Here is a 144,179-nt window from a genome sequence, read left to right on the forward strand (position 1 = left end):
TGGGCCAAGGTGGATGGGGACACGAGACACCTCAACCTTATCCTAGAAGGAGAGAGAACTTAGAGCCTCCAGGAGGCTGACCCTGGATGACATCCATGACAACCTAAAGACAAAAATCAAAACCTAAGACTACGCAGCCATAGAAAAATACGAAGAAACCCACCAAAATGTCCATTATAGTTATCTCTGGATAAGGTGTAGGTCATTTTCCCTGCTTCTAAGTTTTAGTTTAGTTTTGTTTTTTAAATCATGTTTAAATTTTTTATGGGAAGAACAAATCAATTTTTAATATACACTCTTTTTATTAAAACATTTAAAAACTTCATCCACACTTAAATTCGCTGGTTTTAAAACACGTCCTGTAAGTTTTGACAAATGCAAAGTACTGTGTAACCACGACCACAATTAAAAGACGAAACAGTTCCATCATTACCACTCCGCCCCCCGTCAAATTCTCTCAGACTCCCTTTGCTGTCACCCCCGACCCTGCATTCAGCACAGGCAACCACTGCTCCGTCCTCTGACCCTATATTTCTGCCTTCTCCAGAACTGATGTCACACAAATGGAATCACACCGAATGGAGGCTTTGGCCTGGCTTCCTTCACTTGGCACGCACCGTTGAGGTCCCCCATGTAGCTGCGAGCCCAGGGAGCTTGTTCCCTTGGTTTGCTGACTAGGTTTCCATTGTCTGGAGGAAGCAGTTTGAGCCTGCATTCCCACTCAAGGGTCACGTGGGTTCTTTACAGTTTGGGGCAATTACCAAAAAAGCTACTAAAAGCATTTGCAAAAGTGTTTTTGTTTTTTGTTTGTTTGTTTTTGTGAACACTGGTTTTCATTTCATTTGGGCAAATACAAATACAAGGGAGTAGGGTTGCTAGTTCTTATGATAAGACTGTTTATAAGAAATTTCTAAACTGTCTTTCAGAATGCCTGAACCAGTTTACATGAGAATTCCAGAGGCTCCATATCCTCATGGACACTTAGTAACTGAATTTTTAAATCTGTTTAATATGAATACTAAGTCTGTTAAATAGAGTGGTATCTCACTGTGGTTTTAATTTGTATTTCCCTAATGACTAATGGTATGGAACACTTATTTCATGTGCTTATTTGCCATCCACATATCTTCTTTGGTAAAAATGTGTTCAAATGTTTTGGCAGTTTTATTATCGGGCTGCTTGATTTCTTATTGTTGAGTTTTGAGACTACTTTACGTATTCTGTATATAAGCCCTTTGCCAGACATGTGATTTACAAATATTTTTCCTAATCTGCACTTTGTATTTTTTTTAATTAATTTATTTATTTTATATTTATTTTGGCTGTGTTGGGTCTTCGTTTCTGTGCAAGGGCTTTCTCCAGTTGCGGCGAGCGGGGGCCACTCTTCATTGCGGTGCGCGGGCCTCTCACTATCGTGGCCTCTCTTGTTGCAGAGCACAGGCTCCAGACACGCAGGCTCAGTAGTTGTGGCACACGGGCCCAGTTGCTCCGTGGCATGTGGTATCTTCCCAGACCAGGGCTCGAACCCGTGTCCCCTGCATTAGCAGGCGGATTCTCAACCACTGTGCCACCAGGGAAGCCCTGCACCTTGTATTTTGATTCTCTCAAGCATGACCTGGGGAGAACAACATTTTTTTTTTGATAAAGACCAATTTATTAATTTTCCTTTGTGGATTATACTTTTGATGTTGTATCTAATAACTCTTTGCTAAACCCAGTTTAGTTTGTTCTTATTTTTCTAGGTAGAGTCTTCTTGATTTGAGACATTATTTATTTTCAAATGTAAACATTTAAATCTATTTTTTCCTAAGCACTGCTCTAGGTACATCCCTCTAATTCTCATATTTTGTGTTTTAATTTTTATTCAGCAAATAAATATTTCCTAAGTTTCCTTGATACTTTCGCATTGACCTATGGGTTATTTAGAAATGTGTTGTTTAATATCCAAAATATTGGGGATTTTCCAGGTACCTTTTTGTTATTGACTTCCTTCTTCATTCCGTTATTTCAAACAATATAATATCTATGACTTCAATTCTTTAAAATGGTTAAGGTCTGTTTAACGACATGCAATGTGGTCTATCTTGGTGAATGTCCTGTGTGGAACGCTCTACGAATGTCAAGGTCAAGTTGGCTCGTAGTGTTGGTCAGATTCCCCTCTCCCCTTGGTAATCAACCCCTTGGGTGCATTAGCTGCTGATTGGCATCTAAGGGGTCATCTAAGGGTTGGAGGCCCTTCTGACCAGAGGGCTCGCTTGGTCTCCGTGCCCCAAACGGGGCCCTGATGAAGAGACCTCTTGGGCTCCAGCTGGCCAGGTGACAGGACAGAGCTCTGAGCTCTTCAAGCAGCAGGGGTCTTCCCATCCGTTTCACTCTCCTTTCTTTCCAGCTGCCTGAAGAGTCAATGCCCTGATTGCTTCTGGGGCAGGGGGCTTTCATAGTTGTTTCCCTGAGCTGGACCTCAGGTTCTTCCTGAAGCTGGATGGGGAGGCTCTTCCCTCCAGGACTCGGCTGCCCCAGCCCTAGAGGGCCCCTTCTCAGCCCCTCCATGCCCCACTGCTCCCTCCCATCCTTCCTTCTTTCCCTCCTCCTCCTTCCTCTTTTCCTTGTCTCCAAATAGATTCCTTTCCCCCATTTCTCGATAGCAAACCTGCCTGAAACATGTTCTTTCTGTTTAGTTATTCTCTGAAGTTTTCTTTTAAATAGAAGAACATGCTATACAAATCCTAAAAACACACTTAACAAATAGAAGTAAATAAGGCCCTGAATAGATATAAAGGTTGCAATGCCCTCTTTTATCTGGGGAGGGAAAGGGGTGTGAAGCCATAGGTGTGAGCTTTGGGGAGGAATATTGTGTTAGTGGCAGCCACTAGTTAACAGCAAACAACCTGCAAGGAAGTGGGTGAGGCATCTGCAGGGGGCATAGCACAAAATAAGAGACTGAAAAAAGGTGAGTAATGGTTAAAACCAAATAAAAATTGCCAACGTGATCCCGATGACACACAGGTAATACAGAAAAACTCACCAGAAATTCCTGCCTCGTATTAACTGAAATCATCTGTTTCAGTTAAATTGTTCAATTAATTAAAAAGCTCACCTACAATTTGGGCTGAGAGAAAAGCTCCTTAAAATGCTGTTCCTTTTACTTGCTCCATTCTTGATTAGAGGAAACAAAGTTAATTAAGTTCTTGGAAACTGTGCCACAGAAATATACCAAGACACCTTTGAAGGAGGGTTGGTAAGTGGAAGGCAGGGCTTTTATCTGCAGACAACCCCCCAGAGCAGAAAGGAGGTGGGGCCCTGCATGTGATTCTTTTCAGTCAAGTGAGAGCAACCCACATCTAATCATTATTTCCTCCACGTGCATTTTCAAGTATATCATGGCAGTTAGGGGAATATTGGGGTAGAAACTAGTGTATGAGTCACTCTAGAACTGCAATTAACTGCCACCTCTGTTGTCTGTAGGAGAGTGACAGTTGCTGTTCAAAACACTGCAAGGTCACCAGGGGTCTTTTTAACATCAGATTAAATCACGGTCAGTGCTCCTCTATTGGTGAGCTCAGTGCAGCTCCTCCTTCCAGGGCTGGTGATCCCCACAGGCCCAGATACTCAGCATGGTGCCCGGCCATCATGAATCCAGTCAGTGCTTCTCCACTCACCCAACTCAGGCCCGAGGCCAGGGCTCCCAACTTACCTCCATCCCTCCATCCTCCATCCCCTGTCCTACCCCATCCCCCTCCATCCCCATCCCTCTCCATCCCCCATCCCCCTCCATCCCCATCCCCCTCCATCCCCATCCCCCTCCATCCCCATCCCCCTCCATCCCCATCCCTCTCCATCCCCATCCCCCTCCATCCCCCATCCCCCTCCATCCCCATCCCTCTCCATCCCCATCCCCTCCATCCCCCATCCCCCTCCATCCCCATCCCCCTCCATCCCCATCCCCCTCCATCCCCATCCCTCTCCATCCCCATCCCTCTCCATCCCCATCCCTCTCCATACCCGTCCCCCTCCATCCCCCATCCCCCTCCATCCCCATCCCTCTCCATCCCCATCCCCCTCCATCCCCCATCCCCCTCCATCCCCATCCCCCTCCATCCCCATCCCTCTCCATCCCCATCCCCCTCCATCCCCATCCCTCTCCATCCCCATCCCCCTCCATCCCCATCCCCCTCCATCCCCATCCCCCTCCATCCCCATCCCTCTCCATCCCCATCCCCCTCCATCCCCCATCCCCCTCCATCCCCATCCCTCTCCATCCCCATCCCCCTCCATCCCCCATCCCCCTCCATCCTCCATCCCCCTCCATCCCCATCCCCCTCCATCCCCATCCCCCTCCATCCCCATCCCCCTCCATCCCCATCCCCCTCCATCCCCATCCCCCTCCATCCCCATCCCCCTCCATCCTCCATCCCCCTCCATCCCCATCCCCCTCCATCCCCATCCCTCTCCATCCCCATCCCCCTCCATCCCCATCCCCCTCCATCCCCATCCCCCTCCATCCCCATCCCCCTCCATCCCCATCCCCCTCCATCCCCCATCCCCCTCCATCCCCATTCCCCTCCATCCCCATCCCCCTCCATCCCCATCCCCCTCCATCCCCATCCCCCTCCATCCCCATCCCTCTCCATCCCCATCCCGCTCCATCCCCATCCCCCTCCATCCCGCCATCCCTCCATCCTCCATCCCCCACCACCACCCCCTCCATCCCCCCTTCCACCTGCCCACACCACCATCTCCCCACTAGTCTCCCCTCCATCCTTGCCTGCATCCCCTCTGATCCTCGTAGAGCATCAGAGAACCTTTAAGATGACCAGTGACATCCAGACACTTCCCCTGTGAGACCCACCCCTGACCTTGGTCTCCAGGGTCCTGCCCACACCACCCCCAACCCTGGTCAGTCCAGGCTCCCTCTGGCTTAGCCTCCGGGCCTCTGCATTTGCAGGTCCCTCAGCCCAAGATGCTCTGTCCACGACTGGGACTTGCCTTCAGTGTCACCTCTGCAGAGGCCACCTAGCAGGGGACACGGCCTTGGTGTCACTTGCCGTGGACGCCCCTGGAGTCTGACTGCCGTGTGCAGGGGACAACACAGGCTCACACCCTGGGACCAGGCGTGGCATGTGGCAGGTGCCTGAAAATGCTTGTGGGTCAAAGAAACAAAACACTGCTTCCTCGTGGCAGAGGGACCCGTTCTCCGGCCAAGAGAACGTGAGGGTGGTCTGAACTGCTTCTAGAGCTTGAAGGTTGTCATGTGTGCAGAGAGCTGGGAGGACAGACATCCGAGCAGCTGCGGCCCGGCAGTGACTGCGGCTCCTCACCGCAGGGCGGGGACAAGAGACACAGAGTGACTGACCCTGAAGGGCAAGCAGAAGGCAGGACAGAAGGCTGGGCCAGCGAGGCAGCCGGATGCTGAGCAGCTGCACAGGGAGTGCGCTCCCGGCTACAGTGAATGGAAGACCCTTCCTCTCCCATCGTGGCTTTCTGAGCCATGAGCCTTGGTGAGAGGTGAAGGGAAGGGCAAAGCCCTCAGCATGCCGTCCAGCAAGTCCAGCTCAGACAGGTGGACCCGCGCCTTCCCGTCCTGTCAGCCACACAGCCACACAGAGGTCGTGGTTGAGTCACGGCCCCACCTTCCAGAATGAGGGCGTCAGACACACTGCCGGACAGCTGGCCACACGTGCTGGACACTTAGACAGCTACCACTTGTAGGATTGCCACTTGAAGACCTTACACATGGCGCATGACACACACTGAATGAGTTAAAAGTAAAGCAGCGGATGCAATCATTCTCACGTCACTCTGTTGGAATCTCAGGACTGTTACAACCAAAGAGAGAGCTTTACTGAGTAAGTTAAAAGTCCCTAAGCACCCACTACAGGCAGGAGCGAGTTATCCAAGATCCTCCGATACTAAGCGATGGCGACATGAAGCCACCCAAAACCAGGCCACCAGACATGTCCAGACCCGGGGCCTGTATCATCAGGGGCCCTCACATCTCAAAGTCACAGCAGATGTCCTTTTGGGGTTACAAATTTCTCCCCCTCCACAAACCACCAGCTACACCAAACCCTGTGCTCACACACAACAGAGAACTGTGTGCTTCCTGCATCTGTTCAGTGTCCTCGATCTCTATATCAAGTGCTGCCTATTTTCACCACCGTGAAGTTTACCCTGAGCGCAGGCAAATGCCTCATCATTTAGATGTTTAAAGGGCACCTGTGCAGTCAGACATTCAGTAGACGGTGCCGTCTTCTTGCTGCCCGTGCCGTGGTTGCCGATGACAAGGATGCTAGCATATCTAGATGCCCTCAAGGGCCTCACCGATGCTTCATTAGAGTGCTTTGTGGCATGAGTTACTGTCTACACCTGTCTCTTTCAACGGACTATAAGCACATCCTGTGTGCAGCCCAAAGCAAAGAAGTTGGTACATAGCAAAGGCATATGATACATTTCCGATTAAGGACAAAAAGGAACTCTGTAATCGTGCATCACCTAGTGCACATACCCCGGCTGGTGATGGATAAATGTTTCTTGTGTTATAAATGAAGCTTAAGCCCCTGCATGGACAGTGAGTGAATGGAGGGAGGTATTGCTGTTTTCATTTGTAAAACACAGAGAACTGTACTCAATGATGGAGCCTAAGTGCCGTGGCGTTAAACAGAATGGGTCCTTACAAGTACATACCTGTTGTGCCACCAACATAAACACTGCTCCTCAAATGCCCAAATGCATCTGCATAAACACACACAGGATGAGCGTGAAACAGCACCTCTGACTGACCAGCCTGGGGCCACACAGCAAGAGATGCTGGTCCATTTGCCTTTGTTTTAAAACCAAGCCTGGAGTGGCCGTCGTGACCCACGAGGAGGACATTTTCTGGCAGTTAGCAAGTGACCAGAGGAGTTCAAAACCCTGAAGGGAAATCAAAGGCTCTTAAGGAAAAAAGTAAATGCAAATGGCCAGTTGGTCATTAATCACCGGAGTTGTCCAACCTGGGGGTGGGGGCAGCATTACTGCGATTATAAACTATACAAATGTAAAGAAGAAGGTAATTACCTCCTTTATACACTGAAAACTTAAACGTTGACTGTTTGTTGCCATGGAGACACTGGACTGTTTACAGCCTGGGCTTTTCCTGGCCCTGAGGGCCTGCTCGGAGGCCACGGAGAGCACAGCACTTCTGCCTTAATGACAGTCATTAGGGTCACTTTTGTCAGTAGGTCCTTTCTTTGAAAAGAAAATCCAATTGATTCCGCACATCCCTTCACAAATAACCACATAGGAAGGAGCAGGTGAGGCCGCCAGGCCGGGGCCAGGGTCACCCCAGGACGTGGGCTCAGCCCCAGTGGAGGAAGCCTCTGCCCGCTGCCCGCAAAATGCGGCAAGAATTCCAGATCTCTGCTTGGTTCTAGAAACCTAGTCAGTGTTCATGATGTTGCCAGGGAACCTGTTCTCGGGATTCTGTTGAGATGCAGGAGCCGCATGGTAGGTGTTTGGACAAACAGAAAACCAAATGGAGCCCCACTGAAGAGGGAAAAAAGAGCCTCCCTAGGCCTGTTTCAACTGCACTGGTGGACGTGAGGACAACTAAGACATCTCCGTGGCTGATGAAATCGTGACTTCATCCCCAGGGGTTCACGCCCACCGGCTGGGATGGGGAGACCTGCATTGTCACCGGTACTGTGTGTACATCCTGATTCATCCCTCAGAAGACCACTCTGCGACTTAAGAAACAACCGTTTTCTCCCTTTTCCCTGAATGTCCCAGGAACCGCTTGTTTTCAGGAATAACAATGTTCCCCCCAAAAAGAAGGACACTGAAGCCTTGGTTTTTGGATCTAAAATGATCACAACTTCACATCCATTTCTGGGAAACACAGCAAAAGGAAAACAAACCAACTACTACTGCGCCACACAGCGTCCAGTGTGCGTCAGGCTGTTGGACCAGTTTTACAGGCAGGTTGGAATCCACACCATCTCCAACCCCAATGTGGTCGAGCAGCCGACCCACAGATGGGTGACCATGTCTGGGAGGAGAGGGCTGGCTTGCAGAGTGAGAATTTAGGAACTTTTGCAGCAATTTCACAAGTAATGCTATGTCTGTTGAGTCTCATAATTTAAAAAAATCAGAGTGTATCTTGATGGTTATGTTTATTTCACTTTTTTTAGCAATGTTCTCACACCAAACTTGGGTCCACAGCGAAGCCGATCTACTGACACCGGGTTGTGGTGAAGGGAAGTGCAGTGTTTGCTGCAGGCTCCCCACATGGGACCAAGCAAGGGGCACGGGCAGCTCATGCTCAAAAGATCCGAGCTCCCAACGGCTTTCAGGGAAGGGATTTTAAAGGCAAATGAAGGGAGAGGGTCACATGGTGCTTGATCAGCTCGTGCACAATTCTCTGACTGATGGTGAGGTAATGGGGAAGTTTCAGGCATCTCAGTCATCAACCTCTGGTTCCAACTGGTCTGGGGTCTGTGTGCTGGTGGTCAGCATGCAGTAAACTTCTTCCCCGTGGTGGGGGGCAGGGGAGTTAGTATCTGCAAAACCGCTCACGGCTATGGCTCAAGATACTATCTACAGCCCTTGAGGAGGAACTAAAAGTCCTTGACTTTGTTTTATTGCCAAACTACTATTATTTTGTTTTGCTTGACTGTTTTCCTTTGGTTCTGAATTTTCTCACTTCTCTAGTTAAATTTGCTCTTTGGAACCTGGAAAACCTAGGAGGCTAAAGCTTTCCTGCAAACAAGAGGCAGGTGATGGTGGAGAGGGGTCTCTCCTGGGAAAGCCCCACAGGGTCCCGCTCAGTTACAGTAATTTGTTTTTATTATGTTTTACAAAAGTGTCATTCCATGACAGATTGGAAATTAAAAATAAAATACTGGTCCCTCCCTGCAGGTTACGTGATCTCAGTCACACAGGCTGGACCCTTGAGTTCTTCCTTAAGACTGGACAACACCCATGTTGAGACAAGACCTACCTTCCTAGTTGGACTAACATCAGGGCTTTTAAAAAAAATTTTGGGGGGAGACCATCTCCAGGCATTAGCTTTTCTGTCCCTTTTTCTTGGTTAATTTTGAGAGTCATGGGAACCAGCTCAGATCTTACCACGACTGGCCCCTGTGCAGCGTTCACAAACTCTGTCCCGAAGCTCCCAGCTGGGAAACTGTCTTAGAGGATTTCGGTCAGCTGAGGAAAGGATCCGCCCTTGACCCGGGTCCAAGAGAGACCTGGCTTGTACCAAGGAGAAGAGCCCTCCCGCTCTGAGCATTGCCAGAGTGGGCGTGTAAGCAGTGCTCAGCTTCCAAACGGGTTGTACCCCAAGTGCAACTCTACATTAGCTGTCAGCACCTTAGAATACTTTTCATGGAAATAATGTTAAACGGTGAAACTAGCGTCCCAGGTAAGCCTATCAAAGCCCATTTAACCCATAACGTGGCTAAAGTGTTACAGAAATATTTTAGGAAAACTATTTCAAATGTCTCTTAAGTTTGACAGTACCTCTCCATCACTCAGCCTCAACCTGATTTGCTCCCTCAGATCATCCTTCCTACTGCAGCCAGAAATGCTTCTTCTTTTTTTTTTTTTTTTTTTCAGGGTTGGGAACCATAATTTTTACTTCTTTAATGCTAAGTATACATTTCCCCTAAAATAAAAAATTAAAATTAAAAAAGAGAGGGCTGTAGAAAGTATATGCACCAAGGCAATTGGGATGTGTGGGTTCTTTTCTTTTCTTTTTTTGATTATGCTCTAAATTTATTTTATTTATTTATTTTTGTGGCTGCATCGTGTCTTAGTTGTGGCACGTGAGGTCTTCATTGAGGCATGTGGGATCTTTCACTGTGGCTCGTGGGCTCTTCGTTGCTGCGTGTGGGCTTCTCTCCAGTTGTGGCGCTCGGGCTCCAGAGCGTGAGCTCTGTAGTTGAGCCCTGCAAGCATGGTGGATCTTAGCTCCCCGACCAGGGATCGAACCTGCATCTCCTGCTTAGGAAGGCGGATTCTTAACCACTGTGCCACCAGGGAAGTCCCTCTAAATTTAATTTAAATGTGATGTTTCTGAGCTAATTCTGCCCAGCCTGCCTGCTTGCACCTTCCTGGGCTCCCTTGGGACAAACATCTGCCCAGCTGCTCACCTGCCCTGGGGGTTGGCAAATTCGCCAGAGCTGGAGGGAACGTCCCAGGTGGGTGGACTCTCTGCCCTCTGTCCTCCCGCTGGATTATCAGACTCCACTTCCCTTTGTCTGATCACCAGGTCTTGGCTTAAGGGAATTTTCCTCAGATAGATTTTCTTGATGCCTGGACCCTCCTCCAGGGGGTTCTCCTCCTCCAGGTAAGGTCCTTCTCTGCCCTGAACTTCCCTTGTCCTGGAGCCCATCCTGTTGCTAGGAACTCTGCTTTTCTCCTCCCTCCTTTCCTTCCTTCCTTCCCTCCTTTCTTCCTTCCTTCCCCTTTCCCTTCTTCTCCTTCTCCTCCTCCTCCCCATCCCCCTCCCCATCCCCCTTCCTCTCCTTCTCCTCCTCCTCCCCCATCCCCCTCCCCATCCCCCCTTCTTCTCCTTCTCCTCCTCCTCCCCCATCTCAGTCAGTCCATCACTGTGCATGGTGCCTGGCACACAGCAGAGACTCAGTTGAATGGGATCAAATTGAAAGGCCCTGGGACGAGATGAATCTTTGCAGAGCAGGGCAATGAATGTGGTGAGCACATCAGACCGGATCACAACAAAGACGGGAGATGCAACTGGGGAGTTTAGCACAAGAAACAGAAAACCTTGAGCATCATAATAACCGTCTTCAGAGGTTTCGAGTCCCTCACGTGGGAACAAAGGTTGGACTTTTATAGCTTGGAAGGGCTGAGCCACAGTCCCTAGGCAAGAGTTAAGATGCAACCTCACTTGGTTTAGGGTGGAACGTTCTACCCCGACTGTCAGCAGGTCTGTTCTTGGAGGTGCACAGGCAGTGGCCAGAGGCGTCCTTTGGGGATGCCAGAGGGGGGCTGTCTGGGTGGCAGGTTGCCCTCCACGGTGTGGAATTACACCTGAAACCTCCTGTCCCACTGAAATGAGGGAAGCCCTTGGCCCACCTCCTGGGGCAGCTTGTGCCCCGAGGATGGCCCTGGCATCCGTCTGGCAGCAGAGCTGGGGCTTCTTCCCTGGAGAGGGGAGTGGAGGCGTCACAGCCGTTGGCCAAGGGGGCCTTCTGCTTAAGGATGGAGATAATCCTGGGATGATCAAGAAAGGCAGGCCGGGGCCCTGATTGGCCTCGTGCTTTCGTTTTCCAAAATTTCTTTAGGTTTTCAGCTTTGAGCTAAAGGTAAAAACAAGCTTTTTATTTTATTGTGGTTTCTTCCACTCATTTACATTGTCAAAAAAGCGTTACTTCCTCCAGTTCAAAGAGCTATGTTATCATTAATTTGCTAAGTAGTGCTTGCCATTTAAATGCTTTAAGTATTCACAACCTTTATTCACAGCAGCACAAAGATATTCAGATATGCTCGCAAACAGGTATTAAAATAAGAGGGTTTACCACACACATAGAAAACAAACTTTTGGTTACCAAAGGAGAAAGGGGGGGAGGGATAAGTTAGGAATTTGAGATTAGCAGATACACACTACTATATAGAAAATAGATAAACCACAAGGTTCTACTGTACAGCACAGGGAACTCTGTTCAATATTTTATAATAACCTATAAGGGAAGAGAATCTGAAAAAATAAATATATATGTATGTGTAACTGGATCACTTTGCTGTACACCTGAAACTAACACAACACTGTAAATCAACTGTACTTCAATTTTAAAAAGAGGGTTTATTTGGTTTGTTTATTCAGTCATCTGTATCATTTTCAAAAAGGCCTTGCTCACATCTTCATAAGTCTAGTAAGAAGAGAAATTTAACTTCCACGGTGCAGGCAGTCTTGCACATTTTCGGGGCTATCTATCGCCTGTGTATGAGATTATTGGGTTGAGTAGGTTAGGAGGAAAACACACTGCTTAAACAAAGACACTTGAATTTGCTGAATCTTTTTTTTTTTTTTTGGAACTAGGAACAAAGTCCCAACAATAACTGCAGAGTTAATTTTGCTTCAAATCCTTTTTTTCTTCCTTAATAGAGCTCATTACACAAAGAGAAGTCTCGAGATGCTTTTTGTTTTGTTTTGTCTTTTTTGTTGCAGCAATATTTGCCAAAGATTCAGGCAACCATTGTTTGACGTTGAGCTAAACAATCAGGAATCAAAGGGTCGTGGAGGTCCTGCTTCTAGGGTACCGTCTCCCTGAGACGGAAACGGAGGCCCAGAGGAGTGGAGTCGTTTCCCCGACATCCAGGCGAAAGGCGCGATGGATTCTCAAACTAGGAAAAGCAAGACCTGCTTCTAAAGGTGGATGTTCAGTAAGCACAGGTGGATTATCGCTAAGGAACGAAAGTAGAAATAATACGTGAACTTTCCAAAATAATATTCAATCTCGGTTAATAAGCAAGACTATTTCACGGAAAGATGCTCAATGTCATGACTTCCAAGAACAGCCCCATCTTCTCTCCAAGTCGGAGGCATCTGGGAGGCCTGCGTGTGGGATCTGTGGGCGCAGGGACCACGCGCCCTACACAGACATAAGTGAACATACAGTCCTGTTTGCCAAACTCGTGGTAATTTCTGTAATTATACACAATGTATTTTAACCAAATACACAAAGAAGATTTTCATAATGCCACTTAGGGTCTAGATTTAACTTAAACCACTACTTAGACTATCTCTCTTAATAGGATACTAAAAGGGAATTTTATGACAACATTATCAGTAGCATTTTGCTGATAATTAGAATAACAATAATAATACCGAGATATTTTTTCAGTAATAATGGTGTTATTAATGAGATTTTTATGAAAGACAGACTTCTTTGGTATAATTATGAAAATTGATCTTTTGCATTTTACTTATTCACTGAAATCAGATAAGTGGCTTAACTACATGTATTATTTCTAATAAATATTCAAAAGAATGCATTTAAACAAGGCTGCTCATTCTATTCTTGCTCATATTCCTTGCATTTAAATAAAAGTGTAATTGCTCTGCTTTTTAAACTGCTAGTTTGGATTAGCTGTCTAACCTGTACAGTGTCGCTGTTTTCTGTTTGCATTTTTAATAGCTTTATTACCATTTGGTGAAGCCTTAATTTCTGACTCCCTTGAAGAGTCCTGCCTTTAAGTCAGCACTACAATTTAACCAGCAAAAACCTGTCAAGATAAGATAAAGACCCACACCAGATGAAACGTGGTATTTCTGTGCGGCTTCCTGTCATTGTTAAAGTCAAGATCCCAGTTTGTCAAATGTAACCTCTGAAAGTTTCCTAAACTTTACAGCATAATTTTCAGTTCACTTCATGTTTTTAATCAGTGGCTCCAGAATGCATTATCTTATTCAGCAGGGAAAGCAATTAGAATAGCTATCCTCGAATACATATCCTTACGGACATTGGCAGGGACATACATTTACGTGTGTGTGTGGTGTGTGTACATGTGGAAACGCTGCAAGTAGAAGCAGAAAATCTTCAGTTTTTCAGCAATAGTAGTGATTTTATTTTCTAAGAATCTGAGATTGTACATATATGTGTACATGTTTTATTTTTAAAATTACGTCGACATGTAAATGTGGACAGAATAGTATAACGAACCCTCATGTACCCACCACCCAACTTCAACAATTGGCAGTTCATAAGGGTCCTGCCTATCCCTCCCATCCTCCCACCTCCTGTCCCCAGGCAAATCTCAGATGTCACATATTTTCATGCGTAAATATTCCAGGTGTGGATCTTTAACATTTACGGAATCATTTTTTTTAAATGATGATTATATACCGTCACACCTAAAAATGTAACAATCATCCCTTAATATCATAAAATACCTAGCCATTGTTGACAATTTCTAATTGTCTCATTTAATGTCATATATCTGACTTATGGAGGTCATAAATAAATATATTTTTTCAGTTTAAAAACTAAAATTTGCTCGAGCCAGGATCAGAATAAGGCTCCCCATGTTGTGATTGGTTGAAATGTGTCTTCAGTCTATTTCAATCAGTTTGTTTCACTGCATTTCTTCTTTCTTTTTTTCTTATTATTTGTTTAGGAAACAGTCATTGATCTACAGGGTTTCCCACTTTGGAGATTTTCCCAATTGCATTCCAGTGGTCTAGTCCAACACACTCTTCTGTGTTTCCTATAAATTGTAACCAGATCTGGGGCTGTGATCAGATTCTGGTCTACTGGGGGAAGGCAAGACCACTTCCTAGGTGCCTCTTCTACCTGTCAGGTCAGAAGACAGGGAATGTCTGACTGTCCATCTTTGTAATGGTAGCGGCTGCCGCTGCTCCATGTCAAGGTACACTAATACATTTAGGGTTGGAACGTGGTCTTATTCTAATTCTATAAAAAGGGAATTTCCTCATATCGTATCTGGCTGCCCAGGGTATAGTTTATATTGGAAAGGTGGGATAAATATTTGATATCCTCCCTTTGTTTACTAGTTTTCAAAATAATGAATTATTCATTAGCATCCTCTAGTGGTACCATCTAATTCTTTTTTAGTTTCATTGAGACCTCATGGATTTAAACATATGTGTTGTGTTTTGATTCATTGCAGTGATGATATTTGGAGGATCAAGTTGCCCCTTCTTTCGTCAGTGGACGCCTCCTTAATTTGGCTCCATCATTTGTGGTGTGATGAAATGTCCTCGGGTCATCTGGTAAACATCCAGGCCCAGATCAGCTGTTTCTCTACGGAGCTCCGGTTCTTTTTAGTGAGAAATAGTATTTCAAGACTACGGTGTTGGCCCTTGGATATATACATAGATACATGTGAGTATATCCAGTCACCCTGCTATGTCTGGACTTCCTTCAATACGTATCATGTCAATCTTTAATGAAAAACAGTCATAAAGAAGTATCAAAAAATCATCACTAAATCCATCACATTAAGGTTTATCTCAGCTTTGGAATAGTTAATTTCTTCACAATCCATGAAACACATGCTATGATCAATGGTATTAGATTAGTAAGCCATGAAAATACTCGAATCTGATGTCTCACAGGCACGTCTGTTATCGAGATATGGTCACAAGGTCAAAATAATCAAAGTGCCAAGTACAAGAGCTGAGTCGTGGTTTCCGGTCTCCCAAAGCCCTTTCAAAGGTTAATTTCACACGACCTCATGAACGCCGCTTTCCCCTCTTTGCTAAGTGCCTGGGATCCTGTCGCACCTCAACCCCATTTGATCACGGGAGTGGAGGTTTTCCTCCGAGGTGAAGTACGCACAGCAGGTGAGCGAGGGCCCTGCAGGAAGGGTGGCCCTTGTGACTCCTGAGCCAGGGGCAGATGCTGCGACCCCGACGGACAGCAGCCAACGTGAGTCCAGGTGGATGGAGAGGCAGGAGAGTGAGGAACAGGGCTGGGGGCTCTGGTCCTTCCTCCTGAGGCTGCTCGGGTCCTGTGACCACAGCGGGATGCCCTCCTCTGCCCCCCCATGCTGCCTGCAGCCCCACCTCGCCTTCCCAGCAACCTACCCAGCGCCTTCCATCTGCTCCCTTGGGGCTCTTGGTCTGCTCTGCCCTCCACACAGCAGGGCCACCTGCCACCTTGGGCTCTGCCCACACTGCCCCCTCCACCCAGAATGCTTTTTCCACGTCTACACCTGCCCGGCTGTCTCCCACGGTCTTTCTCAAAAGATGCCAACCCCAGGAACCCAGAAGTTGTCACTCTCCTCCCAGTCCCCATGGCCCACTTCTTGTACCACGTTCTGCTTTTAGAATGGTCACATCTTGTTTTGGGTTTTTCTCTTTTTTTAAGAAATTTTTACTGAAATATAGTTGATTAACAATTTTTTAACATCTTTATTGGAGTATAATTGCTTTACAATGGTGAGTTAGTTTCTGCTGTGTAACAAAGTGAATCAGCTATACGTATACATATATCCCCATATCCCCTCCCTCTTGCGTCTCCCTCCCACCCTCCCTGTCCCACCCCTCTAGGTGGTCACAAAGCACTGAGCTGATCTCCCTGTGCTATGTGGCTGCTTCCCACTAGCTATCTATCTCATATTTGGTAGTGTGTATATGTCCGTACTACTCTCTTACTTCGTCTCAGTTTACCCTTCCCCCTCCCCATGTCCTCAAGTCCAGTCTCTACGTCTGCATCTTTATTCCTGTCCTGTCCTTAAGTTCTTCAGAACCTTTTTTTTTTTTTAAGATTCCATATATAGGGGCTTCCCTGGTGGCGCAGTGGTTGAGAATCTGCCTGCCAATGCAGGGGACACGGGTTCGAGCCCTGCTCTGGGAAGATCCCACATGCCGCGGAGCAACTGGGCCCATGAACCACAACTACTGAGCCTGCGCATCTGGAGCCTGCGCTCCGCAACAAGAGAGGCCACAACAGTGAGTCCCGCGCACCGCGATGAAGAGTGGCCCCCACTTGCCACAACTAGAGAAAGCCCTTGCACAGAAAAGAAGACCCAACACAGCCATAAATAAATAAATAAAATTTAAAAAAAGATTCCATATATATATGTTAGCATATAGTATTTGTTTTTCTCTTTCTGATTTACTTCACTCTGTATGACAGACTCTAGGTCCATCCACCTCACTGCAAATAACTCAATTTCATTTTTTTTCATGGCTGAGTAATATTCCATAGTATATATGTGCTACATCTTCTTTATCCATTCTTCTGTCGATGGACACTTAGGTTGCTTCCATGTCCTGGCTATTGTAAATAGTGATGCAGTGAACATTGTGGTACATGACTTTTTTTGAATTATGGTTTTCTCAGGCTGTATGCCCAGTAGTGGGATTACTGGGTCATATGGTAGTTCTATTTTTAGTTTTTTAAGGAACCTCCATACTGTTCTCCATAGTGGCTGTATCAATTTACATTCCCACCAACAGTGCAAAAGGGTTCCCTTTTCTCCACACCCTCTTCAGCATTTATTGTTTGTAGATTTTTTGATGATGGCCATTCTGACCGGTGGTGTGAGGTGATACCTCATTGTAGTTTTGATTTGCATTTCTCTGATGATTAGTGATGTTGAGAATCCTTTCATGTGTTTGTTGGCAATCTGTATGTCTTCTCTGGAGAAATTTCTGTTTAGATCTTCTGCTCATTACTGGATTGGGTTTTTTGTTTTTTTGATATTGAGCTGCATGAGCTGTTTGTATATTTTGGAGATTAATCCTTTGTCAGTTGCTTCACTGGCAAATATTTTCTCCCATTCTGAGGGCTGTCTTTTCATCTTGTTTATGGTTTCCTTTGTTATGCAAAAGCTTTTAAGTTTCATTAGGTCCCATTTGTTTATTTTTGTTTTTATTTCCATTTTTCTAGGAGGTGGGTCAAAAAGGATCTTGCTGTGATTTATGTCAAAGAGTGTTCTTCCTATGTTTTCCTCTAAGAGTTTTATAGTGTCTGGCCTTACATTTAGGTCTTTAATCCATTTTGAGTTTATTTTTGTGTATGGTGTTAGGAAGTGTTCTAATTTAATTCCTTTACATGTAGCTGTCCAGTTTTCCCAGCACCAATTATTGAAGAGGCTGTCTTTTCTCCATTTCTTGCCTCCTTTATCAAAGATAAGGTGACCATATGTGCATGGGTTTATCTCTGGGCTTTCTATCCTGTTCCATTGATCTATATTTCTGTTTTTGTGCCAGTACCATACTGTCGTGATTACTGTAGCTTTGTAATATAGTCTGAAGTCAGGGAGCCTGATTCCTCCAGCTCCGTTTTTCTTTCTCAAGATTGCTTTGGCTATTCAGGGTCTTTTGTGTCTCCATACAAATTGTGGAAGTTTTTGTTCTAGTTCTGTGAAAAATGCCATTGGTAGTTTGATAGGGATTGCTTTGGGTAGTATAGTCATTTTCACAATTTGATTCTTCCAATCCAAGAACATAGTGTATCTCTCCATCTGTTTGTATCATCTTTAATTTCTTTCATCAGTGTCTTACAGTTTTCTGCATACAGGTCTTTTACCTCCTTAGGTAGGTTTATTCCTACGTAATTTATTCTTTTTGTTGCAATGATAAATGGGAGTGTTTCCTTAATTTGTCTTTCAGACTTTTCATCATTAGTGTATATGAATGCAAGAGATTTCTGTGCATTAATTTTGTATCCTGCTACTTTACCAAATTCATTGATTAGCTCTAGTAGTTTTCTGGTAGCATCATTAGGATTCTTTATGTTTAGTATCATGTCATCTGCAAACAGTGACAGCTTTACTTCTTTTCTGATTTGGATTCCTTTTATTTCTTTTTCTTCTCTGATTGCTGGGGCTAAAACTTCCAAAACTATGTTAATAATAGTGGTGAGAGTGGACATCCTTGTCTTGTTCCTGATTTTAGAGGAAATGGTTTCAGTTTTTCACCATTGAGAATGATGTTGGATGTGGGTTTGTCATATATGGCCTTTATTAAGTTCCCTCTGTGCCTACTTTCTGGAGAGTTTTTATCATAAATGGGTGTTGAATTTTGTCAAAAGCTTTTTCTGCATCTATTTTGATTATCATATGGTTTTTATCCTTCAGTTTGTTAATATGGTGTATCACATTGATTGATTTGCGTATATTGAAGAATCCTTGCATTCCTGAGATAAACTCCACTTGACCATGGTGTATGATCCTTTAAATGTGTTGTTGGATTCTGTTTGCTAGTATTTTGTTGAGGATTTTTGCATCTATGTTCATCAGTGATATTGGCCTGTAGTTTTCTTTTTTTGTGACATCTTTGTCTGGTTTTGGTATCAGGGTGATGGTGGCCTTGTAGAATGAGTTTGGGAGTGTTCCTCCCTCTGCTATATTTTGGAAGAGTTTCAGAAGGATAGGTGTTAGCTTTTCTCTAAATGTTTGATAGAATTCACCTGTGAAGCCATCTTGTCCTGGGCTTTTGTTTGTTGGAAGATTTTTCATCACAGTTTCAATTTCAGGGCTTGTGATTTGTCTGTTTATATTTTCTGTTTCTTCCTGGTTCAGTCTCAGAAGGTTGTGCTTTTCTAAGAATTTGTCTCTTTCTTCCAGGTTGTCCATTTTATTTGCATATAGTTGCTTGTAGTAATCTCTCATGATTCTTTTACTTCTGCAGTGTCAGTTGTTACTTCTCCTTTTTGATTTCTAATTGTGTTGATTTGAGTCTTCTCCCTTTTTTTCTTTATGAGTCTGGCTAGTGGTTTATCAATTTTGTTCATCTTCTGAAACAGCTTTTAGTTTTATTGATCTTTGCTATTGTTTCCTTCATTTCTTTTTCATTTATTTCTTATTTGATGTTTATGATTACTTTCCTTCTGCTAACTTTAGGATTTTTTTTTTTTCTTCCTTGCGGTACACGGGCCTCTGACTGTTGTGGCCTCTCCCATTGAGGAGCACAGGCTCCGGACACGCAGGCTCAGCAGCCATGGCTCACAGGCCCAGCCGCTCTGTAGCATGTGGGATCTTCCCGGACCGGGGCACAAACCCACGTCCCCCGCATCGGCAGGTGGACTCCCAACCACTGCGCCACCAGGGAAGCCCACTTTAGGAGTTTTTTGTTCTTCTTTCTCTAATTACTTTAGGTGTAAGTTTAGGTTGTTTATTTGAGATTTTTGTTGTTTCTTGAGGTAGGATTGTATTGCTATAAACTTCCCTCTTAGAAGTGCTTTTGCTGCATCCCATACGTTTTGGGTCTTTGTGTTTTCATTGTCATTTGTTTCTAGGTATTTCTTGATTTCTTCTTTGATGTCTTCAGTGGTTTCTTGGTTATTTAGTAGTGTAGTGTTTAGCCTCCATGTGTTTGTATTTCTCACCGTTTTTTTCCTGTAATTGATATCTAGTGTCATAGCATTGTGGTCAGAAAAGATACTTGATATGATTTCAACTTTCTTAAATTTACCAAGGGTTGATTTGTGACCCAAGATATGATCTATCCTGGAGAATGTTCCATGAGCATTTGAGAAGAAAGTGTATTCTGTTGTTTTTGGGTAGAATGTCCTATAAATATCAATTAAGTCTATTTTGTATAATGTGTCATTTAAACCTTGTGTTTCCTTATTTATATTCATTTTGGATGATCTGCCCATTGGTGAAAGTGGGGTGTTAAAGTCCCCTAGTATTCTTGTGTTACTGTCGATTTCCACTTTTATGGCTGTTAGTATTTGCCTTATGTATTGAGGTGTTCCTATGTTGGGTGCATAAATATTTACAGTTGCTATATCTTCTTCTTGGATTGATCCCTTGATCATTATGTAGTGTCCTTCTTTGTCTCTTGTACTAGTCTTTATTTTAAACTCTATTTTGTCTGATATGAGAATTGCTACTCCAGCTTTCTTTTGATTTCCATTTGCATGGAATACCTTTTTCCATCCCCTCACTTTCAGTCTGTATGTGTCCCTAGGTTTGAAGTGGTCTCTTGTAGACAGCATATATATGGGTCTTGTTTTTGTATCCATTCAGCCAGTCTATGTCTTTTGGTTGGAGCATTTAATCCATTTACATTTAAGGTAATTATCAATATGTTCCTATTACCATTTTCTTAATTGTTTTGGGTTTGTTATTTTAGGTCTTTTCCTTCTCTTGTGTTTCCTGACTAGATAAGTTCCTTTAGCATTTGTTGTAAAGCTGGTTTGGTGGTGGTGAATTCTCTTAACTTTTGCTTGTCTGTAAAGGTTTTAATTTCTCCATCGAATCTGAATGAGATCCTTGCTGGGTCAAGTAATCTTGGTTGTAGGTTTTTTCCTTTCATCACTTTAAATATGTCCTGCCACTCCTTTCTGGCTTGCAGAGTTTCTGCTGAAAGATCAGCTGTTAACCTTATGGGGATTCCCTTGTATGTCATTTGTTGCTCCTCCCTTGCTGCTTTTAATATTTTTTCTTTGTATCTAATTATTGATAGTTTGAGTAATATGTCTTGGCATGTTTCACCTTGGATTTACCCTGTATGGGACTCTCTGCACTTCTTGGACTTGATTATTTCCTTTCCCACTATAAGGAAGTTTTCAACTATAATCTCTTCAAATACTTTCTCAGACCCTTTCTTTTTCTCTTCTTCTTCTTCTGGAACCCCTATAATTCGAATGTTGGTGCATTTAATGTTGTCCCAGAGGTCTCTGAGACTCTCCTCAATTCTTTTCATTGTTTTTTCTTTATTCTGCTCTGCAGTAGTTATTTCCACTATTTTATATTCCAGGTCACTTATCTGTTCTTCTGCCTCAGTTATTCTGCTATTGATTCCTTCTAGAGAATTTTTAATTTCATTTATTGTGTTGTTTATCATTGTTTGTTTGCCCTTTAGTTTGCCTTGGTCCTTCTTAAAGGTTTCTTGTATTTTCTCCATTCTATTTCCAAGATTTTGGATCATCTTTACTATCATTACTCTGAATTCTTTTTCAGGCAGACTGCCTATTTCCTCTTCATTTGTTTGGTCTGGTGGGTTTTTGCCTTGCTCCTTCATCTGCTGCATATTTCTCTGTCTTCTCATTTTGCTTAACTTACTGTGTTTGGGGTCTCCTTTTCACAGGCTGCAGGTTCGTAATTCCCATTGTTTTTGGTGTCTGCTCCCAGTGGATAAGGTTGGTTCAGTGGGTTGCATAGGCTTCCTGGTGGAGGGGACTGGTGCCTGTGTTCTGATGGGTGGGGCTGGATCTTGTCTTTTTTGTGGGTAGGGCTGCGTCCAGTGGTGTGTTTTCGGGTGTCTGTGAACTTAGTATGATTTTAGGCAGACTCTCTACTAATGGGTGGGGTTCCTGTCTTACTAGTTGTTTGGCATGGGGCATCCAGCACTGGACCTTGCTGGACATTGGGTGAAGCTGGGTCTTAGCGTTGAGATGAACATCTCTGGGAGAGCTCTCGCCAATTGATATTACACAGGGCCAGAAGGTCTCTGGTGGTCCAATGTCCTGAACTCAGCTCTCCCACCTCAGATGCTCAGGTCTGACACCAGGCCGGAGCACCTAGACCCTGTCCACCACACGGCTCAGAAGAAAAGGTAGAGAAAAAGACAGAAAAAAATAATTAAAAAATGAACAAATAAATAAAAGAAATAGAATACAATAATTAAAATTAAAAAGTAATTACAAAATAGAAGAGCATAATCAAACCAATAAACAAATCCACCAATGATAACAAGTGCTAAAAACTATACTAAGATAAACATAAAATCAGAAACAAGTCAGTCACAGACAGCAAACCCCAAGTCTACAGTTGCTCCAAAAGTCCACCTCCTCAATTTGGGATGATTCGTTGTCTATTCAGGCATTCCACAGATGCAGGGTGCATCAAGTTGATTGTGGAGCTTTAATCCGCTGCTTCTGAGGCTGCTGGGAGAGATTCCCCTTTGTCTTCTTTGTTCGCACAGCTCCCGGGGCTCAGCTTTGGATTTGGCCCCGCCTCTGCGTGTAGGTCGCTGGAGGACGTCTGTTCTTCGCTCAGACAGGACGGGGTTAAAGGAGCCGCTGATTCGGGGGCTCTGGCTCCCTCAGGCCGCGGGGGAGGGAGGGGCACGGAGGCGGGGCGAGCGTGCGTCGGCGGAGGCCGGCGTGACGTTGCGTCAGCACGAGGCGCGCCCGTGCGTTCTCCCGGGGATGTGGTCTGTGGAGCCCGGGACCGTGGCGGTGGCGGGCAGCACAGGCTCCCGGGAGGGGAGGTGTGGAGAGTGACCTGCGCTCGCACAGGGGTTTCTTGGTGGCGGCGGCAGCAGCCCCAGCGTCCCACGCCCGTCTCTGGGGTCCGCGCTTTCAGGCGCGCCTCGCGCCCGTCTCTGGAGCTCCTCCTTTCAGCAGCGCTCTGAATCCCCTCTCCTCACGCACCAGGAAACAAAGAGGGAAGGAAAAGTCTCTTGCCTCTTCGGCAGCTCCAGACTTTTCCCCGGACTCCCTCCCGGCCGGCCGTGGCGCACTAACTCCCTTCAGGCTGTGTTCACGCCGCCAGCGCTCCGACCAAAGCCCGAGCCTCAGCTCCCAGCCCCGCCCGCCCCGGCGGGTGAGGAGACAAGCCTCTCGGGCTGGTGAGTGGCGGTCGGCACCGGTCCTCTGTGCGGGAATCTCTCTGCTTTGCCCTCCGTACCCCTGTGGCTGCGGTCTCCTCCGCGGCTCCGAAGCTTTCCCCCTCCGCCACCGGCAGCCTCCGCCCGCGAAGGGGCTCCTGGTGTGTGGAAACCGTTTCTCCTTCATGGCTCCCTCCCACTGGTGCAGGTCCCGGCCCTATCCTTTTGTCTCTGTTTATTCTGTTTTCTTTTGCCCTACCCAGGTACGTGGGGAGTTTCTTTCTTTCTTTTTTTTTTTTTTTTTCGGTACACGGGCCTCTCACTGTTGTGGCCTCTCCCGTGGCGGAGCACAGGCTCCGGACGCGCAGGCTCAGCGGCTATGGCTCACGGGCCTAGCCGCTCAGCGGCATGTGGGATCTTCCCGGACCGGGGCACGAACCCGTGTCCCCTGCATCGGCAGGCGGACTCTCAACCACTGCGCCACCAGGGAAGCCCCGTGGGGAGTTTCTTGCCTTTTGGGAGGTCTGAGGTCTTCTGCCAGCGTTCAGTAGGTGTTCTGTAGGGGTTGTTCCACGTGTAGATGTATTTCTCATGTACTTGTGGGGAGGAAGGTGATCTCCGCGTCTTACTCTTCTGCCATCTTGAAGGTCCTCCTACAGTGTTGTCGTAATGGTCATTTGTGGACACCAAATCCTGCTGTTGGCTTGTAAATGCTCCCAGTTTGGGGATCAGCATTTTATCCACCACAGGGGGCAGCCCTGAGCAGGTTATCAAAACACCTGGGCTGGAGGAATGGAGGCCGTCTCTGTGGCTGAGACTCTGGACAGGGACCTGGGGTGGGGGACAGCCAGGAGGGGACAGTCTTGTAGGGATGACAAAGGGCCCTGCCTTTTAGCTCAGCGCCATCACTAACAGGGCCCTGGGCGGGTCCGGCTCTGTAGGATGGGAGTGAGAAGCCCCGGCCAAGTAGCCTCACACACATCCTCAGCATCAGAGCAGATGGAGGCCCAGGCTGCTCCTGCCATCACTGTGACATCACCACTGCCCACTGGGCTGTTGTGATGGTCATGGCGCTGTTTATGATGTGTCCTGTGCCCTCCACAGGAGGGGACGGTGAGGAATCACTCTGTTCTGAGTCCCACAAGAAGGTTGTCACGAGGGCTGCCATGGTCAGCAGTGACGGGCCAGGGCAGGATGATACTAAGGGAAGAGGCTGATCTGCTGGCTCTGGGGCTGGCGGCGCAGGGACCACTCCTCACATCTGTGCCCACGTGTGGGATGAGAGCCCAGACCAGGCCCCACTGGTCCTGCAGAAGCGGAAGTTCTCAGGTGACAAAGAGGGGAGCCCCCTGCAGGCCTGCGTGCCAGGACCGCACACCTGCTGGGGCAGCTGATGAGGGGTCAGAGTGGGGCGCCACAGCTCCAAACATGGACAAGAGAAAATCAGGTCGGGGGAGACAGGGACACTCCTTTAACCTGCCCTCGCTGATGGTCCCACTGGGTGAGGGGAGGGGTGGAATTAGAGCCTGCAGGGCCCTGCTCACGTGTGCACACATCTGGCTGCACGTGGGGCACTCGGACGCCGCCAGGTGCAAGGGATGGGTGAGGACGCTTCAACCGCCTCCCTGTGTGGCCTTGGGTCCAGAGTCCTGCTGTGTGACCCACGTGCTGTGGGTGCAGACACACAGCCTCACGTGTCCTCACGTGTGTCGGGCGCTGGACTTCCCAAGGCTCTTCCACCCAGTTGTCTCACTTGAAGCACACGAGACCTCAGGGAGGTGGTCATTGTGGGGAGGATGTGACCTGAGGAGGTGAGAACTACTGTTCCCATTTTACAGAAGGGAAAAACGAGGTGCATAGTGGCAGAGGTAAACTCAGGGCAAATCCACGGCCAAGGGAACATTCTAGAGAAGAAGCGCCAGAGCCCCGAGCTGTCTCAGCCCCCTCGTCGCAATGCTGCTGGCTCCCTTTTCTGCGCAGAAGACTTGAACGTGTGCACATTGCTGCTTCCCTTCTGGGGATTTAGGCTGAGTTTTACTTTATCCAGAAGAGTTTCTTTCCCTTTAATCTGTCTTGGAGCCGGCTGACATTCATCATGAATATTAATTAATAAATAGTCTGTTAAAGGATCAAATTCCAGAGACTGGGCATCCGTTTACGGAAGCTCCCTCCGAGTCTGTGCGTATAAAGCACGGTGTTTGCAGAACCAGCCATCTGTGATCGTCCCTGTTTGCTGTTCTAAGTTATTATGTTGCTTAAAAGAACACGAGACATTTCAAAATTCCTCTCTTGAGAATCCGTCTTCAGGGTCCAGCTACCATGCCACGAGGGGCTGTGCCCCGGGGAGCTGGCCTTTGCTGGTGATGGGACCTCGGGCACATCCTTACCCCAGAGCCTCAGTCTAGCACGTGGCACGGGTGGCAGGGCCTCCAGCTGGCGAGGTTGGAGGGAGGAGGCCTGTGCAAAGCACCCGAAGGTACCAGGATTATCCTGAGTGCTGAGAAACATCACCACCACGATGGCGGGGACGGCTTGGGCATTTCAGCAGTGCAGCCGTAGGGTAACCCACTGGACAGGATGCTGGTCAGCGTCCCAGGAAGACAAACTGTTTTCCTCCAGGATGAAGGAGGTTACTGCCCCTTTATTTTCCTACTTCCTCTCTGCGCAGATGGAGTTAACGTAGGCACAGGGTTACCCCCGGGCGTGTGATGCGGGTGGGTGTGAACCCAGCATGGGCAGGTGTGGCTGGATCCAGGGCTTCTCGCCTCCACAGCGCGCCTTCTCAGGACTCACAGAAAATCTGCCGCTGATATGGGTTGGGGAGTAAGGGTTGCATCAATATCTCCTTATTATTAGTTTTTAAATCACATGGTGAAAAACTCAACATTAACAAGGTTTTCCATGCACTCCACAATGGTGTGTAGGTCGGAAGTCAGAATCTGAGCAAGCCTGAGGGTTGACCAGGATTCTCTGAGGCCCTCCCCCCAGGGTAATCATCACAGGTTCAGGGAAACCAGACCTGGATTGTTGTAAAACTCGACACAATGAACTTGACAGGCAGCCAGATTTCTGTTTTCAGCCAGTTTAGGGTTACCATAATCTCATTATTATGCTTGAAAGAGGACAAGTAATGGAATCTCAGGTAGCGCTCGGGCTCTGCCTGGCCCTGTCTTCTGCTCGAGGCCGATCTCCCTTGATTACCTGGCCCAGTGAGGCTCAGTTTTCCACCCTTCTCCTGCAGAAACAATCATCCGATCAGCCTGTGAGCTTCTCACTGCCGTCAATGGTTTTAATGGGTCAAGCATTAAATTAACCCTTTAGCCCCATTCCCCCGAGAATACCACACTTATTAAAAAGCGATTTCCTTTTCAATCATTGTCAAAGGGGCAACGTAGAAGCCTGTGAGCCTGCTGCCTGGCCCTCCCCCTCCGTGTCCAGCCCTTGTTAGGTTTGCTCTGCGTCCTTTTCACCAGCACAAAGGCAGGCATCGGAGCTGGCTTCTTAGCAGAGCCCTTCTGTTTTGGTTGCTCTCATTGTCTGGAAGAGAATGGCATCACACACTTGTGCATATTTCACATTCTATCCAAAGGCAGTAAAGTTTGACAAAGGCTGGATGGATTATTAATTGCACTTTATGGAAAAACACATCTGTGAGAAAGGGACTCATCAGGGAAAAAGGTTTCCTGAGATGCGTGGTTTTTGTGTTTTTGCTTGCATCCCTGTCTCACTCCATCCGGCCCAAAAAGGTCCGACCTGAAAACCAGATCGACAGACAAGGGCTTGGGGAGAAGGACCTCAACTTTCTTCACCATCTAGGGTGGCCAGCACCCCTGGAAACAAACCTGTGAATGGAGGGCTACCAAACTTGAAACCCACAAACATTTAACATTTAGATGTTTTGCTTCTGTATATTGTGGAGGAGTTCTGGTGTGTACATGTCTGCATGTCCTAGTGCTGTCAACTTCCTGGGAAAGCGGGAAATCCTCATCGGTGACACCAAGTATCTGAGCGACTTCTCTCATCGCTGCCACATGCGAAGCCGGGACTGTGTCCACCAGCACCCCCAGCAGGAGCACAGCCTGGCTATGATGGGTGCAGCCGGCGCCTGCTTCCCAGAGAACACAGAGGGCACCAGCCAGCCTCAGGGAGGCTGTGCATGATCTTGCACTTGATTCAAGATCGCTTCACTTTATCCCAAAGCTGAAAGGGGGTTGTGCAAAGGACGTAAGTGATGGGAGGATGCTGGCAGGCAGACACGGTTCTGCGTTGCCCCATGGCTTCCAGACGTTTGCACCACATCTGGGGCCCTTAGCAGCCGAGAAGGGATGAGATGTCCCAGAACGGGAGGCTCACGACCTCTCTTACCCGCAGGTGGAATACCTTGTACTGCCTGCCTCTTGAGTTCAGATACCTGCTATGCAGGGAGTCCCGCCTCCCAGACCTAGGCAAGGCGGAGGCTTTCAGATCCTTGCTTCACACGGGGTAGGGTCCCCCCTCTGCCCCTACACCAAAGGCCTGGAGCTCTTCAAGGAGCCCAGGGGGCAACCTGGGGGCAGCTCTGACTGTGGCCCACCCCGGGTGACAGTGGTGTGTTCTTACAATGAGAGAATTATTTTGATAATCTCTAGATCTGCTTCAAAAACCCCCACAACAAACCACCTATGCCAGCTATAAGTCATCTTGAGCAGATCGAAACAAAGCAATTCTGTTTGTGAATAGTCTAATACTGGTGCTATGGGCTGAATTGTATCCCTCACCCCAAATTCACACGTTGAAGCCCTAACTCCTGACGTGATGGTATTTGGAGATGTGTTTTTTGGGCATTAATTAGGTTTGGATGAGCTCATGAGGATGAGGCCTTCATGATGGGATTAAGAATCTCTCTGTCTCTCCCATGTGAGGACAGATTCATCTATGAACAAGGAAGCGGGCCCTCACAAGGGCCCAAAGCAACCAGAACCTTGATCTTGGACTTCCCAGCCTTTGGAACTTTAAGACATAAATTCCTGCTGTTTAAGCCCCCCAGGCTACGGTGTCTTGTCATGGCAGCCCAAGACCACCAACACAACTGGCAACAAAGAGCTGGACCAGGAGGAACCAACCTGATGTTTTTATATGGAAGATACAGCCATGTTTGCACATGGACATGGAAGGAGAAAAGAAATGTGTTCTGTTTTAGGACTATTTAACAGTTTTGTGTACAGATCATTTTCAAAATGAGAAGACAGAGGGTATCATCTGAGTTGTCATTGTAGCATATTTTCGGCAGTGGAATATTAATATGAAGTATGAAGGTGGGTGAGTTTATGCTGAAATGAGGTTATTAACAAGAACAATACTCCACAGCTGCCTGGCGCTTTTATCCGAGAAGAGGTTTACCGAGCCAAACCTGCAGGAAACAAATATTCGCCACTACCAGCTGCACTTTAAAGAGAGAAAGAAATCATCAGCTCCAGAGACAGGAAAGGAGAAGCTGCAGCTTCTGCAAGGCCGAGCATCAAGGTCATGGAAGAGCCAGGAATAGCACTCAAGTGTCTGCCCCCCTGGCGCCGGCACCGCCCAGCCCATCCTGTCCTCCGAGCGAGGCCTCAAGGGCACTTAGCGAGCAGAAGTTAAGTCCTCCAGCTCCAGCATTTTGCTCTAAGTGCTCCTGGTTCTACAATTCCTGGGAGCAATTTCCAAATGTTGTTTTCCTTTTGGGCAATGGTCACACCCATATTCTGGAAGAGCAGGGAGAGGGCGGGGGTGGAGAGGAACTCGTGCTGTGGCATCCGTTCACCTCGGGCAGCATCCCCGGTGTGGGCGGTGCGGCAATCCTGCTTCCAGAGAATGCCAGCCAGGCGCAGAGCAGGTGAAATAATCTCCCCAATATTTCAGGCTCAGGAGTATCTTTTCAGTCAAGGTGACTAGGAAACAAAAAAATGTTAAAACAAGTGAAATAAATACCACCATGAGACTTGAGTGGTGAGTCCAGTTACGCTACAAGCAGTGAAATCTTGAACTTCTTGGGTTAGATTGTGTCTCCTAGAAAGATGTCTGGGAGTCTGAAACCACAGCAGCTCAGGAAGAAACCTTGTTTGCATACAGGGTCATTGCAGAGGCAATTAGTTAAGATGAGGTCATAATGGAGTAGGGTGGGCCCTTAATCCGATATGATATTTCCTTATAAGGAAAGAAGAGAGACACACCCAGGGGGGAATTGAAGCGGGGCAGTTACAAGCCAAGGAAAGCCCAGGACTGCCAGCAAACACCAGACGCAGGAAGAGGCAGGAAGGACCCTCCCCTGGAGCTTTTGGAGGGAGCACAGCCCTGCTGACACCTTGATCTTGGACTTCTGGCCTCGAGAACTGTGAGAGAATCAATTCCTATGTTTTAAGCCACCCGGTTGTGCAATTTGTTACAGCAGCCGGAGGAAATGAACTCATTGGGTTTCAGTTATTTGGCTTATAAAATTCTGAGGTGAATACTGGGACACCCTCACATAGATGAGCTACATGATGTTCAAAAGAAGGCACGCAGTCCTGCGATTTGACTTGGTACATATTACATGGAATATGATTTGTCAGTGTAGGAGATGAGTAAAAACACAGAAAGTGGTCTTTTCACCCGATCTCAGATTTGTGCTGATGGGAGAGCAGACTAGAGGGGTGGCAAGCCTGTGGGTCCAGGAGCCAGCTCACCACCGGCAACTCCCCCCCCTCCGAGGGATGCAGAGCAGGTTTTGTGTACCTTGGAACCAGAACCACTCCAGGCTAAGTCGTAAACCTGGAAGGACCCTCCTGCCCCATTTTTGACCCTCCTGCCCCTCATACTCCCAAAGTCTTCTACACACATCACGTCTGGGCTGGAAGGAACAAGGGTACCAAGCTTGATGGAAAAATAGGATCTGCTGCCCTCAGCCATGCTGGGCGTGTGACCCCATGGCACTTCCCAGCACTGAGCTTCATTTTAGACATCTTATTATTTTCTGATTAGGAAAGCCATATAAACTCACCAAAAATATTCAAGCATTTCACCATAATAGAATGCAGAATTCAGAAGTCCCTCAATACCTTCTCCCACTGCGATTAAGAGTGGAGTGAAATGCTCTAGGTAAATCTAACATAGTTACAGTTGTGTGTTAAGTGATAAAGTCAGGAAGAAAGAAAAATGGAACCCAAAGGATGGCAGGATTTGGAGAAATTGTGATGTTAAATTTCTTCACTGTCCTGTACCTTACCTTCAGTGTTCAGACTCCAGAAGGATGAATCCTGGGGATGTTTCACCCAAATGCTCACTCCTGGATCCAACGTTTACCCTGAGTTTCTGTCTCTTTGATGAGCTAAGAAACAAGAAGGAAAACTACAGACCGCTTAACCTTCTCCCTTGAGCCTAGACCAACCCCCTGTGCAGGCACACATCTCCTCTCCTCAGCACCCCATCCTGCTTCTTGGGCCCGCAGTGCATCCGAAGTTCCAACTGCCCAGGCTCCAAAAGCTCCTTCCAAAGCCAGCTGTCAAGAAGGACCTCGCAAGTCTTCATGTTGCAGGTCCTCTCTGCTTTGGGATTCCTCCTTCCAAACTCTTTCCAAGGAGACTGTCGACGGTTGGTGATGGACTGGTTGTTGTACTGAGTTAAACTCAGTGACACATTGATTGATTCCACCAACATTTATTAAGGATGTAATCTGTGCAGACGCAGTGTGCTAGGGGTTCAGACAGAGACAGACAGAACTCCTGCCTTCTCGAACCCTAGAGATCAAGCGGAGAAGAGAGATGTGAGCAGAAGCCTGGAGACTGGATCAGAGGACCAACAGGGCTACCAGGGGCTGAATGTGTGACCCCTGAATCCACATGTTGAAGCCTTAAACCCCAGTGTGATGGTGTTAGGGGTGAGGGCTTTGGAAGGAGACTGGGCTTAGATTAGATCATGAGGATGGGGCCCCGTGATGCAGTTAGGGCCCTTAGAAGAAGAGGAAAAGACAAGACCCCCCCACACACACACCCTCACACTCTTGCACCAGGAAAGGCCCCATGAGGACACAGCAAGAGAATAGGTGTCTACAAGCCAGGAGGAGAGGCCTCACCAAGAACCAAATGTGCCAGTTCTTGGGATTTGGCAATATTTGGAGACGAGGGAATCTTCTGGGCACCTTTCCTATCACATATACTCACTCAAGATTCACTGCCAAAAGAGGGATCTAGGACCTCCTGTAGAACCCAAATCTTTATTTTTGATTGAGAAAGGGGTAAGGGAGAAAGAGCCAATGGTAAACGCACTTTCAATTGCTTGACAGGGCACAGAATTCAATACCTTATACATTTTCATTTTTAGTCCTATGCCATTCATGTTTTAACCAACAGAATGCAAAAGCACTGTCTGTTTGAGAGTCAGAAACCTTGGGAAGAGTTTGGATACTTGAGAGACACTGTCAATCCATTTCTTTGATCTGGGCTATGGCCACAATCTGTTTCCAAGTATCATGGCTGGAGCCCAGTGGCTGCTACTGTCTTGGAAAATAAAATACAGCAGTTGTTTGAGGTGTCTCCACTCTGAACGAGGGCTCTCCATGTCCAGACGTTCACAGAACCCCCTGACTTCTAAGTTCTCATGCAGATGTAGGTTCTTTCAAGTGCTTTCAACCCACTGAATACATGATTTAGTACTTCGGAAAGCTCAGGAGTTGAGGTTTTGGAAATCTCAACTGTGCCATTAGAAAACTCTTATCCCTTCACAGAGAAAACACCCAGACATCGTCTTTCAACCTCTGGGGATCACTGGGTTCTTGGAAAGACTGTGAAAATGATTCTAAAACCTTGCTCCTAGGAGCAGCTTCTCTGTGCACAAATATTAGAACTATGTTGATTAAAGAAATGTCAGCAATTACTTTGGGTAGAGAAGCGGATGCTTCTTTTGTCCATAATATTTTAATACTTTTCCACTTGTAAATACTGGTTTTAATTTTGTGATGGATGCTTCTTTATTAAAAAGTTCAGTGTACAAAAATTCAGACTTTCAGTGTCTGAAGGCATGCAAGACAGAGGGAAAACCCATCCTAAACCTGACTAAATAAAAAACCGAATTCATTTGCTCCTCTAAGCTGAAAACTTCCGGAGTAGAACTGGCTTCATGTCTGAGAGTCGCCACAGTCAGTAGCATCAGGAGCTGCCCTGACTTCTCCCACATTACTCTTCTTGTGCTACCGTGATGGAGTCAGTGGTTCTGTCCCCAGCATCGTCGTGGGGCTCAGTTCCAATGGCAAACGAGCTTCTCTCTTCCAGAATCCATAGTCGGAAGTCTCACTGCATCTCTTTGGCTGTGCTTGAGCAAGTTGCCCGCCGTGAGAGCGTGAGGATGTGCTGCTCTCTCTGGTGGGGCCTGGAGAGTTTGGAACAGATCCTGGGCTGTATCCTCCATCCTGGAGTTGGGAATGGGATCCCAGGCTGGGAGCACATGGACTAAGAATGGATGATTTTGCAGAGCTTTCGCTACCAAAGGTATAGTTACCAGAGGAGACCTACAGATGCCCCAGAACAAAGAGACGTATCCACTACTCTTTCCAAACAGATAAATTATGGGGTTACTGTTACTATTGCAGAGGAGGCTTCACTGAACAAAAGGAGACTTTACAGAAGGGCTCACTGAGGGTTTCCTTTAGGCAGTTGTCTCCAAATGTAGCTCATCGCATGTTTAGTCATCACTGATGCTTGAGTCGAAAGGCTGAAAGAAGGAACACTCAAAGCTAAAATGTAAGAGCCACTGTCAATTGGGAATCAATCAACAAAGCAAGAAAATAAACTTGAAATCATAGGTTAGTGAACTGAAAAATGGGATTTGATTTACATAAAACTTCTCACAAACATGTCTATGCAGGAAGCAAGGCAATATATATTGAGGAAAAATGCACTTAGTTAGGAATATGTTCATGATGGTCCTAGTTCTCCTAAGGAAGCAAAGTCATTCTGTGAGCTTTAGGCGCCCTGAAAACAGGTGGTGAAAGGGTTTCCTACATAGCACCACCCAGTCTTTGACTAGTCAACCACCTAGATGACAGCTGCCTACCTGTTTGAGATACCTATTACCATTAGGGATTTCCTGGGGCGCCTGAGAACCCAGAGATAGTTCTTGAGATTGGTTCTTGTGTTGACTGTTATGATCTACATTAAGAGTGCAGGTGGGATTTGCAGTTCAGGACATTCTAATTACTGATTGGCCACTGAATGTGTATGAAGGCTCCCATTACCATTTACAAGTCATCTAGGTCGATGCTCATTTGTTTGGGGATGTTTTAGCTCCATTATAATAGAAACTGCTATTGTGCTACTTTACTAGTTTATTTATTTTTGTCATTGTTTATATTTAGTCACTACATTGTTTGGCACATCCAGCTCATGCTAACAAACCGTGACTTTTATTATTACATAATGCCTGCTTTCATCTGATTTAGAGCCACTGGTCCTAAATTCTTCATTGTCTGATACTAATATCACCACATCTTTCTTTCTGTTTGCATCTGCTAACATCTGTTTGCTTGCTCCTTTATTTTCAACATTACCACCTTGTTAGAAGGGTTTTTTGGAAACAATACATACCTGTTTTGTTTTTTTAAAAAACACAATCTGACAACCTCTGGTTTTAATAGAGCAATTTACCTCGTTCACATTTAGTGTAATAACGAATGTGCTTATTTTATTCCTCTGTCATACTTTATGATCCTTGTTTGTTACACTTTACTCTGTCTTCTTTTTTCTTTTCCTCATTTTGGATGGTTTGATTTCATTAACGTTCACTCCCAGTATTTCTTTTGTTAATTTGGTGTTTCTGAGCTTTTCCATTGAGCTGGTAACTATCCACCCATTCCTCACACTCAGAATTCATACACATTTTCCAACTGTTGGATGAAAGCCAGAAACTAAAATACTCTATTCCCTCATTTCTCCCTTTGCACAAAGCAAATAAGATTTAAAAAAAAAAAAATTGGAATCTTCTACTCTGTTCCCTTCCTGTAACTCCTAGTTTTTGTTGAGACAGTTTAGCATTTTCAGTGCAAAAATATTATTAGATTTTCCTTTGAAGCCTACCTTTTCTCTCCTAAAACAATATAATCCACTCTTTATTACAAATGTTCAAACTTTATTAATGTTAACTTGGAATTAATGCTACAGGATGCAAAGTTCATTGCTACCCAGTGCTTCTTCTCTTATTTACCTTCTCCTTTCTTGAAGTTGGCATCCAGTAGAAGGCTGACACTCAAGTTTGTTTGTTTTGAAAGTTCACTCTGCTTTTCACTTGAATCTTTGTAAAGCACTCACTGCCACCGTCCACTTGTCATCCTCACGACTTGGTGGATATGGGACAGTAGGTATTATCATCCCCATTTACTGGAGAGAAAACTGAAGCACAACCACACCTTGATGCCATGTACCCTCACCCCACCCTCCAAACGCTTTGCTAAAAGGAGTTCCTCAATTTGTCCAAAGTAGTCTCTGAAGCCGTCCATGTATTAAGGTTAAATACCAGGATCTCAACAAAATACATTTTAAGTGAAAGAGACTGCTGTCCCAATAGGAATACTAGGATAATTGATATGCAGTAATTGAGTTTAGCAAAGCTTATATAAAAGAGGCAAAATAAATAGAACATTAATTTTCTTCAAAATCATGTATTTCCTTGCATCACAGTTTTTAGTGTCTCTTCAGAAGGAAGAATTGTTTTGTCTGAACTGTGTTTCTTTGTGCTAGTAGGTGTCAGAGAGTGGATGAGTTGGGTGGGGCAGGGTGGAGTGGGCAGGATGGGGTAGGGTAGGGTGGGCTGGGGGGATGAAGAGGTCTCTGGGGGCTCCTTTCCCTCAGTCTCTCATTTGCCCCAGAAGGCAGTGATGTGCTGTGATTTCATTTATCCGTTCACTTACTTATTCATCACTTCACTCAATAGACATCTCTGAACTGGGCTAGGAGTCGGAATGCAGGGACACACGAGCCCATCCTTGCTACGGAGAAGCTCACAGCCTGATAGGGAAGCAGACAAGAAAACTGAAGTCCCCGAAACCTGCGGGCTGCACTGTTTCTGAAGGTCACAGAAGACGGGCTGCCTCTGCGCCGCTGACATCAGCAGAGGCCTGAACCCAGCCTCTCCCCTGCTCTGGAGCCCCCCAAGGCTGTGCCAGCTGGTGGCGGGTCACTGGCTGCCTTTGTCTAGGCTGGCTTTGCACACCATCCTTAAAGAAAGGTTCTGGAACAACTATGCACATTTGGGTCAGGGAGTCACGCAGGAGAAGTTGTTAGGCCCAGTCCACACCGTCTCCCCAGGAGGTGCGGGCAGCCACCCTTCCCTGTGCTCAGCGCCCAGATCACATCCTTACCTCTCGGGTCTCAGGTGAAAGCTGTGCAGCTGGAAGATGCTTCAGCCAAAAGCCTGTCAGCTTCTGCCCCTGCTCCCATGCCTTTGCTGGGCCAGTCAGCCTGCCCTGGGATTTCTGGGGGTCTCTCCCCCTCCACAGACACACATTAAAAACCAAAAGACCAGATTCTCACTTGGCCTCATCTTTGCCTCTTGCTGCTGCTGTTTCCTCATATTCGAGGGGTCACATGTTGAGAATCCTCTTCTTAGACCGATGTCATCACGTGATTGTAAAACAACCCCCAGAGTGAAGAGCATCTGCATCCTCATGGATGCCCACCTGTTGATTCACTGTCAGTCTTGCAAAAATGAACATCATTCTGGAACTTTCCAGAGCAACCCTTAGGGCACTGTTCTAAGTGCTCAGTGAACACCCCCCGCGTTCTCGTGTCCCCTGCCCGGAGCCGTGTCTGTACTCAGTGACAGGAGGAGGGCACTTTCTCTTCCTTCCCAAGAACAGTGCCTAAAACCTAAGTTTTCCTCGGACCAGTCAGAAGAAGAAACAACCCATCTCATTGATTTAGTACTTTTAAAAGAAAAACCCATCAGGCTTCTCCTCAACTTCCTGAGTCTCCAGGCAGGCTGGTTACAATTTGCCAACACCCTCTAGGACTGTTCGTTATTAGTTTCTAGTTTAAAACTTTCACGCCTTGGATTCCCAGAGATCAGGTGGACCAAGTGAACAGTTCCAAACTCAGTCCTGGCGACTTCCTGGGAAATGAGGAAGGCACACCAAGTGTTCTGAAAAGCCAAGGTGGTTTCTACCCATCATAACTCTTCCTTTTTAAGTCCCTGCACGAAACAGTCTAGTCTGTTTTGAAGCATCCAGTCTGAGGCGGTCTGGCTTCACGAGACACGTGAGCACGGTCATGTTGTGCCTTCACGGCTGGAAACACGATCGTTCACCGTGAGGCCATCACTGACTCACCTGCCAAGCTGCTAGAATATTTATTCCTGCAGCGGACATGGTAAGAGGTCCGTGACTTTTCACCTTTAGAAAACGAGTTTCCATGGTAACAAAAACACGATGGACCATTCGCAGTTCAAAACAAACCAAAGCAAAACAAGCCTGAAGTCCAGGCGCTGCCAGAAAGTCCACATTTTGCCAGAAAGATCTACCCCACAACCAAACCGCCATTTACAGAAACTCAGCAACCCGAGTCCTGAACAGTGGTGGTCCCGGGAGCTGAGTGCCTGCAGCTCTGCTTTGCTGAAACACTTGAAATTAACATTTCAGTTCCATGCCTTCGCCTTCCACTGTATGGCAGGTGACTTTCAAATAACGCGAAAAGGAGGGAATAATTGGCTGATGGGAGATGGAGAAAACAATCGAGGTGCCTGCAGACCCTGCAGACCCCGCTTTCCCCAAAGCCCAGGTCTGTTCAGGAAAGATGCTGAATCGGAAGCTCCCATCCTTGGGGTTGCTTTTCTTTGTGCTAGTTAATTACACCGTTCGGGCCAAATGAAGCACACGTTTTACAGACTCCTGTTTCTCACCGAAGAGGGAGAAAGTGATCTATTTGCAGGAGTTATATATTTTTTTCAGGCACTTTATGGAGACACCCCAGCCCCCCTTGGCTGCTGACTGTAAAATAAGAAAACTATTACCCAGCTGGGGTAACAATAGGCTCCCACAGTGCTTTTCTGCTCAGCCCGCAGCTGCAGGGAAAGTGGAAACTCAGCAGCGGGGTAACATTCTTTCCTTACAGCCTGTTTCTATGGGCAAGGAGCCCTCCCACTGATCCAGTGTATTTTCTATGCAAAACTGCAGTAGAAGTGACATTTTAAAAGTTTTGACCTTTGTGTTTTTTTTGCATGAACCGAGGCATACATTTTTTAAACCTTCTGACAGGGTGTCTGTTAGAAACGGCAATAGCCATTACTGTAATAATAAAATGTTTCAAAATTTGAGAATTTTATATTGAATATAATGCACAGATAACCTTTGTCTGGAAAATGATAGTGATGTGGATCTTGGAACCACTTCTTCATTGTTCCAGGAAAACAGATTATGACAGATTTCAGGCATATTTAGGAAACAATATCCCTGGACGCGATGTTTTCATTTGCTAATTTAAGACTTTTGTGATTTTTTTCCCCAAAAAAGGATTTGGAAGAGTTGTGCATTTATACTATAGGGTGTCTCCACTTAATACTAACAGTCATGTTATTTGCTCAGAAAAAAACGTTCTTTGCATAACAAAAATATTCTTTAAAAAATTTAGTTTTACACATCAATATATTTAGGATTTGGGGGGAGAAAAGTTAAAATCTCACTTGAATCTAAAACTTCTCCATTCAAAAAAAAAAGAGGAAAACAAAATAACCAAGGGACTAATGCCAAGGAGAACGTTCTTTAAAAGACCTTCCAATTAGCAAGGGACATGAATGGAGGAGACAAAAAGCTCAAATACAAAAATATAAAGAAAGAAAATTGGAGCAAATGAGATGTTGAATTACTTGCAACAAAAGATGGGTGAGTGGGAGATGGATTCTTAAGTGAAAGGGTTATGTGGCTTTCGAGTGCCAGACCAGACCTCCAGAGACCAGGTGCAGGATCCATCGGACCAGGGTTGCTCCGCGTTCCTTGCAGTCCCTAATTTGTCCTCCGATCAACTGTAGCTTTTATTTTGAAGGCTGGAAGATTTTCGGGGTTAAATGGGAGTTTGGAAAAGAGTGTGCTGGCCCCTCCTTGGCTGCTCGGAAGCTGACAAGCTCAACGTGACTGGATACTCCAGGGAGGGGCCCACGTTCTGAGCACAGATGAGGCTCCAGGAAACTGGCGCTGAGTTTGAATTCTCTTTCTCTACTTCTGGCTCTGGCTGACCACTTAACTCTTTAGTCTCTCCTCAAAAATGGAGACAATAACAATCAAGACATCAGACTGCTGATCCCTGGCTAATTGGTGAGACGCTATGTATTGCTAATTTAATTCGATGATGAACTTTTAGATGGGATTGCTTTCTCTAACTCACAAAGTTGTTAAAATCCTGCAGATAACTAGAGTGTGCTTCAATTTTAAAAATTCAGATCGTATCTATGGCACTCAAACCATTTGTTAACTCAAACTCACTCGATCAAATAAAAAAGCAGTCAAGATGGGTCCAAATGTTGCATGATATATGAGAAAAATCTTTTTATGATAGAAAGGGAAGCGTGTTAGAATTATGCTGACATGTTCTTAACCCATGGTACTATTTAGAAGTTCAGATCGTGGAATTTTAGAGCTAGAAATACTAAGTTCATCTAGTCCAAATCCTCTGTTTTTCACAGATATAGAAACCGAGGCTCAGAGAGCTTACGTGACTTACCCAAAGTCACAGAGACATGAGCAGAGGTAGAACTTGGAGCCCATCTCCTCTGTCCCCTTCCCCAGTCCACTGGGAAGTCTCCTCCCCCTCCCGCCTCCTCCCCTCTCCCCCTCCCCTCCCTCCCCTCCCTCCCCTTCCTCTCCTCCCCCTCCCCCTCCCTCCTCTTCCCCTCTCCCCTCCCCCTCCCTCCTCCCCCTCCTCTTCCCCTCTCCCCTCCTCCTCCATCCCCTCCTCCTCCCCTCTCCCCTCCCCCTCCCTCCTCCCCCTCCTCTTCCCCTCTCCCCTCCTCCTCCATCCCCTCCTCCTCCCCTCTCCCCTTCCCTTCCCTCCTCCTCCCCTCTCCCCCTCCTTCTCATCTTCCTCCCTCTCCTTTCCCACCCCCTTTTTCCCCCTCCTCCCCTCCCTCTCCTCCCCCTCCTCCCTCTTCACCCCCACTTATTATTATTTCGATAAAACTTAAATCACAGCCACAGATTTCAGGCTGAGTTGAACTAGTGATTCTTTCCTTACACCCAGTATCTGAGCCCTTGCCATCTTGGCCCATTGGTCTTGGCGACATCTCTTGGCGTGCACCTTTCCTTCCAAGAGTGCATCTGCAGAGTAATACCTGTTAGAAAAGACCTCTCTGAAAAGCAGGTTCAGGATGCTGTGAAGCCTGTAGAGATAGGTTCAGAGGGTGCTGCTCAGCGGCTTTTTAACCACCGGCCAGAGCCGCACAGCTGGGATTGCCAGTACGGGGACGGTCGCGCAGGTAGATCTCGGGAGCCGAATCCTCACTGCTTCTGATTGTCACACCATAAAGACAAATTTGATACATATGATTTCTTGAATTACACAGTTTCTCCTGTTAACACGAGGATGAAAAAGGACACAAATGATGGTGATTAGCCCAGTTAGTCTCTCCATTAAGTGCTCAGGGGACCCCTGGCTGCCCTGACTCGGTGATGAAGGTCATCTGCGGATGGAACTTTGGGTTGAGAGGTCTGACCTTCCCCCGCAGGGGCCGTGGGATGGGTGAGGGACTCAACACAGGCCCAAGTTCTGGCTGGTCCAGAAGGGAAGGAAGGAACCAAGCAGATGGAAATATGCACACCACAGGCAAGGACATTTGCAACCAGACCAGGACACAAACCCTTCAGAGTCAGGATCGTTTCTGATCCTGGGACCATTTCCCTGCTCACCAGCAGGGGTTGATGGGTTCGCTGGGTAAAGGAAGTTTTAGCTGATGACTCTTAGGGGGTCTTCAGGAGTCTCTATGGGAATTTTCATGGGGTGGGGCGTGACCTTTATACCACACAGGGAGATGCAAATGTAACAAAACTTACGTTATCCCCAGAAGGAAGAAACCTGCCCTTCAGAGATTTAAGAATAGGCAAAGAGGGTGTGATTTGTCCTCACGAAGAACAATAGATGGTAAGTATTTCCTTAAGGGATTATTCCAAAATTTACATCTGACTTGTGAATGATTGTGAGTCCTAAGCACACACTGGGAAGACTAAGCTCTGTCTTGGGATCAGCATTTATCTTTTAAAGCGAATGTCATTTTATTAAACTCCTGCTTTTTAAAATTTGTTCTGGGCTGCCTTTTCAGAGCCTGTTAGTAAGTGCAGACAGGCAGGCTAGCACCAGACTGGACATCGTTTTTAGCCAAAGCGAAACAAGAGCCCTTGTCTTCAAATTGTGGAAAAGCATCTTTAGAAAGCAGGGCAGGAAGATGGGGAGCAAAGGTACGTCCCACATCTGGGTCCCCGGCTCCTGACTCACTGATAGTGGCCTCGGGAGTGTCTCTGGTCCTGAGGTATGGGGGTCCGCCTCCTGCGATGCTCAGATCTCTGAACGTGAGACAGGGGTTCCAACATCAAAACACAAGCAAAGAAAACCCAGACCGGGCAGTGGGATTATGTGCCCTCTTCTCTTCGCATCCCTGGAAAAGCCTCCTCCAGATTTTAGGAAGAGTTATGAGGGAGAACAATGAAGAAATGGCATTGACTAGACATGTACACTGCATTAAAATCCTGATTTTTCTTCTCTGTGTTTTTTTTTAACTAAGCCCCAGTTTTATTATCTGTAAAATGGGCATAATAATAGTCTTGTCATCCCAGATAGGGATGATCTCGAATAATGCCTGTGTAACACATAGAATAGTATAATTTTTATTAGGAAAAATGTCTGCACTAGAAAAAATGGACTAAAATAGCTCCTTAGGACAAGAAAAGGACTCCCTATGGAGAAAATTAAAACAAGCATACATTTTTGCAGTGGAATGGCTTCTGGAAGGAGGAAGCACTGTCCACAGTTACCCACACTGTCCATCTGGCCAAAGCATCGTATTTGTATAACATGCTTAGGGACAGGCATTCTCGGGAACTTCCTAGGGAAAAGCCAACACTGCAGATTTCAGGGCCAACGAATGAATGGTATCAAAAGTTGAGGATCTTTTACGCTTAATACAAAACGTGTTCACAATTCCCCTGTACCTCCTCTGCTGGCTGCTAACACCTTTGCAGGACACAAAGGGCCAGGCATGCATGTTAGGGAGGCTGGTTACAGAAATTAGTCCCATGCACTAAACTGGGGGAAACTTTAATGCAACCGGAGCCAACAATTTGGCTTGTGGGCTGATGGTTATTCAAGTACAGAGTGAAAAGCTGCAAATGTATAAACTACGCTTTAATCAGATTTCGTGTGTCACTAGCTCATGGGGCAGAAAAAGTTCTCCAACAATTATAAGTACAGACGAGAACGTGGGCTCTGACGTCTGCTGACAGTGCAGCCGCCACTACGGGGTGAGACGTCTCCTCCCCAGGTGGGTCTCTCAGCCTCCGTCTCTGTCTCTCTCTCCTTTAGTCTCTCCCAAAGTTGGGGTATTTGTTGAACCTACATAGGTTTTTCTTCCTCCAGATAGACTCACGTTCGCTAAAGCCTCTGCTCTGGTGGGTGGCATGTCCTACCTTGGGAACACTGAATATCAGCCGTCGAAGTCATCGAGGGCCCCTGGGTGTGATCCCCCCTCTCTGCCCCCCGCCCTGTGCAGCTGGCACTGTTGATAGCCCCCCTTTATAAACGGGGAGCCTGAGGCTTGGAGAACAAGGCTGTCTCCTAAATAGAGTTTCTAGAGGAGAACCTGAGCCTCAGCATCTACAGAGAGTCCCTCTCAACTATCTGGGGTCCAGACCAGCATCACTCTGCTTTCAACAACTGGATTTGCAATATCACTGTTAGAACTACACACGGAATTAAGATATTTTAAAATCCACCTAAGGATGAGTGTCCACTTTGAAACCTCCACTGATCAAAGCCACACAAGTGCGTCCTCCTCCATAACTAGTCCCTGAAAAGTTCATTCAAAGCTCATCGAGGCAGGAGAGGAATCTCTTTTAGTTGCCAGGTGAAGTGGGAACTGCTTGTATAATTATTTGAAATTAGTTTTCTAAGGAAGAGCATTTACTGAGGATCAAATCTCGGGGTTTTCTCTGTTGTTAACGTATGTCGTGTTCCTCCTTTATGTTCTCCCACGTAAATAAGAATATTAAAAGGACTACATCAGAATCCATTCAAAAATGGCTCGGTATTTTCACACATGAGAGAGTTTGACCTCCATCAGCAAACAGCACAAGGTCAGGGGTCCATCTGTTCATTCACAGAACACCTTATACGATCCTCATGAATTTACTCACGTTAATAATCAATTAATTAATTCAACAAATGTTTATGGAGTGTCTGACAGAAAATTCTAGAGATTTTGCTAGATTCTCAGAGTACAGCAGTACATAAAACAGTTTCTATCTGATTCATCTTCATGACTAGTTTATATATTTCTCCTTGAGCTCTGATGGTCCAATTAGAAATTCAGTCTTGTCTTTCCTCCCCTCCAGTTTGTAGAAAAGTTTATATAAATTAAAAGTAGTTTAATTCTATTACCCCAGATGCACAAGGTTTTAATTTAAAAGTGGGGTGCTAACGTGGATAGTATTCACTCAGTTCATTTATTCAGTTGACTACATGTAAATGTGTTTGGTTCCCTAACGTCACAACGTTTGTCAGGTCCGGACCCAGAAAGCCCGTCCCGGGGCCCCTGCTCCCCGCTCTGTGGTTCTCGCTTTATTAACAGCACGTAACCCAGAGCATCAACCCAACGGCTGGACCGTCTCCCACCAAAGGCTCAGCTTGGAAATAGTCTTGCTCATCAAATCCCTCCTCTCAGGACTTTCCCTGTGAAGCTCCCAGGCGACCAGGACAGCGGGAAGCAGGCAATGCGGTTGCAGGGTCGGGAAGGGGCCCCGCCAGCCCACCTTGAAGGACAGGCCAGCGGGGCGGCAGGGGGGTTGGGGGGAGGCTGCGGAGAAGACGAGGCACCGAGGAGGAAGCAGCAGCTGCGGGAGGCCACCTGGACGGCCGAGCCCCCCAGGTACTGTGCTGGGTGCCCCCAGGCACGGCGGGGTCCCCCCCACCCACCACCTGGGAGGTGGGCACTGGGGGTGCCCATGCCCAGTGGCAACACCCCCCAACCCGCGCCTGAACCACCTTGGGTGCGTCTCTGTTGGAAGTGATGTGCCTGTGAGATTTTCTACCCACAGACTTTGGGAAGCAATGAGCTTTTCTTTTTCTTTATCTTCTTTTTCATATTTTTTATGGTCACGTCTTTTCAATGCCCTCCATGAAGGGGGTTTGCGCTGGGACGTGAGGGGGGCACAGCGGGGAGACGGGGGAGGGACCCGTCTCATACTGCTGTATCTTTATTATATCGCCACCAGGCCCTAAACGAGAGGATTCTGAGCTTCAGGCAGAGACCTCAGGGCCGGGGGTGTGGTAGCTCTATCACATGCCTCTCTCTTTCCCATGGCAGGTCAGGAAGGAGATGACCTGCCATGAAGGAAAGAAGAATTAAGGAGAGAATGAAGGAAGAGGCCTGAATGTAGACTTAGACGTTGGGTTGACCTTTAAGAATAAAAGAAAAAGAATTCCAGGAGACCAGGCACACTCCACAGTGACAACCGGGAGGAACCAAGCTTCCTTCTGCAGGTGACCCCCCGGGGGTCTTTCTGGCCGTGTGTGTCCACGGAAGCAGAACTCAGCCTCTCAGGTGCGACGGTGCAGGTCAGGCCATGGTAGCAGGTCAGGAAAGGAGCGGGGTGGGGAAGACGGCAAGGGCCGCGGGGCCGCGGGGCATCCCGGGCTCAGAGCCGCCCCCTCCACCGCCGGAGTGAATCCTGCACTCGTGTGTCATAAATGAGAATTCAGTCCGGGAGCGAATACTTAGAGCCTCGTGGCCTGGAGTGCGTTGTTCTCGACTCGTGACCGTCAACCGTGACCCTGGCAGGGGAGCCAGGAAGGGTTTCTGCAGAAGGAGCACCTGTGCTGAGCCCGGGAGGATGCTGAGCACGGCGGAGCTGGGCGGGCAGGACGGACACCTTCTCCAGGTGGAAGGAACAGGGCTAGCGGGCGCACGGACCATTCGCAGGTGGAAGGAGCGGCGCGGTGCTGGACGGGACGTGGGCTGCAGGTGAGGCCAGAGCCGCTCTCGCTGTGCTCCGGGCAGGCCGGCTTCGGGCAGCAGGTGATGGAGGGGGGCGGGGGGCGGGGAGGCCCTGAAGAAGAATTGTGAGAAACCAGCGAACGGGCGTGTGGGCTGGGACGGGAGAAGAAAGAGGATGGAGACTGGGGCTTCCCGCTGCGTCCCCAGGAGGGGAGTCATGAAAGAATTCAGGGTCAGTAGAAGGAGTGTGTTTTTGTAGAAAAAAATGAGCGAATAATAATTCTATTTTCACCCAAAATACAATGAAAACATTTCCGGTCCTGTTCTATTTGCTTAGCCAGATACTGTTTGAATTAATTTCCTAGGGTGGCCGTGACAAAGCACCACAGACCGGGTGGCTTAAACAACAGAAATCTGTTGTATCACAGTCTGGAGGCTGGAGTCCTGAGATCAAGGTATCTGCAGGTCTGCTGCGAGGGGCGACCTGGCCCAGGCTCCCCCCGCCCCCACCCCCCGCCTCTGTGGGCTCCTGGCAGCCCTGGGCACCCCCTGGCTCGTAGACATGTCACCCCCAGCTCTGCCTTCATCTTCACCTGCTGCTCCCCCGTGTGTGCACCTGTGTCCTTTCCATAAGGAGCCCAGCCTTCTTGGATCAGGGGCCCACCTGCCCCAGCATGACTCCATCTTGACCAACTACATCTGCAATGACCTCACTTCCAAATAAGGCCGCATCTCAGGTACCGAGGACCTCAACGTATCATTTTGGGAGGACGCAGTTCAACCTGTATCACTGTGCTTTAGGGGCTCAAAGTTTATGTTGTTTAAAAGCAAGTCCAAGTTTCTCGTTCCCCTACAACCATGACCTCAGAAGGGACATATTTTGCAAATCTTCCAAATATCAACCAGGGGAAGCCATCCAGTTGCGAAAAAAATGCTCATTCCCTGCGCCAGCCTGAATCGGCCGACGTCTGAGACATTGCTGGACATCTGGGGTTCAAGTTGCAGGTTGGATGGCTTCCCGGACTGATGGACAATGGGGGGACCACACAGACAGACCGCCTGGCCTCCTCACCCCGGACGGACTGCCAAAGAGGCTACTTGCTCAGCAATGCCACCGAAGAGCGAGGGGAAGGGGACCCGAAGAGAGCACCGCAGAGCTGTGCCTTGGACGAACGGAATGGCCCAGGTGGGGCAGTGCCATCAGGACGCGCAAAGATGCTGCCTGGCACTCGCCTGCTTCCTTTTATTTCTGTTGCCTCTCTGAGGGGTTCATTCAAGGTCAGTGGTGGCTGAGTTACTTTAGCCCAAGTGGATGAGGGGGAACAGGGTGTCCTTCTGTCCAAGGCTGGCCGCGGGGATGGGCGTAGGGTAGACAGCAGCTGAGAGCTCAGCTGTCCGAGATTCAGAGAGGCAAGGCCCACAATCAGCCGGCCTCCCGGATCGGCCTGTCTTCTCCCCGGAGCACTCTCCATCACGTTAGGATCAGACTTGCAGTCAAGGGTGGCCCAGCAAACCCTCTGGGAGCACAGCACCCCCTGAAATCATGGCGAGGCAAGATGCAAAGCGAGCAATTAACCAGGAAAAAATATCCAAGGAGCTACCGGGAAAATCGTTAAAACACAGAAAAACAAGCAGGATAATTACACAAAATGCCTCCACCATCTCCGAGGAAAAGAGGGGCTGAGAATGGATGGTAACAGCTGGATTTCACCCTCCGATCAGAGCAATCGGATGTTTCGAGGAATACATTTTCCTTAAGATGGAAATATATTTCAGGCTTTGTGGGGAGGCACATGTAACAGTGAGGGATTTTACACGAGCGGAGAAAGTTTCCTTACGGAAGACAAGGCGCCCTGAGCCTTGTGCTGCGGATTTGGGACACAAAAGGAGAGGTTTTTTCACTGCTATCTGTTGGGTGTCTGTGACTGGGAGGTGAGGTATTCTCACAAATCTGGCATTGTCATGGGCTGCAGAGCCAGCTTCTTCTGTTTGGTTTTGGTTTCGGTTTGGGGTTACTTCCGCCCCCTGCCACCCCGCCCCAAGCAACTCCACAACCCCCAAGTCTTGAGCAAAGCACTGCTGCTGTATAGACTCACAATACACAAATCACCTGCCCTCAAGGGATCTTCAGGCTGGGAGGAGTGGCAAACAGGTGCCCAAGTAAAGACATTACACAGCTCAAAACAGGTGCAGATGATGATACTGGACACGAAGAAATGACGAGACCAGGATGGAAAGGAGTCTTTTTTCTCAGTCTAAATTTGTATTTATTTTACATTAGAGGTAACCACTCTAAATCCCCCTGGTAGCAACAGCCTATAGAAAATGCAGTGAGCTCTTAAGGATTTATCTGCAGTGGTTTTGCACAGATGAGTCACTCGGGGGCATTCTGTCAATTTCTTTTTTTTTCTAACGGCGAAACAAACATTTCTGAAGGCATTATTTTATGTGCATGTTTTCCAGCATATTATTTTTAACACTCCAGGAAATAACATATCAAACACACATTCATAAAAAATCATAGCTCTGCCCCAAGCCTTTTAGTACAAAATAGCTAAATTTAACATCCAGAGAAATCGTGAACTAATAAAATATTTGAATGGGCATAAACAATATTTGAATAATATATTATTTCAGGGGCTTCCCCGGTGGCGCAGTGGTTGAGAATCTGCCTGCCAATGCAGGGGACACGGGTTCGAGCCCTGCTCTGGGAGGATCCCACATGCCGCGGAGCAGCTGGGCCCGTGAGCCACAACTACTGAGCCTGTGCATCTGGAGCCTGTGCTCTGCAACAAGAGAGGCCGCGACAGTGAGAGGCCCGCGCACCGCGATGAAGAGTGGCCCCCGCTCTCTACAACTAGAGAAAGCCCTCGCACAGAAACGAAGACCCAACGCAGCCAAAACTAAGTAAATTAATTAATTAATTTAATATATATATATATATATATATATTATTTCATACGTAAGTTTCAGAACTTTAAAATTTTCTTTGGATCAAGACTTGTTTAGATATTAAGCCATGTACCAAAATTGACCTAATCATATGTAATCCCCATTTAAGACTAATGAATTAAATTAGGGTCTCATACTTTAAGGTTATTATATTAACCATAAAATGGCCATATTGTCTAGGTCAAAAATGTTTTGATATTGCCAGTTGAACTTGACTTAACTTGATATTTATATAGACAGATTATGGACTGATTCAGATACACATAAAGGAAACACTTCTAATAGGCCCAATTTAAGATTTTGTGCCAGTTGATAAAAAATCTACAATAAAAGATACTTCTGGGTAGATATGGAATTCTATGAATGCTTGTAATAGCTCTCATACTGTAATTGATGGATATTTCCTTATGCCTAAGAATACTATGCCCTACTCTGAATATCTCTTAAATCCTAGAACAAACAGGGTTCAGATTTGTTTTCTCATGTTTCCCTCTCACTTGAAAAATGGTCAACAGCTCTCTGCTGTCATCAAACTCCACTTCGTCATTCACTACGACGACATCATAGAAGCCACCCCGGGTGTCTCCCCAAAGATAGGGTGAAATCCTAACCCTGGGTACCTGAGAACGTGATCTTATTTGGAAATAGGCTCACAGCAGATGTAGTTAAGGGAGACCCTGGGGTGGCCCTAATTCAATACCCTGTGTCCTGGTAAGAAGACAGACAGAGACCCAGGAAGAAGACAGCCCTGTGAGGAGGGTGTCAGAGATGGGGGTGATGCAGCCACAAGCCCGGGAACGCCTGGGGCCCCGGGAGCTGGAAGAGGCATGAAGGACCCTGTCCCGGAGCCTCTGGAGAGAACCCAGCCCTGCTGACTCCTTGACTTTGGACTTGTGGCCTCCAGAACCGTGAGAGGACAACTTTCTGTTGTTGTACGCCGCCTGGTCTGTGGGGGTGGGTTACAGTAACAGGAGGAAACTAGTACAGTCTGCACTGAGGGGTATCTCGGGAAGCGAGCCCTAAAAGCTCATTTCCACGCCTCACAGAGATTTGGTTGAAGCCTCATTCCTCTATACCCCTCGGTGCCCACAGGATTTTGGTAGATGTTGGTACCACAAAAGGCTCTTTTCTTCAGCCAGCTTGTTGGCCACCAGGAGCTGTGGATTCTCCTCACCTCTGGGGGGCTGGCCCAGATGCAACACCTCTGAGGGACAGGGGCCACCCAGGGCTGTGGGTGACCTCATCTGCAAAGCTCAGGGTGTAGGACGTACAGGTACACACATTTTCTGTGCATCACGGTCTGAAGAAGGTAGAAGTGCTGTCCAAACAGCTGCTGTATTTCATCTCATGAACAGTCTTTGCGTTGACTTCTTGGAGGCTTATCTCAGCAGCACACCCTAACTTTCACGTGCATACTTTTTTGGGGTCTTGTTTTAGACGTGCTTTAGAAGGCATTCAAGTCCCTTTAGGGTATAAGGTATAGAATGAATGAATGAAAGCTGAAGAAGAGGCTGAGGTTAGAGCACTTGACACAAGAGCTGCCCTGACAACATCCAGGATGATTGGGCTTCTCATGAAATTCTAATAATCTATTGAGTTTTTCTTTTGTTGGAAGCCTGCAAGTTCAGTGTGTTTTATTTATACCGAAATAAAATCCTGCCTTATCTGGGACCATGACAATCACAACTGTCTAGCTCTCTTCTTATTTTTTATGTCATCATCACTAAATAATGTTTGCTGGCACCTACCGTGCCCAAGACACTGTGCTGTGCCTGCAGTATCCAGGGCTGAATAAAAAATGAGTTCCCCATCTCAGCTGTTTGCTTGCTAAGTTCTCTGTAGAGAGAAAGGCTCTATATTCAGAATTTTTATAATGAAAAGGAATTAACATTAGCAACGAACCGCGTGCCAGAGCCAATCCACCTCCCTGTAAGTTCTTTTAATTTTTATTTGATTATAAATAACTTCCTGGGCCAACTGCCAGAGGAAAGCTGTTTGGAGGGAGAAACGGAGCAACCCACTCGATGAACTTGCCGTGGCTACGACTTTCTGTTTCCACCCGTCAGCCTCCCTCCTAACCCAGAGCTGTCACTTCTGCACAGAGGGTTAAAACCGAGTCACAGGCTTGCAGTACAGACCTCCGGTGCTCCGGGTCCTCAAGAGGGAAGGGAGGTGGGGACGGGCAAAGGTATGTCCTTAGGTCTACAGTAGAGCCATCCGTGTGTTCCCTGTCTCATCTCCCCACCTGTGAGCCGTTCGCCCTGGGGGTGAGTGTGGATGTAGGGGATTCAGGTCAGGATGCAGAGCGCTGGGTCCAGCCAAGGGAGCCCCACTGAGGGTTCTGCTTTGTGGCTTAGGGGTGCCCCCCTGGGGGCCCATTCTTTGTAAACTTTAAATTTACAAAGAATGGGGAGAACCGTGAGGGACCCAGGAGGCTGTGCTCACCACCCTGGGGTTAATGAGCCTCGGGGCTGCTTGGCCACAATTCTCACCCTGGTGTCCTTTAAAATGATTGATTGATACTTTTTAAAAGCTTTCAAGAGTCTCTGAGTCTCGAAAAGAAATGCTGTCTTCAGCGATAACCCAGGCTGATGTACATGGACTCCTCAACGCTCTGGAACATTTCAGGGGGCCATGCTGCCTGGGGCAGCGCCCATGTCTCAGAGGGTCTAAGGCAAACGAAGAGAACGTGCGTGAACTCCTTGGTTCAGGCAGAAATGACTTCTAATCTTAGAGAGGCATCCGTCTCCTCTAAGGGGCATTGCTACACCTTCCGTCCAGGCAGAAGAAAAGAAATATTTATTTTTCCAAAGTGGCCAATAACTATGTCGCCTGCTTTGTTTCTTCATCTGCCATAGTGGCAAAGCAGGAAAGGGGTATTTTTTTTTTTTTTTTTTTTTGCGGTACGCGGGCCTCTCACTGTTGTGCCCTCTCCCGCTGCGGAGCACAGGCTCCAGATGCGCAGGCTCAGCGGCCATGGCTCACGGGCCCAGCCGCTCAGTGGCATGTGGGATCTTCCCGGACTGGGGCACGAACCCACGGCCCCTGTATCGGCAGGCGGACTCCCAACCACTGCGCCACCAGGGAAGCCCGGAAAGGGGTATTTTTAAAGAGCCCCCATAGTCTCTTCTAGGTGATGCTAAACTCAGCAGGGAGAGAGCGGGCTGGGGAGCAGAATAAAGATGAGCCCCCCACCCCGCATCCAGGATCCAGCCTGATGCCCTCCAGCCACCTGTCCTCCTCGGGCTGGTGTGTGCTGGGCCGCTAGGGAGAGGTGGGTGGGGAAGCCCGGGGTCTGACAGGACTCTCATCCACAGGAGATGATGACCGTGTGCCCAGGTGCCCGGCAGGGCTCCCGTTGTGGTGGCAGCAACTTGGGGCCAAGAGTCTGGGCTCCAAGCAGCCCGGGAGTGTGGACGGGGCCAGCGGCTGCCTTCTACCCAGCCAGGCTCTAACCGGCTATTTAAGGCCAGGAAATAGTATCTATTTAGTATCTTGCTCTGGGGGCGGGGAACCCACCACTAGTAACAGCAAAAGCCCACTCATTGTGGCAGACAGTTGGCCATGACCTTCAGAGTCCAGGCCCGTCATTGTCGGCTGCGTGGGATCTCACCAGTGCCCAGCAGCCCAGGGATAGTTCCTGCTGGGGTCATGCTTATCTGCTTCCCCCGCACCTTTAGTTGAGAGGGAAGACGGTCCAAACCTGGGCAGGTGGATGCACTAGAGATGAGTGAGGGGAACTCAGGGGAGGCTGTGCTCCGCCAGCTGAGGACCAGGAAGGACCAGCGTGTGTCCTATGGAGAAACAGAGCCTCTCAGGCGGGGAGGGGGATGGCGGTGTCTTCAAGGAGAGGGAGCGCACTCCCCACTGAGCTGTGGGGAGAGGACTGTCCAGGGATGCGAGCGCTCATGGCCACTGGAGGGTCCAGGCTCAGGGCCCGGCCCCGCGGGGGAGGCACCGCTTGGGATGCACAGCCAAGAGTGCCCGAGAGACAGTGGCTCTCAAACCGTGTTAAGGCGCTTACTTTGAACAAAAACGTATAGGAAATGCATGTTTGTAATCAACTCTGTCTCTATAAAGCTGTTTTTAAAAAGAGAACCTTTATACGCAAACTGAAAAGGTGGACAAAAGCTCCTAGAAGATGTAGAAGAAATAAAGAGACGACACATGGCCGCCTCTCTCCTGGGCGTGTACACGTCCATCTCCTCCCTGTGTCCTCCAGGGTCGGCTCCGTGTGTGTCTGTGTCCGGACCTCCTCTTCTCACAAGGACACCAGTGAGACCGGGTCACGGCCACCCACGTGGCCTCATCTGAACTTAGTCACCTCTTAAAAGGTCCTACTTGTTCTGGGGTATTGGGGGGGTGAGGACTTCAACAAATGAATTTTGAGAGGCACAATTCAGCCTGTAACACAACCTGTGGAACCAAACGCAGTGCTTGGCACACATGATGTGCTGGACCAGTGTTTTGACCTATAGGGGTCCCCTTGGAGAGGCTCACCTGTTGTATTTACTTATTCACTTTCCACAGAGCACATCACCCTAAGATTTGCTCACTGCCCACAGCGCCATCACCGTAAGAGCAGGACGGATGAGCAGCTCTCAGGGGCTCCTCTCCCCTAGTTGGGCTCTTGATCCCAAGCCAAGTGAGTGAGTTTCTCACACGCTGGACCAAGTCATAACAGTTAAAGAAAAAGAAGGAGCCGCCGAGATCCAGCAACACCTTCAGCCACGTTGGTTCCTGGCGTCAGCGCGCCCTCCCTCTCAGAGCCTCCTCTTCCCCTCTTTGGGGACAGTTGTTTCCTTGACTCAGTGACTCTGAACCCCCAGGGCTGCCAGGCTGGACACAGTGGAGCCGCAGACACCCCGTCCCTGGTGGGAACCAGGCAGTAGGGGGGCCTGAAACCGACGTGGCCGGGGGGCCTTTGTGTCCGGGACCCACTTCGGCCCAGCAGGACAAAAATGGAGCTAAGTCAGTCTCTGTTCTGATTTACTGCGTTCAAGACATGGAAATGACCCCAGCCCGGGAGGCCCCGGTGTCATTATGGGAGGTGACTTATCATCTGTCGTATGCACTGCACCGTCGGGCTCATGTCCACTGCTGGCCTCTTGCCAGAGAGATGAAACCATAAACTAAACACTGTGGCTTGGCCCGTCGGGTCCCAACTTAATTCGGGGCCGAGTACAGCCTGCCAGTTGCTTATAGAGCTTGTGGGTGCTGGGAGAGGCCACTGGGAGCCGGTGGCTACATGCGGACGGAGCTGGTGTAATAGTAATGATGACGTTGATGATGCCGTTACCATGCTCCAGCCCTGTTCTAAGCCTGTCACGTACACTAACTGATTTAATTCTCACAATTGTCTTATGTGATTTGCCCCAATTTTCAATTATTACCAGAGTGATGAGAGCTCAAAGAACTTGCCTACTCTAAGTCAATCAGTAAGTAGAAGCAGGATTTGACCTGGGTGTCCCAGCTCCTAAGTCATGGTTTAAGCACCACACTAAAAACCCATCTGGCTGCAGCTTCTAACTGGTCCTCATGCATTTCAGCCAAACATTCGAAATAACAGCAATGAAGAAGACGAGAGATGTCAACGAGGGAGAAACCAGGAAGCTGAGAGCAGTGGAAGGGAACCCAAAATGCAGAGTTATCTCAGTCAATTTCCCAACACCCGGAAGTCACAGGAGAGCCAGACGGCCAATAACCAGGGCCCGAGCCTGGTCCTGGTCCCTCTCGGCTACATGACCAAGGGCACATCCCCTAACGTCAACAGCTTAACTTTCCTTGTTTATGAATGTCACAGGCTGTATTTTCCAATGACGTTTACACGAAGAGCATATGTACGTCCCATCTCACGTGCTCTCCCCGTGTGACTGCCGCTCCTCCCAGTGAGGGGCGGAGCCTGCATCCCCTCCCCTGGGGCTTCTTAGGGCCCCAACCAATGCAGCGGTGCTGGGGCCTTCCCATCCGGGTTATAAAATGTTTGCACCTTCTGCCTGGTAAACACACACTCTCTCTGTCTCTCATTTTGAAAAAGAAATATATACATTCACATGAAATACATATCAGGGAGCGAGAGATTTATCACAGTACTTGGCTCACACGTTGTGGGGTCTGGCTCGGCAAGTCCAGATCTGCAGGGCCAGCCGTCAGACCGGGAACTCAGGCAGGAGCTGGCCCTGCATGGGAATTTCTTCACCCTCAGGGAAACCTCAGTCCTGCTCTTAAGGCCTTTCAACGAATTGGATCAGCCCCCCCCAAAAATTATCAAGGATAATCGCCTTTATGTAAGTGCAACTGATTGCAGGTGTTAATTACCTCCACAGAACACCTTCACAGCAGCACTGAGGTCGGCGTTCTCAACTGACACCACAGCTCAGCCCTGGTCGCATGGCACTCGCAGCATCTCCTGCAGCCGTGCCTCATCTCCAAATGAGGACAGCAGCAAAGCCACGCGTCTGCCCAACACGATACAACCGAAAACGTGCTCTTTCTCCAGAAGAGGATGGGAGAGCCTTTGGGGGATGTTCACTCTCTTCCTTGACATCCTGTGACTTAAATAAGGGAGAAGCACTCACACGACGATAGTTCTGGTTTCTGCAAGTGACCATGCGGTTGTAGCTGGTATCTAGCGCTACTTTCTTCCACTACCCCTTCTGTATTCCCTTCGCAAGCATCTCAGCCGGCCGTGGCTCTTTACCTGGTGGGGTGACCTGAACCTTCATCCCCAAAGGTTCTGGGCCATTAGCAGTCCTGCCCGGACTGGGTTGTTGTAGTTTTCCAGTGACCTCAGTCCCAGGACATGGAGACACTGAGAGATGCCTCAGCCACCTCCTGTGCTGCAGACACACTCGTCCTCAGCTCCACTGTGGAGAAGCAGCCAGGTTTCCCCTTGGACGGCGAGATCACACGCCCCGTCCCGTCTCCTGATGAGAGCGCTCCTCCCTCGGGCGTTCAGACCACTCAGCTCCTTATCACCTTGTCAGCGGGTCACCTGGCCGATAATGAGGGCACCAATTCCACTCCCACCCGCTGATTTCTAGACCACGACCCCGGCCACGAGAGAAATGGCACCATAGAGTGGATGCTGACTCAGAGCCTGTACGGCCCCCTGGGGAGCCCTGCCCAGCCCTGCAGGGTACTGCCACCCAGCTGGCATTGTAACTGACCCTTCAAAAGGCCACTCCACTGTTCCAACAAGCCAGCTGCCTGAAGATGGTGGGGAGCACGGGGATCGGGGACCCACGCCTCACTTCGGCTGCGAAGTGAGTTCCCTGATCCGAAGCGCTGCCCTGTGGAGTGTCATGGTGGTGGATGGGGCAGTGCGTAAGTCCGTGGAGGGCAGTTTTGGCAGAAGGATTGCACGCAAGGAAGGAAACCCACAGTCATAGTGAGTGTCTATTCCAGTAAGATCAAAACGCTGCTCCATCCATGATGGCAGTGGTCCGGTGTCATCGACCTGCTTCCGGCTGGCTGACAAATCTCCCCAGGGAGCAGTGCCCCATCGGGGACTCAGTGCCAGTGCCTGAGGCCTCCCCCATCTGGGTTCCAAGCATTGCTGTTTAGACTAGGAGAGAGGACCGCTGCTTAGTGAAACCAGTAAGTGAGGCGTGAAAACCACAAGTGAGGAGGAGTAGCTCTGAGGCCTTGGTGCAGCCCACCCGGCGCCTCGCCTGCCCAGGAGCTAACCCACCCGTCTTTCCTGCCGTCACGGCCTCGATTTTATTCAGAGTCAGTGAAAATCCCTTGATCTGGGAAGAGGGAAGCTCTCTCCTCAGGTACAGGAGATAAACTACGACTGGTGTGAAGCAGCTGAGGGCTCCCCGCTGCAAAGGACCTGAGGTTCATACGTGGCCCAGTTCTGGTCATGAGGTGCAAGAGAAAGTTGATGACAGGTGTTCTGGGAAATGCTTCTTTTCCGGATGAAAAGGCATCTCTTCTCAAGGAAAAACTCCCCTTTTTCCACTGCATCTTACTCTTCTGCTTGAGATACGGCTGTTTTGAGATGAGACGGCTATCTTGTGACCATTAGTCAACAAAATTAGAGGAAAAAAAGACAAGCTCAAGATTATATTTCTGTGAATATTTATCACAGTTATTGATAAGAACAAAAATAAGGAAAGGAATTTAAAATTTAAAAAGGACTAAAAAGTAAAGACATAGCTATATGATGAAATATTATACAATCATAGACATATTTATTGGCAAGAAAACATGCTTATGATCATTTGTTAGGGGACAAAGCGGGTTACAAATAGTTTGTCAGAACTATTTTTTGTGAACATATGCCTGCTTGTATAAAACAGAAAGTAAGTGGGAGGTTGTAGACCAACATGTCAACACTGGTAGTCTTCAGATGGTGGGATTACGGGTAACATTTTTTCTCATTTTTCTTCAACGAGTTTGTATAACGTGAGCAGATTTGGGGCAGGGGATGGGAAGAATAAATACACTAAGAAAGACAGTGAGGAAAGAGAGAAAAGGCCTCGGTTTTGGCAACATTGCTGAGCCGTGGTGCCTCTCCCCAGAGCAGCCCCTGAAAGATAATTTTATGTTCATTAGTTAAATATCCCTCCTGCTTCCAGCACAGTTGTATTTTCTGGTATTTTCAGTTGAACAGCTACTGACACACCACTCATACTTCTGAAAGGATTCCTCCTCAGTCATTAAATGTATCCTGCAAGTCTGATTACCCCTGAATGCTATCAGGACAACGCAGAGGGAAGGTTTTACCTCTCTGTCCTATTTTCCTTCTGGGCTGCATTTTCACTGGCTAGAAAGCCAGCTAAGCTGGTTTGAAGCTGAGTCTGAGGCAGAAAGTGGAAAACCAAGGATCTGTTTCATGAACGTCCTTTAGTCAACGGTGAGTAAATTCACATGAAGACAACCGTGGTCATGGTCATGTTAGTACTTTCATAACGTCTTAAAGCTGGGCCAACCGTGTCTCCTTTGGGTCGTTTTCACCCACTTGAAATAAGAGACATAAAGAAGTGGGCTTTATGTTCAAAATCTATGACATTTGGTTAAAGCATCAGGAATAGAAAACACCAAATACTGTTTCCTGAGGGCTTTCCATAACTGTTAGTCAAAGGAACTCTTTTACTTAACAGCTAAGAATAATATTAAGAGGGTTCTCTTTGTCTTGTAATGAGAAGCAAACATAGAAAAGACCAGTTCACACTGCTTCAGTTCCTGAACACGTTATTTAATAAACCAGAGTCTTCCTGTGGGTGTGAAAAGTCTGCTCTCCGCGGACGGAGCTGGCAGCGTGCGTTCTGCACCCCGCGGAGGACGGAGGGTTTCCCTCTGGTGGTATCTGAACTGTTGTATGTAGAAGGGATAAACAAGGCCCTACTGCAGAGCATGGGAAACTATATTCAATACCCTATGATAAACCATAACGGAGAAGAATATGAAAAAGAATATGTACGTATGTATAATCAAATCTCTTTGCTGTATACCAGAAATTAACACAAGATTGTAAATCAACTATACTTCAATAAACTAAACTAAAAATAAAAAAGCTGATGGCCTATGTACCCTAGAGCAGCCTCGGTGAACTGAGACAGGGGAATGGTCACACCACGTACACGCCCACATCTCGAATGAAGCAGGACGCCCGCGCGGCCGGCCGGCTGCACGAGCACAAGGGCTGCCAAGCAAGGCTGGTCTTCCGTGAAAGAGAAAGCGGGGGGTCTGACAGAGGGGAGTGAGGCGCCGATGAGATCTCTTTTCTCTATAGTAACTGCAGAGCCCTCTGGACCACACCGCAGGGCACAGGTACCCCAGGGAGCCTCAACCCGGCTGCAGGTCCGAATCCCCATCACACTCTCTGTCCAGACACAGAGAACCGCCCCCCCTCCCCCCAGGGCAGCTCTACGTGCAGCCTGGGGCTGTAGGTCTGTCCTCACGTCTCCACTGGCAGGGGGCCCTTCCTTAGTGCCCGGGCGTCGGACCTTAGGTCCACGACAACAGGTGCACCCTCCCTGCCGGGTCACAAGGCCTTAAAACAGCCCCCCGTCCACGGGGCGTGCCCAGTAGACTTCTGTTCACTGACTGGCCGATGGGGTCAATGCCTCGTTAGTAGAGCAGGCAAGAGAGGTTCCTGGACCCTGGGAGTTAGGGTACCTGTACTCAACACCCCACACTCTCAAACGGTTTGCTTAGGAAAATCTCTTTATGTCTCCGGATTTCAGTTTCTTCATTTGTAAAGTGGCACGACGGGTACTAGCCCGCATCCTCGGGTATTGTAAGAATCAGAACAGAAAGTGCACTTCAAAGTACTGCGTGTTCTGAGATGCTGAAGTGACGGAGCGGGTTGCCTGATCGTCACCTCCTGTGACCGTTGCTTGGATTCCTTCCGTCAGTGTTAGGGGAATGTCCTCCTACAGCTTCTGTCTTGCACGTCTCCGGGGCCGGCACAATGCTTAGCCCAGAGCAAGTTTTAATAAATATTCATTGAGTCCAGTTCCATAAATATTCGCCTGCCCCTTTGGTTTCACATATACTTCCTAGAGCTTTGAATCAGAGCTACTGATTCCCAGGGAGCTTGGCGTGGCCGGAGTGCAGGGCATAGAAAGGGCAGAGGGGAAAAGCCCCAGTCGTGAAAGGCTCGGATGCTCTCCCGAGACACAGGCTTGGTTCTGAATTTGATGGGCAGTGTCTGAAGAGACGCTCGACCCGAACCTGTGAGGGGAAAGCATGGCTCCTTCTGAAGGCCAAGGCAGAGGGGCTTTTAGCCGAGGCCCCTCCCCAGCCTTCAAGTACCTACAGAAGAGCGAACATAACCGCGAGCTGAGATGGAGAAATCCAGTGTGGGGTGCAGGAGGTTTTTAGGGTTAGTCAAGACCATGGTCCTCGGCGGGGTGGAGAGAAAGCCAGAAAGACCAGTGTTGGGATGGGGGCCGCCTTTTGATTCTGCTTGAAAGGCTTGATTCAGCTGTAAAGAAGCAAATACCCAGTGGTAGAACAAGTGGAGACAGAGGAAAATGAAAAAAGAGTCAGAATAGCCAAATGGGGCAGAAACCTCTCCCCTGGCAGTTCTAGAAGCCAGAAGCCTGAGGTCCCGGTGTGAGCAGGGCTGTGCTCCCTACGCAGGCTCCAGGGGACGGTCCCTCCTGGCCCCTCTCACCGCTGGTGGCTCTGAGCGTCCTCAGCCTGCGGCCACATCGCTTCCATTTCTGCTCTGGCGTCACGTGGCCTCTCCTGTGTCTGTCTCAAGTCAGCCCCTGCCTCTCTCCTATGAGGACACCAGTCATTAGATGGCGGGCCACTCGGATAACGCAGGGTGATCTCATCTCAAGATCCTTCACCTAATTCCATCTGCAAACACCCTTCTTCCAAGTAAGGTCACATCCACAGGTTCCAGGGGTTGGACATGGAACATCTTTTGCAGGGGGGACCACCGCCCAGAACTCTGGGCTCCCAGCTGGGTCTTGCAGCTCAGGACTCGGTAACTAAACAAGCAACAACCAACCGTCTTGCTGACTTAGCAGCTTGTGAAGCAGCATGTACAGGCGGAGGTGGGCACCTGGGGACACACGCTACTTCTCAGGCAGGTCTGGTAAGAGGTGCAGGGAGGGTTGCAGGACAGAAGGTCCCCAGACGGACATGGGGGGGAGCCGAGCAAAGCCTCCCCAGCAGCAGGCTGGAGACCCACGTGGAAACACCTGTGTGCGTGCTCTCGCGTGAAGTCAGGTCTCCGTGCCCGGGCGGCGGCGGCTGCTCACGGCCTCAATGCATCTTCCTCTGTGATGTGAAGTTTTCTTCTGGCGGAAGCGAGAACGTGCCCTGCGCGGGAGGGAAGCGTTGCAGCCTGTGTCTTCCTCGCTCGTTCCCGGCTCTTGGCTCGCTCGTCCGCGGGCAGGTGGTCCCCCCACCGCAGTGGGCGCACCTCCTCTGGGTGATGAGCACAAACAGACGGAAAGCCGGGTTAGTGTCCCCCGCGCCCCAGGCGTGCCTCCCTGGAGTCCCTGTGATGCCACACGGTCACCTGGGGCAGTGGCCCCTCTCACCCTGGCCTGGGCCCGGCACACGCTGAGAAGCAGCATCCCGGCTTCTTGGACCCGTGCCGGGGGCGGGGCTCGGCCTTCCGTCCATATTCCGTCCTCAGAGGATATTATCTCAGGCCAGCAGGAATCGGGAAGAATCAGAGCAGGTTCCTGTCGATTGTGTGGGTTCTATGCTTTTCAAGAAGCTCCACAGAAATGGTCCCCCAGCCCCGAGGGGTGCCTCGGGATGCGAACCCCCTCCCAGGGCGTTCGGGTGCCATGAAGAGGCGGAGGTGCTGCCGGCCCCATCCCCGTGGGTGGTCATCAGGCTGTGGGTGGTGCCTTCCTGCTCGGAGGGGAGAATTAGGGAACCTGCTGCTGGTTTCCATCCACAGGCCTGTGAATGAGGATCTCCGACAAGAGGCTGGGACTCTGGAGACGCCTCAGGAGCCGGAAGTGTCAGAAAAAAGTAACCCTCCTCCCGAAAGACAAAACTCACTCAAAAGACAGACAGACACTTTCCATCCAAAATGAAAAGAAAAGTTACCAGAAGTATTCGTTGTCCCCGAAGCCGCTATCCTGAGTTTAATGAGAGGAGCAGGGGGAGGAGGTTCTTAGACGGGCGTGGTCCACCCTGATGCTCCGGCTTCTCCCCGCTTCCTCCAGTCTTCTCTCTTCTCCATGGCCCGTCCTTTCCTTTCCTAGGAACGCGACGACCGGGTCCCCTTTCTGTTTCTGCCTTCCCTGTCTCTGTTCTCCAGGCTGTGGAGAGCCCTGTGCACACGAGAGTGTAACACACATCCCTCCTGCCCTCCATCCCCTCCCCTCCCCCCTCCCCTCCCTCCTCCATCCCCTCCTCCCTCCATCCTTCCCTCCACCTTCCTTCCCTCCTTCCTCCCTTTTCCCTCCCCCCTCCTCTCCTTCCCCTCCTCCATCCCCCCTCCTCTCCCCACCATCTCCTGCTTCCCCAGAACCCCGAGCTCCTATCACTGTCGGATCCACTACTCGCCCACTGTACTTTTCCCACTTACGTTAAGGTGATTATTGCTCCCTCCTCCCTGCTTTTCCTTTGCTCTCCTCTTCCCCAAAAGGGGGGTAGGTGGGTATTAATACAAACATGCATCACAGTCTTTATTATTTTGGCAAGGAAAACAAATGGGAATCAAGTAGTCTTTTTCCTGTCAGGGTGCTGATGAAGGAAGTGTCAATAAACACAACAGTTTCCCGAGCTGCCGGCTTGAGATCCAGGCACAGGAAGCAGCGTAAAGCAGATCCCTGACATGGAGGGCAGCTGCAGTGCTTTCACTCCCGAGCTCTGGGTTACACTCTTTCATCACGTGTAGTCTTGGCCTGGTGAACCCTTTCGCTGAATGGCAGCTGGTCCTGATTTGCTCAGGGTCCGTCCAGAGCCAAGATCCCGGCCCCCTGATGCCCACAGACTGCTCCACCCACCATCCAGCCCCTGCCTTCCTGACATCACCCAGCCCCACCCTCCACATGGGGGTACTTTCAGGGCACCACATGCTTGGTCTCAGGTATCTCCAGGCATGTGGGTGCTATGCGCCCAGAGTGGCTTGTACACGCCTGTGCGGGAAGAGAGACAGATAGGCAGAGATGGAGGCAGAGAGGCAGAGAGAGACAGACTGAGACACAGACAGGCAGAGAGAGAGACTTGTGTCACTAGAAAACCATCCACGGGCATTTAAGAAGCTCTCATGCTTTCTCCATAAAGGCCCTGGAGTGTGATCTCAAGGGGGCCTTAGGCAGAGGCTGATCAGAACGTGAAACAGGGGATCTCAGGATCCAGGGGCTTCTGGGAAAGCAGTTTGTAGGTCGAGCAGGAAGCCTGACTGTCACCTCAAGGCCAGACCCAGACAGTGGGGACCCCTCCGCACTCAGGCTGCTTCCAGATGCCCACAGCATGGGATGCTGTGCGTGCTCCGGGGGGCCGCTGAGGGTGAGGGGCCTGGACATGCCGGTAGGAGGTGAGGGAGCAAATCCCAAACCAGGCCGCCCCTCGGTCCTCTTGGAGATTCCTATCTCTGTCTACATCATCTACGTCTGTATCATCTGTATGCACATCTCTCTCTCTCTCTCCCTCTCTCTCTCTCTACCCCCGTGAGAAATCTCCCTGGAAACTAACACCGTGAGTGCTGAAGGTCAAGGCACACCTGTCGACTCCAAGAGCCAGCTAAAGTCCAGTGTGTTCCAGGTTTGCGGTCAGGGCCCTTTGGGGTTTCTGCAGTCATGGGGGTTACACTTGGCTGTTATCGAAGCCTCTGGCCACAGAGGCCACCAGAACGAGCTCCAAAAGGTGGGGAGCACAGCTGTGGGCCTCAGAGTCTGAGTCTCCCCACCATGAAGCAGCCAGAAATGAATGTCCTCAGTTTCTCTACCTGGAAAGCCAGGTGCTGGAACCAACCTCCCTCTAAAGGGCCAGGACCTGATAATCTCACTCTCCAGCTAAGGAGATCATTATCGGCAGAGCAGAAAATGAAGCACCCTGTGTGGCTCTTGTTTAAAAGGAAGGAGCCCCATTAGAAACCGCCAAGGATGGCTTCGGGGCCCAGAATCGCTGAATGACTTAAAAAGAAGAAAAGAAGGAAAGTCTTCCTCGTGACTCACCCTCCCCTTCCTGCGGTTTGTAAACTCTGCTTTCACTGTAGAATGAGTTTTTCACAAAGATTTTCCCTCACATCCAACACTGAGGTCTCTGAAAACATCAAACCAACAAAATTAATTTCCAGGTTGGTTAAAAAAAAAAAAAAAAAGCTCTCAAACAAAATCTGCTGGTTTCCTCAAATCTCATTGTAAAAGGTATTCAGTAAGCGCTGACAACTTGCTTGAGGCCCTGGAGTTCAGAGTCAGCGATGGCCTGAATCTGGTGTCTCCCGAGATCTCGCCCGCTCCCCACCTTGGGGCCCGGCCCCCCGCAGCTCACGTCCCTTTTGCTGTGACAGCGGCCCAGGGCCTGCTCTTATGGGCCTGGCCACAGACACCCTGAAATGCCGGGAAACCAACTGCCACCAGCATCCTCGTTTTTTTAAAGATTTATTTTATTTGCATTTATTTCGTAAGCCCCCATGAAGGAGACCCACCCTGTCGAATCCTTTCTCTTCCAGACCATTCGCAAAGGTGTGACCTATTTTAAAAGAAGGTGCTATTTGAGGGGGAAAAAGAAACCCTACAGAGCGGAAACATTAAGGTTGACTATTCACATGTCAAAAACATTTGCCGCTTTACGGAAGATTCATCACGGTGTTTTTTTAAGTTCTATACAAATGTTGTGTTTTAAATGCCTTTCAATTAAAAGAATTGATTCACACTCACCTTTCTTTCAACTTTGCTTCACCTTAAATGTAATGCAGTAAAAAGGTATTGCTCCAGGTTTCATTCTGGGGAAACGTGGGTTTCCTTATGGCTAGAAGCACCAGCATTAAACTGACAGCGCGGTGACGGCAGGAAAATTCGAGCGCGGGTCTCACCGTGTCCTGCCATCAACTAGGAGGGAGTCGTGGTCCCTTTGGCCTCACTTTGCCCACCTGCAAGGTAGGGACAGGTTTGCCAGCTGGGCCTCTATCTCAAAATTGTGCTGGGTTTACAAAGTGAGACATTCGAGGCCCACACCCTGACACAGACTGTGCGTGTTCCGTGGCCTGGCTGTCCTGGAAATGGGCCACCTGCTCGTGCTGGGCTCTCAAGCTGCCCCGGGCAGAGATTCGGGGTCACGGTGGCCCGCGGCCTTTGTCCAGGGTGGAGGCCTTCCTGCCGTGTCCTCTTCATTCTCCCTCGGAAACTAACTGTCTGATCCCTGCCCTTTCTCCTCAGGCCACGTGGTGTCCCGGGCCAGCTCCCCCAGGGGCTGCAGGGGAACAGACTGACCGTTACCTGCATGGCTACACCACAGACCAGCGCTCTGTTTCCCACACGAGAACTCATTCAACTGGCAACCCCCCCGGGAGGCAGGCGGACCACCACCGCTGTGCAAACCAGAGCGCCCCAATCTGAGTGACTTGTCCAAGGTCACGCAGCTGGGAAAACACAGCAGAGACCTTTGGATTCCGTCCTCCCGCTGCTGATGCTGTGCTCCGACCACAGGTGGAAGGGCCCCCTCTTCTGTCACGAGCATCACGGGCAGTGGCGGGGCATCAAGGCCTGACCTGGGCAGCCGGCCGCCCGCCAGTCTGCGGGAGCGCTCGGACGCTGGTTTACGGCCCAAGGGAGGGACTCGGAGCCGGAGGTCTCTCCTCCCTTCGGGAATGACCCCAGCTCACGTGGGGCACACGGGTGATCAAGACGCCCAGTCCTTCTCTCCGGGGACCCGACTCTCTGCCCCTGGGCCCCCGATGGCCATCGGTCCCCTCTCTTGGTGGCAGCCACCAGACTATGCTTTCTGGGAACCGCCCACCCTACATGTGTCACAGCCACTGTGAGGGAGGGGTCCGAGGAACTGGGCAGGGGCCTGGAAAGGGGACGCCCTTGGGGGGCCCGGGATGGGCAGGCTCTAGGGACACTCACGGAGGTGTCGTTTCCCGGCGTCAGAGCTTACGCACTGGGCAGAGAAGATAAGCCCTGGTGTGTAATTCGGCGACTCCCAGGCGACTGTCACTTTGCACAAAGTCGTTTTTAGGTCAGAAATTTCTCAGGAATTTGGTCGGCAAGGTGACAGCTCTTCTCCATGCTTGGCTGCAGGTCCCAGACGCGGGACAGACAGCAGGGCTGAGGGACCCTGTCACCAAGGACACTGGCCTCTCTGTCCATCACCAGCGCAGCCAGCCCCAACCCGGAGCTGGCGTTCCTCAGCTCAGGGCCGGCGCTCCGTGGGGCCTTGTCCTCACCGGCTGTCGCTCGGCCCTTTCAGTTGGGCCTCGGTGGTCCTGAGGTTGAAAGGGTTATAGGGGTGGGGAGGGAGGGGCTTTCCCGGGCTGACAACGTGGGAAGTGTCCCCAGAGGGGGTCCTCTTTGATCTTCCTTCCGCAGGTCTCAAATCTGAGCCCGGCCACTCCCCCCAACATCTGCTTCTCTGAGCAACCACTGAGGATTGTGCTGATGACAAAGGGCAGGGCGGCCTAGGGAAGGTGCTGTCCTGGCCTCTGCCTCAGGGAGTGGGGCCAGAGGGGGCGGCCTTCAGGACAAAGGGCTGGGTCCTGCCCCGCGCAGAGGGAGACTGCCAGTGTGACGGCACTTTTGTCCCCAGCACCTCTCTTCCCTTCGCTTCCCTTTGGACCAAACATCCTCAGGACATACACATACTTGTGCCGTGTGTACCCAGGGGGATGCCCACTGCTCGGCCCTAGTCACCCGGCCTCCCCGAAGCTGTGGACCCTCCTGGAAGATACTGAAGTCACACATGGTGAGCCAGAGTCAGCAATTAGAGAAGGAACCTGCGACAGAGACCCTGGGAAAGGAAGGTGGGGAGAAGACGAGATGCTTACACTTGCGAGAAATGTTTGCCCAGCAGAAAAAACAAGTGGGTTGATCTTAGTAGGCCTCCTTGTCTCGCTCTTTCTGCCAAGAAAGCAAAAAGCCGGACTGTTAGCCTGGGTGGACCTGACGGCGAGGAACGGTTTGTAGAGGCAGAGCTCGGGGCTGGGCCCTGGCAGTCCAGCTGCTGGCCTGGCAACGTGCTGGTCAGAGACTCATCATGTATAAGCGTCATCTTCCATAGCTGTGTACTATGCGTACTTTTTCACCTCTTTTCTCGAAATTCTGGAATATATGTACGTACCACATTCATAACAAAGAGAGACGCCAACTCCTGAGTCGACGATCAATAAGCCCTTTGATGACAAATAGAGACCTCGGGTCCTGAGAGGCTCTCATACGATGGCCACGCCCGAAGGCAGCCGTGGGGAGGGGCTGCTAAAGGCACAGCATCTGCCACGGGGGACCCCGAAGGCACCCGCTTTGCACTTGCAGACACCACGTGGCATCAAACCCAGCTCTGCTCGGGGTCCCAGGGTCCTCGCACTGCCCTGGGCTAAACTTCCAGGTAAAACCCTCACACGCCAGCACACACTCACACACACAAGGGCATGCACGTGAACGCATGCGTACACACGCACACACAAGCACACGCTGTGCCCTTCCTTTTACAAATGTCACTGCGTTGGGAGGCTGTCCCCCAGCACCCTCAAAGCACTACCTAAAAATAGTCAGAACATCCTGCTTCCAGAAGGTGATGGCCCTACTGATCGAAAGAAAATTAGATTGAATGATTGGGGGAGACGTAATGTCCATCATCAGTAAAAACACGTTAAATTAATTCATCTGCTGGTTTCAGAGCAGACAAATGAAGGGCCACTGGGGAACACACTGTTACAACGAGGGTCTCTTTAAAAGACACGTCTCGCTTCTTCCTGTTCTGCTGCTCTTTCTCGCAGCAACGCTGGGTGTGCACGCACGCTGGCTGGTCTGATGTTACTTCATCCAGTTATGAGTTTCGGCTCAAGCGTAAGGCCGCAGAAACAGGAAGCAGGACCAGGGTCGCGGACAGCAGCTTCAGAGCCGCGTCCTTGGACGGGGGGCTGGGGGCAGCTCTGCGTCCCCTCCTGTGTCCTCCAGCTCACCTACCCGACGCGACCACGTCCAGAGACCGCAGTTGCCTGTTTACGACGCTGCCTCTGAAATGTGTCCCCTTCTGTGGGGAGGGATGAGGCCAGCACAGGAAAGACGCTGCCCACGTCTATGTTTGGCAGGCGGTCTGAGTCTATAAATGTTAGGGTGTCTCGCGTCCCTGCCCCTCCCCAGCTCGGGGGCCCCTTCCGTCTTGTCAGCTGTAAAATGCGTCTCTTTTTAACCCCCGAGGCATCTGCAGATGAAAGGTGAGGCCGTGAATGGGGGTGCTGACAGCCCGCCAAGGCCCAGCAGCGGGGGGGCCCCCTTTGTCTCGGCCCCTCTGACCTCCCGCCCTGGTCTGTGGGAACCGGAGGGGAGAATGTGGCGCGGAGAGCGCGGGGTGGCGGGCCTGGCCGGGACAGCTGAGCCTGTCCCGCTGCTGCAAGTACGCTGACGTCACCCTGGGCCCCCAGCCGCCCCTCCGTCCCGGCCCCGTTCAGGCTTTGCGGACGAGGCCCAGGCAGCCCCTGGCCGAGGACGCTGCCACAGGGCATCAGCAGGAAGGCGGGGACCCTGCGCGGAGCCCCAGGCTGGGGATGGGAAGATCGGATTGAAACTCCGGCGGGAAAAAGGGGTTTCTCGGAAGCAAGTCTGCACAAACACACAAAGATCACCTCCGGATAAAGCTGAGCGCTGTCTAGAAGGGGCCATCGCTGTGGCCGGTTCCAGGCCATGAGGGGCCGTGTCTTCTGGCTGGGGGCTCACCGTGTTCCATCACTTCACTTGACGTACAATACAGATTTTCAAGGAAATCTTAAAAGTCACTCATGACACAGCTCTTCAGCCTTCAGGGTGGTGTCTCTGAGGAGGCGGCTCTCCTTCAGACCCGAGACCCCGCAAGCCCAAGCCCTGAGACCCCCTTTCCCTACACCCTCCACAGGGGCTTGTCCGGTTCTTAGAAAAAGGAAAAGCGTTTTCCAAACTATTGTAACACCGATTTTCAGAGAACAGAGGTAACAGCTCAGTGTCCATGTCTTTTTGTGGTTTCTTCTTCTAAGAACACAGATCGTGTTCCCACTTTAAACTTGTGTGATTCTGTTCATTTATTTGAGATATTAATTTTAAAAGCCAGTGAAAAGCCCAACATTCATAGATCAATAGGGGCTTCAGATAGTTTAAGACAAGAAAGGCCACACTGCGTCCTGACAGCAAAATATCCTTTTCTCCCCTGAAAACAAAAGGTATTTTTAAAAATTAACTCAAAGCCCCTTTAAGGTAAAAATAAGAAGCCGGTCCTGACCCAGGATCCGGAGCACATGTGATGGTTATTGGGTGACGAACCTGCATTTCCTTTTACCGCCTATGGTTAAAGATTCACGGTTTCCCCTCCAGAAAGTCCGCTGCTCTTCAGTGCTGGCAAGTTCTGCTTCTGTGGAGGACTCTGTGAATAAACAGCATCACGCCAGTCTGCTTCCAGGTACAACTTAAAGAGGAATTGAGTTAACAAGACAATGCGATTTCTCCCCACGTCTGCTGCAGGAGCACAGGCATCTGAGCATTCCTGCTTTCCCAGGAATGAAAAAAGGGAAGGCTTTAATACAATTCCTGTGTGTAAAGAGTTTTAAAACCGAAAACATGATTCTGATATGTGGCCTATGTTTTTATCGCAACAGACTTCATTGACACTGACAGTGTATCAGGTTTTATTCTGTTACTTACGATAGGTTACAAAAGGAAAAAGCAGTGAGCTCTGTCTTAGGTAGGAGAAAGGCAACTGTCTTACATAGTTTCCAGGAAACCTTTAAAATGATCTTTAAAAGTTTATGCATTGTTTTATGAGATTTAAAATATAAATTACAGGAGTATATTATTCTCTAACAAAACTCATTTTTGGAAGGTTTTGCAAGTATATCGTCATTAACATTTTTCCTTGTTTTCAGATAAACTCAGGGATTGTATTCTCCCACACTGAAATCTTTTGTACTTTACTTCTTCAAACACAGGAGAAGTTGCAAATGTAATTGTTTTGTCAACGCTATTTCTAACACAGGAGGAAATTTCTTAGGTTGACGGTTAGAAAGACTAGAAATGCTGAATGGAGCGCACAGAGCCCACTCTTCCAAGCCTACCTGACAGCGGTGCTGGAAAGCTGCTTGCTGATCTTATTTCCTGGTTATCTTTCTAAACGGAATCTGTGAGAATTTTATTCTCCATAACCATGATCTGCATGCAGGAAAACAAGTTTTAAAATGCGCAGAAAAAATAGGAAAATGCAGGTAAGCAATAAAATTAGAAAAAACAGGTATATCTTTTATTAATTACACATGTTTTCCTTCTTTTCAGCTTTAGTGCCAAAGGGGGCAAGGCACCGAAGGAGGATGCCGACTGTTCCGTGTGCCACGTGCCCCTCTGTCTTAGGAAAAGCACACGGTTTCTGCGCCCCTCGGCGGAGCCTCAGGCTGGCCCAGTGGACGTAGGCCAGTTGTCAGGATGGGAGCCAAGGCTGCTTCCTTGAAGACACAGGAATCTGCATGAATGAACACCTGGATTCCACTTCTAGGCTAACGGGTTGAACTTAGAGTAATTAAGTGCTGAAGATCATACCAAGAAATGCACTAAACCCCTCGATCTCTTGCTAGTTAACCTAGTTTTATGTCAACTTTTCATCAGTAAAATGGGCCACAAGCATCCACAGCATCACCTCTTAAGGACGTCAAGCCACCTCCCCGTAGATTTTCTCGAGCGTCACATCTAGGAAGACAACACAGCTGAAGAGCTGCCGACGTCTTGGTCTATATTTTAAATTCAAATGAATCAGACTGGTAATTTCAAGGGTTTCCTTCATGATGGAAATGTCTCTAGCCTTTACTCACACACCCAGTTTCCCAGAAGGTGGTCACAGTGCTGAGAGGAGGAGATGGGTGTGCGGTGATGACCTTGGACCCCAGGCCCCGGGAGACAGAGTTTACGTCCAGGAGGAAAATGAAAACTAGACACAAACACTGTCGACTCGGCTGGACCCCACTTTTGACTCGGGTGCCTGGGTGCTTCTGTGAACACCGGCCTCCGGCCCTGAAGAATCTAGACGGGGCCTCAACTTCCTCGCTTTCTGCGTGTCTGGGTTTCAGTTTGCACCAGGTGGGCTGGGTTAAATTATCATCTTAAATGGGCAAAGAATATTTTTAAATACTCCAAGGAAAGCTGTGGTCAAATTAATGTTTGAGTGTCATCAGATCACCTTTGAAGAGGTGTTCAAAATCTCGGAAGGTGCTCGTGCAGTGAGCGTGAGTGTGTGTGTGTGCGTGTGTGTGCGCGCGAGAGCCTGTGTGTGAGCACGTGCGTGTGCGTGAGCGTATGTGCATGTGTGTGCGTTAGCGTGTGCGTGCGTGGGTGTGTTTATTCTCAGAGACCACCCCCTCCACAGCCTTGCCCAGTGGTACCCCTCCCCCCATAAAAGGGGCTGAAGACAGAAGCAGGAGAACCTGTCAGCTCTGGTCCAAAGCAACACCACGTTCCACTGCTTGGCTCCTACCCCAGCCTCTCTGAGCTCAGTCACACGGCGCTTTCGGCTGTGACCTCCTTTTACAAGCTGAATTGTGTCCCCCCTCAAATTCATGAGCTGAAGTCCTAACCCCAAAGGACCTCAGAAAGTGACCTTATTTGGAGATGAAGTCATTGCAGCCGTAACTGTTTAGGATGAGGTCACACTGCATTAGGTGGTCCCTAACCTAGCATGAGCGACGTCCTTATGAAAAGAGGACGTTGGAAGACAGACACCCAGGGAGACGTCATGTGAAGATGAGACAGAGACAGGTGAAGCTTCTACAAGCCCAGGGTGGCCACCCACCACCAGAGCTGGGGGAGCACGGAACAGCTCCTCCCTAGCGCTGGAGCCAGCCCTCCAGAGCGAGAAACAATGCGTCTTGTCCTCTCGAGCCCCTGGCGTGCGGCCCTACGGGACTCCGACCGCAGGACAAGGGTCCCCCTCCCAAACACAAGGGGCGCATCTGCCCCCAGCCCACTCTGTGTCACATCAGCAACAGCAGGGAGTTTCCAGAAGACACTGAAACAGTGTTTGTCACGTTGAATTCCATCTCAAGCTCGTAGACTTTTCTGCAATAGTTGTTAAGTCATCACAAATGCTGCAGTTCCAACTGGACTTTTCCTGAAGTTACGAACGTGACTGTATCTTCCTTGGTTCTAGAAGGTGCTGAGTGTTCACTGCAACTCCTCTCGGACCCTGCACGAGCACAGCGCGTGCAATTCTGAAATCAGGAGCGTTTGTCTTTGGATAGATTTCAGGCTCGTGGAGGGTGTGATCCACAATGTACAGGTTCCCGGGGTCGTCCTCTCTCTGCTGGTTTTGTCCTTTCTGTGAAGTAGGGCCGGTGACTCTGGGTGAAGGGCTGCCCACGGCCACGCCTGCTGCTCTTCCCTGGTTTTCTTCTTTCCTAATTCAAATTGCTCACGGCACCACTTTTCTTTCTTTATTAACTAACGTTTCATTGGGTTAGGGCTTGGGGTTACGTTCTTTTATTTTTCTTTTCTATTGGAGTACAGTTGCTTTACAGTGTTGTGTTAGCTTCAGGTGAACAGCACGGCGGATCAGTTACACAGCTACACGTGTCCACTCTTTTTTAGATTCTTTTCCCATATAGACCATTACAGGGTACTGAGTAGAGATCCCTGTGACTGGTTTTAATCCAGCAGATGAGCGAGCCATGGGCCTGGGAGCAATGATTTGAGAGCGCAGGCCCCCAAGGCCCAGAGTGCGGAGGCAGCCCCGGGGGGAGGCGGGGACGCACCACCAGCTCCTGCAGCAGGAAGACCGAGCCCTTCCCGAAGCTCTGAGTTCCTCCCAAAGACCAGCTCCGCCGTCTGAGCTGAAGTGACCCTGAGGATATCAGAGGGAGAAGGCTGTCCCTCTGGCCAGGTCCTGGTCACGAATTCTGCATGGACACCCAGGTACACAGGGTAGTGCCTGGGCTCCAGGTAATGCCACATGGACATGTGGTCAGTGCGTGAGCTGGCCTGTGTGGCCTGTACTTTTACCTCTGCTTGTGAGGAGCAGAGAACAGGCTCAGTGTCCAGGGCAGCTGCCCGTTCCGGGGGTGCGGATGACGTGTCCAGCGGCCATGGTCTCCTCTGTGGGGCATCTGGCCCAACCCATGAGGGGCCCGTCTGCACGCAGGGGCATGTCCTGGCTCCCTTTTGCAGCCAGTTAGTCCTGGCGTGATGCTACACTCATGGGAGAGCATGGACCACGTGTGGTTGGCTACTTAAGGGATAAAGACAGAGTGATGCTCTCAGTTCAGCGGGCACAGGCCGGGGGAGAGCTCTACACGGCTCCCGGGGGCACCCGGGTGTGTGGGCGCCGGCCGGGGGAGAGCTCTACACGGCTCCCGGGGGCACCCGGGTGTGTGGGCGCCGGCCGGGCTGCAGAGCTCTTGAGCGCCCACCCCAGACAGAGCACGGCTCCCAGGAGCCCAGACGCCACGTGAGCAGGGCCGACGCACGGCTTCCTGAGGACAGCAGGGAGGGCCTGCACACAGAGAGGACATGCTGATTAAGATACAGACCTTATCTCCTCGGCCAGTGAAGTGCCAGCTGGCTAGTCACTCAGCAAACTTGTTTATTGTTGATCATGGAAGAAACTCAGACCCAAATAAAATAGAGAAAAAAGCGCAAAAATCCCCGTGTACTCATCACCTGACTTTAGTAACTATCACCTATGCCCCTCTCGTTCCAGCTACACCCCCGCCTAATTCTACTCCACGTCTCCAGCTTGTTGTGAAAAAAATCTCATATATTGTTTCGTCCATAAATATTGAAGTTATGTGTCTTCTCTCTAGTGAGAAGAACTTGCTAGAACACAGTGTCAGAAGTGGAGTCCCAACAGAGTCTTCAACAATATGCTTATCAAAAACACCGTTTCACGTTCCTGTTGTCCTCAGAATGTATCCCTATGGGGATGTCACTGTCCAATGGCGGAGTTTTAAAGTCACTTGGTAAGAGATACCCTCATGGTCATGCTTGCACTCAATACGGCCGTGTCCATTTATGTCATTCTGGAATTTTTTAAATGTACATTTAATTTTGTTTTATAATTATGTACAATATTTACTTCGTTTCAAAGCCAAATCTATAAATAGGACCAGAGATGGTCTTGGCAGTCAAGATACTGAGGACACAGAATTGAAGGGGAGGTAGCCATGCTTGGGCCGTGGAGATGCCCCTCCTACGGTCTGCAGCTGCCTGGCCCTATCTTCAGGGCCAGGGATCTTGAGAGAAGTCTAGCTTCTGTTTCTGACCCCTCTACCTATTTTCTTCCCCATAAGTAACTGTTTTAAGTTTTTATTTCATAGTTTAATCCTTCTATTGCATTTTTAATATAAGTAGATACAAATATATCTGTGTCTCTGTGTATAGATAGATATGTGCATATATAGGTATAAATATATCTGTATCTATACATGTATAGAAATTCTGAGGTGCCCTCCTCCCCTTTCTTATGTAAATGGTAATGGACCATATACACACTCAGCTCTTCTGACACTGCATGGTCCTCCTCTGTGTCTATGTGTGAATGAATGTTGTTTATTCAAAAAGTCCCCACCTGATGGATATTCAGTTTTTGTCTTTGCCGTTACAGTCATTGGTACAATGAATAACCATGTGGATGTCATTCTGTATTTTTGCCCATGTATCCCTGGAACAGATTCTCAGAAATAGGACCTGTAGTTTTCCTAGACCACGGCCGATCCTCTCCGCAGAGGCTGCCCCGCGTGGCCCCCAGCGATGTGTGAGCATGTGTACTGGACAGCAGCACCAGCAGAGTGCGTTGTTAAGGGCTTGGGTTTTTATCTGATAGAGGAAACACGATTCCTCGGTATTTAAGCAGATCGGAGGACGGACTAGGACCTCGGCCGTGCTTAGAGGGATTCTGGCTGGAGGCAGGGGGCGAATTAAACTTGCACAAAGAGTGAAGTTTCATAAATGTAATGGATTCTTTGAATGAATGAATGACTGCTTGGGCGAATAAGTGAAAGTTGCAGTTAAACATCAGTCAGCGTCACTTGTCAGCCCAAGCTGCAGGTGACTGGGGGAGGGGGGGACCCGTAAGTGTTCCCGGCCTTGGCTTTGACCCGGCCCGGAACTCCCTCCTCGGTACCAACGTCAGCCTCTGTCTCAGCACAAAGCTCACGTGGACTCGGTTCTGGGGCATGAAGTATGAAAATACTCTCATTCTGCTGCTTGAAAGGATGACATTTCCTACCAATAATTAGGCCCTGTCACCAGGCGGCCCCGTGTGATGGTGCTGACACATCGCTCCGCAGCGGTGAGTGATATGTGTAAATAGCATTGATTAGGATGTGATTTTGCAAATGAACGACGTGATCAGGTCTTGACACAAAGTGCTCGTGCCCGTCAGTCCCGGCTCCCCTCCGGGTGTGGCGGCGTCCCCCCAGGGAGCTGGCTCTCGTCCCCCTGCCCTGCCCCGCCCACGGACCGGGCCTCCTTCTGCAGCCTCCCCTGGGGGACCCTCACGCAGGTCCTGCGGCGGACGTGCCACGGGGACACGGGGACATGGGGACAGCAGGGCCGATGCCCAGCCAGGCCCTCCACCCAGACCAGGGGGAGGCAGGCAGTTGGAACCCCTTGTTTATCTGCTCGTCTTTGTATTGAGGGTGAAGCCTGCTCGTGGTATTTCTACTCCAATAAAAAGTCGGCCACGGCGTTTCCTCTTCAGCTCCACGGGGACATGCGGAGGGGAGCTGGGCGCTCACGGCAGCCTCGGCCTGCGCCCCAGGGCTGCGCTGGCGGCACCGTCACCGGTGGGGCCTCACCTCTCCTCCTGCCCTCGCAGCCCAGGAAACTGAGACTGGGGGATACCCAGGCCCGGGTCCACGAGGAGGGGCCAGGATCCCCACTCGAGTGGCTCAGGTCCTGAGTGCCTCCCGCTTAACCCAAAGACCAGTCACTTTGCCCAAATCTTGGCCTTCCCCAGCGGTTCTGCTTAACTTGACGTTCTCGATAGAGACCCAAGTGTTTGCAGACTTTAACTTAATTGCATTGCTACTGAGTCGGGCACAGAGGGTGCAGTTGAATTCACGTGGGGCAGATCCATTCCCTCTACATGCCAGTGTCCTCAGGAAGTCTCTGCAAATAACTCAATTTGCTGCATAGTAATGGTTTTAAATAACTGAAATGTATTTCTCCATCTGCCATAGCACTGACCTTTCTAAATCTGGGTGTAGACCCCAAATCTTGTGTCTTGAGCTGAGAAAGGAGCCCAGTCATTTTCTCACCTGCCATTTCTTTAGACACGGTGAGGAGGTGCTCAGAACGTGAGATGCTAAGCTTCACAACCCACGCTGGAAACAGAGGGTGAACAGAAGGGTGTCCAGGAAGTGGGGACGTTTCTCTCCTCCCCGGTCATTCGTCAGTTACTCAGTTTAGGTACGATTGGTGAGTCCGTTCCTGACACGGGGCTATCTAGGTGCACAGCAGCCACGACAAGAAAACCGAGGAGGGCATAGTCGTATTTTCCAGCATTTGAGAATCTCGAAGACTATGTACCAAGAGCAAAGCATCATTTTCATTTCTTTAAAAAATAGATGTCTTAGGAATGAACTAACTGACTCAGCTGCCATTTCACCCCCTGGAAAGGCAGCACGAGACGCTTCACCAGGAAAAGGTGAAATGTAAGCCTCTGGTAGGTCCTGAAAGAGTTTCCTATCGGGGGTGGGGGATGTGCGTGTGTGCGCGTGTGTGTGCGTGTGCGCGCACACACCTCTGTGTATCGGGCTCCCTAACAATACTAGAGAAATGGATGGATTACTCCTGACAGGCAGGAATGGCCACAGACACCAGCGTGGCCCGGGCACTGACTGTGGAGCCGGCCCTGTGGGGCTGCGGTGTCATTGTCCTCGATCTTGTGGGTCACAGCCTCACCTGGTCGGGGTGCAGGGTAGTCACCCCGGGGCCTCACACGGCTCACAACCCTGGGACAAGTCACTTATGCGTTTCATCTCTGAGTACCGCTAACACAACAAAGGTCTCCATCTCTGAGCAGTTAGTCAAATCCAGTCCCGAGGTCAGTTCCATTCCCATGAAATGGACCGCATGCAGGAAGCGGGCAGAGCGTTCCTTTCTGAGAGCAACCCCAGGACCCCCACCTCCTTGAGAGGGTCTCTCAGCGAGAAAGAAGAAAAGCTTGCTGAGACACACGTCTCTCCCACCTCCTTCTCCTCTTTTTCTCTAGTCATATTTTTGTTGAAAACCACAAGACATCCAGTGTCCCCCAGCCCCCTCCCTTCCCCCTCCCGAGTCTGAGTTCCCTGTGACTCTGGATCGTCCCTGCTGCAATAGGCACAAATGTCAATCTTGGAGTATCTTTCCTTGATGGATGGTTTTTTGTATTTGTTACAGTGAAATACTGTCTAGTTTCCCCCAAGTTTGAATAGGATTTGCAACTGGGGAACGTGGCCCCATCTTTGATCATATCCGCGTAATTGTCACCAGTAATTGTTACAATAGTTTTCTAACAATTACCTCTTCCAGCCACAGAACTGGGGAGAGCGCCATTCATGTAACCACACCGTGTAGCGTTTTTATTTAACAAGACTGTCCAACTATGAGCAGAAAGGAAAAACAGAGAAGGCTGAGTATGTATTTAAATGCAGACAATATCCTATGACAAAGTCGTTATTTCCCAGCTCAAATCAAAATTTTAAACAGTTTACTTCCTTTACGTCTTCCCAAGAGTTTCACATAACAAACTTTCAGTGTCATGACTAATAGCGGCTCTTGCCAAGGATTACGCTCTTAAAACCGCTATCCAGCCTCTGTGATGTGCAGCTCACTCCTTATTACCGGAGACATTATGCAGAAGCGCCCGCGCAGTGATGGGACATGGCAACCCTGCTGTGAGAATGCCTATCAGAGATTCTTTTAAGGCCCTTTCTCAATTGTCAGCAAAGTATTTTTTAAGGTTAAAAGGTGTAAAATTATTCTGAAATGCTTTTCTGACCTGTCGCCTATCACGGCAAAGAGCTAGAGTTCATTTTTTTTCTCTAAAATTGTATTTTTTGAAATGCGGTAATATTATAAGAATAAGCTTTCTACGAGGAAAATAGTGCCCTGAAATGTTCATGATATTTTTTTGCATGCCTTCTGCTCCAATGACTGCAAAATTAACCACTGTTTCATGCTTAGAATTTTATTTCTGATGCAATTTTTATCCCAAGCCTCGGCAGCTGCAGAGAAATTAATATAAATGACCGTTACTTTTTACATCTCCTTCTTTTCTCTCTGCTTTTTTCCCCTGTGCCTGTTACCGTGGCTGCTTCACATTCTGTCAATGTCAAGCCAGATTCGCCGCTGGCTCGAGGTCCAGCCTGGTTGGGTGAAGGCGAGGACCACAAGCTGACGCTGTCGGAAACCAGCAGAAGGCGTGGAACCTCTCGGTCATCCGCTTCCACGGGTCCAGACCTGCCCGCCGGGAGAAGGCCCAGGCTTGGCCAAGCATTCCAGGTCAGAGATCCTGTCCTTTTACACCCCTGGTCTGTGGGTCCCCTCTTTTCTGCAGTGTGGTATTCCTGACCATCACTGACTATTTAAGGTCCACTCAAATGACTAGGAGTTTTTGAAATCCAGTTGCTGCCAAGCCCCGGGGAGAGCATCTTAGGTACAAGGAAAACGACTGAGAAATTCACCCTGTGAAGCCGGCACCTCACTCGTCACGGGACAAAGAGGGAAGCCCGTGGGGCAGGACCACGTGAGCTGAGCCCAAACCCAACAGGACCCACTACACATGGTCTGCTCACATCCCTCTCAGCCACCCTTCTGAATCCGGCTTTTCCTGCTTCTTTTCCTTGCTCTTTGATTGTGCAAGGCCCCTGCAGAGCCGGTCCTGTTTCCTGGCTCAGTCTTCAGGGGGTGATGGAATAAACCCTGTGGATTTGTGAAGGCTGCTGCCCATAACGAACTTGCCTGGCGTTGACCTGCCTCCACCTTCACCCGCCCGCACCTGGGAGTGGAGGTCCTGGGGGCCCGGTTGGGGCTCGGAACCAGGGCCATTGGGGCCTTACCTCTGAGTCCTCCTCACCCGCGGCTGGGGACAGGCCCGAGCGGGGCTCGCAGGGTCTCCCACGTCTGCACAGCTCGCAGAATGAAGGTGCGGTAATCCATCAGATTCTGTCTCTTCTCACCACTGCCCCCCACCCTGTGTCACTTCCCCATACCAGGTGCTGGGACCAAGTGACCACCGGCCTTTCTGGGGCCTGGCCAAGGTGTTAGGGACCCATGACGCTTGGATTAGTTGATATTTCTGTGTGGTTCACACAGGCTCGTTAGTGCAAGGGGGACCGTGACCCCAGGCTGGGCAGTGAGGGCCGTCAACTCAAGGAATAACCGGATTCTTCACAGGACAAGAACATTTGAAATTAATTGAAATCGTACAGCTCCTACAGGAAAGAAACTTGGTAGGTTTTCCGCAAATTTGCTAACAATCTTTTAAAAATTGAGGTGGTGTATGTTATCACATATGTGAGATCTAGAAAACAAAACCAACAACTGAATATAAGGAAACAGAAACAGGCTCACAGATACAGAGAATAAACTCGTGGTGACCAGTGGGGAGAAGGAAGGGAGGAGGGGCAAGACAAGGGTAGGGGATTAAGAAGTACAAACTACTCTCTATAACGTAGATAATCTACAAGGGTATGTTGTACAGCCTAGGGAATATAGCCAATATTTTTACAAGTTTAAATGCAATATAATCTATAAAAACCACTATGTTGTACACCTGAAACCAATATATCATAAATCAACTTACTTCAATAAAAAATTGATATGTATGTAATAAAAATAATTTGAGGTAGTATATGAGAAGCTGGCTGTAGGACTTTCCCTGGCAGTCGAGTGGTTAGGACTCTGAGCTTTCACTGCCCAGGGACCGGGTTTGATCCCTGGTCGGGGAACCAAGATCCCACAGGCCACAAGGTGAGGCCAAAAAGAAAAAAGAAGAAAAAAAAAAAAAAGCTGGTTTTAAAACAACATTTTCTAAATGATCAATAATTGAAAACAAATTCTCATTGACCTGGAAGAGTAAAGACTGAACTGTATTTCTCTTCTCTCTGTGGGAAATGCCAGAGCAAGCAGGCAGACCATGGAGGAAAGTTCTCACAGAGGAGGGCCGGGAGGGTAATACCGTTTTCCCCAGATTTTACGACGTCTGAGCAACTGATCAGTGTATTAACATTCGTACTTTGCTGTGATTTCTCATCATTCGAAACAAATCTTCACGCTGGTCCCTAACTTTGTATTTTTTGTTTGTTTGTTTGTTTTGGGGGTTTTTTTGGTTTTTTTTTGTTCTTTTTGCGGTACGCGGACCTCTCACTGTTGTGGCCTCTCCCCTTGCCGAGCACAGGCTCCGGACGTGCAGGCTCAGAGGCCTTGGCTCACGGGCCCAGCCGCTCCGCGGCATGTGGGATCTTCCCGGACCGGGGCACGAACCCGTGTCCCCTGCATCGGCAGGCGGACTCTCAACCACTGCGCCACCAGGGAAGCCCTGTATTTTTGACTTTGCATTCTCCTCCCTGCAGAACTGCGGGAAGCTCAGCTCTCAGCTCCTGATCTGCCCCCGCCATGGTGCATCAGTTTTACACCCAAAGACGATACTTTAAATATGACCCTCAACCCACCCCCACCCCCAACCTGTTGGTGAAAACAGACGAGGTTCTTCTTTGCATTAACGTGGGGTCAGTGCCCACACCATCGGCCACAGCTCGGAAGGAAAACAAATAAATACAATTCTGTGCATCTCGTTGAAACCGGTGGCCAGATTTCGCCGATGTAAAGAACTCTTAGAATCTGCCTCTCCCTCCTACAAACTATTTCACCTCCATAATTACGACGTCCCGCCGGCGTCGCGGGTCCTGCTCCTGAGTGTGTGCCCCCAGTGTCATGGAGCTGTGTGTCTTGCCTCACATGCACAGCACAGACACGCTTCTAACCCTGGTTACCTCGTGGCCCCTGACACTCTGGGATGTTGCTGCCGGTTCTGACGAACGACAGAGTCTCAGAGACATGAGACAGGACCCAGGCTGGAGCCCAACGTGACCTTGAGGAATCGTCCTCCCTCGAGCTTCCTCTTTGCATCAAGTGCTCCCCTGCCCGCCTCGTGGGATGCTTTCTAACTACTGATAAATGAGAGAATGCACTTAAAATGCCTCATAAAGTGCCGAGTGCTGCACGGTTCTAATTGCGTTGTTGGAAATGAGTTTTGCAATCCTGAAAATTTGTACATTTCGTGTTTGGCTAAATATGACAGAAGAAAAACGTGATCTTTGAAACTAGACCTAAATACGCTTGCACACAGTGTGACACGGGAGTGTACTTAAGGTCTCAATTCCCTCCTCTGTACAATGAGACCAATAATGGGATTGAGGAGATACTGTATACAAAGTGCTCCGCACGTGCCGCGTACACAGCGATTGCTCAGAATATCAGCTACTGTCCTTCTCGTGATTAATCACCTGAGCTTGGAAACAGCCAACTGATCTCCCACGATGGTAAAAAACTGAAAAACCAAATAGTCAACCAACACGTATTTGCTGAGACCTTTTCCATGGCACTGAGCTGGGTGCGAATGAGATGAATAAAATGAGACCCCGAGAAAAGACCTTGGATGACCCAGGACCCAGGTGCTGACTGTGCTACTTAGGGACTCACGAGGTCAGATCTCAGAGGCAAGGTCCTCACCACTTCGTACGTTTTTGGAGGGAACTTACCTCGCTGAGACAATCCTCCAAAGTGAAGCTTCTCGACAGCTTTGCCCGGATGCCTACTGGAAGACTAGCCACGCCTCCTGCTTGGAAGCCATTGCCCTTCGTCTGCTCTTGCTCCATCCTTGCTGGAGGGGCGAGAAGCACCCTTAGAGGGGCCAGTGCAGGGGCTGAGGCCTTGCCAGCTCTGTCATGACAGCACATCGGGGTAGCTTGGGGGAAACACAGCGGACTGAGCATGAGTCGCTTTGTCACTGTGGCGGCGAGGAGGCTGCTGTCCACGTGGGCTGGCGGGGGCAATGCCAGGGGCGAGCGTGTCTCCACGTTTCTGCTTGCCATGCACGCACGTCCCTGCAGACCCCAGCGTTGGCCACGGTCTCTTTACCAGGCGGGCGCTTGGACAGTTTTCTAGACATGTTGTCTCCTGAAGTGACTCAATGTCACAAGGAAAGATCAGGGTGGGCTCGCAGGCCAGCAGGAGGCTGTGGATCATCTTGGCAAAACCTGCCTCAGTGACGGCCAGTCACCTGCGTCCATGAGTCATAAGTCAGCAGGTGCCCACACGTGACCCTCCGGGGACCTTCTTACCCCACACGCAGGCTGCACGGCCCTCTGTCGAAGCCATCACTGTACTGAATAGGAAGTGGGAGATGGGCAGAGACCTGAACTGTGACTTGGGAAGGTGCCCAGGTTGGGCTTTCCGGGGGGAACGGAGTTAAATCAGAAGACTGAGTAACTTCTGAGTTTGTCACTGCACGTCCTTCTCCAAAACCCCAGAAACTCAGTTGCTCAGAATGAAGCTCAAACCCTCCTCGCCCTGCAGTCCAGCCTGCCTGCCCACGGTGCCCTGGCCCTGCCCTTCCGTCTGGTCCAAGCAGCCCACACCCCTGAGAAGACTGACAGCAGCTGAGAGCCTTGGGCGAAGTAGCCAGAGCTGAGCGCCAAAAGGCCAGCCTTGCGGTCACCCCAGGCCCTCCCGGTAAGAATACGGCCAGTAACCTCACGGTCACACACAGGAGGTGACACTGTGTGCCTGGAGCTCTTGCAGCGGAGGGGCCTTAGGGTGCCTCCTGGCCAGTGCCTCTGTGCACAAGCTGGTCCCAGCCTTCGCTCTAAGCAGAAGAGACTTTCCCCAGAGAACGGGGCAAAAACTCACTCTCCACTGATACAGACCTTAGAGGAAGGCAGCCCCACGAGGCACCACTCTCCCGGGAGCCCTGCAGACTCGGGGCCCCCAGGAGAGAGAGGCAGAGAGATGCACATCCTGCAGCCACGGCAGAGCCCAGGCCCAGTGAGCCCCAGTGCAGACCTGGCCGCGTGCCGAAGTCCCCAGGAGACGGGAGACTGGGTCAGGCTCCGCCAGGCACACAAATCGAGGGTGCCACCAGGTTCTGCGAAGAGAGCTTGGCCGGGGCCGCCTGACTCACCACAATAAGACTGATAACGGTGCTGAGACAGCCCGCCAGCATGGAGGCCAAAACTTCACAGTAAACTCTGAAAACACCTGGCTTGAGATTTTTAAGTTGGTAAGAGGAAAAATAGTTGTGTTTTTTAAAGGTTTATTTTATGGCACTTTAACAAAATGTAGGTTACAACTGCAACTATGGAGGAATTCGGCTAAAATAATCAATCTTATACGCACTTTTCTGTGTGAAGTTTTTTCTGATAAAATTGTATAACAACCACGTAGAATATCTTTTACGTGTGATTTTTGCCTCACGATTGAAAAGGTCCATTTTGCCAAAGTGTTGAAGGGCCTCATCAATGTTCCCAAGGGCCTCCCTTGTCCCTGAATTCACGTCACTCCCTTCGAGGGGCCATCAGGACAACCCATGTGTCCACGTTCTTCTGGTCAGTTCGTCTCTGCCCGGATCCTCATTGGCCAATAACTCGTTCATCTCAAAAAATTCTCCATCTTTTCCAAATCCAAGATTTTCCATTTTCCTCCTCAGTTTGCACTGTGTTTGCCCTGTATCTGATGATCAGTGGAGACTGACCCAAAGTGTACGGATGTTACGATGGTAGTGAAGAATTCCATCACTCAGTGGGGAGGATGCTCAGGGGACGCTGCTCTCACAAGCGGCTGGTCCATCAGTGGTCGTTCTCACGTGCGACAGTGCTCACTCCCGCACGCGACCTTGTAACTGCAAGGGCTTCGATAATGGATGCTCAGACGATGAGGAAAAGATACGACCTAGTTTGGAGGATCTACTCATTTAGAATCGAGACTTTGTTGCTTAAGAGAAAGAAAGCCTCATAGATCGCAGGGAACAGGAGATGGATGTCCCGGAAGAAGAATGTTCCCCAGAGGGCAGGGACCGTGCCTCTGTCTCCTACACGTAGTCAGATACAATCGGGGATCGTGGGTCACGTGTTGGAGGGAGGGTCATTTTCTTTGTTTATGTGGGAGTTTGCTGTTCAAACGCAGAGCTTCTCAAAGACCTTTCACCTTAACATATAGAGCATTTAAGACAGGCGTGGAAAGAGCTACTGCGGCGATGCGACAATGAAATCTTGCTGGGGACCGTCTCACGGCTCTACTGTCCCTCAGATGCACTTTTGGACACGTGGCATCGACATGAAGCATAAACCATCCCGCAAGCAGGTGGACGTTTATTGTAGTGGATGAGGCCAGGAGATAGTGTTTTCACCTTAATTCTAGAAGAACAAAGGTGGATTAAGACAGCCAATCGTCAGCCAGTTCGAAGTGTTTGTTGCAGCGGCTTACACACCCAGCAGCGGGTGCGGGAAGTTCCGTAGCCCCGCGGGCTCACCAGCACTGGGTGCTCTCAGACCCCTTCGACTCTGCCCTGTGAAATCCTCTCACTGCTGCCTTAACTGGCTTTCCACTAATCTCAGTGAAGTGTCTTTTCCTATTTTACACCATTCAGATTCGCTTGCTTGTGACCATCGCTATTTTTTGCTCATTTTATTGTCTTCTGATCTCTTTCTCACTGATTTCTAAGGCTTCTTTACGTATTTTAGATAACTAACTTTCGTTGTTTTGTTTGTGTTTCAAACATCTTTCCCCAATTTCTGGCTTGCGGTTTTGCCCTCTTTGGTAACTTTTGACTAAAAAGAACTTCTTAAATTGAATGGAGACATTTCCAAAACGCTGCTGAGCGGATATGTAGACCCTGCTCCGAGGGTAGGATCCCCTGCTCCCAGGGTGGGTGACATCTCTCAAGTAGTTCCTGATTCTGCTCCTGGGTGTGGCTTCTGGCTCACGGTTCTCCCTGGCACTTGCCCTTCCTTCTAGAAGTTTCCTGCTCTTCCATCACCCCCTTTGGTCATATTCGATACAGGCATCAGGGATGTAAACTCCTTCCCAGTCTCCTTCTTGTTTATGGGCAGTGGGACCCAGAGGTCATTTAAGTCCCTAAAATCTCAGCCTCTTTCAGCCCTGGCTGGTGTCTCTGGGCAGTAAAATGTGCAGAAGCTTAGTTAGCTTTTATCTATTTGATTTTGCTGAGCTACAGGTGCTGAAAGCTGAACCCTTGGTTCTTATGCAGACCTTCCTCTTCGATTTGCTCTATTTTTCTGCTAATTTGCCCCAGCATTTTTCGCTATTGACCTGCCTGCTGGGGGAGCCTCATCCAGCCTCTGCCATGAGCCATTCCGTTTACCCTAAAGGAGTCTCTGACCAAGTGGTTCCCTTACAGCTTCAACTATTAAGAAGTTTTAACAACGGGTATCATGACCATACCCTTGATGTGATCTTAGTCTGATGTGAAATAGTCTTAGTGGTTCACAGCATGTCCGAGTTTATTTTTCACCGTTAGGAGTGGAGAAGCAGCGATCTTTTCTCACCTTACAGGTCCATGAATTTGTAGGCTCTTCTCCTCAATTCCTGCTTGTAAGTTAGCCAGCTCTTCTGTGAGCTTGACTCTGTATTGTGATGCTTTGCCAAATGCAGACATCAGCTGCTGTGGCTTGAATTGTGTGCCCTCCCCCATCCCAAAAAAGAGATGTTGAAGTCCTCATCCACAGTGGTGCCTGTGGATGTGACCGCATTTGGAATAGGGTCTTTGCAGGTGAGATCAAGTTAAGGTCACAGTGGATTAAATAGGCTCTAAATCTAATCCCTGGAGTCCTTGTAAGAAGACCGTCAGGGAGGATGCCGTATGAAGACACAGCCAGAGTCACACAGGGAGGGGCCGAGTGAAGATGGGGACAGAGACCAGAGCGATGCAGCTGAGAACTGAGGAAACCAGGGTTCCCGGGAGCCACCAGGAGCTGGGAGAGGCAAGGACGGAACCCCACCCCAGACCCTTCAGAGGGAGCATGGCCATGCCCACACCTTGAGGTCTGACTTCTGGCCTCCAGACTGTGAGAGAGTACATTTCTGTTGTTTCAAGCCACCCAGCTTATGATATTTTTGTTATGGCAGCCCCAGGACACTAACACACCCACCAGCACACCTGTCACACTTGAGCCGAGTTCCCTGGGTACCCAAGATGGATGTTTTTCACCCAGGGCTTTATCCAGCCTCACACAGATGGACGTCTTTCAGCCTTCAGTAAGTTTCCCTTCTTCTCAACACCTAACTACCCTGACAGTGCCACATATTTAGGATTTTTTTAATAGATTTTATTTTTTTAGATTCAGAGCAAAATTGCGTGGCAGGTACAGAGATTTCCGTACGCCCCCTGCTCCGCCGTGTACAACCTCCCTGTTATCAAGATCCCCCACCAGTTTGTACGTTTCTTACAGTGGATGAACCTACTTCGAAACATCATTATTTTAGGATTTCATTTTTGCATAGCACCTCACTTCTGGTACTAATTTCTAGACTAGACAGGATAAAGCTGGATTTCACTGCAGTAACAAACAATTCCCAAACCTCAGAGGCCTAAAACAACAATGATTTTTTTCACATCCTTGTTCCTTGGATGTAGAGACCAGCTGGTGATTCTGTCCAGACTGAAGGAGCAGCTGCCGTACCAAACGTGTGGTGACCACTCAGCACAGGTCACTTCTGCTCACATGGCCACAGCTAAACTCCATAGGGCGGGAGGGACCATCCTCCAAGCTTGGGAAAAGAATTGGAAATAAATGGTGAATGTCATCGATGGCTACTTCAAGTTCATTATTTTGTTGTTGTTGTTACAATTTTAAGTGGTCTTTTTTTTTTCGAAACCTGTATTTTCTACCTATAGTTTGCTGATGAATAAAATTATTATTGACTTTTGTATTGTGACATGGGCGTACTTTGCTTAGCTCTCTTATTAAATATAAATGTGTGTGCATTTTACTAGGTTTTTTCATGTGGATAATCATATTGTTTGCAAATTCTGACAGTGTTATTTTTATAATGTTCCTTATCAGTCCTTAAACTTTTATCTCTTTTCTTGGATGAATAAAATTTTAAGTGCAGGATTACATAGAATTGTTGATGGCTGGCGTACTTATTTATCCCTGATTTTAGAGATAACACTTTGAAATTATTTACCATTAAGAATGATCATTATTGAAGGCTGCTGGTATATACTGTCAAGTGGGTTAAGAAAGATTCTTTCTATTGCTAGTTTATTAAAGGTTTAGCATTACTGAATGTTGACAATTATCAAATACTTTTCTTCCTCTATTGCAATAATTGTATATTTACTCTCCTTTAGTTTATAAATGGGACCAATTACCTGCATGTATTTTCCCAATAACTCCCTTGAATTCCTGAGTTAAACCCAGTTTGGTCAAGATAGATTATTATTTTAGCACGTAAAGCAGGATTAGATTTGCTAATATTTTGTACCCAGTTTTTACATGTGTTCTGCAGTTGGTGAATAAAATAGATGTGGACATTATACTCATGGCTCGTATGGCCTAAGACCTCATTAATTACAAGACTCAGCATCAATTTAATAACAGATCTTCAGGGAGGAAAGCCCTACACATGACAAGAACACAATGATTAGTAAGATGTGGTTTAAGTATAAATGCCTTCATCACGGAGGAAAATATACTCCAGATTAAATGACTCACTGTGGCTGGGGGGAGTCACTTCCTGGTCTCCTGAGCCTTAATTTCTCCATTTCCAAAGTGAGGGGGGAGACGAGCTCTGGGGTACCTCAGATTTAAAATGCCAGCTCTACTATACCTCCTCCCCAAGGATCTTCCTACAAGGAGATTGGCGGTCCCACACGCTTCCTGGACACACCTGAAACCTTCCAGTTTAAAACACAGTGAATAAGTTCTGACCAAAGTCAACAGCGAAGCTGTTCAAGAACCACTGAGACTGGGGTCCAAGCCCTACATGTAAACAGCCCCTAACAAACGTAGCCTTTGGTGCCTAAACACTCAGCCCCCGACAGTGGGTAGAGGTCAGAAAGAAACTATCTGGAGAATTGGCACATGGGAGACACCCAGTGAGGACCTTCTATAGGAATGACACCCAGACTTTAGACCATGCAAAGACCAGAGGGCCGGTAACTTATATATATTTTTCTGCTTTCCTCTTTTCTGATTTACAAAACTATTTGTATATTTCTTTTTTAAACGGTCAAGTTCCATCTTGGCGTGTAAATAACTAACAGTGTCTTTTATTGAAAATAATTCCATTTTGGACTAGAGAATTCATATTCTCCTGGTGTTTGTATATGATAGCTTCTTCTTCTTTTTTTTTTTTTTTTTTTTTTTTTTGGCCATGCTGCATGACTTGTGGGAATCTTAGTTCCCCAGCCAGGCATCGAACCCGTGTCGCCCTGCAGTGGAAGCCTGGAGCCCTAACCACTGGACTACACAGAAATTTTCAATGATAGCTCCTTTTAATCACCTTCTGACCGAAAAAAATGTATTTCTTTTAGGACTGAAATGTGGACATTGTAACTTGAATCCTGTGTGAAGAATTCTAAAACCCAGGGGTTGTAGTACAAACTTTTTTTTTCATTTTAAAAACACTCACAAACAGGATCGCCCGTCTAAAAAGAAAAAGGAAACATTTCACATCGTGTAGTGTGCAAAAAATTCATTGTGCCAACTTCAGAATCTAACTGTTTTAATATGTTTTGAAATGAACTTGATCTTTGACACTTAATTCCTTCTATTGACAGCAAGATTCAATGCCCTGATTTTTAGAGGTTTATAAAACAGGGGTAAAAAGCTTTCTAAATATCAGATAACACTTACAAAATCAGAACGTAAATGAAGTCGATGTTCTTTAGAGCTAGATTTAATTTTATTTGACATATACTTGGAATCTTTTTTTTTTTAAGGATCAAATATTTGGGGCATTATTGGGATCTTCTTGGAGCTGAAAGGTTTAGAAGTGGTGTGGATGTGTTGAGGAATATAAATGGCTCTCGACATTGAATCTCTTGATGGCAGCTCTGTTTGCTTTCCTGCATCTTGGAAAGCTTTTTCCAAGCAAAAGACTTTTAAAATTCAGAAGTTGAAACTCCCTCTCTGCTGAAGAGAAGACAGAAGCCGCTCTTAGGCATTACAAATATTATCCATCCTATTTTTAACATCAAAAGCTACAAACCAACAAAAAGACAAGATAGTCAATGGATAGAAGAGCAGACAGGAGAGTACACCTTCTCCCCTTAAAATGCAGAGGAGTCTTTACAGACCCACTTGCAGGAGCTGTGGGTTGACAGCACCTCCTTCTGAGAGTGAGACCCCAGACTCCGAGGCGCCCTCCCCAGGAAGAGGCTCCGGCCGCTGTCCCCAAGCCCCACCCTGCCCCCATCACACACATCACTCCCAGAAAACAGCTTTAGAACAATCCAGGCACGTCTACCTTGCGAGCATCCACTGGACAGCGCGATGCACTTCGTATTTACTAAACATTTCTCTGCCTAACCGCGCATCGCTTGTCAACGCGAGACAAGGTTAGAAGTGAGTCACCAAAACCGGAGGATAAATTAATTACACTTCTGTGTCATTGTTTTGGGCTCTAAATTCTGTGAACGTTTCTAATGTATAACAGTTTCTCTAGCTATAATGTTCCAATTAGCAAATGTAGGAAAAAATCATTGTACTACAGCACACTGGATGACGCTTGGTTTTCCTTTTTCTTTTTTTTTACGTTCTTTGAAGCTCATTCAAAGAGTGTATCTCCCTTATTCCAAACAAATAGCATTTATTAAATAATTAGTATAATGATGTCTCACTCAAGTGATTTTAAGGACAGGTGACCAAATGTTAAACCTTTACCACTAGGACGTGGTAACACAGAATCTCAGTGCTCTCAAGAGTAAGACTGAGTTTCTACCCAGAACATTTCTGTGATGGGGAAGAGAGCAAGGTGGGGAGGAGGGGAGGGAGGAAGGAAAGTGGGGGAGGAAGGGTGGCCAGGAACTTCTAATTAGACTTAGAAAGCCAGACAGCTCCAACTTAAACTATTTTGTACAATAAAACTAATGCTTCATCTGATGGTGCAAACAATTTTTACTATATTTGCAAAAATATCTTTTAGTAAAATATTCCAGGACCTTGCAAAAACAAATTAGCAGTTTCTTATTAACCGGGCCTTTAAAGGGTTTACAATTGCTGCATTTAGTTGTGATAATTTAATAATAATGCCTAGATTTTATTTTCAGATTTTGGAAGCATCCTTTTTTATGTCTGTTTTCCCCGTTAGAACCCCCCAGAACAGTGCTTCTCCAGCTATCTGTGGGGAAGCACCAGTTTGCGGGTTTTTTTGTTTGTTTTGCGGTACACGGGCCTCTCACTGCTGTGGCCTCTCCCGTTGCGGAGCACAGGCTCCGGACGCGCAGACTCAGTGGCCATGGCTCATGGGCCCAGCCACTCCGCAGCATGTGAGATCTTCCCGCACCGGGGCACGAACCCGCGTCCCCTGCATCGGCAGGCGGACTCTCAACCACTGCGCCACCAGGGAAGCCCCCAGTTTGCTTTTTTAATTCCAATCCATTAAAGACACTCTTTTGCAAAATTAAATGAAAATAAATTGCTAGAAAAAATAAAAAGGAAACACAGACAAAGTGCAAGCCTTAATCAGAAGCAACACCATGTGTCAAGTGACGGAAAAGCTTTCTGAACTTTCTCTCAATTTCTGCGTTAACGTGGACCAACAAGCAATCTGGGGAATCAAACCATCTGAAGCCAGACATTGCATCACATTGCCTAGACTGGGGTGCCCAAAGTGCGTGCCCGGGTGCCCCGGGGTGCCATAGCGAACCCACAGGACACTGCAAGATAGTTTGCATTTTCACGAGAAAGGCCTAGATCCTCAGCTTCTGTGGTCCAGCTGGTCCACCACAGACTGGCCATTGGCTCCAGGGATTTCACAGTTTTTAATATCAGGTTGTTCTCCATTCCTTCCAATAAAGTCATGCTTGCAAAGCCTGCCGCTCAACAGTTGCTGAGACAAAAAGCAAGTATGGTGTGAAAGTCTATGTTGAAGAGGAAAGGACTGTGGCAGAGCCCAGTCTGAGGACAGGTGTCCCTAGGTTGTTCAGCACCCAGTGGACACTCACATCCCCTTGATAAGGAATTTTGGTGACTGGAAAAGGAAATCAAAGTATTGTTTTTTTCTTTCAGTTCCATAAATTCTCGTTGTTTGGACCTAACTACTGAACACACAGACCTGTTCACGGTTTCTTTTGGCCTTGAGCACTGGGAAAAAAATCAGTACAATGCTAAAGTCACCATAAAGGATTGTATCTCTTCTTGTTCATTTTGATCCTGAGAGTTTGGCCTGTTAGGTCCTCACTGAGTGAATGAATGAGTGAACAAATGAATGACTCAGTCCCTCCACCTTTTGAATGTACAAGGTTTCAGTGACATGGCACCTCCCAGATTCCACGGGTGGAGGTTTTTGTTGAAATCATGAAGACGCCATAAATGGCTGTCAGATAATTCTCCCTCATCTTTAAGTCTTACACGTCCAGCAGGAGACCTTCATCTCACGTGACACCAGCCACGACTTTCAAGGACTATTTTGCTCAAAAGGGCTGGGAGATGAGAATGAAGGGACTGGGGGAGAAAGTGATGACTTTTCTGGAAAATCTTTATTTGTGGAGAAAGTCTCACATCTTCCGGGCAACACGTCCGTGGAGAAAGGCAGGCAGCACCCAGGACAGAACATGTGTACGTAACGTGGGATGGAAGTTGTATACATTTTTAAGTAGTGAAGTAAAACCGAAAGGTTTAAATCTCACTGGATTTCTTTCTTCTCTAAATCATTCATTACTCCTGGGTGTTTTAACTAATGTTTTCCCCATTTGACATTTGGACCCACTCGACTTTTAAAAAGTCACAAATTGTCCCTAATAACAGCACAAATTATGTCGGCTGTTCACTATAACGGCATTTTTTAGCACTTTATCTTTTGCACGTTAGTGCAATCATTTTCATTAACCATTCCTCTATCCAAGCACAGTGCCCGTTTAGCATAATAATAAAGCAATTTCCTGTTCGGTGGTGTTGACTGTGAGTCCACGCAAGTGATACTTAGTGGCTAAAGTCATAGAGCAGAAAAGCCCCAAGGTCCAATAGAACCATCCCCAAGCGACGCCTGGCCTCCGCAGGGACAGCCCTCCCACCCTGTGTCCTGCCACCTGGGCGCTGGGCCCCCTGGCAGAGGAGGGGGAGCCGCTGACCCCCTGCACCCTCTTCCTCACTGGCTTTTCTGGGAAACCGGCCCCATTGGGCCAGGCCTCAGTTTCCCTCCTGGCTCCCAAGTGCATTTCCCTGGACCTCTCCTTAAAGACTGTTCACTCTTTCCCTGGAAATTAACTTCAGACCCCTCCGGAGCAGATTAGGAGTAAGAGAGCGTTCTTTCTTATTGTAAAAGGAGAAGAACAAACAGAAGAAGGTGATCATTCAAAGGAGGAAGAGATCTGATAAGAACTGGTCATCCCAGCGATGTTCATTGCCTTCTTCCTGTGCCCGGGGAAGGTCTCTGCAGACACGCGGCAGAGCTCGCCCCTCGCCCCCAAGCCACCCTGCTCGGCTGTGGGGTGGCTGGAGGCCCGGGGGTCACCGCAGTGTCCCTCTGATCCCCAGAAAGACCCCCGCAGGACAGCGCTCTTCTCCCTTCTCGGCGGTGGTTGCTCCACGTTTCTTAATTGCTTGGCTACAAACCCCTCCAGAGAAAAAGGCCGAATGGGCTTCTGTGCAGCCACACATCCTGATATTTTGGGAACCCATTAAAATGCGCTGAGAGACCAGGGGCTGGGAGGGGGAAGCCACCAGCCCACCTCCCCGGCCAGGTGAACAAGCCTGCAGGGAGGGGCTGTGGTGTGCTGCTTGGAATGTTCCAGAGCCCCTCCAGCAGCCAGGCTGCTGTGTCTGCACACCTGAGGCAGCCGACCGTCATGGGGAGGAGGGGGTGATGTTTTCTTTTCTTTCTCCCTCCCCTCCTTTTTTTTTTTTTTTAGAAATGGAATTTTAAAACAGCCACCAATAAGGCAAACTCCCAAGATAACAGGCTCAACGATTTACATAATGCGAGAGTTCAGGAGGAGGGCGCAAGGCAGTCCTCTACATCGTGTGACACAGTTTAACGTAGGGAACCTTGGCTGGCATCAAACCGCAGTCCTCCGAAACACAATTGTAAAGCACTTAGGGCCGCCTGGCCAGTCAGGCCCCTTGATTGGCTGCATGTCCCTAACCCTGTAATCTTCCATCTGGAGGCCGCACACCACAGCTGACTGCCGTCAGGCTGGTCCACGGGCTGACTGTCGGGGGGGCCAACGTGCATTTTAAGAAATCCTACTTTTCGTTGCTTTGATCCATATGTTCTCAAAACGTCAGTCCTGGATAATGGGGCCCTTTGTTCCTGCATAATCATGCCGGTCACCGTGGAGGCTGCTGGATAGGGGTGCCGGTGGAACCGGTGGTCTGAGCCCCAGACCTGCGTCAGCGACACCCAGGCTCATTACAACTTGGGGGACGTCTCCATAGGCCCACCTGGGAATCATCCTTTCATCTGCAATGGGCCCTAATGCGGCACCAGTGTCCTGCCAGCCAGGCCTAAGGGATCATCTGTGAGCTACGCGGCCTCCAGCTGCACGGGCACTCACTCCTCCATCCATCCCTCTGCAGGCGTTTCCTGAGCACCTACACGGTGACAGCTCGGGACCACGCCTGGCTCCCAGGTCTGGCCTCACAGCCTCTAGGAGCTCACCACTCTGTGTGGGAGATGCACATGTGTGCACACACGTGTGATGTGTAACAGCACAGTCCTCGGCTGTGAGGCCAAGGATGTGGAAATGTCCCCGGTGACATGCAGGACAGTCCACTCCACACAGAGGCTGAGAGCCTGTGACCCTCGGTTCTGCAGAAAAGTTGAGCGTTTGAGAGAGGAAGGCCGTTCTGGGAGGGCACGAGATACGGCTGGGTGGGGGGCCGAGGGGCCGACTCGACGGGCGTCCGCGTGGAGACACAGGTGCTGCCGGAAGGCCCCTGGGCAGGTTGCCGTGATGTGCGATGCGTGGGACGGCCGCCGTGAACAAAGACCAGGACGCAGCCCACGCCGCGCCGCGCCCCTCCCCCGCGTGCCCTGGGAGCAGGCTCCGGCCCACTCGGACACTCGGTCTCCTCGTCCGTCAGCGGGTGGGGCAGACCGACTGAGGGGGTCCGCGCCTTGCGCTCCAGTGACCCCGGCCTCACTCAGGCTCCGCTCAAGGGCTGCCCTTGCTGCTTCCTGAGTTCCCGCAGACACGCCAGCAGGACCCGTGTCCCTCCCATGCTGCTCACCTCTCCCGGGGCCACGTCCCCGAGCACACGGGCCATTGGGTGTGTCTTTGGGCCACGAGCACAAGCACTGATCTGCTCACAGGAAGCTCGTCTGAACAGCACTGTGGGTGAAGAGAGGACCAGATGGGGAAGGCTAGGGACCACTTGGGGTCTCAGGAAAAGAGAACCACTTACGGCTTAACAGAGGGAATGTCACATAGGCGACGGAGGCACTCGGAAGCCAGAAAGAGCAGGCGAGGTGGCAGCGGGCAGCACACCAGGTCCAGGTGAGCGGCGGGGGGACTGGCGGGGCGCGGGCCGGACATGGGGGAGACTCCCTCCAGGACCGCTGCCCAGGGCGCCCAGATGCTGGGCCTCCTGCCGCCCCTCCTGTCTCCTTCCAGCCACGGGGGGAGGGCGGGAGCCGGGAAGCGGCCCCCAGAGGGACCCCCTCTGTGGGGCCAGTTCAGGGGTGACTCAAGTCCCCGTCCTCGTGTTATTCCTGATAACATTGAGCCTGGGTTTCTTAGATGGTGTCCCTGCCCTGGTGGAACTGGTTAACAGGTATGCACACAACTTGCAATACACATGCACACGCACATGCACACAGGCATGTACACACAGAGTACACACAGGCACACGGCCCCTAGATGCACTCCCTTCCAGCCGACCAGGCGCACAGTGGCTTTCCCAGCCCTGGAGGAGGCGCAGTGGCAGCCCCAGGGCACAAGGTGAGCTGTGGCGTCCCCTGCCTGCTCCCACATCCCAGCCAAGTCTCGTCCAAGTGACCTGGGTTCACCACCTCCTGGCCTGATTTTCCTCGTCCACAGCACTCACCTCAGAGAGTGCCAGGCACACATGAGCTTCGATGGAGCAGCCTTTATTACTCTTCCTTCTGGACCCCACTCCCTCACCACCCCCAAACTGCCCCCAGAGGCCCCTGAGGCTCAGCACCCAGCACTGCACCCTGCGCTCCCCTGAGGGCTGGGCCCTGGACACAGCTCTTTGAGGCACAGGCCCGCCGGCCCAGGATGAAACACATCTCCCATCCATGTGTTTAGGCAACTCCGTGTCAAGGCCTGAGGGAAATCGCTTCCTTGAAAAGTTCTAGATGTTTAAAAAGTAAACTAGCCACATACTGGTGATGTTGAAAGTGTCCTTTCCATGAGAAATAACCATCTGTAAACTCTTCACCTGGGCTGGTGAGCTGCAGGCAGTTACCCGTCAGCTGACCTCAGAACAGCTCCAGAATCTCTGATGTGTCCTCAGGTGTCCAGGATTCCTCCTGCGCCAAGCTTGTGAGCGATCAAAGGTTCGTCCCTGACAGCTTCACGACGTCAGCGGTAGCTGCACTTTGTAACATGGAACCGACTCGCTCCTGGAAATCAGGAGCGCTTTTCCCTGTGTGTTGACACGTGATTTCAGGTACCACATTTCTGCATGCTAATGCCTAGATATTGCAAAAGTACAGTATAGACCAAAATTATATACCTCTGCACACAATATCCCAGCAAGTGTAGCTTGAGTCAGTGTCTAATAGGTATATGGTGAAAATTTCCAGAAAAGGTGACATTCTTTGTTACTGCTTCAAAGGAGGTGCTCTGATGTTGGAGAAGAAAGGAAAACAGGGTAACAGGATCTGTGAGCCCGGTAAACCTCGAGGGCATTGGGAACTTAAGGTCTCGACCCCATCTGGTGTGTCCGATGGGCTGGGGGGGCTCCATAGGTGAAGCCCTTGGAAGGACAAACCTCCCTCTGCAGCTCAAAGGCTGTAGGAGATCAAGCTACTGTCTGCTTTCTCTCTGAAGCATAGAGCAGTGAGGTGGTGTCAGTATTTTGGGGAAGAACCGGTGTGTTGAACACCTTACAGCATGTAGAGAGCTGGACGGGCGTGAAGAAACCCTAACCCATCACCTAACCCTGGAAAAGTTGCACAGGGCTAACACATGCTCCTGGGAGTTTCAGATGTCCAAGCATGGCCCCAAACCCCAGGGTCCTCTGGGCTGGTAGGCTGGACCCTCTCAAACGGTCTACCACAGCACACACGGTTCTTGCACTGACCTGCTCCTACCCACCCACCCTGGACAGTCTTAGAATTGACCTGCCCTGGGAAAACCAAGAGGAAGGAAGGCCACCTAGCAAGTAAGCTCTCCTTTCTATGTTCTGTGCAAGGGAAATAAAGGACTTTCCAAACCAGAACTTCTGTGATGACCTATCTGGTGCAATCCTCCATTTCTATGGAACTACAAATCCCTGCACTTGAGTGCGAGTCCAGCTTCCCCAGCCTGTGACCTTCTGCTCGAAACAAATAACGAAGCATGCATCTGCTTTAACATCCAATTGTTGTAGACAATGTCTCTGTCCTGGGTCAGTTCCTTGAAATAATCTGTGGTAGGTTATCTGAATGGTACAGGGAGCTCTCTATTAAAAAAAAATACAGGTTTCAGGCTGTAGAAAATTTTGATTGACTGAAAATCTGAAAATGTTTTATACTGAACTCAGCAGAGTTTTTTGAGAGAGTATATGAGCCTTTGTATTTTAAGACCTTCTTAAAGACCTACCTGACTGAAACTTTATCGCACAAATGACACCATTTTCTTTTTCATAAATGTATGAATACTAGGAAAAAAGTTTTCCTTAGTCCAAAGAACAAATACAATAATTTCCCTGATCATCTCATTTTCTTCTTATTAAATATATTACTTTATCCTAATAGTAAATAATAAAATAGAAGGAGTTATTTAACTTATTAAGGGTTTTAAAATCACTTTTGATATCTAGGGATTTTCGAGGCAAAGATTTGGGGTTCTTTCAGGGGAGAGGTTAGGGAAATTCTGAAAGAATGTCTCTATATTTCTATAGCTGAAAATTAAGTTTATTTTCACAAAAATCAGCATTCCAGAATACCTCCAATTAGAGTCTCACCTGAACCCAAAGAATGCAGTGAGTGGAGGAGAATTGTAAAATTAAGGCGATTACACACCTGTGTGCAAAGTCTGTAATCTGTCGTTACGGACATTGTTCGGTTGTAAATGATGACCTGCACCAACACTACATAATACACAATTCCTGGGGGGGGGGCACTTTCAGTGATTCCCTTGAAACAAAGGAACCGCTATTTAACTTAAGCAGGTCTAAAAGCATTCTCTTCAAAAAAATCCCCCCCCCCCGGAACAGTCCAAATATATATTTTAAGCAGCATCCTCTTTATATATTTGCAAACTTGATGGGAACCAAGGCTTCTTTGGGGGAATGAGGCTAAAATGGCAACTTAAATGCATTTTGTATTTGCTGAGTCTCCAGCCCTTTTCCAAATTCCCAACAAAAATGCCCCCAGATGAGAATGTTGCTGCTCATTGCGCAGTGGCATATGAACAATGTGGGTATTTCACTCCTACAACTTAGATAAACAATCCCCCTCATCCCCCAAATGTGGTCATGGGGCCAAATCAGAACGCGTTCTTTCTGTGCGGGACCGACCCACGTGTTCAGGGCCTGGAGGATTTAGGGGAGGTGATTCGGGGAGAAGAGAAGGAGAGAGACGCATTGAACACCTCCTGGGAGGTGAGAAGCTACGTGTCTGCCATACTCCAATCCCACAGCCGCCTACCTTGCCAGGCAGATGTGAGGAGGAAGGTGGCCCATGCCCCCCTGCCATCTACGTTACCAGTGAATCCCCCAAGCTGGGTTCAGAAAAGAGTTTTGTTCTTCAAAGTGGCCCTCAGACAGTCAGGATCATGGTTAGATCCACATCCTTGCATTTCCTGAATACGATGTTAATTTCCAAGAATAAAGAGAAAAAAATTGAAACTGCAATAAAAAGAGGGATACATTTTTATAAATGTATAAATTACCTATAAAGGAAGGATATTCAGGTTGGCACTTGGTTTTTCAACGGCAACACTAAATGCAAAATAGCAATAAAGCCATATTCACAGAGTTACAGGTAAAGGATGAGGAATTATGTGATTATTCAATTATGGTTCAAATGTTAGGGCAAATAAATCTGTATTTGGGTGTGCAAGGACTCAGAAACCATAAACTCATTTCTAAAGAATTACTGAAGCAGGCATGCCACACAAGTGAAAAATGAATTAGAATAAAGAATTTAACATGAAATACGGAAAAATGTGATGTTGAACAAACAGCAAAAGTTATCGTCAAGTCTAAATATCTATAAGTGATGTACTTGTAAAGCTGATGCAGTGGTTAAACCCAGGGTTTTGAACACGTTTCATATGTTTTATCTCTTTTTTTAGTTGTTTGGGGCAGGAGAGTAAATTCAGGCCCTGTTTATCTGTCTTGACCAGTAGATCTCAACTAGTTTGTCTTATAAATTAAATTTTCTAAATGTTTCTGGTAGAAGAAATGCCGTTTGGTTTTTAATATCAATACATGTTGCTCAACACTGACAGATGTCCTATGGATTCTAAAAAAGCTTCTAAGTATTCATGGGGTGTGATGTCAATTTATAATCTAGTCATCAAAAGGATGACACTTTTTTCTTCTTAATATTTATAACTTCTACATTTTATTGTCTTTTATGCTAATTCAGTGTTGAATAGAAATGGTGATAGTCTGCATTCTGAACTTGATCTTGGTTTTGTGGGAAAAATTCTAAAAGTTTTACTATTAACAATGAGTTTTGCTGTAGTTTGGGATTTTTTCTTTTCCTGTCTTTTTTTTTTTTCCTTTTTTTTTTTCTTTTTTTCTTTTTGCTGTTATTTTAGAGATTTATCTACTTAAGGACAATTTCTTCCATATCAGCTTACCAAATGCTACTCTGCAAATTTTGAGAAGATCACATGGTTTTTCTCGCTTAATCTGGAAGGTTGGTAAACTAAATGAATAGGATTTTCTGATGTTGATCCAACTCCAGAGAAACCACACTGGGTGTGACCTTTTACATATACAATGCGTTCAGTTTGGGGTTTTGTTCAGGACCCGTGCCCTGTGCACATGTACGAAGTCAGCCTGTAATTTTCACCAGGGATTCTATATTTTCTTCTGCACCGAAATGTGAACATTTTGGAGCCCAGTCACTTGCAGGAGTGTGGCCTTCCTTGTCCTCAACGCAGGACATGACCAGCATCCTTTGCATTCCGGCCACATTGCGGACATTTCTCACAGCCAGAACAGGAGAGGAAAACTGTCAGGAAGACGGAGGGAGTCATGCTTGGGGCGGCGGCCGAGTACGCAAGGCAGACACAGTGATGAGCCTCCATGGGAGGAAGGGGTGCAGGGAGGCCTGATGCCTCCGTGGGGCAAAGGCAGAGGAGAGGGGGTGGCACCGAGGCCCCTCGACGGAGACAAGGGAGAAGCAGAGGTCCACGTGTCTGCTCCGCCTCCTCTGGGCACCGTAAACGGGCTTGGATCGATCAAGTGTAGTAGTGGTTCCCGCGCACTTTCATTACAGATGACTCTAGCGTGTCACTGGCGACAACTGTACACGCTGCCCAGCTCTTTTCTGGCCGGGTCCAGATTTCTTATCTGCCAGGCGCAGAGCCCCTGGCTTCTCCTGTGCGCACACTAATCTTGTCTTAAGCCGGTCTGTGCAGGGATATAGCTTCCTCGTGTCGGGGACCTGGCCGCCATCTGCATAAACTCTTGGCCTCTGTGTCTGCAGTTACTCCAAGTTCAGGCGAAGCCCGCGGCTCATCAGTTACTAACGAGGCTTGGCCCTGCTCCCATCAGCTCTGCAGAAACGCTTCTGGATGAACTCGGGGGCCGCACAGGGCTCTCTTTTGCTCTGAGCCCTCCACGCTTTCTGGATGGAAGTCGGTGCATGATGATGATGATGGTGATGACAATGATTCACCTCATCTCATCATGAGCTGGACGCTGCGCTCAGAGCCACGTGTGCGTCGTCGCTCACCTTCACTGCCTCGTGATACCTCCTTTCACAGATGAGGACGCTGAGCTCCCAGAGCTCATGGAGGGCAAGTTTGTTTCAAGAAAAGCATCTGCGGTAGTCCAGGACCTCCCTGCTGAGCCCTTTCACCCCTCAGCCACTCGAAAGGGCAGGAGGAGCTGCTGCGAAGGTGACGGGCATGGCTGCAGGGTGGGCTGAAGCTGTAGGAGAAGGTGCTCGGTCCCGACCTGAGCCTTGTCTCCTACATGTGCTCCTCCCAGCAACTGGCCCCCGTGTCCTGCCGCTGCCCTGGGGATGGGGGGAGGCTCCCTTCAACCAAAGGCGCGTGTGTCCTAGGGAGGGGGCCCAGCTGTGGGCTCTCGACAGCCTGGGATTGGGGGGGCAGCACCTCACGCTGTCCACTGCACTGTTTAATTTCCGAATATTTGAGGAATATCCTAGTTAGATTTCTCATATAGCTTTCTAACTTAATTCCATTGTGATCAGAGAATTTACCCTCTATGATTTCAATCTTCTTAAATCTATTGAGGCTTGTTTTAGGCTCCAGCACATGGCAAATGCTAGAGTAGCTTATGTCCTTGAAAAGAATTTGTATTCTGCTATTGTTGGATGTTCAGTAAATTATCAGTAAACTCATGTAGGTTGATAATGTTGTTTAGGTCTTTTGCTCTTGTTGTTGACTTTTGTATAGTTCTTCTATAAATTGCTAATACAGGGGTTTAAAATCTCCTACTATGTTTGTGGAATTTCCTGTTTCTCTCATTAATCCTGTCAATGTTTTCTTCTTGTATTTTGAAGCTCTATTTTTAGCGAATATACACTTATGACTGCTATGTCTTCCTCATTAAATGACCATTTTTTATTATAAGATTTTCTTCTTTTCTTTTTTAAAATGTTTTTCCTTTGTTAATTGAAGTATAATTGACATACAATACTGTATTAGTTTCAGGTAGACAACATATTATACACTTTCTATACATTATAAAGTTATCACTACAATAAGTCAGTTACCATCTGTCACCATAAAAAGTTATCATACTATATGATAACTATTCCCTATTTGACTGTATTCCCTGCAGTACATTTCATCCTAGTGACTCATTTCTTTTATAACTGGAAGTTTGTGCCTCTTAATCTCCCTCACCCGTTGCACTCATCCCCCCACCCCCTCCTCTCTGGCAACTACCACTGCTTCTCTGTGTCATGAGACACAGTTTCATGTTTTATTCTGTTTGTTCATTTGTTATTTTTTTTAGACTTCACATATAAGTGATACCACACAGTGTTTGTCTTCCTCTGTCTGACATTTCACTTCGTATAATAACCCCCAGGTCCATCCGTGTTGTCACAAATGGCAAAATATATATCTCATAAGGGGTTAATATCCAAAATATACAGAGAACTCATACAACTCAACATAAAAAACACCAAACAACCGGGTTGAAAAATGGGCAGAGTGCCAGAATGGACATTTTTCCAAAGAAGACATACAAATGGCCAACAGGCACATGAAAAGATGCTCAACGTCACTAATCATCAGGAAATGCAAATCAAAACCACAATGATATACCACCTCACACCTGTCAGAATGACTGTCATCTAAAAGACAAAAAACAAGTGTTGGCGAGGGTGTGGAGAAAAGGGAGCCCTTGTGCACTGTTGGTGGGAGTGTAAATTGGTGCAGCCACTTATGGAAACAGTATGGAGGTTCCTCAAACAATTAAATATAGAGCTACCATGTGGACCAGCAATTCTACTCCTGGGTGTTTTTCCAAAGAAAGCAAAAACACTAATTGGAAATACATGCACCCCTATGTTTACTGCAGCATTACTTACAATAGCCAAGATATAGAAGCAACTTAGGTGCCCATCACCAGATGAATGGATAAAGAAGATGTGGTGGAAAAAAAAAAAAAAAATATATATATATATATATATATATATATATATATATTCCATTATATTGTAGGATTCCATTATATATATATTTATCATCATTTTATATATATATATATATATATATATATGTATGTATCTTCTCCCATTCAGTTGGCTGCCTTTTCATTTTGTTGATAGTTTTCCTTGCTGTGTAAAAGCTTTTTCGTTTGATGTAGTCTCATTTGTTTATTTTTGGTTTTGTTTCCCTTGTCTGAGGAGACATATCCAAATAAATATACTGCTAAGACTGATGTCAAATGTCATACTGCTTGTGGTTTTATTCTAGGAGTTTTATGGTTTCAGGCCTTATATTTAAGTCTTTAACCCATTTTGAGTTTACTTTTGTGCATGATGTGAGAGAGTAATCAAGTTTGATTCTTTTGCATGTAGCTACCAAGTTTTCCCAACACCATTTATTGAAGAGACTACTTTTTCCCCATTGTATATTCTTGCCTCCTTTTTGTAGTTTAATTGCCCATATAAGTGTGGGTTTATTTCTGGGTTCTCTATTCTGTTCCATTGATCTATGTATCTGTTTTTGTGCCAGTGCCATACTGTTTTGATTACTGTAGCTTTGTAGTATAGTTTGAAATCAGGGTGTGTGATACCTCCAGCTTTGTTCTTCGTTCTCAAGATTGTTCTGACCTCTGTGTTTCCATAGAGACTTTAGAATTATTTGTTCTAGTTCTGTGAAAAATGTCATTGGTATTTTGATAGGGATTGCATTAATTCTGTAGATTGCCTTGGTGAGTATGGTCATTTTAACAATATTAATTCTTCCAATCTGAACACAGTATATCTTTCCATCTGTTTGTGTTGTCTTCAATTTCTTTCATCAATGTCTTATAGTTTTCTGAGTACAAGTCTTTTACCTCCTTGGTTGATTTATTTCTAGGTATTTTATTCTTTTTCATGCAATTGTAAATGGGACTGTTTTCTTAATTTTTCTTTCTCTTTCATTGTTGCTGTATAGAAATGCAACAGATTTCTGTGTATCAATTTTGTATCCTGAAGCTTTACTAAATTTGTTGATGAGCTCTAATAGTTTTTGGTGGTGTCTTCAGGATTTTCTGGGTATAGTAGCATGTCATCTGAAAACAGTGGTAGTTTTACCTCTTCCTTCCAGTTTGGATTCCTTTCATTTCTTTTTCATATCTGATTGCTCTGGCTAGGACTTCCAATACTATGTTGAATAAAAATGGTGAGAGTGGACATCCTTGTCTTGTTCCTGATCTCAGAGAAAATGCTCTCAGCTCTGCATCAACAGCTTCTGGCCTGTGTTGTTCCTTGGGCGGAAATTTTGTAAGGACACAAACTTGTAAGGACACAGGATCACCTGACTATAGTTACTGAAATCAATCTTTGGTGGGACTACCTTAAACAAGGTCAAAACTCACCTATAAATATAGTTTTCAATAAAGTGGTAAAAACTTTACCAATAAAATGTGAAGTCCAGTGCATGAGACGTTGCTATGTCTCTATCACAACATTTGGATTAAAAAAAAAAAGCCCTCTTATTTATACTTAGATGCTGAGGGGTGTGTGTGTGTGTTTGTGGTATGTATTCATTTCTTTCTTGATAGGAGAAATATTGGGACTTATATCATTTAATCTTTACCTCCCTGAAATACAGTTGAAGCTCCTTAGTCTCTATTGAAAAGGACAAATAATCTTTAACACAAAAGTATGGATCAATTTAAATATCAATGCATAGTGTCAAGGACCAGAGTGAAAGCAGAGGAAATCTCCAAATCCAGACACTGTTCTATTGTTAAAGTGCTGTGTGTTCACTTGGTACAGTTTTTAATGATAAAAGCATATGAAGTAGAACATTTAAATTCCCCATGGTAACGCTTCCCTTGTTCAAAACCTGGCTCCTCCATTTATACCTCTGTGAACTTCAGCAAGTAATTGAGCTCCTACACTTCAGTCCCTTCATCTGTAAAGTGGGGATAACCCCTGTGCCTTGTTGTTGTCAGGGTAACTGAGGGCATAGGCGTCTTGTGAGCCCCGTGCCCCATATCCTTGTCCCCTCGAGTTTTAGTTGCGGGTCCAGTGGACAATTTCCCCATTTGCTGCCAGGATCCTACCCCAAGTGCCCAGCTCACAATCTCCACTTCTCTGCCTCTGGACTTCTTCCAAGGCCTGGAGGACTCACTCAGACTGTGCATGGAGCACCCTGGAATGCTGGGGGCCAGAGGAGCTATTGTGCCCATGGGCAGAAGGCTCAGGGTCAAGACCCCACTTCCTGGCCTTTGAAGGGACCCTGTGAGGCCCCGAGTCTCTGTCCTGCTGGTGGCACAGCAACCAGCTCATTATATCCCTTTAACCTGGCTTCCTGTCTTCACGGCTCTGATCATTACCTGAAATTATCTTCTGTGTTTGTTTCCAGGGGGCCATTTACAGAAATGGGGACCATAATTGTCATGAGTATTTCCTCCTTACTTTATGAATATACTTGTATATATAAATAAATCATACATTTGTGTTTTATATATTATATATAGCAAATGTCTTTATTTTGTCCCCTTTTCTTATCCTCTTATCACGTAACATAAGATGTATTGACTTTATATCATAGTGTTTAGTATTGCTAACTTTACATCATAGTATTTAAATTACAGGATATCAAACAGAGCATTATACATGTCTTCTGGAGAAAGGGCCCATGTGTTTTCAGTTGTATGCAGGATGCAGAATCATGTTAGGCAGATTTATGGCCTTGTTTCTGTCTTTACTTGGTGGTTAAAGATTGTTTAAGCAGGTGTGTGTGGATGCTGAGTTGATAAGGGGTGGACTTACGGTGGTTAATTTTATGTGTCAACTTGACAGGGCCAAGGGATGCCCAGGTATTTGCTCAAACATTATTCTGGGTGTTTCTGTGCAGATGATTCTGGGTGAGTCCAACATCTAAATCAGTGGGCTGAGTAAAGCAGATTGCCCTACCCAGTGTGGGTGGGCCTCGTCCAATTAGTTGAAGGCATGAATAGAACAAAAAGGCTGAATTTTCCATGAGAAAGAGGGAACTCCTCCTGCCTGACTGCCTTTGAACTGGGACATTGGGTTTTTCCTGCCTTTGGGGTCAAACTGCACCAACAGCTCTCCTGGGTCTCCAGCGGGGTCACCCTGCACATCTGGGGACTTGCCAGCCTCCATAAGCATGTGAGCCAATTCCTTCTAATAAATCAGTCTTTCTCTCCCTCTCTCTCTCCCCATGTATATATATCAGTTCTGTTTCTCCGGAGAATCCTGACAAATACAGACTTGGGTCCCCCACTAGAATCTAAGTACAAAGTGCAGAAACTGTCCTTCATGGTCAGGGTCATATCCTCGACCAGCCAACCAACGGATGCATTAACACCTCAGTCATGAGCTCAGAGGAGCCCATGGCAAAGAGCCCCAGAGGACCAACCACTTGCCTCCCCAGATGAGCCTTCAGGTAAGCATGGGCCACCCCGTGGGATGGAGCCACGCAAAGTGCTCGTGGCCCACACACCCAGGTGGATTAGCTCTGGTGACATGGCAGAGACAAGGAAAAGAGGTAAACCCGTAAAAAATGTCACTTTCATGTCCTGAGCCCTCTCTCAGCCCAGCTGCCCATCCTGACCAGGGGGACCCTGCCCCCCGCCCGGGGGCAAACTCGCATGATGTTGAGGAATTCAGCATTTCCTCCGAGCTGAGTCCTGGTCGGAAGGCTGCTGAGAAGTTCATTACAAAGTTCGTGCATCTGGAGAGCTTCAAGTCCACTGGGCACGTGGGGCCCACAGGACCTGCCTTTCTCCAGAGACGTGGGCAGGCTTGGGGGAGCCCCGCCGGCAGAGAGAAATCCCCCCTGAGAAAGTGAGAAGAAGGTCCCAGAGAGGCCGGGTGAAGAAATCGCTTGGAAGGACTGGAAAACAAAAGGTAAAGTTAGCAGCATAATGATGGCACAATTTCCAAATACTATGTGAGAAGCAGCCTCGAGACAAATATTTTTGAATTTCTAATGGAAAAATGGCATTTCTTTTATTTATTTTTTATGTATTTTTGAGTGTTAACAAATAGTTCTAGTGATAATTAGCATCTTTGTATATTTATTGAAAACCAGCACTAAATCTGTATATTTACAGAAAAACGCCTTCGACATAGATAATAGCACAATTCCATGTTTGTGAATTGACAGTTTCCTCTAAACATAGAGTAGAAACTCAGCAATTGTCACTACAGCTGTTTGTGAAAATTTGACAATAGATAAATAATGACTAGAAATCAATCTTTTCATTAAAATGCAAGAAACAAAAAAGTATCTAAAGGAATTTTATTATTCCTTTAGCAAGTCCAGGCTAGTCTTTAGGAAGCTCCTACACATACATTTCGGCGTTGTTTCCATTTTTGTAGACCCAGAACCGTCTTTTTCTTTTCAAAGACGTGCATCGCGTTGGGGGGGGAGGGGGTGTCTGGGGGGCGGGGCCTGCACGCCTCCAACACTTAACTCACCTTTAACACACCTGCCCGACTTTTCGTCGCTTACTGAAGGCCTGGGCTGCACACACACACACTCACATATACACACTGCACACACACTCACACACACACAGATGGTGCTTCAACCAAAGGGTTCACACTCCTTATTCCGTCCACTGACTGGACCAGCCAACGTGTTCTCGTCCCAAATAACCCCCTTCCTCAAACAAAACAAAACAAAACAACAAACAAACCAAAACTATTGGCTTGTGTCTTAGCTGTTAATTCACTGAAAGCCTTGAGTTAGACCTGATCTGCGCCTGAGAATTAGCTGTGTTGTGGGCTCTTCTCACAAAGAAGAGATAGGAACCACGATCAAAGCAAAGATGGAGAAACACGGTGAGCCACATTCTCTTCGGCTGTTCTCAGCAGGAAAAGGTGGAAAAGCTCCATCTCCCAGAACAGCCCAGGTGCCTGGAGCCGACGGCACAACTAGACAGCGGAGGGTCAGCCTGTGAAAGAGAAGGCAGAGGAAGATCTTCAATAAGAGCCTCCGCAGGGTGCGTGCCTGGTTGTCACCTTGTAGGGATGTGGGCAAGGAGAGAGAAGACGCTGATCGTAAACCAATCTCCACCCAAGGATCCGGCCGCTGGAAGCCCCTTGTCTTGTGATTTCTGGCATTTCTTCCTCATCCCATCTTATCCACGGCATCTGTACACAGGCACGTGTGAGTGGACGTCCATCCCCGAGCTGTGGAGTGACCGATAAGGTGACCACTCACGCTAGGGGAATGGGATAATCACCATCACGAGAGCCCACAGGGTTTACAGATCTTCAGTTTCAAAGCTTCCTTAAAGGATAAATATAGTCCTTTCCATTTTGGAGCTGGAGACGTTTTCTTTCTCTTTTCCCTTCTACCCTTCTTAAATAGTCCATGTTTTGGATGAACTACAGCGGGGGTGTGACCTCACACAGGGAAATTTGAGAAGTGTAGCAATTGCCTGGAGATTAAACAGAGAAGTCGGGTGTGTCTGGAAGCCTGGTGTCACCCCTTCCACGAGGTGCCCTCGCCACCTACTGCGGCGTGGCCTCCGGAAGGAGATGCTGCCAGAGCCACCTTGCCACCCCTCGTACGGCCTTGGGGAGGGGGACAAGGCTGGTCCCCGCCCGGGGGCAGCACCTCGCCCAGGTCGGGAGCAGAAAGCAGAGCGTGGGTAGGTGGGGCTCTTGCTGACACGACCGTGTGACAGGTGAGCCAGCCTGGAGGCGGGGGAGCCAATCATACCTGTCCGGAAGATGATTCCTGCCTCGTCCAAATGTCTTAGTGGAGAGGAAAGCCCTTGAATGCATCTTGTGAAGGTCTCCGTGCTGGGTCGTGGTGGGGATGGGCGTGTTGCAGTTGCTTGTCTGGGAAACACACACTGACTCACGAGCTGTGAAACGTCCTTTCTGCTCAAGGCTGGATGCTGGGGATCCCAGGACACATGTGTGTGTGTCATGTGGTGTATAAACATGAGTAGAGGGCGGGAGAAGGACCAGGAGGACGTGGCCGAGTCACCTGGGGAATCCGGGTGGTCTGGGTGGAACGTTTCTGGACTAGCTTGCACCCCTCTTGCAAAGTTTCAGTGAGACCGAGACCATGTTAAAGCTGCCTCTTCCCCGACAGCTCCAAGCGCCGGGCAAGGCTCGAGGGCAGCTAGAGTTGATGTCCCTCCCACCCCCTGCATGCAGGGTTCTGCCAGCCTCCCGCCCCTCCTCCCCAGAGCCTGCATGGGGGTCAGCCTCACCAACCCACATGGCTGGCCAGGAAGAGAGGTGGCTTCGCAGAGGGAGGCTGGGTTCTGTTGTCAAAAGGAGGGGACACGGTGTTGTCACCCACCACGAAACTCTACCCAAGTGGTCTGTGTGCTTCACTGCTCCTGGTCTACTAAGCAAAAGCCATCAGACCACGATCACCAGAGGTAAAAAAAAATCTGCAATTCCAACCCAAATGGTCTCGGGATTAATGAAATTGTGCTAAAGCACAATTCAAACCAGCACTGGGGCCTCATGGGTTAGGAAAACGGTCATATTCTTTTTGAAGAAAACTATCTTCCTATTTGGTTACAAAAGCACTTATTTTCTGCAAAAATGGAAATGGACGTGGTCAACGAGGTAATTTTATCAAAGTGTTCAGTGACATACAGTAATTGTGATTAAGCACTGAAATCCAACCAAAACCAAGCCCTTTAAATGAACTCAAACACATAAGAAAACATCAAACTGGTGTAAAATGTGGGGTTGGAATCTTCCGCAATCCCTGCAGTGGTATCACTCAAAACAGGACCGAGGGCTTCCCTGGTGGCGCAGTGGTTGAGAGTCCGCCTGCCGATGCAGGGGACACGGGTTCGTGCCCCGATCCCGGAAGATCCCACATGCCGCGGAGCGGCTGGGCCCGCGAGCCATGGCCGCGGAGCCTGTGTGTCCGGAGCCTGTGCTCCGCAACGGGAGAGGCCACAGCAGTGAGAGGCCCGCGTACAGCAAAAAAAAAAAAAAAAAACAGGACCGAGTACAGGGGAGAAGCCCTTCGGAGCCCAAAGACAATCTCCAGAATAAAGCGGGATGGAAACAAACCTTTTGTGTACTTTAAGTAAAGCATAGAGACAATCCTGACCCCAGACAGCGCTTTCTGCATATTTATTTTCTGCCTTTTAGGTGCTTGGGTGATGGTAACATTTTAACACTGCTCTGGAATAAGTGCTTTTGTGAGAAGTTCATCCTCCAGTTTCAAATAGACTGAATTTCCTGGTAAAATTTTAGTTTGCAATTATTCCACTTTTTAAAAAAATCTTCATGCCACAAGATGCAAAGTCCAAAATATTTATGTTCCTGATTGTCAGCCTTTCCTTCTTAGAGATGTCAAAGCGAAAACAAAATAGACAACTCAATTTTGTTGAAGCAATACAGGCATATTATCACAGCAAGATTGTAACTCAGGTGCACAAAACCTGCATTTTCAGAGCCCAGTAAGGAAGCGAGCAGGTGCTCAGAGGCACAGCAGGTAACTAATATCAATAAAGTAGCCCAGATTCGAGTTCCAACAACAGAGAAAGGGTCAAACTGCAACCCACAAAAGTGGTGAAAAGCAGACCTAAGGCCAAAGTCTCCCTAAACCACCTCACGTCTCGGGGAGAAGCTGCCACGTGGGGATACATCCTGCATCTTCTCCAAGGCTCCACCACAGAAAGCCCAGGACTGGGTTAGGGGCAGAGGCAGGTCCACCAATGGTGACTGGAGCAGGACGGGTGACTGGGCACGGGCACCTCCGTGTGCGGGTGCGTGGGCACCCTGTCTCTCTGCAGCTCTCACCCCATGCATCCTGGCTGCCCACCCATGACCTGACACCCCCTCCCCTCCTCATTGGTCTTCTCTGTGCCCAGGTCTCTCTGCCTGGCGATGTTCTCTGTTCCAGAAACAATCTTATAACAAAATAGAATAGACCTCAATCACACTCAAGGAAAGCAATACTTTACAGTATTTAAGCTCACTTCTGAAGGTACTGAATATACATATAATTTGAATGTAAATGTTGTCTCTCATTTGGCTTCCAGAGTCTGGCTCTAGAACTTAAACTACATGCAGACTTTCCTTCAATGAGTCAAGAGCAGACCCTAAATACAGAACATTTTATGGGTTCGAGTTTGCCCGGCTGACTTTCAGAGCAAAAAGAGCGCTGTGTTCACGCGCACGGGTGTTAGCTAATCCTGACCTGGACCACACAGGGCCACCGAGGTGACAGGTGGCAGCCCCAGGGCGTCACCCAGAGAAGGCCACGACCCAGATCTCTGCGCAGAGGAAGGTTATGAGAGTTTGGGTTTACTTTTAGGACATCAAGACGCTATTTTCAGATATGTGAGTCATCATAATGTTCCCTGAAAAGACCGTCTCGGTCCTGAGGGTGACTGCACATGGACCCCGCCCAGCCCGGCACCAGGCTAAGCCTCAAACCCACCGCCTGCCCCGGGGCCAGTGGCACGGAGGTCGCAGCCACGGTGCTTGGCCCATGAGCAGGTGGGTGCAGGTCACCCAGAGCCACAGGGTGGCGACTCCAAGCCCCCAGACAGCCCATGGGGTGGCAAGGCTGGGGCCTTGGCGGGGCCCGGCACCCACTCACCTGATCCCTGGGGGCCCAGGGCTGGCGACGCAGCATGGCCGGATGTGGCAGTGCCTGGACCCGTTAGGGACCAGACAGTCTGGATGCAGCTCCATCCCAAGTCTTTGTGTGACCGCCCCGGGCCTGGCACCCACGGTGGGTGAGGACTGACCAGGGGGCAAACGGCGAGCCTCACGCCCGGCACCGTCCACACCAGTGCCGTCACCCCCGACGCCCGAGCACTTCCAGGTGTTCACGTGCTACGGGTCCAGCCTGCCTCCCGCCCGCTGCCCATTTCTCACCCACCCCTGAGCCGACCTCTGGCCCCGCACCCTCTGAGGACCCAGCCTCCTCCTGGGGTCGGGGTGCGGAGGGGTTGAGGTTCAGAAGTGGGTCAGGGAGTGTGTCTCCATCACTCCAGGGGATTCAGAAACCCCTGGGAATGTGGGCTCTGGCTTCCAGCTCGCTTCCCAGGGTCCAGGCCCCCGCCGCGTCCAGCGCCCTGAACGTCCGGGGTCTCGCTCCGACGTCCACGCCGGCTGTGCGTGGCCCTGCCCGGCCCGGTGGCGGCGTCGTGTCGCTGCTCGTGGCTCTGGGTGGGCCTCTCTGGGCCTGGATCCCACCCGCACACGGAGTCAGCAGGGCCTCGGGTCCCCTGCAGCCCCCCTTGCAGGTGCTTGCTCGATGCTGGGTGCAGATGTGACCTCACAGTACCTTCTGGGTGGTGCCCACTGGCCATTCCCCTCTGGGTCCATCCAGACCCGTGATGTCCTGCCCGGCTGGGCTCCTGCTTCTTCAGGAAAATTCCTTCTTCTCGGTGCCGAAGTTTAATTCCTTGCAGGACCTGGCCTGTGCTGTGCAAATAAACCTGTGCTCCTTGTATGAAGGGAACTCGGTGTAACGTTCGAAGAAAGACGTAAAAGCTGCTCTCTGTTTAAACCCTGGAGACCATCCTCTGCCCCGTGGGACAGCGGCCAGTGGCTCAGGCTGTGTCTGCAGGTGCACAGAGGCCATGGGGCTCCTACAGGCTGTTCTGCCTGACTCCTCTGCTTGAGGGCACAGACTGATTCAGGACAAGTGCTGTGCGGTTCCGCCCTTGATGGGGCCCCGGGAGGACCTCTCCAGAGCGGCCCGGGGCGAGGCTGACGGGGTGAGGCTGACGGCGCCTGGACCCGCCCAGCCCCGGGGCTGCTTTCGTTCTGCGATGTGACTCCAGGGGCAGGGAGACGCCCTCTGAACCCCGCACTCCCTCCCACCCACTCCATCCCGCATGGCGTCCACCCACTGGAGCTTTTTCTCTCCAAAGACGCCTCTTTAAAGTGCAAGGTCCCTTGGGTTTTTTCCAAGGCGCGTACTCACAGGGGCTGCCCCGGTGGCTACTTGCAGGCTGTCCACCCACGGGACAGGGCTGCGGGGTCCAGGGACAGAGCTGGACGTGGGGTGGCAGCTGTAAGGGGGGGTCCACTCATGAGCTCCTTCTGCCAGTGACTGACCCCCAACGCCCTCTACTGGCTCCTGACGTGAGGGGCGGGGAGGCCGGGGTCACATCCAAAGAGAACAGATGAGACTGTACAGCCTCTGAGCAGGGCCGCTCCCGCCGCCTGGGGCATTTCCACAGCCTCAACCATCGCTGTGGGAGGTTAGGAAATCTGATTCAGTACGAATATCCACAGCATGTGACTTTAAGTATGGGTGTCAACCTGACGGAGCACCCAATAGCCAAATCCCGGACAATGTAAACTAATAATAACAATAATGGGGTATTACATCCCATGGGAGAAAACAAATACCCAAGGGCTTACACTGGTACAGATGAATCATTGCATAAATGAAGGGGAAAGGAGGCTCTTTCTTCCAGTGGAATTCCAACGAGTAACCGCAGATGGAAGGACAGAAACAGAAGCCCCATCGGCAAGCAGCGCAGTAATAACTGTCGGAGGCTGAAGTGTCTGTCAGTGGTGCTAAGATCAGTGAGAACAGAATGAGAAACAGGCTACCTAGGTCTTTCCAAATATCTTCCCATGAAACACTTGGGAATTACACAAGGAAAAGCCACCAGCTCACAACAGAGGGGCTGGTGGGCGGGACCCTGACGACGGACCACAGCCGCCTTCCCCAGGAGTGACGGGACGTGACCCCCGGGGGCCTGGGAAGGACCCAGCACCACTTCCTCAGCATTCTCACCAAAAAGGCGTAACCTCAGCTTATTCATGGGGAAGCCCCAGGCAAACCCCAGCTGAGAGGCGTTCTAGAGAATTCCAGCCAGCACTCTGCAAACCGCCAAGGACACTGGAGGAACGCACAGTGAGGAACCGCCCCCGACGCAGCGAGGTGCAACAGGGTGTCCGAGATTGGCTCTCGGACCAGAGAAAGGACATTAGTGGGAAAATCGGTGACATCCGATCACTGATCAATGTACTGGTGTCAACAGTCTGAGGTCGATTCTGCACTGTAATTCTGCAAGATGCTTGCGTTTGATGGTGAGACCACCCAGAAGTACTGTGGTAACTATTTTGGAAGTCTGCATTATCTCAGAATGAAAGTTAAAGGCTAAAGTAAGGCTGCTGACGAATGGCTGTTTCTTGGGATCTTCACTCAGGACCTGCTTTGATCTGGGGCGCCACCTGCCCAGACCCCAGCGTGGAGGAACTGCTCGGCCCACGGTCACCCTGAGCACCTGTGCGGCTGCAGTTTCTCCTCCCCCTTCAAGGCCTAGTGTCCCCAGAGAGGGGCATGTGCTTCAGGTGGCGTTTGGGGCCAAGGTGACCCCAGAAAACTGCAGCCAGTTCTTCTGGTTCTTAGTGAGACTCTGAAACATTAACAGGCTTCGAGACCTCTGCAAAAGGACCTGGGGACATTTATCAACCTCAGGTCGACACTGGCTTTGGTTGGGCGTAAACGGGACCATGGGCCACGTGGCAGAAAGGGGCCCTCAGGGGCTGTGAGATCATGTCCACTTTCCATGGCTGGACAAGGAGACATTCGTGCTCTGCTCGGCATGGTCCTGTGAACCCCCTAAGAGTCGGCGACAAAAACCGGCAAGTGGGACGTCCCTGGTGGTCCAATGGTTAAGACTCCATGCTTCTGCTGCAGGTGGCACGGGTTTGATCCCTGGTTCAGGAACTAAGATCCCGCGTGATGCACAGTGCGGCCAAAACAAAAAACAAAACCCAGTGAGCTGTTCCATCAGGACCCAGGCAGCAGGAAACAGCGCTCGTCACCCCCCCTCCAGCCACCGAGGCCACACACACCAGACACGGAACTTCCAGGGCCTTCTGAGCTGCTGCGCAGTGTTGTGTCGGACTCATTCACAGCACGAGTGGTACCAAAAACTTGTCCTATCTGGCTCATCAGATTCCAGGCCACCTCTGGTGATTTTCGTTGCTTTAATTTAATTAACTTTAAAAAACCCGCAGCATATTGGTAAACAGCCTCTCGGGGCACATCGTGGGGATGGGTAACGACCTGGCCAATTACAGGAGGGGTCCCGACCCCCGCACCTGGTAATTAAAATTGCTAATCACCAGCAATTTTCTGGCTGGGCTTTAGAGGCTGGAGAAACTGTTTGACCCTTTGCCCACGGCAGGAACAATGTTTGCTGTCCATCGCCGGGTGCTTAGCCAAGCCTCCGGCCCTGCCTATTAAGTGCCACTAATAGGAAATCAACAAAAGAGCCGTGACATCTGCGGGGGCGTCCGGGCCCCAGGTCTGAGAGCACAGGTGCCTCACAGGGCTGCCAAAGAACGCGCCGCCGAGCAGGGAAATCCAGCGGTAATTAAGCGGCTGTATTTCTGCAAAGTTGGCAGCCGTGCCCAGCAGCCGGCCTCCAGGCCTCCACTGGGTCCCAACCCCCGGGGGAGAGAAACGCCAGGCGCCTTTTGTCCTGAAGGGCGCTTGGACAAAGGCACTGGATGCGGGTTTCTTTTTTCTTCTTTTCTTTTTAATGAAGCTTCCCCCTGCTCCAGCACAAGTGGGAGAGGTTGGGTAGGCTTTTCTTTGGTGGGGAGGTTGGGGTTTTCCTCCCTCGTTCTTAGAGGTCGTTGCTGGGTTGAAGGGCTCCCAGGCCAGACGCTGTGATCTGCTGCTGGGAAAGTCCTTAACCAGTTCAAGCCCCCAAGATGTGGCTCCCGAGCCTCCCGGTATCAGCACAGCCCACGCCAGGCTTCCTGACATCATCTCCTGAGGACACGCCTCCCCATTCATCACTGTCCTCCTTGCGGCTTCAGGATGAAGCGGTCCCGGGTTAGAAATACGTGCTCAGAGTGGCCTCAACTGCTTGGGATATAAAAACAGTACAAGATGGAAATTTGGATGGAGCTGCCGTGCGGGTGCTGTGATCTCAGACTGCGTCACCAGGCAGCCTGCGAGGGAGAGGACGAGTGAGTTCTTTCCAGCCGAGGGTGCTGACGAGGTGATCATTCTCCACAGCTTCCGTTGGTCCTTCATGAAAAAGTAAAGTGAAATCAAGTGTCATACCCTTAAAGACAAGGATTCTGAGGGAAACACACAAATAAAACCAATAAAGTGAGACGCTTTGCCTTTGCATGTTTCCGTCCCCGCTTTCCCTTCTCTTAGCCTCCCTCTCCCTGGAGCCCAGGGTGACCGGTGTGGTGCCTGGTGGGGAAGCGGGCATCTGGCATCAGCAGGACTATTCTACCCAGGGCTGTTCTAACAAGCGGAGGAGGAGCTGGGGTGACCAGAATCTTCTGGAAGCCACAGAGTCATCACTCAGGTCTGGTTTCCATGCGTTCCGTGGAGGGCACGGCTGGTTCTGGAACTCAATATGCAAAGGGCCTGTGGGAAGCAGAAGATGGGGGTTCCTTCCACGTCCCCGATTTCCTCTGCTGAGTTCCTGCTCAGGGGCCGGCCTGGACTCTGAGTCCCTGCAGAAGGTGATGGGAGGGGTGGCCTCTCCCACACGCCCTGGAACCAGACCAAACCCACACCCCTGTCGACCCTTGTCCAGAGCCAATGCGACTGGATGCTCCAGAGGCAGATGTGGTCCAGTCACCGTGGTGCCCCCATGCCTGGAGGTTAGGAGATGCTCACTAGTTACTTGCAGAGTGGATGCAGGATAGGACCTGACTCCTGATCCCCCCGGCCTCCGCCTGACTCCTCAAGTAGCTGGGGCCCTGCGTTTTCTTCCCAAGCCTTTATCCTTCTCAGACTTGACGTGTCTGTCTATTCTCCTGTCCCCCAACTTTTCTGCCCTAGACCTCACAAGCCTGCGGCTCCTGACCTGTCTTCTCCCCAACGACCTCACCTCCACCCTCTTTCCAGCATCCCTGTTCTGTCACAGCCGAGCTCCACACCCACCGTCCCCAAGATGTGGCTGTCAGACGTGCGGGGCCTCCAACACCCTTTCAGGGAGTCAGTGAGGTCAAAACCCTTTCTGTCACAACGCTAAGATGCACCCTTGCCTTTTTCACTGGGTGGACACAGGCGGTGACGGCCCAGAGAGATGGGGTGCAGACTGCGGGCGCCTGAGCGTGAACCAGGCAGGGGATGAGGAAAGAATCAGTGAAGACAGAGCCGTGGAAATCACCAAGTCTGAGCGGCAGAGAGAGGCTGCAAAGAGGATGAGCAAAGTCTCCTGTGGGCCCGAAACAGAAATCTAATGTTTCTGTCACTGGAGCCTCAGAAGACAAGGAGGAGGAGAAGGCTGACAGTATGTCAAGAAATAATGACTGAAATCTGGTGATAAATAAAGAAACCTTCAGAATCAAGAAGCCAAGCAAAGTGCAAACAGGATAAATGCAAAGAAGTCCACGCAATACTCAACCTTCAAAAAACTGAAGGCAAAGACTAAGTCTTGAAACAGCCAGAGAGAAACGATGCCCATTTACAAGGGGAAAAACACAAGGCAAAGACAGCAAATTGCTCATCAAAAACACTGGAGACCAGAAGGAAGAGTCACAAGTGCTGAAAGAAAAGAGCCATCAACCTAGGATCTTATTTCTTCAGGAATTAAGGGGAAATCAAGACACGCTCAAGGAAAATGAAGAAATTTATTGTCATCAGAAGAAGAGATAGAGGGAGTTCTCTAAACAGACAAGAAGAGTTGAAAGAAGGAATCTTGGAACATCAGAAGGGAAGAACAGAAAGAATGAAGATGCGGGTAAATACAATAGACTTTCCTTCTCCTCCCGAGTCGTGTGACTCATGTTTGTCGACTGAAGCGCAAATGACAACACTGTGGTTTTCAACGTATGTGGAGGAAAGCTCAAATGGAGGAGGATAGGGAGACCTAAAGAAAGTTTCTATACTTCACTTGAACTGGTAAAATGACACCAAAACAAAATGCATAAAAGAATTGTATCAAATAAAAAATGAAATAATTCAAGGATTGCAGAAAATTTCAAAAGAGAAAACTCAGTGAGGATGGAAGGGGGAACTCACAGGGCGGCCACTGGGACGTCAGCTGGGGGTGGGACAGGTGGGGGGAGGACACCTCCCTCTGAGCCCCGCGGAAGCCAGCTGAAGAGACGCCACCTCCTGCCCTGCACACAGTGAGACAATCAGGCAACCTCCACAGCCCCTTGTAAAGTGGAGTAAGAATTCGAAAGCCAACAATAAACGCTGGAGAGGGTGTGGAGAAAAGGGAGCCCTCCTGCACTGTTGGTGGGAATGTAAATTGGTGCAGCCACTATGGAGAACAGAATGGAGGTTTCTTAAAAAACTAAAAACAGAGCAAACATATGACCCAGAAATCCCTCTACTGGGTATATGTCTGAAGAAAACTCTAATTTGAAAAGATACATGCACCCCAATGCTCATAGCAGCACTATTTACAACAGACAAGACATGGAAGCAACCTAAATGTCCATCGACAGATGAGTGGATAAAGAAGATGTGGTACATATATACCATGGAATACTACTCAGCCATAAAAAGGAATGAAATAATGCCATTTGCAGTAACATGAATGGACCTAGAGATTATCATACTACATGAAGTCAGTCAGACAGAGAAATACAAATATCATATGATATCAGTTATATGTGAAATCTAAAATAGGACACAAATGAACTTATTTATAAAACAGAAACAGACTCACTGGTTAGAAAACAAACTGATGGTTACCAAAGGGGAAAGGTGAGGGGGGAGGATAAATTCAGAGTTTGGGATTAACAGATACACACCACTATATATAGAACAGATAAACATATTATATAGCACAGGGAACTCCACTCAATACTGTGTAATAACCTATATGGAAAAAGAATCTGAAAACGAATAGATATATGTAAATGTGTAACTGAATCACTTTGCTGTACACCTGAAACTAACACAACATTGTAAATCAACTATACTCCAATATAAAACAAAAATTAAAAAAAAATTAAAAACATGGAAAAAATTGCATACAAACAAAAGAAGTAAAATTTTTAAAAATAAGAAAGTATATATATTAAAAATGATAGTTTTCCCTTCCTCTTTTCATTGATGAAGTAAACACCATTAACAGTTTGCTGTGTACTCTTTTCTGTGCCTATAGAAACATAAATATACGTTGATATATATATATATATATATAGTAGGTTAATAGGGAATCATACTTTGTATAGTATTCTGCAACTTGCTTTTTTATTTAACAGTATAAAGTGGACATCTTTCTAATGTGCACATGTATAATTATTTCTCCTGGCTGCAGAGTATTTTACAGTATGCATGAACCACTATTTATTCAACTATTTGCCCATTAATAAACATTTGTTTTGTAAAATAAAAAAAAAAAAATCCAAAAGCCAAATGCAGTGTATCTGCTCCAATCCAATGGTTCTCCACAGCCCCTCTGCTTACTAAGATGTAAGAAATACTCAAAGCCAGTAGGTTTTCTTCCTGTCCTGAAATGTGAGGGAGGTTTAACACTTTTAAAGAACTGTAGTGATGTGCAGACGGAGGGCTGGGAAATCTACTCTTTGGTAGTTTCCTGGGTGCTTGTTCTCAAGCGTGGCTGCAGGTGAGAACCCCCAGGGGCTCCCAAAATTCCTGCTGCCTGGGCAGTACCGGCCGCAGGCTCCCCGGGTCCAGGCATCTGTCCATCTGTCAGTCTGTCTGAAATCTAATGTCACATTTCACTCTAGCAGGCAGCCAGGCGACCGATGCTCTGGAGTGAATACCAGACCTTTATCTAGTCTTCTGAATTCAAGAACCTTTTAAAATCTCACTGTTGACCAGAAGCCAAAGAAACAGCAGGTGACACAGCCAGAGGATGTGGGCACTGAGGCCTGGCGTCAACCCCGGCTGCCGCGTGTCATTTCTGGACCTTGTGGAGTCTTGTTGCCTCGTCTGCAGGATGGAGATGGTCCCAGCCTTGCTCGGTGCTTGTCAGGGTGAAACCCATGAGGGGGTGGATGGCGGTGCCCAGGAAGGTGTGTCCACATCCCAGCGCCCGGAACCTGTGACAGTGACCTTGTCTGGAAAGGGGGGTCTTTGCACATGTGACCAAGGATCTCAGATGAGATCATCTGGGATTCTCTGGCCCTGAATCCAGTGACGAGACAGAAGACGTTAAAATTGGCCCATTTCCCTTGTGATTAGAACCACGATGTTGATCACAGCACTGTGAAAAAGAGCTTCGCACGTGTGTGTTCATGGGGGCGGGGCGGGGGGCGGGCACGTACAAATAAATAACTGTGTCCACACCTGTGATGGTTAATTTTACGTGTCAACTTGACCGGGCTAACGGATGCCCAGCCCCCCAGATGGCTGGTAAAACATTGTTCTGGGTGCTTCTGCAAGGGAGCTTCTGGAAGTGATGCGCGTTTGAATCTGCGCGCTGAGTAGAGATCGCCCTCACAGGGCCGGCAGGCGTCCTCCAGCCTTGGACTCTGACTGGGACCCACACCACTGGTTCTCAGGCCTTCGGGTTTGGACTGGAACCGACTTTCCTGGGCCTCCAGCCTGCAGACAGCAGTTAAAGGGACTTCTCAGCCTCCATCATCATGTCAGCCGATTCCTCGTAATAAATCTCTTTCTGTGCATCTCTGTATATCCTACCAGTTCTCTTTCTCTGGAGAACCTTGACTAGTACAGTATCTGGACATACACCTAGGCATCTATCTATCTGTCTATCTATTATCTATCTATCTATTTATCATCTATCTCAAAAGCTATTGAATTTGTACAGGGGTTAATAGGAGTAAACTTTCTAAAGGCTTCCTTTCTCCCATGCAACTTGCCATAGTTTTCCTTCTTGCTGAATGTGCATTTTTATTTTACACATTTTACTAACAATTTCTCTAGTTTAGGATTCAGAAAGAATGGGACCTATTGCCATACAGGCCACCTGCAAAGCATTCCTTTTTTTCTCTTCTTTAGATCCTAAGACATCCATAACGTGGGCAAGACGAGACACGCATGAACCTTCTCCATACTTTCTTCCAGGGACAAGAGCCCTGGACCAGGGGCTCATCAAGAATCAGAGGGTCCTTAAGGACACCTGTCCCTCTGCTGACCCCAGCAAACAAATGTACAACAGGAGACCATTTCTCAACATCCTGTTAGAGAAGTGTAAGCTGACACCGCCAGTGTGTATTCAGGGTTCCGCGCTCATTAAGTTCTCCAGGGATGAGCTGTTCATTGAAGAGGGTTGGGCTGTGCTGTGCCTTCTGTGACCAAGAGAAGAGGTGTCCCGGGGTCCACCCAGAGCAAGGCGCTGCAGGAGGGCCAACCTCACAACACAGGATCCTGAAGATAACGGACTGCAGAGTCCATTTGTTTTCTGGAGAGAGTCGTTGCAATGACGTCATAAACACATCCTGTGGTCTGATAACCAAAGCTTCAGGTTTGTTTGTTTGCTTGTTTTTTAATTGTGGTGAAAAACACAAACCATGCCATGTACCACCCTTACCGTGACTAAGCGCTGTCAGCTGTGCACAGGCTGACGTGGGGCTTCGCATCCTCACCCCAGAGCATCTCCCCTTTCCCTCCCACCAGCCCTGGCCACACATCAGCTTTCGGCTTTTGAAACTATCAACAAGGATCTGATAGAAAAATACGGAAAGAAAGGAAATTCTGACCAAAGGAACTGGGGGCCGTGAGAAAGATCGAGGGTGTCTCTGGAATGGGGGGAGGCCCGGTGCCAGGTCCCGGGGTCTGCGTGACGTCGGAGCCATAGCTGTGTGACCGACGTGCGCGGCTTCCCGGACTTGAGAGCGTCTGCCCCCGTGCGCCTGTCTTTCACGACTGTTGTTGCTGACCTCCTGCATGAAAGGCGCCAATCCTTGTGAAGCTCGCTCTCCATGAGGTTACGTTGCTGCCCCCGGCAGTTCTGAAACTTGCTAGAACCCTCTGCTTCTGCGGGCAGATTGCTCCCCAGCACTCGCAGGCCCCAGGGGACACTTTAAACCTTTGGCATTTGGGGAATCGAGTTCGCAAGCCCACGCCCCTGCCTCTGACCCTGCCTCTGCGGTGGAGGTGGCCCTCAGTCCCAGCACGGGCACAGCCGGCCACCAGGGAGGGGACCCAAACGTCCCGGCACGTCCGCAACTTATATCACAGACTCGGCTCTTTATGGAGCCCACGCACTGCCCTTCGTGTCCTTTCCACACACCACGAACCCAGCAACCATATTCATTGTGTGGTTCTCACACTGATCTTCTCATCAAGAAACCCTCAAGGTGATGGGACACTGTGACAAGGTCGCTCCTGAAGGGAGAGCCCGAGGCCAGGGGAGTGGTGTTCTAGGTGGACGCCCAGCATCACTCAGGCCAGTGTCCCCAGCAGAGGCATTCGCACGCAGCAGGAAGGCTAGCGGGGCCAAAGCCTCACACACAGGCCTCCGGAACCCCACCTGCGCCGGGAGCGGGCACCCGGCGTCCCGGAGCGAAATGTGTGTGGACCAGGTGCCATCTGGGGCCAGACCTCCTCCGTGCCATCCTGGGGACACCTGGCCTCAGCCGTCCCCTCTAGGGGCTCCGGGGAGTAGACGCCAGCAGCCTCAGGCTCAGACCAGTCCAGGGCTCTCGGCAGGCCAGGGTCCCCTCCGGGGACGCTGGAGGACGACACCCTCTGCTGGCCCAGCGGCCCTGTCAGCACTCATCAGAGGCTGCGGGAAAATCACTTTGCACGGAGTGGGGGGGAGGCAATTGCCTGAGATTGATAGCGCTAAATATGAAACCGCATGCACCCCGTCCATGAAGCAGGGAATCAGAGGCGTATTGTTAGTGGAGAGATGAATGGAACTTGAGATAACCTTGGCAAATCAGGCATATGTTAGCATTAGGCTTTGTCACTAAGCAGGCTATAAATTACAGACATATTGTAAGTCCGTAAACTCTTCTAATGAATTGAGTGACAGTGGTAATTCAATGCGGGACATGCCAGCTTAACCCTTTTAAGAAATTAGCCCCAGGTCGCTACAATGCAACAAGCCAAAATGCGTTCAAAGTTAGTGTTTAATATCTCCCGGGGGAGCACAGGCAATTAGATAAAAATACCTGGTTAAATGTTCCCACAAATGAAAAACAGAAGTTCAAGACCCTGTGGGCAATTACATTATTTCACAGTTAATTCTTTTAGGAGATTTTTTTTTTTTTCCTGCACATAATCTTCATTATAGTCCTTTCCCCCTAAAATGATGCCAGTAACTAAATGGCAGGCGTACGTCCCAGCGTGCGTGCAGTTCTGGTGATGACTGAACTCATCGGGGTGCATTATGTGCTCTGGGGCTAAAGGCTCAGACGCTTTAACCAGAAATGGGGGCAGTAACTCCATACAAATGTACAGCCCGTGGCGCCTTGTTGCCATAATGAAGTGGAATTTATAAATAAAACTAAGGTGCAAAGACAGACCCCGTGCGTTTCCTGGCCGTTACTGAAGGGCATGATACCGGTGACAGCTAAGCTGGGGTCGGGAAGCGGTTTCAGAAATTGTATATTTTAGTCCAAGTAGAAATAAGTGACAAATCAGTGCTGATCAAAAGAAAACTTTAAATTCAAATGGGAGAATTAAAGGTAATATGTCAGGATTTAAACTGTGTTGACATAGTAAAAAGCATTCTTTCGTTCTTATTCAGATGGAAGTAATGCAAAACAGCACCAGCGGATATAATTATTGTATAATAGGTACTGCTCTGGTTCCTAATGTTACAAAACTAAGAATTTTAAGACTAAGTCACCGCTATCTAGGTATACTTTCTCTCTTACAGAACACAATTATATTTTACTATAGGTGTTCGAGGGAAACGCGCTTTTTATTTCTTTTATCGTGGGACCAGCATTCTGTAGCCCTCTCTCTGCCACGGCAAGGAATTCTAAGCAGATTCAACACCTGCAGATCTTACGTGAGCAGACCCACCATTTGTTTCATTTTCTCTGGCTCCAGGACAAGGTGTTCACAGAACATTTCTATCCAATTGAACTGTACGATTTACAATAACAGGGACAACAAGTACAAATCATAATTTTATTTCACATATTCTAACTGTATCTTTACTCAGGTGATCTACAAGGACCTTGACCAGAAATGTCAGAGAATAGTCTGTTTCAGTAACTTATGAAATGGGATCATTCTTTTAAATTTTTAATTAAATTTTATTTAATAAAGTTTTATTTTTTTAATTTTAAATTTTTGGCTGCATTGGGTCTTCACTGCGGTGAGCGGATTTCTCATTGAGATGGCTTCTCTCGTTGTGGAGCACGGGCTCTAGGCGCGCGGGCTTCAGTAATTGTGGCACACAGGCTCAGTAGCTGTGGCTCGTGGGCTCTAGAACGCAGGCTCAGAAGTTGTGCTGCACGGGCTTAGTTGCTCCGTGGCATGTGGGATCTTCCCAGACCAGGGCTTGAACCGGTGTCCCCTGCATTGGCAGGAGGATTCTTAACCACTGCGCCACCAGGGAAGCCCCTGGGATCATTAAAGAATCTGAATCATTTACCTAAAAAAATCTAATTCAGAAAAACAATCCATGGACCTGCCATTAGCCGTTTATGTGGGAAACAAAGGACAAACTCTGACCTATCGAATTTCCATTAGTTTTCTGGGGGTGCATGCATTCTTTTGTTAAATTGGACCCTAATTTTTGAACTAAGTAAACGGGCATGGTTTCAGCTTGCAGGCGAGCAGGTGCCTTCCTTCTGGGGAGGTCAGTGGCGGTGCACTGGCACGGAGACCCCGCCCGCCCGGCTGCTGGCTCTGCTGATGGAGGGGACAGACAGGCACAGGTTCGCAGTCCTGCTCCCGGGCACCCTGCTCTCCTGGTTCTTGCTCCCCCCTCCTGGCCACTGGAGTGCCCGTGGGCACACAGGGCCCTTGATGGTCATTCTTGGTTTCTGTGAATGAAAAATGCTGCTGCCGTATCAGTAAACCGAGGGTGGTGCATCCATCAAGCCGTCACATTCCAGCTGCCCCCACGGTGCCCCTGAGGGGACTCCGGGTGGGAAAGCACAGGACGCTGGCCCCAGAGAGCTGAGGTGCAGATCAAAGGGACGATTCCAGTGAGCCCCGACTCCCGTGCCTCACCACACATAGAGAAGCGCTACGTTCCTTAAATGGAGATGTCTGGTTTTCTTTCATTAACAGTCATCTTTGGATGTTCCGACTACCTGGTCTTTGTTGCGGAAACTCCTGTATATCCTGGCTCCCCCCCTCCCCCAACCTCTTCAGAGGAGCCCCTCCGAGCCGTCTGAGAGGCTGCGTCCTGGGCTGGAGTCCTCAGTTTTGTTTGCCAAATAAAACATAATTTTATCAACTTTTAGGTTGTGCATTTTTTTCAGTTGACAGCTTCAATGCAGAGACGAGCATGACGTTGACGCCCAAATTTCGAGAAGCTTCTCAGCCCTCAAGGGTGGCCACAGGAGCTGAGGGGGCCATTGGCTTGTTCTGTTGGGCCTGCTAAGTACTTAAGGTGGCAAATTCTATGTAAACTGCAGCTGCAAGACCTCTCTCAAACATTGGGCCTGACCACGCAGAGCTACAAGTCTGCAGGCCCCCTGCTGGCATCGCCAGGGCCTCTGCTCAGAGCACATCACCACCCACCCCGCCCTCCCTACCTGGCCCCAGACTCACGAAACACCCAGGGTGGGCGTCTCCCGCTGGACCCTCTGCTCGGTGTGTCTTTCCAAGCCCAGGTGGGCTTCAGTGCGCAGAGACTGTGGCCGTTAGTACGTGCTCATCAAAGCACGGCCCGAGGGCCGGTGGCACGGCCACCACGTGTTAGAAATGCCATCTCAGGCCCCTGCTGGGATCCACTGGGTCAGAGCCTGCTTCGTCCCAGGATCCCCAGGCCCATGTGAGCACTTGAAAGTTTAAGACACCACGAACAGGCCCTCTGGGTGCTCAGTCAGTACAGGTGGTGGCTGAGAGGGAGGTGGTGAGTAGTGACAGTGCTGGGCCTGATTTTTTTTAAGCAAACTAATTAAACCTACACTCAGATAAATTAAAAAAGTGAGCTGCACCTACTCCAGAATTCTCAGATGGGGGTGCGGTGGGCTGAAATTAAGGAAACTGGCCAAAATTAGCAATTCCTGCCTTTCAGCTGGCCACTGCACTGGGGACTGAATCACAGCTGGGACTTGCATTCACCAGGTTTCCAGAGGACCGAGCTCCCCTCGCCGGACAGGGCTGAGAAGCGTTTCGTGTCACCTGTACGAGCCTGGCATTCATGCCGCTGAGAGCTGTGCTCAGGGACAGAGAGGAACCTTCACCACAGGCCCTCGGGAGCCTCCGTCTGGGCCCCGACTTTGCATGTTTCCTAGTGCGTCATATGGAAGATGCCAGGAATGGTGGCCATGGGCCCAGAGAGCCTGGACAGCTTGTTACCCACGTGCACCCCACACCGGAGGGCCACAGGCCGAGGCCGTGTGTGCTTGTCTCGCTGGTGCACGCACACTGGTGCAGGACTGGGGCCGTCTCTCACTAATGCTGTTCTGTTCCTGTCCCGTCTTTCTAACATTACTGAATTCAGGACGACCCAGGACAACATGCCCCTTGGGCCCCACGTGAGGACAAACCAGAGGGAGGTTTGGATTATTCACATCAGCAAAGCCTCGGTGCTCACCCCTGCTGCTGACGCCCCCCCTGTGGGCTCGGGAACCCGACGTGAGGACCCAGCCCCTCAGCCCCCTTCTGCCCACCGCCGCACCTGAGCCCGTCTGCTGGCTGCGGAGGGAGCCTGTGGCCCCCTTATCTCTGGGCCCCGTCGTGCCCCTGCGACTCAGTGCAGCTTCACGGGCCCCCGAGGGCAGGGCCGGCTTTCCTGATGGGCTGCCCACCTGCCCCTCACAGCCGCCCCACGTGCAGAACCCCCTCCTCCATGTGGCTCCCACCCGCGGGCCAGGCCTACTCAACGCCCAGGGGCAGGAAGCACCCACCCAGCTGTCCCATGACGCCGCCAGAACCAAGGGAGGAGCACCGGCTGTACGGGCCAGAACAGCATCGGTCTTCAAATCTGCAGGTGAGAAGCTCCAAACACCTCCTCCGGCGCCTACATTCTATCATGAGACGCTGTCACTGTCTCACTGTTTCCCAGTCCCTGTCACCACAGCACCGTCACATGTGGCTCAATAGCAGCACCCGCGCAGCTCTGTGTTCAGGTGCTGTGCGCGGCTGTGGATGGTGGTCCTTGACTGTGGACGGTTCTATATGGTCGTGGACGGTTGTGGACGGTGGTCCTTGATTGTGGATGGTTCTATATGGTCGCAGATGGTTATGGATGGTGGTCCTTGATTGTGGATGGTTCTATATGGTCGTGGATGGTTCTATATGGTGGTCCTTGATTGTGGATGGTTCTATATGGTCGTGGACGGTTGTGGACGGTGGTCCTTGATTGTGGATGGTTCTATATGGTCGTGGACGGTTGTAGACAGTGGTCCTTGATTGTGGATGGTTCTATATGGTCATGGATGGTTCTATATGGTCGCGGATGGTTATGGATGGTGGTCCTTGATTGTGGATGGTTCTATATGGTCGTGGATGGTTCTATATGGTCGCGGATGGTTATGGATGGTGGTCCTTGATTGTGGATGGTTCTATATGGTTGTGGATGGTTGTGGACGGTGGTCCTTGATTGTGGATGGTTCTATATGGTCGTGGACGGTTGTGGACAGTGATCCTTGATTGTGGATGGTTCTATATGGTCGTGGATGGTTCTATATGGTCGCGGATGGTTATGGATGGTGGTCCTTGATTGTGGATGGTTCTATATGGTCGTGGATGGTTCTATATGGTCGCGGATGGTTGTGGAAGGTGGTCCTTGATTTTGGATGGTTCTATATGGTCGTGGACAGTTGTGGACGGTGGTCCTTGACTGTGGATGGTTCTATATGGTCGTGGATGGTTCTATATGGTCCTGGACAGTTGTGGACGGTGGTCCTTGACTGTGGATGGTTCTATATGGTCGTGAACGGTTCTCTATGGTCGCGGATGGTTATGGATGGTTCTATGTGGTTTAGATGGTTGTACATGGTTGTGGAATGTTGCAGTGGTGTGGATGGTTGTATATAGTTGTGAAAGGTTCTGGATGGCTGTAATGCTTGTGGGAGGTTGTCCATGGTTAGAGATGGCTGCCCATGGTTGTGAATTGTTGTCTTTGTTTGTGGACAGTTGTATATTGTTGTGATCAGCTGCAGTGGTTGTATAAGGTTGTCCATGGTCGTGAATGTTCTGACAGCTCTGGAGGGAGCAGGGTTCATCTCGCTTACTTCAGGTGGATGAGCCTCTACAAACTCTGCGTCTCCTCGGCAGCACCTGGGGCCACAGGCTTTCACCCAGAACAATCTGAATGTCGCTTCACTTCTTAAACTCAAACGGATTCATTCAAAAGAAGTGCAAGTCTTGGTCCATTTCATTTTGCTCCAGGATTTACATGTTGAAATAGAAACTATTATAAACTAATTTCCTTTTATTACAGTTTGTTTTGATTAATTTCCCATTAAGCATGATATTGTTTTTCAGGCACATAGATTACTACATTAGCGAAGACTCTCATTCCAGGGAAAGGGAGGTTACAACCTGTTTGTTATAAGAATGGTGGCATTGGTTCGATGAGGTTGTAAACTGCGGTGCGGACATGTGGCCTGCTTGGGAGCACGTTCAAATCATCAGCTGATAGACTGGGCTCAGGCAGGCAGCTCTGTAGGCGCTCAGTGGAAAACACACCCACTTTCTATGATAAATAAGTAACACTTTTGGTAAAGCAAGAGGGCCGTCTACAGTCTGCGTCTGCTCACACCCAGAAGCTGCTAGAGTCATGAAGCCACCAGAGTTTTTGCATTCTGACCCAACCACACAAAGCCAGCAAATAGCTGGAGCTCTGAATTTAATACCAGCTTTTTCAGAACAAGGAGCTCTTGGAGCCTCGTAGCTAAGCCGGCCCCAGTGGTTCTCATCCTTGGAACCACGCATCTGCCAGGCGTTCGTGGGGAGAGCTGACTAAGGACGATCCATCTTCCCAAAACATTCATTGTTTTCGACCAAATGACAACCAAAGTTATTTCAGAAGTTTCTTATTAGCCTCATCTCTTGAGGACACTTCATCTCAGAAACTTCCCTTGACTTTCAGTCTCTCAGACACTCCCAAGGAGCCAGGGACCTTGCCTGGCTGCCAGAGCTCAAGGGTGCAGTGGATGGATTCTGGGTGGTGTTTTCAGAAGAGGAAATCTTAAAACGCTTCCCAAAGTCCAATCAGTGGGCAACAGGCTGGAATAAAACGAGAGGCCAAGAGGAGAGTGAGGACAGTGGGTGAAGGAGAGACGAGTTCAGTTAAATCCCAGTAGGATGGACAGGTCACCAAATATCCAAAAGCCTTTCAAGTACTTGGCGGAGGTGACGGCTTCTGTGCCAGTGGGGGGCACACCGGCTCTCTTGAGACTGAGAAGCAGGTGGCATTGCCCTTCCACATCTCTGAACACTTCAGAGTCAGGAGGTGCTGGGAGCTGGGCCAGGAGGAGGTCTGTCCACCTGAAGGAGCCTGTCCTGCTGGGCCCAGCATGGGAGGGACAGGGAGCCAGCCACGGCGGGACCCCACTGGAGCCCGGGGTCGGTGAGGGTCAGGGACTGTGGCGGAGAGGCGGAGGGGATGGCAGAGTCAGACCCTGACCCCAAAACTCCGGGGGGAGCGGTGCCAGGTGCCCACCTCGGAGGGGCCTTGGTGAAGGAGCTCATGCTCCCTGAGCTTCCAAGAATGGCACCCGGGGAAGTGACCGTGACCTCTGACCCCTCCATTGCCCCTACCACTTGGCCACCCGGTGAAAACACCCAAGCTAACACTCAGGTCCCCTCCTGCCATCTCTCCTACCTTCACCTCCTGCTGCACCAGAGAGGGAAGCACACCCCTGGACAAAGCAGCTGACAGGCCTAGAGCGGGGCTGGCCCTCTGGGGATGGAATAGCCCGGCCTCAGGTCCCAGGTGCACAAGGAGCCCCCGCCCCCCGAAGCTGGCATGGCGACTCAGAGGTCCCCCAAAGCCAGCGGGCTCAGCACGGCAGCCCTGGGCCTCCCGGGGCCATAGGGCACCTGAGCAATCGCCCTTGATGCTGTGTCCTGATGTGAAATTTGGCTGCAGAGAAATGCATCCGAACACAAAACAAGACCCAGCTTTGATTTCCTTCCCTTCAGAGTGAGATAAAATTTGAAATGTTCAAGTTCAAAACAACCCTGTTGTTCAGGTTTTTAATTTAGACGTTGCCTTGTTTGGCTAAGTCTAGGTTTTCCACCTCTGGCGCCACCTACCCACTAAGTCCATAAAGTCATCATTTGCAAAGAAAGGACCTGCCGGGACTTCCCAGGTGGCGCAGTGGTTAAGACTCCACATTCCCAAGGCAGGGGGCCTGGGTTCGATTCCTGGTCAGGGAATTAGATCCCACGTGCATGCTGCAATTAAGACTTCACATGCCCAACTAAGGAACCCTTGAGCCTCAACTAAGGAGCCTGCATGCTGCAACGAAGACCCAATGCAACCAAATAAAATAAAAAAAAAAAAAAAAAAAAAAGAACCTGTAAGCATCCAACCTGGTGTCCCTACACGTGAAGGGACGAGGCTCTGCAGCAGAGCAGTCACTGGGCCAGGGCCAGGTTTGGGTCCACTTGGCTTCCCAGGCTAAGGAAAAGGCATCTTTCTTAAGATCAAAATTAATTTTTAAAATCTCCCTCAATTATTTCAGATAAAAATCTGAAGAGAAGTGCCAACAAAATCACTGGTTGTTGAACTTGTGATAGATCAGGACAATGTTTTTGGCAGGAATCTCCCAAACCCACCTCCTGTTGTCCACAGAATGACGCTTCCTTAGTTGTGTGTGCCCATGAATAAAGATTCAGAGGGTGCATTCACCTACTTGTGCCCCAACCGCCAGATTTTCTGTACTTCAGCCATGGCATTGGCCTGTGACCTGCTAAGCGTTTGGCATGAATTTGATCTCGGAATAAAATTAGCCTTCGATTCCTCATCCCAGTGGAAATTGTATGGCCTACCCTCTCCACTTTCTTAATGGCTCCTTCACTACAAAGCCTCAATTGAATGGCCAAGTCGGCCATCAATAAGATTTGGAATTAGATGTACCGAGCGTAAATCAATAGAAAGGAAATCAAAACTAAAAGGCCAGAATTATTTTTGCAGCTCACTTTGTGCAAAACAACTTTGCATTGAACCTCCAGGCCACCTGGAGACTCCAGAACAACTCTGCATTCCCGCTTCAGGCCACTAATGTAATGAAGCAAGTTTTATGAGCAGCCATTAAAGACAATGTCCATTAAAATGGGATTATATACCTGGCCCATTCACCTCCAAGATCTACTAGATAACAAAATTAGAAAATTCAGAATTCCAAGTGTTTGATTCCAAATTGAAAGAGACGATGCATTTGCAAGGGTTTCAGCTGTCTCTCCATGGTTACTGACTCAGATTTCCACAGAATTTCACTCTCTTGTGAATTTAAGATGCATCGTTTCCTTGATTCAACAGGCGAGATATGAGGAAGCCCTTCAGGCTCATTTAGAATTGAGAGGAAGTTATCATCCTCCCTCCAAGACAACCTCCCCCAGAGCTCTGGTCTTTCTCCAACAGGGCACACCAGGTAGGGACCTTCATCCATCTCTGCTGGCCCACCCTGGTCCTGTGCCTTCAGACTTGCCAACCCTTTATCACATTAGGAAAGTGATTTTCCAAGCTAGTCAGCTCTTGGCTACCAATGGCTGGTCAATTATTAACATGTTATCCCTTCCAAAAGTATTTCATCTTACATGGTACCCCCAATAACATAATATTTTAAGCAAAGGAAGAACTCTCTAATGGTAAAAACTCAGCCGTCTGAGCCAATGAGAAGACAAATTTGTGCCTTTATGGTTTGAAGGAGCTGCGTACTGTGTCGCCATCTATGGTTGGATCTGTGAACTGCAGATCCCTGTTGCATTTCCACAGTGGGCAACCGAGCCGTAAAACAGCAGAACTAACTGTTCTATTCTGAACGTTTATTAGTCAAGAGAACCATTTCACTTCCACCCTTCCTTCTAGTTCCAAAGCATGGAAACTTTTATTTACTCTGCATTGTTATAAGAAACATGAGTTCTTACTCACAATGAAGCGTAAACTCTGATGAGCGGGTGTTGGGATGTGTGATTTCAGGGTGAAAGGAAACAGCAGACCCAGCTGTCTCAAGGTTGTGGTGTTATCTTAAGAAAATCAGCACCTAGAGTCTGTCATACAGAGTGAAGTAAGTCAGAAAGAAAAACAAATACCATATGCTAACACATATATATGGAATCTAAGAAAAAAAAATGTCATGAAGAACCTAGGGGCAAGACATGAATAAAGACGCAGACCTACTAGAGAATGGACTTGAGGATATGGGGAGGGGGAAGGGTAAGCTGTGACAAAGTGAGAGAGTGGCATGGACTTATATACACTACCAAACTAAGGTAGATAGCTAGTGGGAAGCAGCCGCATAGCACAGGGAGATCAGCTAGGTGGTTTGTGACCGCCTAGAGGGGTGGGATAGGGAGGGTGAGAAGGAGGGAGATGCAAGAGGGAGGAGATATGGGGACATATGTATATGTATAACTGATTCCCTCTGTTATGAAGCAGAAACTAACACACCATTGTAAAGCAATTATACTCCGATAAAGATGTTAATAAATAAAAAGAAAATCAGCAAATGAGAAAACTATTTTTCACTCATTCACTGCAAAATTTAACAGCAGGCAGAGTGAACTTTTCTGCTAAAGTTGATCTTACCTGTAGAACACTAGAATGACAGAAAGAGATCTTTGCACTTTTTTTAAACTGACAAATTCTACCTCTTTTCTGGAATCTCTGAGTTCTGGGATACACTTACCGACATGAAGAATAGAAGAGAGAATTTCTATGGGAGAATGGAAACAAAACATGAAAAATTGGTGCTAAAAAAGAAAAAAAGTGAATGTGTGTGTGTGTGTATATATATATATAATAATAAATAAATACCTGATGGGATCTGCATGTTTTTTGTTTTGTTTTTTTTTTTTCTTTTTGCGGTATGTGGGCCTCTCACTGTTGTGGCCTCTCCCGTTGCGGAGCACAGGCTCCGGATGCGCAGGCCCAGCGGCCATGGCTCACGGGCCCAGCCGCTCCGCGGCATATGGGATCCTCCCAGACCGGGGCACGAACCCGTATCCCCTGCATCGGCAGGCGGACTCTTAACCACTGCGCCACCAGGGAGGCCCTGCATGTTTTGAAATAGAACTCAATTCTATTTTGAAAGTGAGGTTCTTTCAGTACCCAGACAATGAGCGGTGATTGATGACCTTTGATATTTTTCTCCAAGACTGATTTCAGGTTAAATAATATGTTCCATGTTAAGGTGAAGTTCTCACCAAATGTAAAATTTTACTGCCAGTTCACACATTCAGCCCAAAATTCCTTTAAGTTAATTATACATTATCTGAACAAGTGTATACACGTTCAGTCTCTTCATATCTGTACACATTTTCTAGTACTTTTGTTCTGATTTTTAAAGAACCTTGACTAATTCACTTTAGCGTGAAGCTAATCCTACACCGGGGGGCTAAGTATAAAACAAGTGACATTCTCAAATGGGTGACAAAAATGAACAGACTGGGGACAATTAAGTCTCATTAGCTGCATGTTGTCACATTAACTACGGGGTGTGGCACCAATTTTCTCTTCCCTGTCATGAGCCAACACTCCCCCCGCTTTTACAGAGCAAGCCTCTTGGTGATGAGATGCCCAGAGCAAGCCCTGTTTCAGCTCTGTTCATGTAGAGCCCTCTGGACTTTATTTCCATTGCCACAATCTTAGAAGTTCACCACTCAGGTCTGTTGGTCACAGCGATGAGTAACTGAAATGGTCAAGTATCAGAAAAAAACTTCTTTCCCTGCTACTCAATCCGCACCACAGTTAGAGCCATGGGTGGGAACAGAGTGATTTTATTTCAAGTCATGAGTTTAGAATCTTAAAGGCGGTCATGAGACCCAGACATAGAGGATGCCCAGTTTTAATTCTTAGTCACTTGATCCCAACAATTGTAGGACAGACAACTGTGGATTTGTGAATGCACCCAGGGGTATTAACTGTTGTCTGCTTTTCCACAGTGATGGGGAAAAACAGCAGTTAGGCTGAAGCACACGTATTAGTGGGAGTGTTGCTGGTTTAAAAGCATCTTTAAAGTTTCTTTACCCTGTTTCCCTTTTTGTCTCTCTCTAGTTAATGATGTCCTTTTGGGAAAAAAACCCTGCATTTAAGCTCAGCTAACAGAGGTCCTACTCCATAGTGGTATGTTTTGCAAGGAGTGGGTCTGGATAAACTTTTCTGGCACAATTTTATATCTAAGCCCTGATTGCTTTTTCTTTGAATTTTCCAGTTAATACTTAATTCTATGTAAGCAACTTTTTTTCCCCTTTAATTGTAAGGTGAGCCCATCCTCAAACAACAGTGTGTTTTGTATAATATATTGGATTTTGCCAAAATTATTTCTTAAAGCAATATTGGATTCTTTATCTGAATTCAAGAGAATGATACAAAACAGAAGCTGAAAACGGAAGTGGTCTCAGGGAACACGTCTGCCCAGATGTTCTAGGCCAGTCTTTGCCATCCTGAGGCGCTCATAGCTGAGCAGCTACACTGACCAGCCATTGCCAAGAGATGGGATTTTATTACATGTAGAAATGTGTAAATAATCTGATTTCCTGTAACAGCAACATTGAAACACAGTCTTCTCAGAAAACACAGCCCATGTGGAGACAAAGAGGATGAATGAATGAACGGATGAGTGGATGGATGGATGGATGAACGGATGGATGAACAGATGGATGGAGAGATGGATGGATGGGTGGATGGATGGATGGATGGATGAACGGATGGATGTATGGATGAACAGATGGATGGAGAGATGGATGGGTGGATGGATGAAAGGATGAATGGATGGATGAACGGATGAATGGATGAAAAGACGGTTGGATGGATGAATGAAGAGATGAATGGATAAATTGATGAATGAATACAGAGGCGTTCTCAGGGGTCCCCTTACTCAGGCGAATCCTCCCTGCTGCTTCCTCAGCAGAGGTGGCATTTCCCCTGGGTATTTCACTTTTCTCGCCCACACTTCAAATTCCCAGTAGAGGGGTCCTGGAAATGCAGAGCTATTTTGGCCCACTGAGGTCAAAGTTGGGGTCCCCGAACGCAGCGCCCGGCACCACCAGCAGCCTCGGGCTGGGCAGTCGCAGGGCTGGTCTGCTCGGACTCACCTCCCATGGACCACCCCCCAGGTAGGAAGGGCCACTGGCCACAGCCCACGTGGCCTCCGTGTGAGACCCAGGTCCCTTACTGCCTTTACAGCGTCCACATAACCAGTCCCTACAGTTAATCCGTGAAGCATCAGAACTTGGTGACTGACACAGTTCATCTTTCCCAGCAACTCTGTTTAAAACTTTCTGAGGACAAAAGTAAGGAGACAATTATACAGATTGCAGAGACCAGAGAAAGAGCAGGAGCAAGAGAAGCTCGGAGAGACAACCACAGTGGAAAGTGCACAGCTCAGCAAATAACAGGGCAGCGTCCCAGCTGATAGGACGACGGCCCAGCACCTGAGCACATGCACACGCCTGATTAAACACCACAACACACATCCGGGAAGAAGACTGTAAGTTGGGATATGTCTTTGCAAGAAGCAGCACATTAACCAACTACAGTCCTTTAATTCTTTCATTTAGAAAACAGTTTACATTATAATAGCCAGCATCACTTCTGTTTTAAAACAATTGATTATATGGCTATTGCCAAATTATGGATCCACTGGATATTTTCATAAGTGAAAACAACTGCAAATGTGCTTTGAAAATGACCTTTAAATGGGGAGTCTGGTGACACACAGAGGCACGGCCTAAGGGTCCTGGTGCCCCTATTCCGAGGCCTCCCGGGGGTTGAAACATCCCCTCTTTCCTCTCAAGTTTTCTGGGAGCAGCGGGCTGCTCTGTGGACTTGGCAGCAGGAAGCCCGTGAGCTACAGCCCCTGCCCCCCGCCCTGGGGTCTCTGCCCCGCAGACCCCAGCCCTTGCAGACTGTCACACTGCATCGGAGGGCCACACGCTGGTGACTCCACGCGTTCATTCTGTGGCCGAAAATGCCTCAAACAAATATTCCCGGAACCTCAAAATCCTGCCAACCCCACCGGCTCAGCCCCCGGCCAGCAAGGAATCTTCCCAAGTCCTAAACATCTCAGAAGCCAAGGTGCGGCAGCAAACAGCAGAGGCCCAGAGATCAAATGCCCCCGGGGTGAGAGCAGGGCCTTGAGGAGCTCCTTCAGGGACAGGAAATGGCACATTCAGTGGGGGGTGGAGGGGGCGTGGGAGGGGGGGTTGGGACATGACCCCCGAGGCCAGACCCAGCCCAGTGATTTCAGCATTAGCCAGAGACAAGTGACCCAGCCCCCAGGGGAGGGCCGTCCTAGTGGGATCAGTGTAAGAGGCTTGTCTGAAGTCACCACCCAGCACAGTGGCTAAGCTGGGAAGTCAACCAGCCCCTGCCACTGGAGCCGACCTCTTAACCGTGGTGCCCATGGCTGCTGCAAAGCTTAACCCAGCTGGACATGTGCCCCCCACGTTTCACAGGGAGCCTGCACGCTCTTCTACTGCATGAACATTGGAGCAGACATCTTTTTCCCTGGTCTTCCCACTAAGCACCACGAAAAGCCCTGGTCGTCACGGACACAGCAAACACGGGGAGCCTCTGGACAGTGCAGAGGCAGCAGAGGGACAAGGACCCCGAGGCCCAGCTTGGCCGGGAGCCCCTAGTTTGCGGTTTGGCTTGTGGCTCCCACCAGGTGCTGGAGAAACTTGGCAAACCTGGAAACACCCTCAGATCCATACAAGAAAGCCTGCTCTCCAGCCTAAGGACCGGGAGACCAGTCGGCCTCCCAAGACCAGCAGTGTTTCCACAGTAATGGCTCCACCCCAGCCAAACAGCACAGAAGAAATTCAGGCCCTGTCCCCAGCCAGCCAGCAGCTCAGTGGCGAGTCAACACCTGCACCATGGCGGGGATGACACAAGGCGGCCAGCCCACGTTTGGGGTCGTGGTGGAGCAGGCTGAGGGGGGGCATGGGCTTCCACCCCAGCCGACAACAACACGGTGCACTGGTGCAGGGTCAGGAGCCTGCCTGCTCGAGGACAGGTTTACATGAGATCCAGAGTCTTATAACACACACACCATCCACGTTTCCATCAAAGACCATCCGCCACACCAAGAACCAGGAAAACGTCACATGGAACAAGAAAAGAAGCTCAGTAGATGCCAACCCTGAAATAACAGATGTTAGAATTATCTGATAAGGACGTGAAAGCAGTGATGGTAAAAATCCTTCAACAAGCATTTACAAACACACTTGAAACAAATGAAGAAATAGAAAGTCTCAACAAAGACATGAAGGTTTCAGCAAATAAATAGAAAATACAAAGCAGAACTATCTAGACATTTCAGAACTAACCAATATTGTATATGAAACAGTATCAGATACAAATATTGTATCTGACCCACAAGGTTGGCTCAACAGCAAAATGGAAAAAACAGAAAAAAATCAGTGAAAAAAGGTAAAACAATAGACATTCCTCAGTGTAACTGACCATCTTAGCAAGCTGATGAAGAAAGAGTCACACAATCATATCAATTCATGCAGAAAAAATATTTAACAATTCTCCTCAAATTGATGTACAGGTTTCACACAAATTCCATCAAAATCCCAGCAAAATATTTTGCAGATATAGACAAGATTATCCTAAAACCTATATGGAAAGGCAAAGGAACTAGAATAGCTAAAACAATTTTGAAAAAGAAAACGAAAGTGGAATTACTCTACCTGTTTTCCAGACTTTTTATGTAGCTTCAATAATCAGGGCAGTGTGGTATTGGTTGGGGCATAAACACATAGATCAGTAATACAAAAGAAACAGAATAGAGAACCCGGAAAGAGCCCCACACAATGACGGCCAACTGATTCTCTAAAAAAGGCCAAAGCAGTTCAATGGAAGAAGAATAGCCATTTCAAAAAATGGTGCTAGAGCAATTTTAAATCTTAAGGCAAGATAATGAACCTTGAACAAAACCCACAACTTATCAAAAAGTAACTCAAAGTTGATCATAAATTTAAACGTAAAATTATAAAATTTTTAGAAGACAGGAGAGAAGCTTCAGGACCTAAGGCTTGGTGGAGAGTTCTCAGACATGACACTGAAAGCACAATCCATGAAAGGACAAAAGCAATACACTGGGCTTTGGCACAATTAAAAACAGCTGTCGTTCTACAGAAGACCTTGTAAAGAAGAAGAAAAGGCAAACTATGGACTGAGAGAAATTTTTTGCAGACCAAGTGTCTAACAAAGCACTCATAGTTAGAATACATAAAGAGCTCTCAAGATGTAACAGTGAAAACCCCCAAACAATCCAGTTGGATAATGTGCAAAAGATGTTGTCTGCAGAATAACGGTGCCCCAAAGATACCCATATTCTCAGGCCTGTAATCTCTAGAACCTGAGAATATCTTGAGTTTTATGGCAAAGGATAACTAAGATTGCAGATGGAGTTCAGATGCTAGTAAACTGAATTTGAAGACGGAGATTATCCTGGATCATCCACATGGGCTGTGTTAGGGTTCTCCAGGAAGCAGAGCTGATGTAGTAGGGATGTAGGTATGTATATAGCTGTAGGTGGTGTCGGTATATATATATAGGTGGAGGTGGTATAGGTATATATAGAGAGAGAGAGATTTATTTTAAGGAATTGGCTCACACAATTGTGGTGACCGGCAGAGCCAAAATCAGCAGGGCGGGAGGGCGGGCTGGAAACCCAGGGAAGAGGTGATCCTACCATCTGCTGGCACAAGTCCCTCTTGCTCAGGAGACATCAGTCTTTTTTTTCTATCCTGGCCTTCAACTGATTGGATGAGGCCCACCCACAATCTGCTTTACTCAAAGCCCACCAATTTATTTTTTATTTCCTTTGATAGCTAACATTTATTGAGTACTTAATACATGCCACGGACTCTTCCATGCACTTTATATTTTTAATATTTTTTCCCTTCCAATTTGAAAAACAACATAACATAAAATTTACCATTGTAACAATTTTTAAGGGTATAGTTCAGTGATATTACGGGCATTCATATTGTTGTTCAATCATCACCCCCATCTATCCCCATAAATCTTTTTTAGAAAAAAAAAGACATTTATTCAAAGAACAGAATATACTTAGAATTGTGTGCTTCTCAAAAGCCCATTTCCCCCAAGCTTTAACTTTATGATTTCATATTCAGCAGTGAAGTTATTTTACACAATCGAGTTAAACAATTTTACAGAAATAGTCCCATCACTCTGTTTATCTTGTGAAACATACAGTCTATACGTTCTGCCCTCACTCTGCTCCTTGCACCTACCCATCTACTTTCTATCTCTGTGATTTTGACAACTCTAAGCATCTCATAGAAGTGCAATCAGACAGTACGTGTCTTATTGTGACTGCAGAGCCCACCAATTTAAACCTAAATCTCACTCCAGACACCCTCACAGAAACATCCAGAATAGTATTCGGTACATGTAGGCACTGTGGCCCAGCCAGAGCGGCCATTGTAATCACAGGGGTCTATAGATGTCGCAGCAGAGAGAATCAGAGACAGGACAGGCTTTGAAGATGCAGGAGAAGAGCCACAGCCCCAGAATGTGGTGGCTCCTGGGAGTGGGAAAAGGCAAGGACACAAACTCCATGGAGCCTCCAGAAATCACACGGCACTGCAGACAGCACGATTTCAGGCCAGGGACGCCCGGCTGGCGCGTCTGGTCTCCAGAACCAGTAAGAGGATAACTTTATATTGTTTGAAGTGAGCGTGTACAACACACCTGCCCAGGGTGGGTCTCTCCGGCTTTGCTGTCCACACCCTTCCAGGGAAACGTCCAGAGCTTCATTCGTGAGAGCCCAGCTCTCTCTGCTTGGTCTAAGTTGGAAGTGGAGACAAAAATTAGGAAAACTGTCAGTTACTGATCAGATCCCGGCAGGGGCTGTTGTTTACCTACCTGGAACTACCTGGACGGTTGCTGTGGATGGTAATTTTTGCTCCTGGATGATCACCACGGACACTGGTTTCCTTTCCCGGGCTGGTCACTGCAGACGGTGGGTCAAAGTTCTACATCCCTTCATGGTGCTGTTTTCCATTTGAGGCTGCTGGTCAAAGGACCACACTTGAATGGAAAGTGTCCAGACCACTGGTCTGTGTGTCATCAGACCATTAATTAACTCAGATGGGACATAGAACCCACCATGCCACCTGCAAATGTAAGCTGTGCTTAAATTCAGCATGTCCATGGACACTGCAAACGTTTGCAGTCTCCTCCGTGGCTATCCCTCAAGGTAGACTGCTTACCACTACATCTACCGGAAGAAAATCTTTAAAACATCTGCAGTAGTTCCCCATAACAGCAATAAAAACATAAAAGCCAAAAGATCCCTGGTGGGCCTGCCACCTTTGGGTCCTCCCCGGGTTTAGGGGGCACCGTTGTTGTGCATCCAGGACCACTCCCCTGTGGTTGGAGGACTGTCCACCTGGGACCCAGCCCTGCCCTGGGGTGGACCAGCTACCCCATTCTGAGCCCCAGACATAGGAATCGGTCCAGGATTCGGATATGGGATGCGGTATGGTCCAGGCAAGCCAACCAAAATCCTGTGGGATTTTCTCACTGGTGTGAATGGAGCAAGAATCTCTGAGGGATGGAGCTGGGAGGCGGCGCGGGGGGACAAGCAGCCTTGTTCCTGCTGAGATGGAGGGGGGACTGGGGATGGTGGGGAGACTTAGGCATCAGCCCCTGCCCTCCTGCTGGCTCCAGCACCTGCCCTGTAACTCGCTGAGCTCCCAGCCTCCTTCCAACGCGCCTCTTTTCCCCGAAGCTGGCTTTGTTGGGTTCTGCCAGGTCTCAGGGCCTGCAGGACTGAGGGACAACCGGAACGGGCAACAGAAGTAAGGAGAGGGGATCCCCGTCCCCCAAGGCCCCAGGGGTCTCCCACATCTTCCTGTCTCTGCCACCCACACAGGCAGGACCCTGCTCACTTCCTGCCGTGATGTCACACACCCTGGACATTCCACAGTGTCCTGGAGACCACGCGGGAGAATCTGAGGGGACCTCAGGAGAGTGTCGTCCTTCCGCAGCTGGAGGAACATGGCAGCGAATACAGGAGTGGCCGTCTTCGTCCTGCTGCTTTACTGCAGTCAGGGAGCTGAGCTCCGGCCGATAAGAATGTTTACAGGTACGGTCACGGGGCATTGCTGTGACTGGGAGAAAACGGGCGCCTCCCCGGGCTGAGTCAGGTGGGCCGTGGGCTTCTCCTAGGGGTCCCTCACCTTCATGCCTCCCCAGATTTACCACTTATTCCCGGGTGAATGGAGCAGGTTGAAGTCTTGTTCTATATTTGAAGCTTTTTTCAGATCCAATACTCCATGGGAGAGTAGCATACATTATATATTTTAACTTTTAATTATGGAAAATTTCTAGCTTACCCCAAAGTGGGGGAATCATGGAAACTCCATCTCCCGGTTTCAATCGTATACGTTTTGCCATCTTGTTTTACACACACACACACACACACACACACACACACACACTTTAGTTGTTACTGGATCATTTTAGCATCGTCCAAGATGTCATGATTTTATGCAAACGCCTTCTTGCTAAGATAAAGGCATTTTTCTCATACATACCTACAGTGTCGTTGAAACACTAACAAAGTTAACAAAAATCCCGTGCAGGGCTAGTACCGGCCCACACTCCAGCCTCCCCCCAGGTCTCAGAATGTCCTTTACAGGCGGCTGGTTCGAATCCCACCCAAGCAGGCCCCACTTGGCTCCGGCTGTTGTGTCCTGACCTCTGAGTTGAGGAAGGGGACAGTGGACGCGCCCCCCTTGCTGGGAATGTGGCTCGCTGGCCGAGGAGGCCGAAGGTGCAGACAGGGGCGGGGCCCCCCCGACGCCCTCTTCCTGGCAGGAGGCTGCAAGCCCAGGTCCCCTGCTCCCCCTCCCCTTCCTGTCCCCCCCAGAGGTCACCAAGGGCGAGCTCGAGGAAAGGGGCCCCGACAGGCTCCCGGCCCAGCTCCCAGGCCGGACGAGCAGGCCCTGGAGAGTCAGCACAGGGCCCATGCGGCTCCCCTGAGAGCAGGACGTGGCCCAGGCCGGGCCCAGAGTTACCAGGGGGGCGGCCCAGCCCAGCCTGGGTCTGGAGGTCACTCTGCCTGACCTCGTCACGAAGAAGCTACTGTTTCCAGCTGCTTTCCTGCAAGAAACTTTGAGTTTTGAGGCTCCTACCAAGGACGGCATCCTCTGGGTGCTGGGGTGTCGAAGGGTCTGCAACAGGTGGGGACGTGTGGTCATCCCACACCGCTGGGCTCCCCCGGCTGCCCGTTCCTTTCACGACTGTTGGGCCCCCGGTGCCCCGGGAGCTGCTCCCACACAGGCTTGACCCAAGCGCTCCTGACGCAGCCCCAAGTCGGCCCGTCTCCTCGTGCAGACAGAGACGTCCGCAGGTGACCGTCAAGGCCTTCCCAGCTCGGTTATCCTAACGCGGGCACAGGGCGGTTGGGAAACTGAGAATGTCAGGGAGAGGAGGAGGCGTCAACAGGCAAAACACGGCGAGGCGGCTACACTTGACAGTGCACTCTGCAAACCGCCGAGACCACAGAACGTAAATATTCTTCTGCATGCGCTCACTGGCTGGCTGGCACAGTGGCTCCATTATAACTGGGGACAGACACAAAATGAGAAGAATATTTTTAACAAAGTGCTTGCACGAGCAGCTGTACTCGTTCGTAATGACTCGTTAGTGTCGCCTCCAAAGAGGACTGTACTTTTGTTCGCTGCGTTTACGGAGGTCAGCGCACTGGGAAGCCATTGTCATCACAGCACGGCCCGCTTTATGCCGGTTTCCTGTATTGTTCTAAGCCGCGGGCGCGCAGATGAGCCGATTGGTATGCAGATTGTCCATCATTAAAACTGTTTGAAAATCAGCGTCGTCACTGCTTTAGTGCTGGAACTTGAGCGTCTGCAGGCGCCACCTGAGCGCTCTGTGTGTCCCGAGGGGAAGGTGGCCCTGCCCGGCCGGCCCCTGGGGGCGGCTCTCTGCTCTCTGCTCTCCCCAGGGGCTGGAGGAAGAGGCTGACCCTGACCTTGAATGGAGGACGTGGAGCCGGACACCCGGCTCTAAGAGGAGGGGGAGGGGCCCTGGGTGGTGCTGCCGGGGGGGCCGACACTCAGAGTCCCCGCCCACTGCCCGGCCCGCGAGGCTGCTTCAGGTCGGCCGGGCCGGGGAGGCCGGCGGCCAGGAGCCCAGGGGCCCCACGGAGGACTGGCTTCCGGCGGTCAGCTCCCCCAGGGGACTCGGGCCACCCGGAATCGCTCGCTTACGGAAGAGGAGCCGGCGGGGCCAGTGTCTCTGCCCCCAATCCCCCCACCCAGAGAGGCACAGGGCAGGTGGCCGTGACGGTGTCCCTTCCTGCACGTCACATCCTCAGCCCGCCGGCCATACGGGAGCAGCGTGGGCGTTTTACGGAAGACGTGCGGGTCCCTCTTCACCCGCCCGGCGCTCCTTCCCCCCCGAGGGGCGGCGCCAGTGAGCGCTGCCCGGGAGCGCGGGTGTCAGCTCCAGCGCCCGGCGCGCCACCCGTCCTCACCCCTCCCTCCCGACGGGCCCCGAGTCCCAGGAGCCCCGTGCAGGGCCCCTCCCCCTCGAGCAGGTGGTCGGCCCCGCAAAAGCCAGTCTGCCGACGGACAAGTCGGTGCAAATTCAGGGAACGTTGTTAAACTATTGGGGTTTTTTTTTATCTCCCCTCCAGGTCCAACCGCTGAAGTGCGAACCACTTCAAAAAGTCAGGAGGAAATACCCGAAGTATCTGGTAAGCAGCCTCCTCTTATCGCACATCTGGTCCACGCCTGGAGGGGGTGGGTGTGTCCCAGATAAGCTGGGGCAGCCGCACAAGGTGGAGGGAGGTGACTTGGTCTGAGGCTAGGGTCACGTTTCCACGGCCCGCGCAGGCCTGAGCTGCGGGGAGTGAGACCCCCTTCAGGATGCTGCTGGTTAGGACGCGCAGCTCTGGGGCCGGCCGGTGGTCAGCTGAGCGCTCGGGGAGAATCCGGCGCCACCAGGTCAGGGAGTGGCTGGGACGAGGTCTCACACTTGCCTGGCGGGTCTGACAGTTACTGTAGCGGAGAGTTATAGTCCCGACACCAGCACCCGCTCCGCCCGGGCGGCCCACCACCCAGAGCCCCAGACAACCTTTGGGAAAAGGTCAGAAACAATGGAGTCACCGGTATTTCTGATGATTTTCTGGGCTCAGCAAGCTAACCCTGCAGGGGAACTGCAGCCCCTGCCCTGCCCTCACCTCCCAGCTAGAAAGTGGAGAGCGTTAGAAGTGAAAAATCCTTGTGTCTGGAAATAAGCCAAGGCGACCCACATGAGAACAGCAGAGGTGCTGATTCAGAGCTCGCTGTGCGGCGTCAGCCACCGTCACTGGCGTGTGGCAGAGACTCAGGCAGGTGGGGAGGGGAGAGCTCATGGTGGGAAAAGGGGTTCAGGGGTGTCCCGGGGGAGGTGCTGGGGGGACAGTCCATGTGATGGGTTAGGGGAGCACGTCTGACTCTCTCGCGTCCTGAGTTGGAAGCAGGGAGGAGCACGGGAAGCCACCAGTCACTGATCAGGCCCGGCCGTCAGGGGGGCATCGATCCCTGCGGGCGGGTGTTTGGCCTCCGGCGTCAGCTTCCTGTGATGTCTGGGTGGCCAGCTCGCTGCCCTGCAGGGCGCTCACACAGTGGGTCAGAGTGTTTTCTGTGTTATGTGGGTCATTGTCCATTTGCACGTTCAATATCTCATTTCTCAAAAAGGAAAATTTTAAGTAGAAAAAGGACAAGGTTTAAAAACACAGAGCTTTCTCACCTTGCACACCTGGTTGGCTCATGTCTACCTGAAGGTTTTTCCAGCTACGATTATACGCACAACATACAGAGGTGTGGAAGTTTCCGGCAGCTTTTGGTTTTGGTTTGCCCACCTTTGGGGCGTCCCCAGCCCCCACCCCTGAGGGTGACTTCGGCCCCTCTCACCCGAGGTTGTCCCTGCCCGCCAGCAGGGAGTGTGTCCTGCTGCAGCTGGGCTGTCACCACCCGCTCGGGGACCTGTCAGGATGTCTGCGGGTCATGGCGTGGGGGGTCCCCGGAGGCCACCCCAGCGTCCTGCGCTTCACACTGACCCCAGGAGGCCTCGCTTCTCTGCGCTGGTCGGCCGAGCCGTGTCCCCTGCCTGGCCGCCGTGCCAGCCCCGGGTAGGGGCCCTGTGACAGCCGGAGTGCTGTGCACGCCTCCTCCTGCCCTCACACACTGCTGGATGCCTCATGACAGAGACCAGGGACCAGGGCTGGGCCCTGACCCTCCAGCACCTGGACCGCGTCTGGTACTCAGTAGGTGCTCAGTAAATGCTTGTGGTTCCCATGAGTGTCCACTCTTCCCCGTGACCCCCAGTCTAGCCTGACGCCACGACGTTTTCGGGACTTAGCGGTGGTCCTTCTGCACAGTAGCTGCCAGCAAAGGGGCCGAGGCCGGCTCGAGGTGGGGGAGGTGCTGCGGAGCCCCTGCAGAGGCCGCGCGAGCGGAGCCGGCAGGGGGGCAGCCCTGCCCCGCGGGGTCCTGTCCTGTGTCCCCAGCAGCCCCACCAGGAGGCCGCGCCCCTGAGGTCACCCTGGCCGGCCCTCCAGCTTGTGCCCCGGGGCCCCGGGGGGCGTCCACAGCTCTAGACGTCAGGGCCGCCGCCAGGTCGTCAGAAAGAAGCAGGGCTGCAGGTCCAGACGCTCCGCACATCCTGTACCCCCCACCCCGGCTGCAGGGGTCTCAGAGCGCCCCTGGGTGCACACAGCCAGGCCCTGGCCAGGCACAGGCTCTGTGGGGAAGGAGCCACAGAACTGGGAGAGCCTGGCCCTGTGTGTGGGGCGAAGTCTCTGCTGCCCGTGACGCTTGCGGGCTTCTCCCCTTTCCGTGTGTCTCCACGTGAGCTGGAACCGGGGCACCAGCCGACAGCTTCAACTTCCCTGGGACCGAGGGTTCATGCTGAACCAGGAAAATCAGGGCTCGAGTCAATACAAACCCAGCGCGTGGATGGCCGGTCACATGACCACCGGGCTCACAGCTGGGACTCAGCGCTGCCGTGTATTCATTTAGCCTCAGCCCCATCCCAGTCTGTGTCAAGTGCTCCCTACATGCCCTGCTTCATTTGAACCTCGTAAGAATCCCGATGAGATAAGCACAGACCCCATTTTACAGATGTGAAAACCCAAGTTTCAAGAGAAACATGTGTGAGAGCACAGCCAGTGAGAGCAGAACCAGAGTGTGGTGCGGGGCTGCCCGACACACAGTCCAGGACGCCTATGTTAGAAGCTCCCTGGCAGAGGTCAGAGGATGTACAGGAAGGAAACCCTGCCGCACTAGGTAGAAATCAGGAAAGGTGCTCATGCCTGCCTGCCAGGGGACAGCTAGAGGGAGAAGTCTCAGAGAGGGAACAGAACGGCAGCCGGGGCAGGAAGGAGAATTACGACGACGCCCGGGCCGGGTTTCCAGCATCGTATCTCCGGGGTACCTGGATGATCTCAGGTTTTCAGAAGTTATTTAGGGAGGCGGTGGTCTCCCCCCGAGACAAGGTTCTTTAGAAACCAGGTCCATCTCCACAGAGCTCCTTGAGTCCCTGTGTCCAGTCCAGCATTCGCTGCCTGCCTTAGGTCTGCGTAGAGCAGAAGGATGTAAGGTCTTGCATTGCTGGTTTAACTGTCCTTGTGTGCTTTTTCCAAGGTGAAATTCCGGTCCAAGAGATGTTGGAGCCAAATAAATCAGCATTGTCTAAAATGCAAAAGGGTGGAACAACGTTATCAACAAGATTATTCAAGGAAAAAAGCAAGTACACATTTTTTTTTTTTTTTTTGCAGTACGAGGGCCTCTCACTGTTGTGGCCTCTCCTGTTGCGGAGCACAGGCTCCAGACGCGCAGGTTCAGCAGCCATGGCTCACGGGCCTAGCCGCTCAGCGGCATGTGGGATCTTCCCAGACCTGGGCACGAACCCGTGTCCCGTGCATCAGCAGGCAGACTCTCAACCACTGTGCCACCAGGGAAGCCCACAAGTACACATTTTTTAAAGCCTTATTACATGTATTCCTAGAGGTCTGTGGTATATACACACAATCCCATCATGGTAGCATTCTTTGAGGCCAACTACTTCTGGGGCAAAAGCAGATGGAGA

The sequence above is a fragment of the Mesoplodon densirostris genome, chromosome 17 (assembly GCF_025265405.1).
Source record: "Mesoplodon densirostris isolate mMesDen1 chromosome 17, mMesDen1 primary haplotype, whole genome shotgun sequence".
NCBI classification, from domain to species: Eukaryota; Metazoa; Chordata; class Mammalia; order Artiodactyla; family Ziphiidae; genus Mesoplodon; species Mesoplodon densirostris.